At 60.6% G+C, this 138125-nt stretch overlaps 2 protein-coding genes across 18 annotated transcripts; one reads left to right on the plus strand and one right to left on the minus strand.

The window, feature by feature from the left end:
• Positions 1-7150: 7150 nt before the first annotated feature.
• On the minus strand, positions 7151-13209 carry LOC129524024 (uncharacterized). The gene is made up of 2 exons (XM_055348240.2): positions 12316-13209; positions 7151-11648 (listed from the first exon to the last, which is right to left on the minus strand). The coding sequence occupies exons 1-2, from the start codon at positions 13043-13045 to the stop codon at positions 11590-11592; spliced, it is 789 nt and encodes a 262-aa protein (XP_055204215.2). The 5' UTR covers positions 13046-13209; the 3' UTR covers positions 7151-11589.
• On the plus strand, positions 13133-108109 carry ADGRB1 (adhesion G protein-coupled receptor B1). 17 transcript variants are annotated; one of them, XM_055347928.2, is made up of 32 exons: positions 13133-13297; positions 27123-28125; positions 38892-39053; positions 40058-40168; positions 40587-40751; positions 40874-41037; positions 41845-42019; positions 42858-43022; positions 43228-43329; positions 44787-44893; positions 45050-45244; positions 47426-47494; positions 48105-48213; positions 51813-51956; positions 52487-52562; positions 52788-52890; positions 54224-54267; positions 74586-74727; positions 81649-81752; positions 83677-83779; positions 84819-84969; positions 85495-85564; positions 87096-87162; positions 89422-89507; positions 91426-91524; positions 96413-96584; positions 100100-100195; positions 102496-102550; positions 105063-105769; positions 106522-106557; positions 106693-106806; positions 107319-108109. In XM_055347928.2, exons 2-32 carry the CDS (start codon positions 27342-27344, stop codon positions 107517-107519), a joined length of 4878 nt encoding a protein of 1625 aa, XP_055203903.2. In that variant the 5' UTR covers positions 13133-13297; positions 27123-27341; the 3' UTR covers positions 107520-108109. The 17 variants fall into 17 exon arrangements, with proteins under 17 accessions (XP_055203903.2, XP_055203904.2, XP_055203902.2 ...); XM_055347929.2 differs by having other exon boundaries at positions 107322-108109; XM_055347927.2 differs by having other exon boundaries at positions 13134-13297; positions 105063-105754; positions 106693-106827.
• Positions 108110-138125: the final 30016 nt, after the last annotated feature.

A 138125-nucleotide genomic window follows, 5' to 3' on the forward strand; every position in this document is an offset into this window, starting at 1 on the left:
CCACTGATGTGTTTACTGTCACCATAGTCTTCGTCGTAGAGTTGGAGTCACGCGGCATGTAGCCTTTTCAGAGCGGCTTCTTTCCCTTAGTCATATGCATTGAAGATGCCTCCATGAGTTTTCATGGCTTGATAGCTCTTTTTTTTAGCAGTTAATATTCCCTTATGTGGATGTATCACAGTTCGCTCATCCACTCACCTATTGACAGGCGTGCTGATTGCTTCCAAGTTTAGGCAGCCATGAATAAGTCTGCCATGAACATCCACGTAGAGGGTTTCCTGTGGACCTTGCTTTTCAATTCATTTGGGTAAATTGCAAGGAGCATGATTGCCAGATTATAAGGTAAGAGTGTGTTTAGTTTTGTAAAAGACTGCCAAACTGTCTTCCCCAGTGGCTGGCTCAGTGTGCACTCCCACCAGCAACGAGCGACAGTTCCTGATGCTCCACATCCTCGCCGGCATTTGGTGCTGTTGGTGTTCCAGGTTTTGGCCATCTGAATAGGTGTGTCGTGGTATCTAATTGTGGCTTTAATTTGCATTTCCCTAATGACATATGCTATTGAATGTTTTTTCTTGCGCTTATGTGCTATCTTGTATCTTTGGTGAGGTGTCTGTTCAGATCTTCTGCCCGTTTTTAAATTGGGTTGTTTGTTTTCTTATTGTTTAGTTGTAAGGGTTCTTCGGATGTTTCCATCATGTCTTTTATTGGGTGTGTCTTTTGCAAATATTGTCTCCCAGCCTGTGGCTTCTCTCTTGATTCTCTCGACAGTGTCTTTTGCAGAGCAGTTTTTAATTTTAATAAAGTCAAGTTTTTACATGGCAGCTCTGGACTCCAAAAGTGAGTCCTCTAGCGACCAGGTGGGAGCTAAAGAACCTAGGCCAGGCAGCGTCACCTCCAGTCAGGCAGTCCCAAGACCACCCAGATTCACTGGAAGGAGAGGCAGATCCTGCCCCGGGTGGAGTAGTGTCAGCATCATGGGCGCTATCATTGCATTCATTTCTGAAAAGCCCAATCTGCCACATTTCCAGCTACCCAAACCCTGGACAACTCCTGCCCTTCTGACAAGCAACTTCTTGTCCCCTAGAGAAAAGGGTTTCAGGGTGCCCTGGTCTCCTGGCATGTGGATGGTCTTTGGGGGTTGCCTGCATGCCATTGCCCCCTGAACCTGGCTGACTCTTCCAGCAGAGACCCCCCCACCACCATCCAAGGGATGAACCACGATTGATCTGGGCCAGAGAAGCAACCCTGTTTCGTTTCCCGTGATTGGTCAGCTTGGAACATGTGATCCTTTTCTGACCAATGAGATGCAAGAGGGAGACTGGGTAGGGGGAGACCTGTTCCCTGCCTTGCTTTCCTAGAGCTGCTGTGGCTGAGTAGCAAGCTCATAAATTCATCCCCATTCCTCTGGCAGCACTGAGCCCAAGACCCAGGTGTCAGCAGAGTTGGCTCCTTCTGGAGGCTCTGGGGAAGGACGTGTTCCCTGTCTTCTCACTTCTGGAGGTTCTGGCAATCTTCTGTGATCTATGGCTTCAGATGCATCATTATAGCCTCTGCCTCCATCTCCACGTGGCCTCCCTGAGTGTCTGTCTCCACGTGGCCTCCCTGAGTTACCTGTCTCCGACTGTCTGTGTCTCCACGTGGCCTCCCTGAGTGTCTGTCTTTTCATGAGGACTCACTGAGCATCTGTCTCTCCACGTGGCCTCCCTGAGTGTCTATGTGTCCACGTGGCTTCCCTGAGTGTCTGTCTCTCCACGTGGCCCCCCGAGTTACCTGTCTCTGAGTGTCTGTCTCTCCACATGGCCTCCCTGAGTGTCTGTCTCCACGTGGCCTCCCTGAGCATCTGTCTCTCCATGTGGCTTCCCTGAGTGTCTGTCACTACGTGTGGCCTCCCTGAGGGTCTGGCTCTCTGTGTGGCCTCCCTAAGTGTCTGTCACTCCACGTGGCCCCCCGATTACATATCTCTCCATGTGGCCTCCCTGAGTGTCTGTCTCTCTCTGTGGCCTCCCTGAGTGTCTGTCACTCTGTGTGGCCTCCCTGAGTGTCTCTCCACGTGGCTTCCCTGAGTGTCTGTCACTCCACGTGGCCTCCCTGAGTTACCTGTCTCTGAGTGTCTGTGTCTCCACGAGGCCTCCCTGAGCATCTGTCTCTCTGCGTGGCCTCCCTGAGTATCTATGTCTCTATGTGGCTTCCCTGAGTGTCTGTCACTCTGTGTGGCCTCCCTGAGTGTCTCTCCATGTGGCCTCCCTGAGTGTCTGTCTCTCCACGTGGCCTCCCTGAGTGTCTATGTGTCCAAGTGGCTTCCCTGAGTGTCGGTCACTCCACGTGGCCTCCCTGAGTTACCTGTCTCTGAGTGTCTGTGTCTCCACGAGGCCTCCCTGAGCATCTGTCTCCGTGTGGCCTCCCTGAGCATCTGTCTCTCTGCGTGGCCTCCCTGAGTGTCTATGTCTCTATGTGGCTTCCCTGAGTGTCTGTCACTCTGTGTGGCCTCCCTGAGTGTCTCTCCACGTGGCCTACCTGAGTGTCTGTCTCTCCACGTGATGTTGTTTTTATAAAGACATCAGTTGGCTGGGAGCGGTGGCTCAGGCCTGTAATCTTGGACCTTTGGAAGGCTGAGGCAGGCAGATTGCTTGAGACCAGGAGTTTGAGACCAGCCTGGCCAACATAGCAAAACCCCCTCTACAAAAAATACAAAAAATCAGCCAGGCGTGGTGGCACATGCCTGTGATCCCAGCTGCTTGAGGGTCTGAGGCAGGAGAATGGCTTGAGCCCAAGAGGTCAAGGCTGCAGTGAGCCAAGATTGCGCCACTGTACTCCAGCCAGGGTACTAGAGTGAGACCCTGTCTCAAAAAAAAAAAAAAGATGGCCGCACTGCATTAGGGGCTTCCCCTACTCCAGCGTGACCCCATCTCAACTCTATTTCCAAATAGGGCCATGCTCTTAGGTACAGGGTTTGGGACTTCAACATATGCATCTCTGAGGGGCACAATTCACCCATAATCTCTCCTCTCGTGGGGTCCCCACACCTGCCCTTAGCTGGCCCAACGCTCGTCCCAGCCACCCCAAGAAGTGGGAGACATGCAAGCGGAAGTCTCTTCGCCTCCTTTCTTCCCTCTCTGTTCTAGAGGTGGCCATGGGAAGATCTTTCCCTCCTTTCTTCCCTCCCTCTTCTAGAGGTGGCTGTGGGAAGATCTTTGCCTCCTTTCTTCCCTCCCTGTTCTAGAGGTGGCCATGGGAAGATCTTTCCCTCCTTTCTTCCCTCCCTCTTCTAGAGGTGGCTGTGGGAAGATCTTTCCCTCCTTTCCTCCCTCCCTGTTCTAGAGGTGGCCACGGGAAGATCTTTCCCTCCTTTCTTCCCTCCCTCTTCTAGAGGTGGCCTTGGGAAGATGTGATGCCCGGAGCTTGGCAGCCATTTTGCCCCCACAGTGGCACCCACCTGAGGAAAGGGGGAGGACAGATGGGAGCCCCAGGGGCCCCATGATGTAGAGGAGCCGAGCTCCTCCTGAGACTGCCTCCCTCTGAGTTTCTTGGGAAGGGAAAAAAGCACCCCAGTCCTCTGAGCTGAAGCCTTTCCTCCCTGACCTTCTGAAGAGGGTGCAGGGATGCCCAGGGCTCACGGGGTCTTGGGGACTTGGGCTTATGTCTAGGATTCTCCACTTGTGGCTATGTACCTTCAGGGAGGTCACCTCACTGCCCAGAGCCTCAGCTTCCTCCATGATGGGGCCCTCGTCTCTACTTCCAGGCTTCCAGGGTTCTGCAAAGCACACGGCTTAGCTGCGGGTCTTACACCACAGGCGGCTCATCAGGCACTGCCTCCCCAGTGAACGTATGCATGAGGGCGGCGAGCCCCTCTGTGGCAGGTGGGGAGGCAGGGGTCAGGTGCGGGTGGGTGCAGAGCTCAAGATCTGGCTGCAGCACTTACAGCTGGGGAGGGCCAGCCTCGGCTCTCCTTTCTGTAAGAGGGACAGATGACAGCTCCGGTGTTGGTGCTGTCAACACAAACGGGGCACAAAGTGTCACCACTGTTGACACAGTGAGGGGACCCAGTGAGGACATGGGACCACCTCCACTGAGGCCCTGCTGGCTACAGCCCAGCAGGGTCGGGGACTGCCTTGGAGGCTCAGGGCGTTAGGGGAGGGGGTTTTGGTCATGTGACCCGGGCCCAGCCCCATCCTCCCCTGAGTCACTCTCAGGCTTCAGGGCTATGAGGACCCCCAGAATGTCACTCCATGCCCCCCCAGTGGGTCTGAGGCCTTCCTCTGAAATGCTCTGGCATGGGGTTGTGTGCCTCCTGCCCTCTGTCTACCCAGCTCCCAGGCTGGGCTGTGTCCTGGGGTACCCAGACCGGTCACCCCCCAGTGACCGCTGAAGCCCTGGTGGGGCTTGGATATCAAGGCCTGGGGTGTGGATACCCAAGAGGGGCCGAGGGCCTTCTTTGGATGCCCGGGGTCTCTGTGCTGAGCGTGGCACAGGATGTTTTGTGGGGGAGTGCACGCTGTTGAGTGGTGGGCCTGAGACAGCTCGGGTTGGAAGAGAACATAGCCTGCCCTGACTTGCTGTCCATACCACTTGGAGCCTGACATGCACTGAGTGTGAGCAGGTGAGAGTGCAGAGCTGGTGAGCCCCACCTCCAGCCCCCACTCCTGTTGGCGCCTCAATCTCTCTGATTGCATTGATTTTCACTGCAGTGTTTATTAAACGCTTAATCTCCCTCCACCGAGAGCTCCCAGAGCTGGCTTGGCATCCCCTATTCCTATGGCTCACTAAGCCCAGATGAGAGCCTGGAGGGGAAGCTGGGGCAGTGGCCTGCACAGGCCCTGAAGTCCACACAGCCTCTGCTTTGGAGCAAGGGCTGTGGGGATGGGGTGAAGGATTGGCTGGTGTGGGCAGGGTGCCAAGCCTAAAAGAGGGGTATGATAAATACTGGATGAATGGTGGCAGTTGATGCCCATCCTCAGGGTTTGACCAGCATATCCAGAGGCTCAGGGCCCAGTCTGTGATCAGGGATTGGGACCAGTACGTGCCCAGAGTCAGGGCTCAGTCAGTGATTAGGGATCAGGGCTCAGTCTGGGATCAGGGATCAGGGATCAGGACCAGTATGTGCCCAGAGTCAGGGCTCAGTCTGTGATCAGGGATCAGGACCAGTATGTGCCCAGACTCAGGGCTCAGTCGGTGATCAGGGATCAGGACCAGTATGGGCCCAGAGTCAGAGCTCAGTCAGTGATCAGGGATCAGGATCAATATGTGCCCAGGACCAGGGCTCAGATGGTGATGAGAGATCAGAGGTTTCTAGGAACAGGGTCAGGCCTCAGCCAGGATGTTGTGGGGACTGGAAACAGGCTCTGGAGTGTTTTGTGCTGTTCCTGGCCCAGGAGGTTACATTCCCCAGGCAACACTCCCCCTCTTCTTCCCTTTCTGCCCGGTCAATCTTGAAGACTCTCCTCCAAGAACAAGTCCACACCTCGGGCCCTGCTGTGGTCAGAGTGCAAATGTTGGTGTCAATCCTGGTCCCTGGTCATGCATGACCTTGAGCAAGACACATGACCCCTCTGAGCCACGGTTCTTCCATGGAATGGGACCATGCCTGGCCACTTCTGGTAATGGTCATGAGGACAGATGGAGACAGGGAGCAAAGTCAGTTTGGTCAGCACAGCTGCTGAGGAATCATCAGGAGAATGCACACCCAGGTTTACCATTTGCAGGGGTCTTGAAGACCCCAAGGGAACCCTGCCTCAGGAGCCCTGTAGGCCTAGCAGCTGCCCGGCTGGTGCCACCTCGCCTCTCCCTGACCTGCATCTCTGCACAGTCCCCACAAGGGTGTTAGGAAAACCCGCCAATCATGCCTGGTTCTCACAAGGAGAGCTGTGAAAATGAGTGGTTGAAAATAGCCCGAAAATACCCCCGGCCCTGCCTCCTCCTCCTCTCCCAGAGAGGGCAGGGCTGGCAGAGAAGGGCACCTGCGGAGTGGGCCAGGCCACTTGGGTTACATAAGCTCAGCCTTGGCCTTGGGAGAAGGCTGAGGGATCAGCGTCAGCGCCAGGGCCAGGAGGAACCTGGGCATCACCTTGCCCCACAGCCAAGGGTCCTTGCCCGGAGTGGGCCTGGGCCTCGCAGACTTTCCATGGGCAGAGAGGACAGGGCAAGGGAAGTCCCCAGCACGCTTGGCCTTGAGTGCCCCCACCATGTTCCTTCCCTCCCCAGCTGCCTGTGCCGGGTCCGGGCGCCCAAGACCAAGACCTGCCTGCCACATGGCCTTGGCCAGTGCCTGCACCTCTCTGCACCTTTCCCAGAGTGCACAGGGAAATGGCCCTGCCCAGCATCAGTGGGGCAGCCACCATCCCAGGCGGGGCTTGGCAGAGTACAAAGCAGGCCTGGACGCTGGCTCCCACTAAACCCAACCCACCCCCGCCTTACCTCTGCCCCGTCCCAGCCTGCAGGAACCCTCAAGAGGCAAGCCCTGCCCTGGCACCCATCCCCCGGGGCCCCCACAGGAAACACACACCCTGCGTGGGCTGCAGGGACCTCAGCCTTTCCAGGCCTGCATCTCCTGAGTGGCTTCCTTAATCTGTGAGAGGAGGCAGCTGTCCTGAGATTTGGGGCAACAATGTCCCATGAGTTCCCACCTCTTCTGAGTAAGGCCCTGGAGAAGACTTTTCCAAACGTGCCTGGGCTGAGGCTGGAGCAGGAAGGCCAAGGGCAGGCGTAGGGAGGAGTGCTGGGGTGAAGGCTGGAATGGGCTGGCGTCTGGTGGGGACGCTGGATCCCTGCCCTTCCAGGGGAGCAGAGACTGTGGCATCCCTCAGCCAGCTAGCACAGGCTTCCCTCGGGGGTGGCTTGTACCAGGTGGGCCCATAGGGCTGTAGGGGGGTTAGGATGAGGGGGTGCACAGTGGGTCCCTGGGAAATCGCAGTTCTGCAGCACTGGAGGCAGGTGGGGTGGGGAGCTCAAGGTGCGGAGCAGAACGGGGACCAGGTGCATGAGGTCAAGCCTCCACCTGTGCCTGGCATGCCTGCCAACCCAGAGGGAGGGAAGCAGGGCCGGGCTGAGTGAGTGCAGGCAGGAGAGCCAGAGCTGGGAGTGGGCCTGGGTGGCGAAGTGCACACGGAGGGCAGGCGGCCCCGGCTGCAGAGCAAGGACCACGGTCCAGACCAGGACAACAGATGCTCGTTTAATCATGAGACAGACTGCCTAGGTAGGTCCTGTTGCTGCCTCCTCTTTACAGGCAAAACAGAGAAGGTGCAGGCGGAGTGAGCCACTGGTCTGAAGTTCACAGCTGGAGCAGGGAGGGGCCAGCACCCAGCCATTCCTCCCAAGGTGCCCCCAGGGTCCCTGGTGTGGGGAGAGGTGCTGGGTGGCACGACCTGGAGCCACAGGAGGCGCACTTGCTGGAGTCCAGCCAGTGACGAGTGTCACACACCCCCTGCCTGGGAACCCCACCTTGGAGGAAGCCTCAGGACCTGGGTGGAGGCGGGCCCGGCGGGGATGACCACTCTCCAATACAGTAGCCACCAGCCACATGTAGCTATCTAACTGGAAATGGATTACAGTCAGTCAAATTAAAAATTCAGTTCCCCAGGCCACAAGCCACACTTCATGCCCTTGGTAGCCACTAAGGCCAGTGGTGGCCATGCTGGACGGCACAGACACAGAACGCTGCCACCATCACAGGCAGTTCCATGGACAGAGGCATCCAGAGATTGGCTCTGGACTCGGATGCCTGGGCCTAAGGGTTGGGCCTTCTCTGACCTTTGCTGGCCCCAGTCCAGGGGTGGGCTGTCCAGGACAGAGGCGAGGGGAGGCCAGGGAGGAAGAGAGGAGGGGGATGGGGGATGGGGGAAGGGAAAGGCAGCCTCCCTGGGTCCTCTCTGTCTTCCTGGAAACCTGGGTTGGTGGCAGCCAGGAGGCCACCTCCTCGCAACTCCTCCCCATGACTCAGGCCCTGAACTGGGATGGCTGGAGAGCAGAGCACGCCGGAGTCACCTCCATGGGTCCCCACGCTGCCTGGCCTGGGTGCAGGCTGAGAGCCACAGAGGGACTGCAGAATGTCACAGAATTGAAGCTGGCTGTGCATCTGCCTGGGAGCCAGGTTGTGCCTTGTCTCTGTCCCCCATCTTGGGATGCAGAGCCCTGGGTGGAGGGACTGGCTGCTTTCCTCCTCTGAATCCAGGCAGCAGATGGGGCCTCTGGGCAGAGGAACCAGGGAGGGTCCTGGCCATGTTTGCCTTTGCTGGCTGATGGGTGTGCTGAGACAGAGGACCTGCAATGTGCCTGGGACACAGGAAGGGGCCATGCCTGCCAACCAGAAGACCAGGGGAGGCTTCCTGGAAAAGGAGGCCGGGTGCACCACACTGTTAGAACCTTGTTAACAGGAGCCTCTGCCCTCACTATCACTTGCTCTCCGACAGTCTCTCTTCTTTTCCCATCCTTCCTCAACATCTGCACAGTTTGGGGCACCTTCAGGCTGAGCTGGGGGTGGGAGGGGGGCCAGGATGCACCAGGACAGGCTGGGCAAGGGCAAGGCCTCAGGGTCCTGTATGGCAGTAGGCAGGGGCTCCAAGGGTCCTGACTGGGAGGCTAGCCTAGACTTGCTGCATCCACAGTTATCTCCTCTGCATGTGAATCCACTAAGTCCTCGCCATTCTGGTCACCCCCACACAGAGGCCCTTCAGCCTCTGGCTGGCAAAGTCCATTGAGTACCTCGAGAGGACCAGGGGTCCCCTTCCTCCTGCGCCCCCATGCGACCTCAGCCCTAGGAAGCACTGGCTGATACAAAGTGCCCTCATTCTGCCCTGGGGGGCCCTGCAGACGGCTCTGGGGGACCACGAAACGGGAGTCACAGAGCTGGGTTGTAGACTGCCCTGGCTCCCCTGTGGCCTCAAACAAACACCCCCCTCCCTGAGGATGGGACAGTCCTATGTGAAAATGGCTGGAAATACAGGACTTTGAGGCACACTTCCTGCTGCCCCACTCTGAGGCCTCATACCCCCCTTTCTGTTTCCCACCAATCAGGGACGCCTTAGTCTACACTTAGCCTTGGGACCAAAGCTCTGGATGTGAAAAGCGGTCATGGGATCAGGGCTCAGTCTGTACCAGGATGGAAGCTCGTGTGTGGCCAGAGCTCAGTGTGTGACCAGGATCAGGGCTCAGCATGCAACCAAGCTCAGTGTACGACCAGGATCAGGGTTCAGCATGCGACCAAGCTCAGAGTACGACCAGGATCAGGGTTCAGCATGTCACCAAGCTCAGTGTGACCAGGATCAGGGCTCAGCATGTGACTAAGCTCAGTGTACGACCAGGATCAAGGTTCAGTGTGTGACCAAGCTCAATGTAGGACCAGGATCAGGGTTCAGCATGTCACCAAGCTCAGTGTGTGACCAGGATCAGGGCTCAGCATGTGACTAAGCTCAGTGTATGACCAGGATCAGGGCTCAGCATGTGACTAAGCTCAGTGTGTGACCAGGATCAGGGCTCAGCATGTGACTAAGCTCAGTGTGTGACCAGGATCAGGGCTCAGTATGTGACCGAGCTCAGTGTGTGACCAGGATCAGGGTTCAGCGTGTGACCAAGCTCAGTGTACGACCAGGATCAGGGTTCAGCGTGTGACCAAGCTCAGTGTGTGACCAGGATCAGGGCTCAGTATGTGACCGAGCTCAGTGTGTGACCAGGATCAGGGTTCAGCGTGTGACCGAGCTCAGTGTGTGACCAGGATCAGGGTTCAGCGTGTGACCGAGCTCAGTGTGTGACCAGGATCAGGGTTCAGCGTGTGACCAAGCTCAGTGTGTGACCAGGATCAGGGCTCAGTGTGTGACCAAGCTCAGTGGGTGACCGGGATCAGGGTTCAGCGTGTGACCAAGCTCAGTGGGTGACCGGGATCAGGGTTCAGCATGTGACCAAGGTCAGTGGGTGACCAGGATCAGGGTTCAGCGTGTGACCGAGCTCAGTGTACGACCAGGATCAGGGTTCAGCGTGTGACCAAGGTCAGTGGTCATTGATTCCAATGTTGGGGGCAGGGTCACAGCTGAGTGGCTGTGGCCAGGGATCATTTTGTGGCTATGGAGAACACTGAGAAGATGCCATGGGTTACAATCCCTCTGGGCTGCGCGAGGAGGTTCTAGGGCCCAGCGTCCAGCTGGGTGTGGTCCCCAGCAGGGACCGTCAATTCCAGCCTCCCAGTGCTGGGCCCACCCTGGGTTCTTCAGGCTGTGGACAGGACCCTGAAAGGAAGCCGATCTGGGTGTGAGACGTGCAGTGGCGGGCAGGGAAGGGGGTGAGCAGGTGAGGGGAAGGGAGTTCAGGGTGCACACTGAGGCAAGCCTCCTGAAAGCCAGTTGCCGGTTTAGGTTCTAGAATCCCGGAGTGTCTAGGCTGGAAGATACCTTCAAAGCCATTCAGACACACACGTGCCAACAGGGAGACGGGGCTGAGGTGGGGTGAGCGGGACTGCTTCAGGGCGCCCTGCTGGGAGCTGGTCTCGGTGGGCAGAACTCCTTACACCTGACCTTCTCCCTCCCTGGGGAGGGGCTGAGGGCTGGGCCGGGGGTGGGAGGTGGAACCCTCTGAGTCCTGGATCAGGAGCCGGGCTGAGAGGGCGATTTTCTAAAAGGGGCGAGTTGGGGAGGGAAGCAGAGAAGGCCCCGTGCTGGGAGAGGAAAGGCCCTGCAGAAAGCTGGGCCCAGACGGGAGACCGCCTCACCCTGGATGGCCGCATTGGAGAAGGCCCCAGCCCTGAGAACCTGGGGCTGGATTCCCCAGCGGAGGCACCGGGATCGCTGCCACCCTCTGGGCTCCAAGGAGGAAGGCTGAGTCCTGACTCAGAGCTGCTGGCCTCCTGGCCTGACATCAGCCGCCCCCTGGTGGCCATGACTGCTGGTGCAGTGAGGAGACGGCAGGGCATCGCCGCCAGGACTGGGAGGAGGGGGTGCCACTCGGCAGGGGATCCTCAGAGGCAGCCCGGGCACCCTGCCCTTTTGTCAACAATCCTGTCAAAGCCTTGGAGAAGAAGGCCTTTTCCCCAGGAGGAAGGAGGTGTGACACTGCCCGAGAGGTTGGACCGGGAAGCGGACTGCCCCTGCCCTTTCCTGGCTGCCCTGTGGCCTGTGTCTCTGGGCAACTTCTGGCCAGTCCCTGTGGACACCCCTAGGAGCCTTGGCCACAGATCAGCCTTGAGGAGGGGACTGATATGGACACAACAGAGTCCGGCGAGCTGTGCGCCATGCCCAGGGGCTCGGTGGGCTTGAGTTCCCTGGTCTCCTGGTGACCTGTGTTGTGACGGTGGTGACTGCCGTTGAGGGCCATGGGAGGACAGGGTGGGGTGGGTGCTGACATTCAGGTAGGGGTGGTGGCGGTCCTTGTGAATTTGTGTTGGTGGTGGCAATGGTGGTACCCAGTGGAGACTGGCTGATGGGCTGACAGAAGCAGCCAGGCCGACGGTGGGCCTGGGTAGCAGCAGCAGCGTGACCTGCTGAGAGATGCTTCAGTGTGCAGAGTGCTGGACATCCACACAGGGGGACTTGCGCTCAGAGTGGACCACACGTTGAGGGCTAGGAGAAAAGGGTTGAGGCAGAAGCATCTTGGTGGAGAAGGATCCCGCAGTCACTTCTCCAAGGTCCTTCCTTCTGGGAAGGCTCCCTCTGGGTACCTGTCCAGCGGTCCTGGAAGCAGAAGAGGGGCCGTGGATGATCCAAGGCAGCCGAAGGGGCCATCTCCATCAGCTGATGAAGAACGAAACCTGAATATGGGGCTGGGAGGTCCCCCATGTCACCAAGTCAAAGGAAGACGGATGGTGACAATGGGAGGAAGTGCCTGGGGACAGCCACCCAGGGTCAGTGGTGGGTTCGACCTCACCTTCAAATCCATCTCCTGGCTCTTTCCCCAGCCACTCCCCTCAACATCTCTCAGCACAGGGTCCATGAGGAAGAACTGGACAAGCCCCCCCCGTGAGCAGTTCAACTGGCCCTACCCAGTCCCCGCCCAGCCCCCACTCTCTGACCCTCTTGGATGGGGTCAGGAGTCTATGCCTCCACTCTCTCTCCTGCCCATCCCCCACTCAGCCCGCTGTCACCCCCATCCATGCCTGGTCCTTGCACCTGCACAGCCTTCAGCCAAGCAGACCTCCACTGGGTGCTGCCCATCCACTTACCCACCTATCCCGTCCATCCTCACCCGTCTCTTCCCTCAATCCATCCTCACCCATCTCCTCCCTCAATCCCCATCGTCCTCCCGCCAGCTCTCCAGTCATCCGTCCATCCATCCGTCCACCCCACTTCCATCTACACCCACCAACTCATCCATCCGTCCACCGTCCATCCACCCACGCACCTGCATTGCCTAGGCACAACCCCTCACTTCCTTCCCTCCATTCATCTGTGTGTCCGTCCTGCCGTCCACCATCCATCATCCAGCCAGCCAGTGGGGCCACTCCCCTGCTCCTGGAGAAGGCCGAGAGCAGGAACCCAACTCTTGGCTTCTCTGCTGAGCGGGGCAGGCACCGGGCTCTCCTAGGTGTGCGCGCGTGTGTGCATTTTATCCGCCCCCCCTTATCTCGCTCCCCTCCCCCCACGCCCCCGCCCCCCGCTAGCGCTCCCCCTCTAATGTGTGATCTGGAAGCTCTATAAAGCCTGATGTAATCCGTAATGCAGTCTCTGGCTCCCGATTCGGGATCCAGTTTCAGAGAGCGAGAGATTGGGGAGCGCCGGCAGCCGGGTGGGGGGAAGCAGCTCTCGCCTCTCTCCTCCTCCTTTTCCTCGTCCTCGGCCTCCTCCTCCTCCTCCCCGCGCCGCCCCGCCCCCGGCTCGGCTTGGCTCGCCCCCCCCCCCCCCCCGCCAGGAAGGGGAAAAAAGGCGAGAAGAGCCGGGCAGGCGAGAGGAGCGGAGCGGCGGCGGCGGCGGCCGGAGAGGGAGCGGCGGGCGCAGGCGGCGGCGGCGGGCGCGGCGTTGGCGGCGGCCCCGGCGGAGCGAGCGCGGAGCCGGCGAGCCGGGAGCACAGGCGGCCGCGCTGCGTCCTGGCCCGGCGCGGGCCCGCGCGCCAGCATCGTCCGCAGCGCGGGCATCCGGACCCTCCGGGCGCCCGGGGGGCTCCAGCAGGCGCGGGGGAACGGGAGGGGGCCTGCGTGCGCCGGCGGGTGCGCTCCAGGGGGCGTCCCGGCGAGGCCCAGAGCGGGCCGGGGGCGGCGGCGGCTGGAGGAGCCCCCCCCACCTCCGGTCGGGCGCCCGGCTCAGCCGCCGGCGACGCGAGGCGCTCGTGGGGATTTGCAACTCGCCGGATCGAGTCCTCGCCGGCGGGGCCGCTGCTGCTGGGGAAGGTAAGGAAGGCTCCGGCGGGGGCCTGGGGGCGCGGCGGGTGGGGGCGCAGCGAGGGTGGGAGGGGGTCGGGGGAGGGGCGGGCGCCCAGACTTCCTAACTTCGCCGTTTGGGGCTTCGCAGCTCCGAGGTTTTGCGCTCAGAGCTCAGGAGTTTGGACCCCCACCCCCTACCCCCTCAGCCCCCTGCCCTCTCCAGCGGTGGCGATGGAATGTGGCAGGTCCCCGCGAGCCCGCATTGGGCAGGCTGAGGAGGGGGCGACCCTGGACGCAGGAGAGGCTCCTCGGCGCCGCTCGCCTCCTCCCCATCCACACACCACAGCCTGGCACCCCTCCTCATCACATGCACAGGGCAGGCTGGGGAGGGCGTTCCCGCTGTACCCCCAGCACACACAGACGCTGGCGGGGGTCTAAGGGAGCCCCCCATGGCCCCCAACAGCCACACATAGACGCAGCAGGCTCCGGAGAGCCCCCGAGCGCGCCCCCTCCTGCTAATCACGTCCAGGGCCCCCTACAGACATTGTAAGGGCCCGAGACGTCCTCCCCCCACGCACAGAGCCCGGGGCAGGCAGGAGAAAACCCCAGACTCCTTCTCGAAGCCCTCGCCCGTAGAAGCCCTCGCCTGTAGACCTGGCATTGGCAGTGGAGACTCCCTGGAGGTACTCTCCCCCACTTCGGGCGGAGGGCTATTTTTGCGCCCCCCACCCCCACGCGAACGCCCTCGCTCTTCCCTCCTTGTCTACCTTTCCACTGGGTCGGACAGGCCGCGCGGATAAGCCGCTCTCAACTTTGGGCCGGCCCTGTGCCGTCTCCGCTCCAAGCGCCGAGCACTCCCGGGTCCGCGTCGCCGGTGAGCAGAGGCCGCCGGCCCTCCACCGTCGCCGCGCTAGCTAGGAGCCGCGCGGAGCTGCCTCGAGGAACGAGCACGGCCCCCGCCCCCTCCTGGGGAGGCTGGGGGCTCTGGACCCGGCCAGGAGCCCTCTCCCTAGGTCCCCGCGGCCCCCTGGGCGAGGTAGAGAGCTCCTCCGGCCTCGGGAGGGGGCGGCGGAGCTGAGAATCACCGCGAAGCGATGCGACCGGGAGGGCTTGACGGAGGCTGCGGCTCCGAGCCCGGGTCCCTCCTCCTGGCCGCGGCGGCTCCTGCTTGGCCACTCCCCGGCAGCCTGAAGAGAACGCCTAATCTGGCACCCCAGCCCCAGGCCGCTGGGCACCTTACCCCTTTCCACTTTTATTTTGGGCTTCTAAGTTTCTTGGAGCGCAGGCGCCCAGGCTGGGACCCGAAGAGCCCTAAGCCGGCCCTCTTTCAGCACCCGTCCCCGCCGCGACCTCCCCGTTCTTCCTCCGGGTCTGGGGCGCAGATTCCTGGGCTGCAACTCCGGAGTAGTTGAAAGGCAGGAAGGCGTGTGGGCGGGTAAGGGGCCTGCACTCCCGCCCCAGAGGAGCCGCTTGTCGTTTGTGTTGGGGAGGGAGCTGGGAGGTCTGCTCTCCCGCTCCACCCTGGGAACCCACGGAGACCCTCAGGGCTCTCCCCACAGACACAAACACACGCCCCCTCGGAGCGAGAGCCGCCGCGGGGGAACAGCAGAGGCCGCGCGGGCGGAGGCGGGGGAAAGGGGAGCTGGGTCCCTTTTCTATCTGGGAGGGAGGTGGTATACGGTGTGTGGGGTCCGGGGAGGCGACTGTCACGTCTCCTAGAACCCTCATGCCTTCCACTCGTCTGCGACCCCGGCTGCCGAGGAGGCAACGAGGGAGGTCGAGCCGCTCCCTCCCGTGGGCGGCAGCAAAACTCTGCGCCCGCACGCCGGGGTGCCGCGGAGTCCGGCTTTGAGTACCCAGCAAGGTCAAGCAGGCGAAGGAGGGGGCGGGGGTTCCTGGGCGCGCCCCCGTCCGTGCACAGTCGGGGCCTTGGAAGGGGGTGTGCGCAGCCCGCCGAGTCAGTCCCTCTCGCCTGCCGCCCGCGCCCGGTCCCCGGAGGCGGACGTTGCGCGCGTTCGGGGATCCCGGAGCGCCCGGCGCCCCACGCCCTCCCTTCGGCTCGCTAGCTGCTCCTTGGCGCTGCTTTCAGACTTGTTGCGCCTCGATCTGGGGGGCAGAAGGCTGGCCCGGGAGACCCGGCGGCTGAGGGCCGAGCCGCGAAGCCCAGGGATGCGCCAGAGAGGCGCGCGGCTCCGCGGGTGGGCGCTGCACTGGGGGCTCGAGCCTGGAGTTTGCCGCCTCCGATCCCAGGGAAGGGCGCTTGTTCCTGCCGGGGTCCCGCGCGGGGGCGGATAGAGGGCGATTCGTCGCCTCCGCCTCAGGCAGCACTCCTCCGGATCCCGGGCTAGGGAGGGGGCGCAGCCAAGTTGTGGAGCCCTCGGAGGCCCTTCCCTCTACCGCAGGCTCCGGCCCCTCTCGGACCTCGGTGGCCGCGTCCGTGAAATGCGGGCGCGGGCTCTGCTCTCGGATCCCTTCCAGCCCCCGACCCTCCGCACTTGTCCCGAGATCCAACGTGCCCGGTCCGCAGCGTGCTGGGTCTGCGGCGTCAGGGTGGCCCGGGTCCCGAGACCATCTGCGCTTGCGGACACAGCCGCGGGGCCTGGCATGAAGGGCCCCAGGGAGGGCCTAGCAAGCGCCCGGGGTCCGAGCAGCCTCCTGCGGCGTCCTCCGCCCCTGGTCGGCCCGACCCCGCCTCCGGGAGTGGGTCTTGGGGCGCGGAGCACGTCCTCCGGGGACGCCGCGGGGCTCCAGGCCCAGGCGGCCGGCGCGGGGCCGCAGTGGCGGAGGGCGGAGGGCCGGCGCGCTGCCGCTGACTGCCGGGAGAGGGCGCCCGCACCGCGCCCGCGCGGCCCTGCCCGCCCCTTCCGTCTCCTCCGCTCCTGGCCCGCGGCTCCGGCCCCATCTTGGGCAGCCCCGGCCGCCACCTCCCTCCCGCCCGCCCGCCCGCTCGCTTGCTCGCCGTCCGCTCCCGCCTCCGGGTCCCGTGACACGCCTGGCGTCTCGGCCAGAGCCCCCCTCGCCGGCCCGGCCCGGTCCCCGTGTGCGGTGCGCTGGCGTGAGCGCGCGTTTGCGTGCTTGTGTCCATGTGTGGCGCGCATGCACGTGCGTGCCCGTCCGGGAGGCTGGGGGCACGTGTGTGCAGGCATGCAGACTTGCACATGTGTGTGCGTGACGGGGGCGGGTCTCGCGCCGGTGTGGCCCCGGATGGCAGGATTTAGTCAAACCCCGTTTTACCGTCGGCTCTGGCTCTGGGCTGCCCCCGGGTCTGTTCTGTGTGCACGGGATGGACCCCTGGGAGGAAAACTCCAACACCCGACCCTCAGCAAAGACCCCGAACCAGGAGGGTATTGTTAACCCCTCCGGGCCCGAGAGCCCACGCCCTCCCTTTGTCCTCTGGAAGCCTCCGGCCTCCCTGGCTGCAGCTGCGCCATCGGCAGAGCTGTGACTTCTGGGTAAACACGCACAGGCCTGGGATCCCCCTGTAGACAGCCGGCGTGCACACAGAGGAAGTGGCACTCACTAGACGCGTGGGTGCCCATGTGAACACCCTCGAACTGGGAGCAGGGCAGGGGGCAGGGGGCAAGGGGGAGGGCGTGGTCCTGTGCAATCCCCCACCCCAAGCACTAAGGCTGCGGGAATATGCAGGAAAAAGCTCCTGACCAGCTCTGCCAAGGAGGCTCTGGGGAGTGCAAGAAGGCAACCTACAGGGGCCTAGAAGTGGGGCTCACCCAGGAGGTGCCCCACGGAAGGGCAGGTGGGTGGGTGATGAAGGGGTCAGAGGTCCGGGCAGAAGGAAGAGCCGGCAGTGCAAAGGCCCTGGGGCAGGGCATTGTGCGGGTGTGAGAAATAGACCAGAGCTGGAGAGGAAGGTGGGAGGCAGGACAGGGGCTGCAGAGGGGTCCGGGCCAGACCTGAGCCCTGAAGGTCTTGGCCCATGTGCTGGGAGCTGCTGTCAGGAGCCATAGGAGGGTCTCGAACAGGGTTGGTGGCTTGGCCTGATGGGGATGCCAAAGAGATGGGGCGCCCCGTGGGCCACAGGTCATAGGGCGCGTCAGGAGGCTGAGTGCACAGCCTGTTGAGTGCCACTGCCACACCCACAGCTGCACTGCACAAGACGCAGGCCACATTCATCACAGTGGGCGGGCGGCAGCCAGCCCCGACGCCACCCAAAACCAACACACACCCCGGTGTGAGGCGCAGGCAGACACCCAGAGCAGGCACGCATGTCCCCACAAAGGCAAGAAACACGGAACACCAGGGTGCCATGGCCCGAAAACCTGAGTCCCATTGTGGGCTCACGAGGACATGGGTCAGCACGAGCACACCGTGAGGTGCACACGGGTGCACACGGCACCCCCGCCCCGCGATGTGTGCCTGTCTACACACGCAGAGGGGAAGGAGCGGAGGTTCAGACCTACAGACCGCACGATCCAGAAGACACAGCCTGGATGTTCATGTCCAGGGATGGGGCAGGGAGGCCCCCGCAGGCAGAGACTGGCAGTGGGACCCAGGGGGTGCTGGCCCTGCGTTCTGCTCTGTGACCTTCATCAGGCCCCAGCGCCTCCTTTCCTCATCTGTGCTCCACTCCTCGGGGTTAAGGTGAGGATCCCCCTTCCCCCGCAAAGCACAGGCTACTGAGGAGGAGGCTCCGGACTTCTCCACTCCTGCCCCACCCTCCCTCTCTTCTTTTTTCATACTAACTCATTTCTGTTAATTGAGGAAGCAACAAAAAATAGGATCAGTACCAAAGGACTAGCCTCCTTCCTCCACAGAGCCCTGGTCCTCTTGCCTTCTGCTACCCCGTTACAGGCTCTTGTTCGGGGCTACCCTGCCTGGATGGACCGGTGGAGACCTCTGCCCCTCCTCCCTCCTTCCCTGCATGGGTTTCACAAACACAAACATGCACACACCCACCCCTTCTGTCCCCTGTCCTGCTCATCGCCAGCCGCAGCACCCTCATATTTGACACCAGCACCCTCACTGCCCCCCTACCATCTCACCCCACCCCATCACCCCCACCACCATTGCCCCCGAGGCTACCTCAGCCGCACCCTGCCGCCAGCACCACACTGCACCATCGTTCCTATCTGACCCCACCTCCATCCTCAACACCAAAGCCAACACACACCTTCCCCCCATCACTCCCACTCGTCTCAGCAGCACCTGGACACCCCTCATAGCCACCTCCCTCAGCATGATCGCTGTCACCTTGGCCCCCACCTGAGGCTCCTGTTCCCTTCACTGGCCCCCATGGCTGTCCTCCTGCTTGTGGCGTTCTGTTCTCTCGGGCATCCCTCTCTGGGGCTTGGTCAGGGGAAGGGCACGGCAGAAGTCCTCTGCAGCTTCGCTGTCAGGCCCCCAACCACTTGCCTTCCTGGGAGAGGAGCATGCGGCAGGCTGGTCCCCTGCAGCCCACCAGGCAACTGAGCTGTCCCGGCCCAGCGCAGCTGAGGTCAGGAGGATCCAGGGATTACTGGGAGCTCAGAGACTGGGGTGGACCTTGAGATGAGACAGAACCTGTGTCCTGGTGTCTGTCCCCCACTCCTCACTCAGCTGTGGGCCAGTTTTGGGGGTGCTGACTCTTGACTGAGACATGTGGTTGAGGGGTCTTTGAAGTAAGAAACACAGAGGAGCGGCCAGGAGGCTGAGAAGATGGCGCTGGCTGGGCACTGGCCTGGGTGCCAGGCGGGGAAGGAGGCTTGCAAAGCCCACACCCCACCCCCGACCACCACGAATCCCAGCCCATCCTCCCGGGCCCTGGGGGCACACGGTTGGTCTTTGGGCCAGCACCTCTCTGAGGCTAAGTTGGCATCTTTGTGACAGGAGGGTGGGTGGCCCTACCTGCCTGTCCTGGAGAGTGCCAGAGCGTCCAGGGTAGCGCCTGTGTAGTGCCAGGGAGGGTAGGGCTGTCCAGGCAAGTCTTGGTGAGGCCCCAGTTCCAGCTCGGGGGTAATGGCCACCCCAGAGGAACGCATTTCAATGGGATTTCAGAGCCCCGGGGAAAAAGGAATGGGATTCAGGGAGGAGGAGAAGGGCCCCTGCACTCTGCACCCCCTCCCTGTTCCCCAGCCCCAGAGAGCCTGTCCCTGTGCCCATTCCAGATCTCACGGGCAGCTCCTCCAGAAAGCCTTCCTCTCCACCACAGCGCACCCATATGCACACATAGACCCGCCTTGCCCCTCACACACCTGAAAGACGTGTGCAGACCCACATGCTGGCAAATCACTGTGTGTGCACACACTTGCTCACATACACCTGCACACATGCATGTGCACACAGCCCTTGAACAGTGTGCACACACACTTGTAACAACTCACAAAAGGAGCATGCACACACCCTGCACGTGCACACGCTTCCTCGCCCCCCGAAGCACACATGCCACATGTGCACACTCACGTGTGCAACTCAGCTGGAACACGCACATTCTGTTCCCCACTCGCTCACACACACACCACTCACACCTGCACAGCTTTCACTTGCACTCACCACACGCACACACGCACACATATGTGCAGCACACACAGCCACACATGCATCCTCTAGCCCCTCCTTGCACCGAGGCTGCTCACCTACTGGACACACCTACTCTCTCCCTCAGTCTCGCTCCTCCCAAATGCTGGGCCCTGGCTGCAGCTGTTCCTCCCCATTGCCACATAACCATAACACCGCGGCCTGCCCGCCGTGGTGGGGTGGAGGCCTGGGTTGGGGCCTGCTGCCAGGATACAGCCTCCTCTCAGGGGTCCTTGAGCCAGGAGACCAGCCACTTTGGAGTCCAGGCTGAGTGCAGCCTCCTCCTCAGGTCCCCATACTGTTGCTAGGGGCTCACCAGCCTGGTGGGCAGCCCCGCCTTCGAGGGCAACTTCTAGGCAAGGTAGCCCTCCTCACTCTGGCCTCGGACCGGCCCCGGGGTGCGCCTGGGACCTCAGTGCAGCAGGGCGGGGACAGAGGAGCTTCAGCACAGGGAGCATCTTTAGGGCCTGCAGGTGGCTTGGGGTGATGAGCCCTAGACTACGGGAAATGCAGTGAGGCCCGGAGCCTGAGGGCCGTTGGAAAGCTGGCCTCTGACGCTGGGCCAAGGTGGTCTGGGACAGTTGGGTAGGATGAGGGGTAACACAGCTCCTATCTTCCCCTGGAGTCACTAGGGGCTGGTCGGTCCCTCTGGGCCTGTATCCATGTCTGGGGAACTGCAGGCTGCAATCACCTTGCCTTCTGCAGGTGGGGGGTCAGATGAAGGTCTGTGTGCCAGGGCAGAGCATGGGGCCAGCCAGAGCGGAGCTTGGCACAGGACAGGGCCCCTTCTGCCTCGGCCCCACAGTGGTCTCTGTAAGAAGGGCCTTTCTCTCCCCGCCAGCAGCTCTGGCCAGATTCTTTGGGCACCCCTGTGCCCAGGCAGCTGGGTGGGGCTAGGCCTGGCAGGCTCTGTGAACATGGTGGGCTCCCACACCCTTGGGGGCGCACCCCCAGGGGGTCCGACCCTGCTGGCAGCCCTGCCCACCCTTAAGAGAGGCTTCCCTGGCCTGCCTCTGCTGCGGGTGGCACGTGACCTGGGCTCTCTACGGGCAGGCCTAGCTACCCTGCAGGTTGACCAGTGGGGGTGTGGTTGGCACAAGCTGGGGTAGGGCAGGTGGCATCTGGGGGTCACCCTGTTGGGGGGAGGCTATCTCAGCACCCCCTCCTCGACTTGGCTAGTCCCCACCTGTCTGGCCCACTTCTTATGGCTCTGAACCCCTGAGACACGCAAATAAGTTGTCCTGGGCCCATGTCAGGGGCCCTGCCAGGACCTCACAGGCGGGGGACGGTGCTGCCTCTGCTTCCGGTACCAGGCCGCTTGAATGGGGGCCGTGGGCACCCTGAGCGGGGAAGGCCAGCCGTCTGCCTCCCAGCCCCCTGGGCAGTCAGTGCCGAGGGCGCCCACCCCACCCCTCCCCCCGTGCAGCCTTTTCTCAGGACACACAGGCGGGCACTGTTCAGAGGGCCGGCAGGACAACAGAGTGCCTTTTGTGGCTGGTGTCTGGGGATGCCATTGGTGGCCTAGGGTGGGCGGGGAGGGGACGCAGGAGGCCTGAGCCCAGGGTCGGGTCTGTCCAGTGTGGACTGGACCCAGAGCGGGCATGGGGTGCCGAGCCGCATGGAGGAGCCCCAGTGCCCCTGAGAGAAGGGCCTTGGACAGCATCCACCGCCCCGGGTTGGATGGTGGGGAAACCGAGGTGCAGGGTGTGATTGGAACCCAGGCCTGGTGGCAGGGTGGGGTGCGTGTGTGCAGTCTGCACAGGTGCAGGATGGCGGCGGGAGGCGGGTGCGGTGCCTCTCATCTGAGGGTGTCTGTAATGGGGGTCCCTGCCTTGCCCACCTCATGCAGAAGCTGTGAGATTGAAGGAGGGGTTCGTGTATCATCTCAGGCCCGTTGCTGGCCTGCGGTCAGTGCGTAGTGAACGTTGGTGCCCTCTTCCCCACGCTGTGGCTCCCAACTCTGCTTCCCGGCCCAGCGTGGCTCGCTCCTGCTGCCTCACCTCTCTGGGTCCCCTGTCTGCCAGCCCAGGCCCTCACCCTGTCACCTCTGCCCAGAGACCAGTGGCACCCCCCGCCCTCCCTGAGGCCACCTCGCAGAAGCTGGCCAGCCTCCTCTGCAGCAGAAGGGATGGGGGCTAGACACCAGAAAGAACTTCCTGACAACAAGGGCAGTTTGACCCTGGAGAAGGTGATGAGAAAGTCAGGAACCTGTGAGGGCTTTGCTGGTAATTGGTCACTGTCCTTGGGAAGCTGAGGGGCAGTGGGTAACGGGAGCTGCTGTTATCCAGGCCAAGATATGGAAACCAATGACCAGAGAAGTGGCCTGTGGTTCGGGGACCAAGACAATCGCCCACTTCTCTGCAAGAGAGTTAGTGACAGTTTTGCCATTAAACTGTAACACTTAAAGACAGGAGTGGCCAGTGCCCATACTGGTCCCCCAGCAATGGGGGCAACCCATGAGCCTCTCCCACCCTGTCACCTGTGGCCTGGATGCCCGGAGTTTTCTGTCCTCATAGTGGAGGCCTGGCATGGGGTGGGCTCAGGGGTCAGCCCGGCCTCAACCTTCAGGGTCCCTGACTGCTGCATGGAACACGCCTTTGGAGGATGAGGCTGGAAAAGCCTGCTGGGGAAATCAAGGCACCTGACGGAGAAGCACGGAGCATGGATTTTGAGGGACCAGGGCCAGGTCCAACCCCCGGGGCCTCCAGGGGATCCTCCCAACCGAGGGGACCTGGGAGCTGATGTGGCCGAAGGGAGGAGGGTGAGCCAGCCCAGGGGAGCCGAGGCCAGAGGTACAGCTGTGCAGATACCACAGCAGCTGCCCCAGGGTGGAGCCATTGTTGGCTCAGGCCTGGACCCCTTTCTCCAAGGCCGTGACTGTGTGTGGTTCTGGCTAAACGCACCCTCTGGGGCACACCCTCCTCTCCCAGCCCCGACTCTGTCCCCGCTGCCCTCACATCCCAGCAATTACAGCACGAAGCCCAGGCTGTCCCACAGCCACGTGGCCTTGTACAAATGTGCCGCATGTGTGTGTTCATGCTCACATATGCACACTCACAGGCACACAGGAACACGTGCACACACATATGCACTTGGGCACACACGTGTGCACACATGCACTTGTGCACACATTGACACACATCTGCTTCTCCCCCTCCACATCTCAGCAGAGGCCACCAGCCCCTCCCCCATTTGCTCTCTGGAAGTCTCCTGTAACCCTGTCCGCATTGACCTTCCTCCTGGCCCAGACACTGCACAGGCCCACCCCTGCCCCCAGCAGGCAGAGGGACCCACTCATCCTCAGGGCCCCACTCAGGCGCTGACGCCTCCTGGATGCCACCCTGGGTGCCAGGAAGGATCAGGAGTCTCCCCTGCACACCCCACCCCATCTCAGCTAGAGTGTCGGCCAACACTGCAGCCGTGTGACCTGGGCTGCAGTGCCCAGCTCAGGCCTGGCATGGGGGGACAGGAGCCTGAGGAGATGGTCCCTGGTTGCCCCCGGCCTTGGCCAGCTCTCTGCCCGCCTGGGCCTGCCTTGGTGTGAGAAGGCTCCGGGGTGGCCCCGTTGGAGGGTGGCGGGCAGGTGGGGTGCAGGAGACCTCGACTGGCTCAGGGATGGGTGAGTCTGCCGGGGGCAGGGCAGGGGGTGAGTGTAGCAGGTGGGGAAGCCCGTGCCCACTGGCAGGCTCAGGGGCCATCAGCCAAGACAACAGCCTGGGCTCCTGCCCAGCATTGCCCAGTGGCCCAGCCAGAAAAGGCAGGTTTGGGCCAGTTCTGTGGGTCTCAAATTCATATCAGCTGGGCCGGCCTTCCGGCCAATATGGCCTCTCCCAAGGCCTGGGCGGGGAGCAGCTCAGTCAGAGATGTTCTAGGGGATGCTGGGGAGCTGGGAAGTAACCTGAGCCCTCTCTCCCCACACCCCCCTGACTTGCTGATGGCCCCTGTGGTCCCTCCTGTGGAACCCCAGGGCTTCAAGGTTTAAGAATCCCAGGGATGGGCACTTCTGGGCCATCTCCTGGCCCCAAGACAGTCTGCCGAGGCCCCAGGTCCCTGCCAGGGCACTGGGCAGTTGCGCTGCCTGGCCCTTAGCCCCTCCTCCCTCTCCAGGCCAGAAGTGGGCCGTGTGCACCTTCCATACCTGGCTGGTCCTGGGGCCTCCCCCTTCCACCTCCTGAGCACTCTCCTTCCCCATGGCCACTCCTGGCCCTCATGCCACTCCCTCGCCATCACCCCCAGGGTGACCCCAGCACTGCCAGGGTGACCCTTCTAAGGGGCAGTTCTGATAGGGGCACTGGCTGCTTCTGATCCCCTCTGCCACCTCTTGCCTACAGGGTGGGCCTCATACCCTAAGAGGGTTCAAGGCGTGGAGTGAGCTGGTGACAATGAGGGGCGACCGGTGATACCAGGGCCCTAGGGGATGCCAGGAGGCCTCCACTCAGCTCAGCTCTCAAGGGCCCGGGGACAGTGGCAGGGGTAGGCCCTCGTCCACCTGCTCTGGGGCCATGCTGGGCCGTGCTGTGCAGAGAGCATGGGCGGTGACCCGCAGGCCTGAGCTGCATTCCAGGCTCAGGTGCCCGGTACCAGCTGTGAGCCTCCACCAAGGCATGGCCCCTCTGTGGACCTCAGCATGCCCATCTGTCAAATGGATCTGTAACAGGGTGCCTCAGTGACAGAGTGCCTGGCACACATCCTATCTCCCTGTGAACCTGGGATGGACTCTTCCGTGTTTTCTCACCAAGCTGGAGCCTGTCCTGGGACACCCCTCCCAGGCCTGCACAGTCCACACGGCGTTGCGGACACCAGCTGCATCGTGGCCAGCCGGGCTTATGAGGCTGCGCTCCCCTTCCAGGCTGCCAGGCTGTACCAGTTTCCAGGTGGGATGACCGAGGCCCTAGACTCCGTGCCCAGCCGCAGGCCCACAGAGGCTGGTCCTTGTACACCCCGGCTCCTGTGCCTGCTGCTGGCACCGCAGGCCCCTAGAACCTGCCCCGCCCTGGGAAGGCTATGCGGTGGAGCTGCCAGGGCCTGGGATGAGGAGGGGAAAGGTGGGCCTTGGCATCTTGAGCTGTGCGGGTCCCTCTGGGGGGAAGGTGGTGCATCTGGGGGTGACACCAACTCGGGGTCAGGGCTAACAGGATTGCCTGGGGCCTCCTTGGCACTTGGAGGGGCATATGGGGCAGTGAGGCTGGCTGACCTGTGGAGGAGTCAAGGCCACGTGGGGTCAGCACCAGGTGGGACTGGCACTCTGCCAGGCTCTGCCGACACTCACCCAGGACTGGGCTCACCCCGGGACTGTAGCGCAAGGTGAGGCTGGGGAGGCCTTCTGGCTGTGGGACCTGCCCACAGCCGCTCCCTCTCCATGAGATGGTGAGGGGGCGCCCAGGACAGTCCGGCTTTTCCATGCCTTGTCCAAGCCCACCCAGCCAAGCGTGTCTGGGGGCAGGATTAGAGGAGGGCTTCCAGGAGGCAGGGGACATGGCAGCATCTTCCCAGGTCTGCCACGAAGGCGCCAGGAAGGGAAGATTGTTTTGTAGGTTTGTCCCTTTTTAAAAAAATTTTCTCTTGGGAGCCCGGAATGTTTGCCAGGAATGAGACCACAGAGGGCCAGGTTGGGCCATGTCTGTTCCCAGATCCAGAAGCCCCAGCCAGCTTCCTCCCCCTGCTGGGAGCACTTCCTGCACCCCCCTGGCTAAAATTCCCCCACCCAGCTCTTAACCTCTTGTTGAGAGCAGTGGGGTGCCCATCCCACTTTACAGATGGGGAAACCGAGGCTTTGTGGTGAGAGACGTGTGCGAGGCCACTGTGCAGTCAGGAGCACAGCCCGAGTCCAGCCTCCGGCCTCCTGGCTCCCATGGGCTCAGAGCCTCTGCTCAGGCTGAGGCCAGACCTCGAGGCTGCCTGGGCCCAGCTCCCTGCTCTGCCTACAAGGCTGTGCAGGAAGGACGCCAGGAGGGGACTGCACAGCAGTGACCGACCTTGTGTTGCCAGCCAGCTGGGCCCGGGCAGCAGGAAGCGGCAAGTCCCGTGGGCGGGCGACCAGCATTTGCGCGGTCAGCAGAGCGGAGGCATCCCCACCAGGAGGCCGGGTGGCCTGGGGGAGGGGGACTGGCTACAGCTCCCCTCCCTCCCACACTGGCTCAACTGCTGGGTGGGATGGATGGCCTGGCCAGAGGCCTTGGGGGTGGTGAGGAGACTGAGGTCTGTAGGCAGAAGGAACTTGCCAAGGTCCACAGCGAGGTGGATGCCCGCTGGGCTCAGGGCAGCCCCCGATCCAGGGCCTTCGCTGTACCTCTGCTCACCCGTGGCGCTGTGAGTGGGCAGTCACTCAACCTGGGCCCTCTCCTGGAGCTGGGAGGTGTCTCCTGGTGGCACAAATTTAGGGTCAGCCTGGGGCTCACGTATGGGTTCTCCGACCCACTCACTGTGACAGGGGTAAATTATGGATTCTCTCTGTGTCTCAGTTTTCCCATCATGAATGATAGGAAGTAATGCTAGCCTTGCAGAGGAAGGGCAGAGGTGAGGTGGCTCCTGGTGGCTCCGTCCCCCCTCCATCCCTCCCCAGGCCCTGTGCCTGTAGCTATAGGGCACGAGGGCACACGTGGGAGGGCCGAAAGAGAGCTTCCTGGCAGGAGCACCAGCTGGGCACAGGCCGCTGGAGGCTGCAGAGGGCAGTCTTGGGGGGGCACCAAATCTGAGCCCCCCTCACCACAAAGATCCAGTCATTGCTATTGAGGCTCTGCACCCCCTTCCTGCTCCCCAAGCCTTTAGAAAGGACTCGGGGGCCAGACGGGAGGCTGGGGAATGGCCCGAGTAAACTTTCTCCTGTGCTCCGGGCCCACTTCCCTTCCCACGGGGTTTGCAGAATCTTCCTGGGAAGGAGGAAGGTTAGAGAGGAGGGACCAAGGTCAGCAGGAAAGACAGAGCCTGAGAGAGCTACACCCTCCACTCATAGAGGGGCAGCCACGCAGAGCGTGGTGAGCAAGCGGGCAGGCAGGGAGGCCAGGGCCCCCGGGGGCCACGCCAGGCTGCGTGGGCAAAGGGGTACCACCAAAAGCCCCAGGTGGACTGCCAGCCCCTCCCTGCTCAGGCTTGGGTGGAGGCGGAGGTACTTTGTTCCCCAAGCTGGGCCGCTGCCCCTGCAGGTGGTCACGCTGGTGAGTGGCAGACAGACAGGTGGACGGAGCAGGTGCCTGGGAGGGTGCCAGGGCCTGTGTCTGCGGCCCAAAGTCCTCCTGCCCTCGTTGGTAGCAGGCTAAGCTGCCTCCTCTGAGAGAGCCCACCCCCATGCCCAGAGCCCACGTCTCCCCAGGTGCTCACTCTGACCCTCTGCTCTTTCTTTCAGCTGCTGCTGGTGGCCACAGGTTGGCACCAGGGCCCTGGACTTTAGAAGCCGTTGCTGCCCTCTCTGTCACCTGAAGCGGGGCCCTCTCCCATCCCACCCTTGCCCCGCCTCCCTGCCCCCACCGGGCCGGCCCTGCCCGCCGCCGGACCCTGGCATGTCAAGACCTGGTCCGCGCCTGCCTGCCCAGCCCGCGGAACCCCGGCGGCCCCGCGAGCTAGGATGAGGGGCCAGGCCGCCGCCCCGGGCCCCGTCTGGATCCTCGCCCCGCTGCTGCTGCTGCTGCTGCTGCTGGGACGCCGCGCGCGGGCGGCCGCCGGAGCAGACGCGGGGCCCGGGCCAGAGCCGTGCGCCACGCTGGTGCAGGGAAAGTTCTTCGGCTACTTCTCCGCGGCCGCCGTGTTCCCGGCCAACGCCTCGCGCTGCTCCTGGACGCTACGCAACCCGGACCCGCGGCGCTACACTCTGTACATGAAGGTGGCCAAGGCGCCCGTGCCCTGCAGCGGCCCCGGCCGCGTGCGCACCTACCAGTTCGACTCCTTCCTCGAGTCCACGCGCACCTACCTGGGCGTGGAGAGCTTCGACGAGGTGCTGCGGCTCTGCGACCCCTCCGCACCCCTGGCCTTCCTGCAGGCCAGCAAGCAGTTCCTGCAGATGCGGCGCCAGCAGCCGCCCCAGCACGTCGGACTCCGGCCCCGGGCCGGGCCGCCGGGCCCCACCGACGACTTCTCCGTGGAGTACCTGGTGGTGGGGAACCGCAACCCCAGCCGTGCCGCCTGCCAGATGCTGTGCCGCTGGCTGGACGCATGTCTGGCCGGTAGCCGCAGCTCGCACCCCTGCGGGATCATGCAGACCCCCTGCGCCTGCCTGGGCGGCGAGGCGGGCGGCCCTGCCGCGGGACCCCTGGCCCCCCGCGGGGATGTCTGCTTGAGAGATGCGGTGGCTGGTGGCCCTGAAAACTGCCTCACCAGCCTGACCCAGGACCGGGGCGGGCACGGCGCCACAGGTGAGTGACTGGCGGGGAAACCTTCGGATAGGGGAGGTGGGCAGATAGGGGGAGGTGGGCAGACAAGGGAGGCGGGCGGATGGGGGGAAGTGGGCGGACAGAGGAGGTGGGCGGGTAGGCGGAGGTGGGTGGGCAGGGGAGGTGGGCCAGGGTCTTCTTACGCAGTGCTGCCCTGCTAGGACCGCTGTCTGGGGAGTGTGTACCCTGGCACCCTCCCAGGCGCCTGCTCCATCCACCCGTGCACAGAGTAAGAGTGAAGGTCACTGCAGGTGTGCAGGGCCAGCCCGGGCACACGGCGGGTGCTGGTTGAGCATTGAAGGCCTAATTCCCTCCAGGATGGGAAAGGGTCATCCTCCTGGCTGGGAGAGGGCCCGCCCTTTCTCTCCGGCAGGACAACTTTAATGGGCCAGAGGCTGCAGCGGCCGGGGGCTGGGGACTGCAGGAGCCTCTGGGGCTGGATGATGGTCCTGGGGACTCGGGCTGCGTGAAAAGGTCGGCAGGTGGGCTCTGTGGAGACGTGGTCAGGAGATGAGGTTTCAGGTTGAGTATGCTCTCGGTGGATGAATCACATCTGCCACGCGCTCTAGGTGCTGGGGCCGCGGCTGCAGCAGTGAAAACCCTCCAGAGCCCTGCTCTCAGGCAGCTGCGTAAGGGAGATAGGAAGGCCCTAAGCACGAAGACACGAGCAGCCAGGCCTCGGGCAGTGATGAGAGCCTTGCACAAGAACCGGGCAGAGCTGGCCCCTCATGGCAGGGTTGCCATTGTACCTGGAGGTCAGGGAGGCTGCGAGGACGAGGGACCTTGTTCAAAGCTCTGTGAGAGGTGGGGGAACCTCATGCCAGGAAGAGAGAATGGCAAGTGGCGAGGCCTGGGTGGCTTTGTGCCCGGAGAGCACAGAGGGGCAGGGGCCAGTCCTGTGGGGCTGCCAGCATCTGGGACACTGGCTTTTCCTGCTCATGAGACAGGAGCGTGCAGAGGAGCGGCATCCTCGGGGTAGAGCCCTGTGGAGGCCCAGTGGGCCTCAGTGCAGGAGATGGGTCCCGTACACACCTAGGGCATGGAGACCCCTTGCTGACGGGTGATGTGCAAGAAAGAAAAGGAAGCCCAGGGTTTTGGTGTTAGCATCTGGGAAGATTGGGGGATTGGAGGGGTTTGAGTTTGCAATGCCAGGCAGGGGCTGACTGCGTACATCGGGTGTTTGGGGGTGAGGCTGGGCTGTGTACTCGAGGCTGGAGGGCCATCTTGGGGCAATGGGACCCTTAGGGGTACCCAGGGTCCTTGACTTCTCTGGGGCCAGTGAGGCCTATGGACTCCTCCTCAGAATTTTGTGTTTAAAGGCACAAAATAGGCTACGCAGGGCTACAAAGGAAGTCAGTTATGCTGGAGCATGGTTCTACCCACAACACGGGGCCATGGATCCCAGATAAGCCTCTGTGAGGCCGTGAGTGGGGCTAGAGAGGGGCCAGAGGAAGGAGGGACAGGCGTGAGGCTCGGCCCAGCCCTCCAGTGGCCCGAGGAGGAGGGAGGCAGCGCCCCTGGGCAGTGGGGGGCCAGGAAGCCAAGTGGTCATGCTGCGTCAGGACAGGTGGGCACGTCAGCTGCGTCAGGTGCCGCCAGCGGCTGGGTGGGAGGGGCTGAGGACCAAGCCCCCACCAGGCAGAGTGGAGGTCACTGTGGCCTTGGTGAGGGCAGCTTCTGTGGTGTGGCAGGGATGAGTGTCAGGGGGACTGGGGAGAGAACGAAGTAGAGTATGGAGGGCTCTTTCAGGGAGTAGAGATGGGGCGGTGGACGGTTTGGGAGGTGGGAGGCTGCAGGAGGACTGGGCCCAGCGGTCACAGGCACACCTGGCCGTGCATCTTGGTCTGCCACTCCTGGTCACTTCACCCCTCGGAGCCTTGGTTCCTTCCTTGGCAGAATACCAACTCCTTTGCAGAGTGTTTTCCTCCAATTGATGGGTCTCAGGGGCCCGGCCCAAGATTACACCCACTACCGAAGAGCTGGTCGTTAGCAGCATCAGGGGGCAGCAGCTCTGCCATTCCTAATAGTGCTCAGAACAGCGTGGAGCTTGTTGGAAAGAGCTGGCGGGACAGACGCATGTGACGCGTGGAGAGGCTGGGGCACTGTGTGACGTGGGTGTCGGAGGGAGCGCCGAGCTTCACTCCTCACTGGGCACCTACTGAGTGCAGGCACCCTATGGTATAAGGTGGTCGGGCCTCCCGTGGGAGATCCCACGTTATCTTGGGAACCCAAGGGCCTTAGCAGGGCTTTGGGCAGAAGAGCCAGATGGTTGGGCTGTGAGTGCAGAAGAGATGTCAGCCCTGAGGGGAAGCCTGGGACGGGCTGGCAGCCGGTGCCGGCATTCAGGAGGGGACTGCCACTGGCCTGGTCAGGACGCAGCAGCAGCAGTGGGAGGGAAGAGGAGGGCCTTGAGGTGCAGCTGATGATCGACTTACTGATGAAAGGATGTGGACATGGGCAGGGAACCCCTCCCAGGTGTCCCACCAGAAATGAGGATGTCAGCTGAGTTGAGGAAGTGGGGCTGGGGTTGCAGGGGAGAAGAAGATCTGGAGGTCAGAGTGGGACTTGAGTGTGAGCTGCCTGTGAGGCAGCCAGCTGGCAGTGTCATGTGAACAGGCAGCTCTGACACCTGGAGCACCAGGACAGGGCCAGGGTGGGGCAATGGATGCTTGAAAATAGCTTCTGAGCCACTTTTGCAGAGCCCCAGGGCCTGGGTTCAAATCCCAGCCTGACCCGGCTTGCCGTGTGTCCCTGGGCCAATTCCATCAGCTCTCTCATCCCCTCAGGCCCCTCATCTTTAAAACAGGAAGGGTAAAAATATCTTGTTTCCTAGATTGCCCTGATGAATGAGAACTGGGGTGAAGTGTTTCTAAGCAGAAGCGATGTTGACGATGAAATATCAATATCCTCGCATAGTCTTAGGCAGGGAGACTCTAGAGGGCTCAGGGAGCAGAGACAGACTGGAGGCAGGGATATTTGAGCAGCTTGAGGTGTGCACGGAGATTCTGAGAAAGAGAATGTTTGGAGGTGGTGCTCAGAAAGAGGTGGGAGGATGTGTGTTCACGCATGCATTCATACAAGTGTGTTGTGTGTGCATGTGTGTTCATGCATGTGCGTGTGCAAGTGTGGCATGTGCACATGTTTGCATGCATGGCATACGTGTGTGCATATGTGCTCATGCATATATGTGGTGTGTGTGCCCCCATGTAAGTGTGGGTGCGTGTGTGTGCGCGTGTGTGCAGTACGTTACGCATGTGCGTGTGTGTGCCACATGCATGCATAGTGTGAATGTATGTATCGAGGCTGGGCTCTGTGCAGCGATTTTGACAGAACACAGGTAAAGGCTGTGGGGCAGGGGCCGTTGGTCTTGTGGAAAGACGGCTAGAGGGCATATTGACTCGGCTGCTGGCAACATGAAGCAGGGAGCTTGTCATCTTGCGCAGGATGGGGTGGAATGTCGTCACCCAGGCCCAGAGACAGTTCGGACCCTAGTGCCCATGCTCTGTACCCAGAAGGCCCTGATGCTTCCAGGACCACAGGAGCAAAAGTGATCTCAGTAGTAATAGTCATTTATTGAGTGTTTACTTTGTGCCAGAGGCACCTGCATGGGCTCCTGTGGAGGCACGCTCTGCCTCAGGGCCTTCACACAGCTGTTCCCTCTGCCAGGAACAGTCTTCCCTAGAGACCCGCAGGGCTTCCGCCTTCCAGTCCTCACGCACATGTGACCTTTCATTGCAGGCTACCCTGACCGTCCTGTTGAAAATGGCAGCAGCTCTGGGCCCACTCTCTGACCCTTTATCCTGCCTCTGTCTCTGCACACGTGTCACCTCTCGACACACTGCATAATTTCCCTTATTTGTTGTGTCCACTTCTGATTGTCCAGGCCAGGATGTAAGCAGCACAAAGCAGGCATTGCCAGTTCCCTGACGTGCCCCCCAACGTGTAGAACAGTACCTGGGAGCAGCAGGTACTCAGTCAGTCCACGTTGGAGAAAAACAGGCACAGACATGTTAAGGCAGCAGCCAGGGCCACACAGCTTGTAAGTGGCAGGCTGATGGCAGAGCCCCTTGACGCTGCCATCGAGTGGTAACACTAGGGCGTCTGCAGTGAGCTCTGCTCAGAGCTGTGCGTGTGTGCATGTGTGTGTGCATGCGTGCATGTGTGTGAATGTGTGTGCACGTGTGCATGTGTGAATGTGTGTGCGTATCTGTGCATGTGAATGTGTGTGCACGGATGCATGTGCGTGAATGTGTGCACGTGTGTGTGTGCGAATGTGTGCATGTGCATGTGTGTGAATGAATGCACGTGCAGGTGAGTGAATGTGTGTGCACGTGTGCATGTGTGAATGTGTGTGCGTATCTGCATGTGAATGTGTGCACGCATGCATGTGTGTGAATGTGCACGTGTGCATGTGCGAATGTGTGTGTGCATGTGCATGTGTGTGAATGAATGTGTGCACGTGCAGGTGAGTGAATGTGTATGCGTGCGCGTGCATGTGTGAATGTAAATGTGTGCACATGCATGTGAATGTGGGAGTGTGTATGTGCACGTGCATGTGTGTGAATGTGGGAGTGTGTATGTGCACGTGCATGTGTGTGAATGTGAGTGTATTCACGTGCATGTGTGTGAATGTGAGTGTATGCACGTGCATGTGTGTGAATGTGTGTGTATGCACGTGCGTGTGTGAATGTGTGTATGCACGTGCATGTGTGTGAATGTGTGTATGCACGTGCATGTGTGTGAATGTGAGTGTGTGTGTGCACGTGCGTGTGTGTGAATGTGTGTATATGCACATGCGTGTGAATGCGAGTGCATGTGTGTGCACGTGCGTGTGTGAATGTGTATATGCACGTGCGTGTGAATGCGAGTGCATGTGTGTGCACGTGCATGTGTGTGAATGTGCGCGTGCCTGTGTGTGAATGTGAGTGCATGCACATGCATGTGTGTGAATGTGTGAGTGCGTGTGTGAATGTATGTGAGTGTGTATGTCTCTGTGTGTGCACGTGCGTGTGCGTGGGGGGGATGGGGTGGCATGAGGACCAGAGAGGCAGGTGACCATTCAGAAGACACACAGCTGAGCGGAGGCAGAGTTGACCCCAGATCCTGCCAGCTGAGACCTGTGCCCAGGGAGCGTTGTGCCCTTGCTGTGGGCCCCGGGGACACTGGGGCAGGCTTGTCCATCCGTCGATGTCCCTAGCAGGCAACACACAGCCAAGTGCAGGAGGAAGCAGGCAGCCCAGGCCAGCCCGTGGCCCATTTTCAGCCCTGCCCCCCGCACGGCCTGTCCAAGTGCCACATGGCCACGTCACGCGTCAGACTCTGCAAACACTCCTCAGGCCAAGCAACTGTTCCCCTCCACCTCGCGCTGCCCCACGCCCCACCGCCCCCCAGGCTGTCAGGCCCCTCTCCTGCCGGCTCTCTCTGGCCCTCATCACTTCCTCCCCACTGCCTCCCTTTGCATTTTTCCGCCTAGGGTGAGTGGGGCCGTTTCTCTCAAGGGTTGTTTTAAATATTCATGTTTTAATTAAAGAATTTTATTGCACGAGCGACATGGAAGATCATGAAAAAGCAGCGTCCTGGGGCCTGGGAGCAAGTGTGTGTGTCCTCGTGTGTGTGTGTGTGTGTGTGTCCCTATGTGTCCCCGTGTGGTGTGTGTGGAGCCATTTTTTGCACAAGGAGGGACAGGGGAGCCACTCCTTTTGCACAAGGGCCAATTTAGTGCATGTGTCCCTGCGTGTGTCCCTCTGTGGTTTGTGTCCCTGTGTGTGTGTGTCCCTCTGTGGTGTGTGTCCCTGTGTGTGTGTCCCTGCGTCCCTGTGTGTGGTCTGTGTGCCTGTGTGTCCTCGAGTGTATATCCCTGTGTGTCCCTGTGTGCGTCCTCTGTGTGCCCACAGGGAGTGGATATGGGAGGCTGGGCTGGAACTGGGTGTGGAGTGTGAACCCACACATTCCGTTGGGCTCCTGGATCCTGCAGGGGTGTGGGAGGCTTACTGCTGGCCGAGGGGCTGTGACCGGCCACGGAGATGGGGTGACCTCCCCCTCCCTGCCCTGCCTCCAGGGTGAGTCAGGCTCAGCCCAGGCCCACCTGCCCAGTGACCCCACACTCACTCTCGAGGCTGTTGGAGACACAGTCAGGCTCAGCCCCAACCCCAGGAGCCCCGGATGTCCTGGGAAGAGGCATCTGGAGGCCTGTCTGGGGTGTGCAGGGGCAGAGGGAGCAGCAAAGCCTGGGCTGGAATTTGGAGGGGAGTCAGGATTGGAGTGGAGTTTGGGACTCCAGGTAGTCTCATGGTGACAGGGAGCACCGAGGGGCTTGGGAAGGTGCCAGGGTCTCCACTGTCAGGGGTTTCTGGCTTGGACAGGGGAGCCACTCTTTTTGCACAAGGGCCAATTTAGAAAAATCTAGAAAACAAGAAGGCTTCAGTCCCCATCACAGACAACACCCATTTCAGATGGGGATGGCAGGATGGGGCCCCATGGGAATGATATGCTGGGCCCACCATGCCCTCAGCCCTTCACCTCCTCCGCTCAGAGCCAGAACGCACCCCACGCCCGCCTGGCTGCGAGAGAGGCTGAGAGTCAGGGCGCTGTGTTTTGGTTCCACTTCCCAGAAAGATGGGGAGAAAGGACGTGGAGCTGGCAGCAGACAACCGGGGTCGGGGCCCGGGCGGTGGGCAGAGACTTGTCCAAGGTCTCCGGGATGGGCCCTGGGCTTTCAGGCTTGTAAACAGGGCACCATTCTCAGGCCAAGGAGCACCTGCCTGATCAAGAAAAGGAAGCAACAAGACTCGGCCAGCTCAGGGAGCCTCAGTTTCCCTCCTGAGAGTTGGAGACGGGACAGTACCTGCTAGCAGGGCCTACGTGAGGCTTTAAGGAGATGGAGGCTTGACAGGTTTCGGGGAGCCCCGCTGCCCCACGAGGCTCCTCGCTCTTAGCTCACCTGGGAAGTGGCCTGCCGGATGGTGGGCTCGGCTTCTCAGCCCCATCCTGAGATCTGCTGGTGCCCGCCTCTGTGGAGGGAGGAAGGGGGACCAGCCACTTGGGCACCGCCAGTAGGAGCGGCTGGCAGCAGGTGGGCTAAGTCAGGCCACCGGGCGCCCCATCCACCCTCCGGGGCCCTCCCTTCCACGTCCGTGCAGGGGGCCCTGGTCTAGGTCTCAGAGGAGTCTGGGTGCCCCAGGACAGACCCTAACTTGGAGCCTGGGCTGGAGGTGGGGTCATCCCTCGGGCACGCTGTGGTTGCCTGGGACCTGGTGGCAGAGCAGGGTGGGAATGGCAGAACTGACCCTCCAGCCCCGGTGCTGCCCGACCTGCTGGACTCGGGAGACCTCTGCTGGCGACAGACAGAAGTGCACAGCTCTCCTCCAGAGAACAGCCCGGAAGCTAGGGAGGCCCAGCTGGAGGGAGGGACGCCCCCTGTGCTCCCCCGCACCCCCATCCCAGCCAACTCGGGGTGCGGGCTGTGGGGAGCTCACAGCCTCCAGTCTGGGGTGCCAGGGTGGGAAGGACACCAGGAGGCCTCTCACCAAGCACCCTCTCCCCTGGGTGGCCAGGCTGCCTGGGGCCGTTAATTGGCTCTATTCATCCCCTTAATGAGATGGAAATGAGGCTTCCAGACAGAGCCGGCATTGAGTGGGGGAAGAAAGGCGGTTTCTTTCCGGGCCTGGAGGGGCAGCCCACCCCCCAGCCTGCTTGCTGCTCCTCTGCTGCCCCTCACTGTCCACCCAGCTCAGACACACTGTGTCCACCCAGCGAAGGGTGGCTTGAACACCTCTGCACCCTGCACTGCGGACCCCAGGGGCTCCATCCTGGCATTGATGCATTCACCGGACAAACATTTACTGAGTGTCAGCTAAGTGAGGGGACACACATCAAAAACAAAACAAGAATAAAAATAGCAGCTACCATTTTCTCAGTGTTCATTAGTAGCAGGAGTGTGACCAAGATGGGGGATCAGTCTGTGGCTGGGATCAGGGCTCAGTATGTGACAGGATCAGGAATTCTGTGCCCAGGATCAGAGGTCAGTCTGTGATAAGGATCAAGGCTCAATATGTGACCAGGGTCAGGAATCAGTGTGTGACTAGAATCGAGACTCAGTATGCGTCCAGGGTCAGCTTGTGACCTGGATCAGGGCTCAGCACGGGTCCAAAGTCAGGGTTCAGTATGTGACCAGGGTCAGGCTTGGTTTGTGGGGGCAGGGTGATCCATCCTCTGGGCCAGTGTCCCGCCCCTCCGAAGCCTCTCCTGATGTGCCCCCGCCCTTTCTCCCCTACCACATCCTCACCACCTGGGTCACCAAGGTAACCAGCCCTGAAATGAGTGGGTGTTTTGGCAGCTGAGGCCTAACCTGGGTCTATCCTGAAAGGCTGCGCGCTGCAGCAGTTGCCATGGGAACCGAGTGGCATCCTCCTATGAGCCTGGCTTGGACACCCTCTCTCTCCCGCCCACTGCCAGTTTCCACGTCACTCAGGCTTCCGCATGGGGGCCGGGCTGGGACGGCGAGGGGGGTGCTGCAGGACGTGCCACCCTGACCCACTGTCAGGCCCGCCTCTCAGGACCCCGTCTGTGCCTTTGCCTCAGAATCGGGGTGGTGGGATGCCTTCAGCAGATGAGACCACTGAGGCCCGGAGCGCCTGGGCCCCAGACAGTCCTGGCAGGAGGCCTTAGTCTGGGGGATGGGGGCGTTTGGAATCTGACCACCAGTTCAAGTCCAGGTTCCTCTCCTTGTCCTGAGTTAGGGCATGTGACAGGGCAGCCACAAAGGGCCTGTCACCTGTTCCTGTGCTGTGGGCAGGTGCCACCCTGTCCCTCCCTTGTGCCCTGGAGGCTGTGCTGAGTCCCCCACCTCCCCTGGCATGGCATGGGCTAAGCATGCTATGGAGGAGGCAGCTCAACTGCTGTGCACCCTCAGCCAGGTGCTCTCCTCTCTGGGACCCGTGGGAGTATGGCTCTGTGAGTGAAGGAAGAGGTTCTGCAGCAGGTGTGGGGGCCTGGAAGACTCCTCCCACCCTATGGACCCCACCAGGGAGAATGAGGCCTCCCACAGCTGTGGTGGGTCAAGTCCCACTCCCGGGTCTCATCCCCATGCCCCTGGCACCCCCTGCTGGCCATTCCTGGCATAGGTGTGGGGAAGTGGGGCAGGGTGGGGGGCACTCTGGCTGGACACTGAGTTTGCTGAAAATCAAAGTGGGGCCCTAGGAGTCAACTCTGACCCAAGTGACAATGCCACACGCCGTCCTCTCCACATCCTTTTTTGCTGTTTGACTTCCCACTGGTCAGTCCTGGGAGGTCAGCCATTATCCTCATGTTGTAAATGATGGGAGTGAGGCCAGTGGGTGGTGGGGCCACTGGGGGAACGTGGCGGCTGGAGCTACCCTGGGGTCTCCTGCAGTCCACACTCCCACTGAGGGAGGCAGGGCCCCTTTCCTGAGGCTCCAAGAGGCCCTGGGGCCCTTCTGGTGGGTCGGGGTGGCCTGTGCTTGGCCTGATTGCTGCCCCCGGGGCCTCCCCTGCTGTACCTGGGATCGAGCTGCCGGATCCCCAGTGTTCCCCAGTGGAAGCGGCCCCAGCTCCATGGTGGGTCCCCTCGTGGTGGCCGCCAGCTGTCTCCTTGCCTCCGTGGCCAGGAGCAGGCACTTGGCAAGGGCTGCATGCCCTTTCCAAGTCGCCCGACCCTGCTGCACAGGGTGTACATGAGCCCAGAGTGCTGGGCAGGAGGCCTGAGCGGGAGGCCTGGATGCGGCAGCCCCTTTCCGGCCCCCTGGTGCCGCTGCCCCTCTCTGGCCCACAGATGGCAGTGGCCCTCTCCTGCTTTGTGCTCCTCCATGGCTACCCAGTGCTCCAGGACCATGGGCACTCCAAGCAGCCCAAAGTGTTTTTGGCAGCACGAGGACCCCCCGGGAGCGGAGACTCCTGGGGCGTGAGGTCTGGTTTGCTGGGGGAACACAGGTCCGTGAAGGCCGCGGGGACTGTCGGGGCAGGGATGTCGGGGCGGGGACTGTCGGGGCAGGACTGTCGGGGCAGACTCACTAGAGAAGCTGAACAGAGTGGCTGGGGTCAGGGCAGGGGCGTGGCGGGGAGGCGCCTGCAGGCATTTATCCCAGGCTCCCTCCTCGGGTGGCCAGCTGGCCAGGTCCAGGGCAGGCTCAGTCAGGCTGAGTCCTGGGTTCGAGGCCCTGGTTGGACACCAGGTGTGAGGCCTTGGTCACCACTGGTATCCCTGCGTGGGGTGAAGAAGCGGCTCCAGGTCACAGCTGGGGTGTGAAATGTGGAGCCCTGGTGATGAGGATGGTGACCCTCCGCTGAGCCCATGAGGAAACTGAGGCTCTGATGAGCAGGGCCTGGCCAGAAACTGGATGGAGCCTGGAGAGGGCTTCCAGGCGTGCCAGGAACGAGAGCCTTGCAGGCCAGGCCCCTCTACCCTCTGCTTACCATCAGGACGCTGTGCTGTGAGGCAGCCCTCTGGTGGGCGGAGGTCGTCATCCCTTCATCCTCCTGGCAGCAAACCTGCCCAGTGGCGGCTGGCACACGGGGACCCTTCAGGCTCAGACGTGACCTGAGCTCTCCAGAGGGGGCCCGGGAGCTGGGTAGACACCGGACCCCCAGGTCCTCCCAGGCCAGGCCTTCCCCGTCACTGCGGCCCCTCCCCACCCGGGCCGGCCTCGGCGGGCTTAGCACCCCCATGACTTACCCGTCCAGGCCACAAGCCCCTGCCCTGCCCTGATCCCCGCCCTCTGGTTTCCCCCCAGGCGGCTGGAAGCTGTGGTCCCTGTGGGGCGAATGCACGCGGGACTGCGGGGGAGGCCTCCAGACGCGGACGCGCACCTGCCTGCCCGCGCGGGGCGTGGAGGGCGGCGGCTGCGAGGGGGTGCTGGAGGAGGGTCGCCAGTGCAACCGCGAGGCCTGCGGCCGTGAGTGCGGGCGGGGCGGGGCGGAGCCGGAGCCCTGGAGAGGCGGGGCCTGTGAGGGAGGAGAGTGGGGTGGGGCCCTGGAGAGGAGGGGCCCGTGGGGGCGGGGCGGGGCCTCGAGCAGAAGGGGCTGGTGGGGGCAGGCAGGGGTAGGGCCCGGAGCAGAAGGGGCCGGTGGAGGGAGGGGCTTGGGGGCGGGACCAGGTAGGGGCGGGGCCTGGGCCTGGCAGACGCCGGGCGGGGCCTGCAGGAAGAGGGAATAGGGTGGGTCTGGGCTCTGAGAAGCAGGACCTAAACTCGGGGCTGGCCCGTGGGAGTGGGGGCTGGCCCGTGGGACTGGGGCCTAGCCGGGGGAGCACAGGTGAGGGCCCCGAAGAGGGTGGTGCTGGGGGCTGGGTGGGACTAGTTGGGGCTTTCTTCCGGTTTGTGGATTGGGGTTTTTGGAGGGTGTGCGGAAGGCTGGCTGTGGGACCTCTGGCCAAGCCAGCCCGCCTGCCCCAGCCGGACACTGCCTCCAGAATGTATTTCTGTAATAAGGCCGTCTAATGACCCCATGCATTTTTTAGCTGCTTCCGTGAAGTTAAATTGCGTTGTAATGAGACTGTCATTGTTTGGGCTGTTTTTTCCTTGGTGAACTTTCCTGGGGAGAAGAGCTCCTCTCAGGAGCCTGGGGAGGGCCCCGGGGCATTGGCTGGGCTGCGGAAGGGAGGCAGGGGGATGTTGCGGTGCCAGGCACGGGAGAGCAGCCGTCCTGCAGGTGAACGCTGGCCTGTGGGCGGTGGAGGCAGTGAGGGAGGTGGCGCGGGGTATGGGAGACAGGACCCACAGGAAGGGTCCCCTGGTGACCAGATGAGGGCTGGTGCCAGGCTGGGCACTCTGGTCCCTGGCTCCCAGCTGCCCAGTGGAGCCAGGTGGCCCAGTGCTGCCGAACTCAGAGCACTGTGGCCACAGAGAGAGAGGACGGGGGCAAAGCACCGCTCCTGTGCTGACCTGAGCCCGTCCTGCAGCCGCTGGGCGTACCAGCTCCCGGAGCCAGTCCCTGCGGTCCACAGATGCCCGGCGGCGCGAGGAGCTGGGGGACGAGCTGCAGCAGTTTGGGTTCCCAGCCCCCCAGACCGGTGAGCGGGCGGGAAGGGGGTGGGTGGGACTAGGGCTTTGGGAAAATACTGTAAGTTATCAATTGTAGCTGGTTATGGGTAGTAACTTGAATAACATGCCATAACTAGACTAAACCCTTAGGTGCAGGGCTCTTGTCTCCTGACTGCCTGGCATTAGGGGAACTGGTGTGAGGTGAAGAGACCTGTCCCTGGCCAGACCCCAGAGGCCCAGGGATGGCACAGGCCGGCCCTCAGGGCTCCCAGCCTTGTAGGGGAAATGGCCAGTTCTTGAGATCAGCTTGGTTCGAAGGCCCGGGGGCTCTGCCCCAGCCCCGCTGCCTGCTCCCCAGCAGGGCAACCCTCCTGCTGCGGGGTCTGGCCCCGGTCTGACTGCAGCCCCATGGGCGGCAGGCCTGTGACGCTGTAGTGGGGCCTGCAGGTGACCCAGCAGCCGAGGAGTGGTCCCCGTGGAGCGTGTGCTCCAGCACCTGCGGCGAGGGCTGGCAGACCCGCACGCGCTTCTGCGTGTCCTCCTCCTACAGCACGCAGTGCAGCGGACCCCTGCGCGAGCAGCGGCTGTGCAACAACTCTGCCGTGTGCCCAGGTGGGTGGGACCTTGGGCTGGGGCAGCAGATGGCCAGGGCAGCGGGGGGCCGGGGCAGCGGACGGCCAGGGCAGCGGGGGCAGTGGCCGCAGTGGGCAGCAGCACCTTCCGTCCCTCTGCAGTGCATGGTGCCTGGGATGAGTGGTCGCCCTGGAGCCTCTGCTCCAGCACCTGTGGCCGTGGCTTTCGGGATCGCACGCGCACCTGCAGGCCCCCCCAGTTTGGGGGCAACCCCTGTGAGGGCCCTGAGAAGCAAACCAAGTTCTGCAACATTGCCCTGTGCCCTGGTAGGTGAGAGGGAGGGCGTAGGGGCAGGGAGGAAGGGAAGAAAGGGGAGGTCACAGTGGGCCACTGGCCAGGCCCAGGAGCCCAGCTTTGCCCACTCCAGACCCACCTCAGGGTGCTCAGAGGTTGGAACCTCAGACTGGGTTTAGGAAGCAGACTGAGGTGTGACCTTGGGGCATTTCCCACCCATATCCCAGGCTGGGTGTGTGGTGGTGACCCCCAGGGTTTTCTCACCCATGTCCCAGGCTGGATGTTCACGCCATGTCCCAGGCTGGGTGTGGGGTGGTGGCCCTCAGAGTGTTCACACCCATGTCCCAGGCTGGGTGTGGGGTGGTGGCCCCCAGGGTGTTCACACCCATGTCACAGGCTGGGTGTGGGGTGGTGGCCCCTAGGGTGTTCACACCCATGTCCCAGGCTGGGTGTGGGGTGGTGGCCCCCAGGGTGTTCACACCCATGTCACAGGCTGGATGTGGGGTGGTGGCCCCTAGGGTTTACTCACCCATGTCCCAGCCTGGGTGTTCTCACCCATGTCACAGGCTGGGCGTGGGTGGTGTCCCCCAGGGTGTTCTCACCCATGTCACAGGCTGGATGTGGGGTGGTGGCCCCCAGGGTTTACTCACCCATGTCCCAGCCTGGGTGTTCTCACCCATGTCACAGGCTGGCCGTGGGTGGTGGCCCCCAGGGTGTTCTCACCTATGTCCCAGGCTGGGTGTGGGGCGGTAGCACCCAGGGTGCTCACACCCACATTCCAAGCCAGGCATTGGGGTGCCGGGTGTTCACGCCCACTTTGTGTCTCCTTCCTCCCCCGGGCCGGGCAGTGGATGGAAACTGGAATGAGTGGTCGAGCTGGAGCGCCTGCTCCGCCAGCTGCTCCCAGGGCCGACAGCAGCGCACGCGTGAATGCAACGGGCCTTCCTACGGGGGTGCCGAGTGCCAGGGCCACTGGGTGGAGACCCGAGACTGCTTCCTGCAGCAGTGCCCAGGTCAGGGGTGCGCCGGGCTGGGGTCGGGGGGCACCTAACAAGCAGGAGCCTCTAGGAAGGGGACAGGCCCCACAGCGGGTGGGGGTAACCATGGGCCCCGGCATGTGACTGATGAGGGAGTGGGGTGCACAGCGGGGTCTGGGGTGGCTGTGGGGGAAACGGGGCATGGGGTGGCTGCAGGGTGAGTGAGGTGCACTGTGGGGTGTGGGGTGGCCATGAGGAGAGTGGGGCATGGGGTGGCCATGGGGAGAGGAGTGGGGTGCACAGTGGGACTTGGGGTGTCCATGGGGAAGTGGAGTGTGGGGTGACTGTGGAGTAGTGGGGTGCACAGTGGGACTTGGGATATCCATGGGGAAGTGGAGTGTGGGGTGGCCATGGAATAGTGGGGTGCACAGTGGGACTTGGGGTATCCATGGGGAAGTGGAGTGTGGGGTGGCCATGGATTAGTGGGGTGCACAGTGGGACTTGGGGTGTCTGTGGAGAAGCGGAGTGTGGGGTGGCCATGCAGTAGCGGGGTGCACAGTGGGACTTGGAGTGTCTGTGGGGAAGTGGAGTGTGGGGTGGCCGTGGGGTAGTGGGGTACACAGTTAGGTGTGGAGGGTGGTGGGGTTGGCTGCATGTGGGGTGTTTGCTTTATTTTGTATCAGGCTGATGACTGCTTTCTCCTCTCCTGGTCTGAATTTCCCTTCTTTGACCTCCTGCCCCACATCCCTGGGTCCCTATGTTTCACTGCCGCATGGCTCTGTGTGGGTCCCTGTCTTTGTGTCCTCCTGTCACTGTGGCTCCTGGACCCTGCCCTCCTTGTCGCCTGTGCCCTGTGTCTGGCCGCGCCCCGCAGTGGATGGCAAGTGGCAGGCCTGGGCGTCATGGGGCAGTTGCAGTGTCACGTGTGGGGCTGGCAGCCAGCGACGGGAGCGTGTCTGCTCTGGGCCCTTCTTCGGGGGAGCAGCCTGCCAGGGCCCCCAGGATGAGTACCGGCAGTGCGGCACCCAGCGGTGTCCCGGTGAGGCCCCTCCCGCCTGGGCTGGGCTCTGGGGAGGGCTGATGGCGATCGGGCGGGCTCGGGCTCAGCTGTCACCCACGTGGTGTGTTGGGGGCTCCCGTCCTGTCCTCATAATGATGCCTGCTCCAGGCGCCTTGCACCTTCCAGAGCCAGCTGCTGGCTCTCAGTACCCCTTCCTGAACCCCTGTCCCGGGCCCCTTGGCAGAGCCCCATGAGATCTGTGATGAGGACAACTTTGGTGCTGTGATCTGGAAGGAGACCCCAGCGGGAGAGGTGGCTGCCGTCCGGTGTCCCCGCAATGCCACAGGTGAGGGCTGGAGAGCACATGGTGTATGGGGGCTCCTGTCCTGTCCTCACGGTGATGCCCATGCTGAGGTGCTGTCAGCACTGGGAGGCGGCCCAGACACGGAGCCCAGACAGCCTGCGTGTGCTGGCGCGGGGTGGTGGGGCCGCGAGCCCAGGGCACCGTGTGAGAACTCTGTGGCAGCTGCTGTTCTGAGCACTCGCTAGGGGCTGGCACCCATGCTCAGCCCTAACGCAAGATGTCCACGGAGTCTAAGCAACCCAACAAGCCGCCACCATTTACAGCTGGGAAACTGAGGCACAGGGAAGTGAATGCCCTTGCCCGGGGCTTGCGGGGACAGGAAGAGGAGGTCTCCGTTGAATGCCAGCCTCAAGGAGAAAGCAGGGCTCCACGGGGAAGGGCTCACTGCACTAGGGTCAGGCCTCCTTTGCTCCTCCTTTTTGAAGGAGTGCAGGTGCTTTATGTCCCTGACAGGCAGCAGGCAGAGAGGATGGGAGCCCGAGTTCAAACTCTGGTTCTGCCCTTGTTTGCTGTGTGACATTCAGAAACTGCCTTAACCTCCCTGAGCCTGTGTTCTCATCTGTAGGATGAGGGCAGTTGGGGTTCCTCTGCTCAGAGCTGCTGTGGGGAGGTGTGGGGGACGGCGGCAGGGGCCCTGTGTTGCCAGCTGCGGCTGCTGCTCCTCCCTCGCTCTTCTGATTACAGAACAGGGCATGTTCTTGGTAGCAGATTGCAAATGCTGAGAAGCAAAAAGAAGCACGTGAATGCCGCACGGTGGCGTGCCTCCCCTGGCCTTTGGTCCGCATGCATGGCAGGGTCTCCCAGTGCCGCTCATTTTTGGCCCCATCTAAACCAGCTTCTGCATCCAGTCCTGCGGCTCTTGTCAGGTGTCAGGGCTGCAACAGTTCTTTGTGGCTGCCGCCACCCTGTAAACACTCAGCTGTCCCTGTTTCTCTGATGATGTCCTGGGAGTGAGCTCTGTATCACAGGGTGTGCCGTGTTTAAGGCTGTTGTCCCCTTAATGCCCAGCGGCACCCCAAGGCTGCCCCCCTGTCTCCGGGCCAGGCTGAGGCCCCTGTAGCCCTGTGGATGCAGCCAGGCAGGGGCCCAGGGTGCTGGCTTCCTCCAGGGCTCTGGGTTGGTTAGAAGGGGCTCCGAAGGAGGTCATGGCCGAACTCTGAAGGCCCTGCTTGGCCGAGATCTCCACCTCCATGCAGTGGGGTTCCTGAAGGCTTAGTTCCTGCCAGGTCCTGAGTCCTTGGGGCAGGTAGCAGCTGGAAATGTGTTGATGAAGGGAACGAGGTCCCTGCGTGGACTCTGCTCTCGGTGTGAGGCCATGGGCGAGTCCCTGTTTCTGGAGGCCACAGGGTCCCATCCAGAAGGTCTGCTGCCAGGGGCCAAGGGTGGGATTCCTGGGCCAGGCAGCGGGCGTCCACCTGAGAAGGGGATGGTCTCCCCAGGACTCATCCTGCGACGGTGTGAGCTGGACGAGGAAGGCATCGCCTACTGGGAGCCCCCCACCTACATCCGCTGTGTTTCCATTGACTACAGAAACATCCAGATGATGGTGAGGGCCAGTTCCCGGGGGTCTCCAACCCCTCCCCAATCACCCTGGCCACACAGGTTGGGACCCTGCAGAGGGTCGTAGGCATGGGAGGTCCTGGGTGGCTGCCTGGACATGTACCACAGAGGTGAAGGCACCCGCCCTCTCTGTCTTCCGCAGACCCGGGAGCACCTGGCCAAGGCTCAGCGAGGGCTGCCCGGGGAGGGGGTCTCGGAGGTCATCCAGACACTGGTGGAGATCTCTCAGGACGGGACCAGCTACAGTGGGGACCTGCTGTCCACCATCGATGTCCTGAGGAACATGACAGAGATTTTCCGGAGAGCGTACTACAGCCCCACCCCTGGGGACGTACAGGTGGGCTCCCCGAGGGGGATTTTGGAACAGGGTGTCGGGAAGGTGTCTGGGGAGCCCTCCTCGACCTTAGAGATGGATCCCCAACCCTGGCCACAGCCCAGGCCCTAACCCATGTCATAGATTGAACTCTGACCTTTGTCACACATTTAATCATGGTCACACATTGAGCCCTGACCATAGGCTGAGCCCTGACCCTGATCACACGCTGAGCTCTGGTCATAAGCTGAGCCCTGATCCTGGTCACACGCTGAGCCCTGGTCACATGCTGAGCCCTGACCCTGGTCACACACTGAGCCCTGATCATAGGCTGAGCCCTGACCCTGGTCACATGCTGAGCTCTGGTCATAAGCTGAGCCCTGATCCTGGTCACACGCTGAGCTCTGGTCACATGCTGAGCCCTGAACCTGGTCACACACTGAGCCCTGACCCTGGTCACATGCTGAGCCCTAATCCTGGTCACGCACTGAGCCCCAACCCTGGTCACACACCATGTCCTGATCCTGGTCACACTCTGAGTCCTGACCCTTGTCACAAACTGAGCCCTGATCCTGATCATACATTGAGCCCTGACCCTGGTCACACTGAGCCCTGATCCTGGTCACACACTGAGCCCTGATCCTGGTCACACACTGAGCCCTGACCCTGGTCACACTGAGCCCTGATCCTGGTTACACTCAGAACCCTGACACTGGTCACCCACTGAACCCTGACCTTGGTCACCTGCTGAACCCTGACCTTGGTCACATGCTGAACCCTGATCCTGGTCACACGCTGAGCCCTGACCCTGGTCACACACTGAGCCCTGATCCTGGTCACACTGAGCCCTGATCCTGGTCACACACTGAGCCCTGACACTGGTCACATGCTGAACCCTGACTCTCGTCACGTGCTGAGTCCTGAACCTGGTCACACGCTGAGCCTTGATCCTGGTCACACAGTGAACCCTGGCCCTGGTCACATACTGAGCCCTGATCCTGGTCACACACTGAGCCCTGATCCTGGTCACACTGAGCCCTGATCCTGGTTACACTCAGAACCCTGACACTGGTCACCCACTGAACCCTGACCTTGGTCACCTGCTGAACCCTGACCTTGGTCACATGCTGAACCCTGATCCTGGTCACATGCTGAGCCCTGACCCTGGTCACACGCTGAGCCCTGACCCTGGTCACACGCTGAGCCCTGACCCTGCTCACACTGAGTCCTGACCCTGGTCACACCCTGAGCCCTGACACTGGTCACATGCTGAGTCCTGACCCTGGTCACATGCTGAACCCTGGCCCTGGTCACACACTGAGCCCTGGCCCTGGTCACATGCTGAGCCTCAATCCTAGTCACACACTGAGCCCTGGCCCTGGTCACACTGAGCCCTGATCCTGGTCACACACTGAGCCCTGATCCTGGTCACACTGAGCCCTGATCCTGGTTACACTCAGAACCCTGACACTGGTCACCCACTGAACCCTGACCTTGGTCACCTGCTGAACCCTGACCTTGGTCACATGCTGAACCCTGATCCTGGTCACACGCTGAGCACTGACCCTGGTCACACGCTGAGCCCTGACCCTGGTCACACGCTGAGCCCTGACCCTGGTCACACTGAGCCCTGACCCTGGTCACACCCTGAGCCCTGACACTGGTCACACCCTGAGCCCTGACACTGGTCACATGCTGAGTCCTGACCCTGGTCACACGCTGAACCCTGGCCCTGGTCACACACTGAGCCCTGGCCCTGGTCACATGCTGAGCCTCAATCCTAGTCACACACTGAGCCCTGGCCCTGGTCACACTGAGCCCTGACCCTGGTCACACACTGAGCCCTGACCCTGGTCACACTGAGCCCTGATCCTGGTCACACACTGAGCCCTGACCCTGGTCACACTGAGCCCTGATCCTGGTCACACACTGAGCCCTGACACTGCACTGGTCACATGCTGAACCCTGACCCTGGTCACATGCTGAACCCTGACCCTGGTCACACACTGAGCCTCGATCCTGGTTACACACTGAACCCTGGCCCTGGTCACAGTGAGCTCTGACCCTGGTCACACTCTGAGCCCTGATCCTGGTCACATATTGAGCCCTGACCCTGGTCACACACTGAATCCTGACCCTGGTCACAGTGAAGCGGTGATTTTGTGCCCTGTTCTCGTCACTGGCCCTTCTTCCTCTTCTTTCCAGAACTTTGTCCAGATCCTTAGCAACCTGCTGGCAGAGGAGAATCGGGACAAGTGGGAGGAGGCCCAGCTGGTAGGGCCTGGGGCCCCTACGGTCAGCAGCCTCAGGAGGGGTGCAGGCACAGCTGGTGCCTCCCTGGTCTCCAGTCGGCCTGGGGTGGGGTCCCGCCGGGTGCTCTGGGTTTGGATCTCAGGATGGCCTCTTGCTGGTGTTGGCGGCACTGAGGAAGCTCAGCATTCGTAGCCTGTTTCCTCATTTGTCTAAGGACAGTCGTTTATTTCCTGGGGCTCGGTGAGGAGGTTCCAGAAAATACTGAGCACATGGGGATGCCAAGGCAGCTGGGACATAGAGCCCTCCTCATGTTGGGGCAGTGGGCAGTGCTCACTCCCCCGGGCTGACCTCCAGCCAGCCGCCACTCCTAGCCCGGGCAGCAGCCGGCATGGGGGCTGTGGGTATCCAGAGACTCTCCCCCATCCTGGGCTTCCCATGGGTGGGGCACAGCAGCCCCTCTGGGCATCTGCTTTCTCATCCCCAAAGTGGGGTACTCAGAGGTCACCAGCCCCACTTCCTCGAAATGTTAGGAAATGGCCAATAAGAAAAGGAGGGACAGGGAAGGGAAGGAGGCAAGGGCTAAGGGACAGCCGGGCCTCCTCCCTGGGCTGCTCACCCCCCTGCCCCCCAGGCGGGCCCCAACGCCAAGGAGCTGTTCCGGCTGGTGGAGGACTTTGTGGACGTCATCGGCTTCCGCATGAAGGACCTGAGGGATGCATACCAGGTGACAGACAACCTGGGTAAGCCTGCCCGCCTGCTGCCACCCCCCACGCCTTGCTTTGCAGCCCTGGGCCAGGCCCTTCTGCCTCAGCGTCCTCATCTGTATAAAGGGGCAGTGACCAGACAGCCTCTGTGGGCCCTCCCAGCCAATTTCTCAGATGGGTCCTGTTTTCAGTCTCCTGAGGGTTGATGATGTGGCCTAGGAGGGGATGAGACACAGCCCAGGGGGTGTGGACCTGGGAGCTCCGTCCCCAGCCAGCGCTTCGCATGTACCCACCTGGGGCCAGAGCTTATTCTCCCTGTCACCCCCAGTGCCCTCCCTGTGGAGCTTTAGAGGCAGGGGCTGTGCAAGCCACACCTTCCCTGCTTGTCAGTCCCCGTAGTGCCTTGCCAGAGGGGCCTGGACTCCACCCAGCTCCGTGGTGTCAGCCCAGGCTTAGTTTCCTCATTTCTAAAATGAGATGATAACGGTGCCCATCTCATGGGGAGGTAGAGACTGATGAGGCGAGTGAGTGGCTGAATCCCGGGGTAAAAGGTGGCTGTCATTACAAACACAGCAATTCTGTTTAATGACTGTTACTACAGTGCCCTCAAACACCTCTCAAAAGCCACGTTTCTCAAACTTTCCCTGCCTTGATCAGAGAGTCTCTCAAAGCAGAGGACCCAGGAGTGGGTGCTGGCCCCAGCTGTGATCCCTGCTACTAGGGAGGCTGAGGTGGGAGGATTGCTTGAGCCCGGGAGTTTGAGACCAGCCTGGGCAGCACAGTGAGACCCTGTCTCTACAAATGTTTTTTAAAAAATTAGCACCAAGGAGGGAGAGTGTCACCTCCCCTGTGGGGATGCTTCACCTTTAGTGATATGACCAGGATCAGCTGAGCTTTGTCAGCACACACACCCTGGGGTCTTGCCCAGTGCCTATACTGGTGCCCAGGACATAACTGATAGCCAGCTCCCAGAGTGCTCGGTACAGCCCACAGCCCCTGGAATGGCCCACACACGCTTCAAACCCTGAGCACCGTGGTTACCCCACATGCTTCATAACCCTGTCTCAGTCCATTTCCTGTTGCTGTCACTGAAGGGGTAATCTATAAAGATGAGAGGTTCTGGAGGCCGGAAAGTCCAAGATCACAGCTCCAGCTCTGAGTGAGCACCCTCCTGCTGCAGCACAGCATGGCAGAGGCAGCCCATGAGAGACAGAGCAAGTATGCCCGCTGAGGTCTCCCTTCCCATAATACCACTAAAGCCATCATGGGGGCCACCCTCGACCTCCCAAAGGCCCCACCCCCAAGTACCATTAGCAGATGAAATTGGGGATTCAATTTCCAACACATGAACGTTTACAGGACACATTCAAGCTATGGTACACCACAGACACCCTGTGCATCCCATATGCTCCACTCAGCTGTGCTCAGCCTCACTCACTCCCAGGACCCTGCTTCTCTGCCCAGGCCCCCACCCCTACATCCCTCCCTCACTCAGCTGCCAAGAACTGGACGCCAGCGAGAGCGGCTTCCCATCACATCTCTTTATGCAAACCAGATGAAAGGAATAATCCCTCCCGACTGTCAGAGCTGTAGGCCAAAGTGACACAGAAGCTGCCTGTAGACAGACTACGAAGGCTCGAACTCTGATCCCTGCAGCCAACCTTAAACCCAGAGACCTGCCATGACCGGGTTGATGACCCAGTGTTTTCACCAGTAGAAATGTCCATTTCAATATTCATCTCGTCAGAAGGTGCTTGGCACTCCCGAGGTGTCCCATCCCCAGGCCTAAAACAGACACAGTCCGAGGACATTTAAGTTAAGCAACGGTAACTTCCATGTGACCAGACCTGTACTGCAGGCAGCACTCAGACGTGTCTGGTGGAAACCATAGCTTCGTGCCTATTGTACTTGAACAAGTCCCACTAAAACATGTCCAAGACGGATCGACATTCTTATTATAATGTCTTTGGGAGGCTAACTAGCATTAACCGTTTAAATTAAAGACTGAGGTTAGGCGCAGCGGCTCATGCCTGTAATCCCAGCAATTTAGGAGGCCAAGGCAGGAGGATCGCTTGAGCCCAGGAGTTTGAGACCAGCCTGGGCAGCACAGTGAGACCCTGTCTCTACAAATGTTTTTTAAAAAATTAGCCAGGCATGACGGTGTGCCTTTAGTCCCTGCTGCGAGGGAGGCTGAGGTGGGAGGATCGCTTGAGCCCAGGAGGTCGAGGCTGCAGTGAGTTGTGATCACACCACTGCACTTCAGCCTGAGCAATAGGCTGTCTCTTTAAGGAACAAAAAAAGACAAAGTTCTGATTTTTCCATAGTGAAATGCCTCAGCTAGAAACATCAACATGACTGATTGCTACTACTTCAATAATTCTGCCACTTTTCATCTTGTTCCAATGAAATATTTCAAAGTTTGCCCATTACCTGGGCACACCTGCCACAGCCCACCCTGGTGCCCATGCCAGCCCTCCACCGCCCCTCGATGACCCTGTGTCCAGTCTCCCACCCCTTCGCCTGCTCCAGGGCACTACTCCAGCGTCCGTCTGTCCCCATTCCCCACTGCAGCTTCCCAGCAGACTCTTGCCCCTGCAGGCCACCTGTCCTTTGACATTTCCTCTTGTCCTCACCCCCGGTTCTCTGCTGGTCCCTCCTGCCCCTCCACTCACTGGGTGCCCACCCAGTCCGAATTCCCTCTGCCCTCCATTGGGGCTGCCAGTGACATCCATGGTGCAAAACCCTATTCTCGGGCGTCCGTGCCGCCCACTGCATTTGGCACTACTGATGCGCATGCCCTCTCCTCCTCTCCCTGCCGCATCTTGGGCTGCATTCTTGAGGCTCCATTGGGGCCTGTGAGGGCTGAGGCCACGGCCCCAGGGCCAGGTTCCCCCAGAACGGTGGGTCCCTGTCAGCACCTGCTTCCACCCCAGCGGCACTTCCCCAAACTCTCTTCCCGTCCAGTTGCCCCAAACCTGCTGCCTCGTCCCCACGTCCATTTGCCCCTAAACCTGCTGCGTCATCCCCATGCCCATCCACCCTGAGCTCAGGGCCCTTCCGCACCCCCAATGCCTTCCTTCCCAGAATGGGAGGGAACACTGGATCCCCTCTTTCACTGCGTCCCATGCTGCCCTTTGATGCCTGAGCCCTGAGGCAGGGCAGCCCCCATCCCCCTTCTACAGAGGGAGGGGAGGCGGGATCAGCTCACAGAGCTGGAGGGCAGCTGGGCTCCCCTGTCCCAGGAGGCAGTGGGGGGCGCTGAGGAGGTGCCTGGTCCCTGCGGATCCCTCCATGGCCACAGGACAGACCCCAGAATCTGCCTTTGACCACCTTCTGGGCCATGGAGGGTGGGAGGGGCAGGCTCCCTGCCCCTCACCGAGGCTCCAATTCAGCAGGACCAGGCCCGGCCCAGCCTCTGCCTGGTGCTCCTTGCTGTCTCTGCTCCTGGACCTCACCGAGGTTCTGGGGGCTGGGGCTGGGGCAGATGGCCCCCACACTCCTGCCTCTGAGCCATGGGCACCCTGCGGCATCACCCTGCACTGCCAGGCCTGCACCTCAACTCCCGCAGCTGAGGCCCCGCCACATCTGTGACTTTCCCTCCTCTCTGTCTCTCCCGCCTTTGACCCTGCTCCCAGTCCTCAGCATCCATAAGCTCCCAGCCAGCGGAGCCACTGACATCAGCTTCCCCATGAAGGGCTGGCGGGCCACGGGTGACTGGGCCAAGGTGCCGGAGGACAGGGTCACTGTGTCCAAGAGTGTCTTCTCCACGGGGCTGGCAGGTGAGGGGCCCAGGGAGTGGGGGGGACCTTCATGGGGGACGTGGGCCCCGGAGTCGGATGGTCACCACCCCTCTGGAGTCTAGCTGCTGCCTCAGAGTTGGGCGGTTCTCAAGGGGGTCCCCTTTTCCAGGAAGCCCTCCTTGCCCTCCCTGGGGCCAGGGCCTGCGGATCAACCCTGAGGCCCAGGCAGAGGGGTCAAGATGAACCACCTTGCTTCAGGGAGGGACAGGGAGTCACGTGTCAAGGACCCTGTTACCTGGAAGAGAGCCATGTCCTGCCTGCCCATAGCTCTCAGGATGCCCCAGGGAATGGCCCGGTCTCCCTCTTCCCACGTGCCTGTTGCCCCAGCTCCCTGGCTGCAGCACTGTTTTTTCCGTGGGTGGGTGGGCCTCACCATCCGCCTGGGCCCTGGACATGACCTTGAAGATGGGCGGCAGATGCCAGTGACAGCGGGGTCCAAGGCCAGGCTGCCAAGTCCCACCCTGGCTGTGGGGATGGCGGGCCGGGGTTGACAGTGCACTTTCTTCCAGAGGCCGATGAAGCATCCGTGTTTGTGGTGGGCACCGTGCTCTACAGGAACCTGGGCAGCTTCCTGGCCCTGCAGAGGTGGGGAGCGCCGGGCAGGTGGGGTGGGCAGTGCAGGGCAGGTGGGGTGGGTAGGACCCCAGCCACAGGATGTGAACGGGGAGGCCAGGGGGCCTGGAGGAGTGTGGATGATGGGCTGTGGAGGGTGGCGGCGGGTACAGGGGCCCTCGGGGGCACCTGGGGAAGGGCCAGGAGGAGCCTGGGCTGGGAGGGCTCCCCCGACACCTGTGCCTCTGGCTCTTGCAGGAACACGACCGTCCTGAATTCCAAGGTGATCTCCGTGACTGTGAAACCCCCGCCTCGCTCCCTGCGCACACCCTTGGAGATCGAGTTTGCCCACATGTATAATGTGAGTGCCGTCCACATGCACACTCTGATGCCAGCAGAAACGCATGTGCGCGAATTCTGTCCCACTCCTCAGCCACTAAGCCTTTGGGGCCTCCTCACAACAGCTTTAACCTTCGAGAGCTGCTTTTATCCCTGGATTACAGGTGGGGAAACAGGCTCAGAGAGGTGCGGTGACTTGCCTGGAGTCACACAGCAAGTGAGGTGCCGAAACCCCATCTGTGCCTGACTCCCCACCTGGGCTCCAACCACTCTGCCCTCCAGCCCCCATTGGCCTGGTTGTTCCCCTTCTGAGAAGTGGAGCCCGTCCCATGAGCTCTGGCCCCCTAACGCCTGGCCACCGAGAAGCTGGGGGTGTAAGTACACCCTCTGCCGGCACCGCCAGGGCTGATGCCAGGCCTCGCCTGCAGGGGCCCTGGGATTTCAGCACGGGAGCGTCCTCCCAGAACTCCCTGGCCGGAAGCCCCAGCCTCCAGGCCACGGCTGCTATGTGAGCCCTGCAAGGTCCCAACCCTGCTCCTTGGAGCTCTCCAGAGCCCTTCCTTGGGCCTCAGAGGAGTAGGGACCGAGATGCCCTTCTGATGGGCCGAGAACCAGGGCCCCCAGGGAACACGTTGCCTGGGTTACCGCACCAGGACTGGGCAGTGCCAGGCCTCCAGCCCAGGCCAGGGCTGTAGGAAGCCACGGGAGAACCCAGCCCTGTCCTTTCTAGCTGTGTGACCTTGGGAGAGTTGTTCAACCTCTCTGTGCCATGGTTCCCTCCCTTATCAAGTGGGAACAATAGGGCTGGGTGAGGACTGAGTCTCACAGCTGCTCAGAGCAGGCCGCACCTGAGAGCCACCCTCAGGAGCTGTGGCCATCTCTGCTGTCACTGCCCCATCTTGGCAGTGCTAGTGTGTGGCAGGCCTGGCAAGGCTGTGTCCCAGGAATGCTAGCAGGACGTCAGAGCAGTGCAGGGTGCTTACAGAGGCCACTGTGTGCCCAGTGACCCCTGCTCACTAGGCCCCGGGGGAAGGGTCTTCCCATCACCCTACTTCATATGAGAGACGGACTTTAGCCATTGCTGCCCAGCCTGGCCACTGGACCTGGGCTCTGGGAGGGGCCAGGAGCTGCCCGAGGCCACGTGGGTGGTGGGGGCTCGTGCCAAGCCCAGGTGACCTTGGGCCACTGCTGTCTCCACCCTGGACTCAGTTTCCTCCTCGCAAAACGCAGTCTGTTAAGGGACCCGCACGGGTAGCACGCCTGGCAGCACATCTTTAGGTGGGTCCCATGGTGACCTGAGGGTGGGGGCTGGTCCTGGCTGCCAGGGGCCCTGACTCCTCTCCCCTCTCTCCCAGGGCACCACCAACCAGACCTGTATCCTGTGGGATGAGACGGATGTGTAAGTTCACTTGGATTTCATGGCCTTGGGGGTCTGGGGTGGGGTTCGTGGGAGGCTGGCCCAGTAGGGGAGGGGTGCAGGTTTCAGGTCTTGTCCACTTGCCCCCCAGCTGTCTGTGTACCCGCATAGGCCTCCGTGTCACCACCTGTCACTCACCGTCTGGCTCTGGAGCCCACCAGGCTGCCTCCCACCCCCTCCCAGGGATGTCAACAGTTCAGGGAGGAGTGGACATGGAGGTCCAACCCCAGGCCAGGTGATGGGCAGGCGTCCTGGCCTGCCACCTGCCCCCAGCCCCATGCCCAGAGCAGGTGGAATCCTGGCATTCAGGTCTGCAGGTGGGTGCCAGGCGCTGAGGGGCTGTGAAAGCTTCCATGACAGACCAGGGCAGCATGGGGTGGAACTGGAACTTCAGTCTCATCAGATGGGGGCGTGGGCCCCTGGGGTCTTCAGTGGCCATATGTCCTGTGCCAGTTGCAGGCCAAGCACTTGTTGGGTGCCGGCTGGCCCAGGCGCTGTGGCACAGCTGGAGCAAGTTCCACGCCCCATGTGGGGTTCCGCAAGGAGCAGTCAGGCTGTGGGGTGCCATCTCGGGGTCCTGGTGGGTGTGACAGAGTGGGGCCATCCTCCCAGACAGCAAGGTGCGGGCAGCGAAGAGAAGCTCGCCCAGTCACAGGAAGAGTCTGTGTAAAGGCCCAAAGTGCCAGCGCCCAGGGCTGAGCGAGGCCAGGACAGGGGGAGATGGATAGAGCGATGGTGGCCGGGTCCCAACATGCAGCTCCGGCCTGAGGGGTCCTCAGTGTGTGGTCAGGGACCTGGGTGTGTGCACCCTGCCACGCGCCTCCTCCGAGCGTGTTCCTCCAGCTCCCTCAGCCCCAGTCCCTCCTGGCTGCTCTGACATCACCAGCCTCAGGCCTCCCTGCACCCCTTTCCCGGGCTGAGTGTGTGTGGTCAGCGTGTCCACCTGGGTGCCAGTGGCACATGTGATGGTCCCTTGCGTGGTGGGTAGTTCAGTGACAAGGGAAGGCTCCGTGAGTGGCAGGCGTTGGAGGACAAGGCTGCCTGACAGGGAGAGGGAGGCAGGTGGCTCAGGAGGAGACAGCTGGAGCAAGGGCAGGGAGGCTGAGGGCATGAGGAGCAGGGAGCCGGCCAGGAGGAGCAGGCAGAGGCAGGCAGGGGCTCAGGGGAGGCTGCGGCAGGGTGAGGACAGTTAGTGGGGGCTGGGTGTCATGACTCTCCACCTACCCACCACCCATCCACCCTCTCCTCTGTCCGCCTGTTCTTTATACCCACTGCCACCACCCTCCACCCACCAACCATCAACCCTCTCCTCTGTCCGCCTGTTCTTTAATCTATATCCACTGCCACCACCCTCTACCCACCACCCATCCACCGCTCCTCTGTCCGCCTGTTCTTTAATCCATCCGCCCATCGCCCACTGCTCACCACCCTTCCTCCGGCGGCCACTACCCTCTGATGGGCACTATTCTGGCAGGTCCCAGCCTTTAGCCTCCTCTCCCCAGTGAGGAGGGATGGGGAACAGGGACAGACGGAGCAGTGTGGTGATGCCCAGCCGTGCATGGGCCGGGAAGGGAAGCTAGCAGGGTCTGGATGCGGGTGGGGAGGGGCCTTTGCAAGCAGGGTCATGCACGCCTCCGAGGGAAGGGGAGGTTTTGGCAGAGGCCTGGCAAGCACAGCTCTGCGCGTGAGTGTCTGGGGATGAGCGTCGCAGGGGAAGGAGCAGCCAGGGCAAAGGCCTCAAGGTGGGAATGGCAGGTCACGCCAGGCTCCTGCCTTCTCTGCACCCCACACGGTGGACTCTGCTATGTTTCCTGCCCTGGGTCTGGGGTTGGCAGCTGGGCTGGGGAAAGCTGGGTGCCCTGCCGCCCTGAGGAGCCAGCTCTCTAGCTCTCGTAAGGGTGGAGAAAGAAAATGCAAGAAAAAAGCCCCCCTGCTTGCATGACCCAGGCCCACCCCTGGGCTTTGCATTTTCAGGGGGTGGCAGTGCGGGGGCTGCAGGTGGGTCTCTCACCCCCACAGCCCCAGCACTTCCACCAGCACAGGCCCCTCCCCACAGTGCAGAAACCCTCCATCCGGGCTGTTCGCCGGCTGCGGCAGCTCTCGGGGGGCTGCGCCCTGGTTCACTCAACCAGCCCCTGCTGGTGGCCTTCAGGAGCCTTCCCTCTCTACCAGCATAAATGCCAGCGTGACCAGCGACCTTGCGAGGACAGCTTCACCCGTACTTCTGATTGCTCCCTGGGGATCAGTCCCCAGGCGGTCTTATCAGGTGGAGGGTGCGGGCCCCTGGGGGGCCTGCAGAGTAAATTGCTTTTTAGAAAGGAAAGCGTCCCCTTTGTCCTCCAGGGCAGCAGGCTGTGAGGGGCCTGTCCAGTGAGCCGGGACAAGGACACTGCCCCAGGGACCCAACTGTGGCCGAAGAGGACATGCTGCGTGGCCTTGGGCAGAGCCTGTGCCCTGGGAGCCTTGGCTTCCTGACCCTATGGCCAGGGTCTGCCTGCTTTTAGGCAGGGGCGGGGGCAGCAGGACTGCGGTCAAGTCCTCCGGGTGTTTGGCGTCCGCGTGGCCTCTGTCGACCCTAAAAGTCACAGGTGTGGGGAAGGCCCAGGACCCGCCAGTCACACCAGGTGTTCCACCCACCCCGTCACCAGCTGGGTGCACTGAGTGCTAAGGTCTTGGTGCCTGGGTCCAGGACTTCAGGACAGGAGGACAGGAGGCAGGTGCCGGTGTGGCCCATGCAGTGCCTGGCAGCACTGTGCCCAAGTTGCCTCTTGGGTCCTTGACCCTGCCCGGGAGCCAGGCCACGCTGCACACCCGCTGCCTGTGAGGAGCTGAGGCCCTGAGACTCCTACAGTCCCGCTGAAAGCACAGCACAGTGACTGAGGCCGTCTGCTCTGGAACTGGGCAGCCTGGAGCCCTAGAGGGTGGGCCACGGCTGGCAGGGAGGGACTGGGGCTGACCTCGGTCCCCTTCCTTCTGCCCCTCACCTCCCCTCCGCTCTGAGTTGGATGGCACCTCCCTTGACTGCTGCAGGGGCCACTCCTCACCCTGTGAACTGTCTCCGGGGAGCTGAGTTTCCCAGTTGACCTGAAGTGGAGACCAGGGGCAGGGGCCCAGGTCTTTTTCCACCAGGGCACCAAGGGACCGGGTCCAAGCTGGTGTGGGCCTGTGTCAGTGTGCACTTGGATGGGAAAGAGTCTCATGCGTCTGGGGAGGGGTTCTGTGTGTGAGGAGTGCAGTGGTTTGTAGCGGGAGGGGAGTGAGAGCCATCAGTCACCATCAGCTGAGAGGTAGTGAACTCTTAGAGCCGTAATTGTTATTCATAACTGAACTGGTCACAGATAGAGCCCAGATCCCAAACTCAGACTGAGTTTTTACCCTGTTCACACACTGAGTTCTGATCCTACTCACTCACTGAGCCCTGATCCTGGTCACAGGCTGAGCCCTGATCCTAGTCACATACTAAGCCCTGATCCTGGTCACAGGCTGAGCCCTGATCCTAGTCACATACTAAGCCCTGATCCTGGTCACAGGCTGAGCCCTGGCCCAGTTCATACATTGAGCCCAGATCTTAGCCACACATAGTCCTGACCTTGGTCATACACTGGGCCCTGATCCTGGTCACAGGCTGAGTCCTGCTCTGGTGTCTTAGCTGGAATGACTTGTGTGTGTCACATGCTTGTAGGGCCACCTCCTCTTCCAGCCACATACAGCAATTGACCATGTGATCCACTCAGCCTAGAAAGACTTACAGGCTTCCACTGCAATGCAAGTCACCTGCCTGTCTCACCCCGGTTGTGCAGACACACTTGCACCCATGGGCTCAACACTCAAGCCCATGATGTCTGCTCATGCTCTGTAAACCCTGAGCCCTAAGAGCACCTGCTGTCCCTGCACCCCAGCAACCAGATCCGTAACCAAACCCCAATCTCCCAGGCCCAAACACCCTGGGTCATCCAGTCCTGAACGCTGGCCTGGCAGCATGGCTCAGGTGCTCCTGCTCCCCCACACCCCTGCACCAGCCTGGCTTGTAGTGCTGAGGGCCTGGGGACTGGGGATGCTAGGGAGGAAAATGGGGAGCAAAGCAGGGGGTGGGGGTTGCAGAGTTCTCATATGTTCCAAGCCATAGACACTGCCCCTACCGTAGCCCATCCCTGTATAGTTCCTTGACCACAGGTGTCTCTACTGGAGTGGATGGGGGGGGGACAGTGGCAGTTATGTCAAAGTCATGTCTGTATCCCTAGAATTGAGCCCTGACCCAGTGAGAATCAACAGTGGTTTATGAGCAAGACAGTGATTACGTGGCTGAATGCAGAAATGGATGTGCGAAGGGGTTCTTGGTAGGCAGTGTGGACAAGCGGGGGTGTGGATAATCTGTGGGAGCTGGCTGTTTGCCAGAGGGATGCACCCAGGGTGCAGCTGTGGGTTGCTGGGGGATGGGGAGGCAGCGGAAGAACAGTCTCATGGCTGGGTGAGTGACCAGTGATGGCTGGCATGGGAAAGGGTGGGTGGGCGGACTGTGGATGACAGCATGCATGGAAGGCTAGAGACAGGGGTGGATGGATGGGTGACTGAGAGAAGGAAAGAAGATGGAAGGTGTCTGGAGGGATAGAGAATCAGTTTCCCAGGGCTGCCCTAACAAACTGCCAACATTACCATAAACCAGGTGGTTTAAAACAACAGATATCTATTATGTCCCAGTTCTGGAGGCCAGAATCTTGAAATCAAAGTGTTAGTAGGGCCATGCTCCTTCCAAAGGCTCTAGGAAAGATTCCTTCCTTGCCTCTTCCAGCTTCTGGTGGCTCTAGGAAATCCTTGGTTGTGGCGGCGTCACTCTGGTCTCTGCTGCTATCTTTTCCTGGCCTTCTGCCTTGTGTATCTCTGTACATTCCTCTTCTTGTAAGGACCGCAATCATGGATCTATGCCCCCCCCCAAACCCAGTGTGGTATCAGTCAAGATCAATAACTCAATTACATCTACAAAAACCATGTTTCCAAATAAAATCATATTCGTAGGTTCTGGGGGTTAGGACTTGGACATATATTGGGGAGAAATGGATGATGGATGGATGGATGAGTAGATGGGTGGGTGGATGAGTGCATGAGTGGGTGGGTGGGTGGGTGGATGGATACGTGGGTGGCTGGATGGATGTGTAAATGGTAGATAGATGCATGAGTGAATAGGTGAATGGGTGGATGGATAGGTGGGTGTGTGAATGACTGGATGTGTGGATAGAGGTATGGATGGATGGGTAGGTGGCTGGCTGGATGTATAGATGGTAGATGGGTGGACGGGTGAATAGGTGTGTGGATGGGTGGGTGGATGGGTGCATGAATGACTGAATGTGTGGATGGAGGTATGGATGGATGGATAGATGGGTGGCTGGCTGGATGTAGAGATGGTAGATGGGTGGATGGGTGAATAGATGGGTGGGTAGATGGGTGTGTGGGTGGCTGGATGTGCAGATGGAGGTATGGATGGGTGGGTGCCTAGCTAGATGTGTAGATCAATAGATGGGTGAATAGGTGGGTGGATAGGTGTGTGGGTGACTGGATGTGTGAATGGAGGTATGGACGGCTGGGTGGGTGGCTGGATACATGAGTGGATGAGTGAATGATGGGTGGAGAAAAGGATGGGCTGGTGGGTGACAGGAAGTTGATGGAGGCCAGTAGCACACATTGGGAGTTAGGTTCTGTGGTCCTGAAAGGACAGCTCCCTGGGTGTTTTACACGTAAGAGTTGCAAATATCTTTCAGTCTTTTAAAACTGCTCTAAAAAATGTAAATAACCCAGAGTTTACCGAGTATAAAAGTCAGAGCTAGCAAGATCCTGAAAGATCATGCACTCCGTCTTTACTCGAAACATGGTTCAGTGGAGTCCCAGAGCGGGGACGTTAGTACAAGCCGGGCTACAGACCTGAAGCCCTTACCGTGCTACCCTAGCGTTTACGGGGTGTTCTGCCAGAAGCCAGCCCATCCTCATGGCTTTAGGAAGGGCAGCGTTCCGTGTGCTCCCAAGTCCGTATTGACCATAATGACCTGAGAAGTCCTGCAGGAGACTCCTGTCCAACTGGGTTGGGAGTTTCCCAATTTTGCTGGCTCTCAGAACCCTTATTCTGCCGGACATGGTCCCCTCCCGGTAGGCGTGTGTGGAAGGAGGACGTGTGAGAGGGACATTTGCTGGACTCCTTTCCTGAAGCTCAGCCTCAGGCCAGGCACCATGAGAGCTGCCTCACTCAGTGCACACAGGTTGTCTCAGCTCACACGTCTTTACTAACCGATTTTACAGCTGAGGAGACTGAGGCCCAGAGTGCTCACTGGCAGGTCCAGGGCCACCTCCTGGTTGTTCCCATCTGGCCTGTGCGGGCCTCCAGCCCTGCCTCCTGTGGGGCCCCTGTCAGGTTCAGCTGTCCTGGCTGGGGACCCAGACCCTGGTCCCTCCCTGGGACCCCTGCCCAAGTGAGCATCCTGGTCCCTTTAAGAGCCTCTCCCTCACCCACCCCTTTCCTGGTTTCCTTGGAGAGGGCAGTGAGGGGGCAGGCCAAGGGGGGGGAAGCGGAAGGAAGACTTGGCAGGGCCCCCGGGTCGCTGTCAGCAGCCGGTTCCCAGCTCAGTCTCTCCCACGCCGGCCGGTTCCTGATGGGGGCAGAGGAGGCTGGGGGAGGGGTGCAGGGGGAGGGGACGCACCCAACACAGAGGCCTCTTTGGTGGCCTGGGAAGAGCCTCAGTATCTGCACCATGATCGAGGAGGGAGGAGGAGGATGAGCCTCTCCCAGCTTGGGTGGGGCCTCGGGGACAGGGGAGAGGTGGAGTGCTGCTCTCAAAGATGAGCCCACCCTAGCCTAGCTTCTGCCCCTGCAGCCGCTTGGGCATGGCACCAGCCCCTTCCCGGGTACCCCTTTCTCTGAATGTCCTCTTGGTTGGTCCTTGGGTAGGGGCAGCAGGGGCTGGCAGAGGCCTGTGTGGGCCTGTTCTTTCTGGGCGCAGGGTCCTCGCCCATGCAGGGGCTCGTGGCAGCTTTCAGAGCTGGAGGGAACGGACCAGGTCGTAAGGTCACGGCTGCGAGCAAGCCCCCATGGCCTGAACTTGGAGTGGGCTAGCCTCCTCCCAGTCCAGGACAGACCCTCGGGCCTGCCCAAGGTCTCTGCATCTGGGAATGGACCCAGCTCTTCTGCCTGGCCCAGGGGCCTCTCAGCTGCCCTTACCCAGGCCCTCTTACTCCCCCACAGGGCCTGCTCGGGAACTCTGGGACCCCAGCTGTCCCTGCCCAGTGCCCTCTTCTCCACGTGCTCCAGGCTGTCTCTGCCCACTGCCCTGCCCCCCAACCCCTGTCTCTTTCTTCCTGGCAGCGGCTCTGATCTGCAGTGAATCCTTGGATCCGTGTGTGTGTTCTATCCGCCCTACCCCAGCAGAGCAGGAGTCCCCGAGGGCAGGGCCTGGGTCTCTGCCATGGCTCCAGGCACACAGCACCCCTCAGAAGGAGTTTGTTCAGGGAGTCTGAGTGTGCCCCATGTTAACAGGGTCACTCCCTCTCTGGAGCTGGGGGCTTCCACATTCATTGGCTCACACACTCAGGCTGCCCGGGACGCAGCTCTGAGTTGCCCCGGGTGCCTGCTTGGGCCCCTGTGTCTTGAGGGCTGGGGGCGTGCAAGTCTTATAGTTGGGGTTGGCAGCCAGGGCAGCCCCTCCCTCAAGCACAGAATTCGTAGATCTGGCCGCACTGGCTGTGCACACCCAGGCCTCAGTTTCCTTAACTGTGCAATGGGACAGGAGATGAGGGACCACTATATTGAGAGTCTGTGCCCTCCTCCCAGTCCAGGGAGCTTCCTGGGCAACTGGAGACCACCAGCCACCAGCAAGGGCCCAGGGCCGCTGCACCTCCCCTGCCTACCACTCCCCGCACACCTCCCGCCTGCCCACCCCTCCCCTGCCCACACTACCCCTCCTGCCTCCATTCTTTTTCTTCTATAGAAAGTCTGCCAGATGCATGGCCTGTGACAGCCCCCATGTGGCATAGCTGGGAGGGACTTCGGCAGTGGAGGAGGGGACAGGTGGGCATAACAGACCCGCTAGTCTGCCTGCAAGACCTCTGTGCCACTGCCTCCCCGGGGCCCCAGCCTCTCTCTCCCTCTCTTGGGATCTTGGCTGTGGCTCCCAGGCCTGCCCCAGCCACAGGCTGCTAGGCCTTTGCTCACCCCGTTCCTGGTGGGCAGTGCTATCCATCCCCCACCCACCCCAGCTGTGCCAAGTGGGGGAGCCCGTGGGCTGCGAATGCCCACTCCAGGCAGGCCCCTCACTGGCACACACACACAGGGTAGCTTGGCAGTTGGGAGGGGCAGAGCTCCAGCCCTGTTCCTTACTGGCGGGGAGGCCATGGGTGACTTTCTCCAGCCCCGGCCCTGTTCCTCACTGGCAGGGTGGTTATGGGTGACTTCCCCCTCCTCTAGTCTTGGCTTCCGTGTCTGTAAAGCCAGGCTGCTGTGAGTATTACGGAACGAGAGTTGGGCTGCTCAGCAGGTGGGCACCGTCCTACCCTCCAAGTCCAGGACGGCTTCTGAGAGGATGGCAGGCAGCTGCTCAAAAGAGCGCCACCCTTGGGGGCCGGAGACTTGGGGTACGGCCACCCGCGTGCTGGGATTCGGGGCCAGTTCTGGGAGTGGGCTTCCTAGAGGAAGGGAGGGAGCATGCACCGGCTGTGAAGAGGGAGCTGGAGTCCGCGCCAGGCCCCAGGCGCCTCAAAGGCCCAGAGGCGGAGTGCCGCGGTGGGAGCGCTGTCTGCAAGGTGTCTGTGAGAGGTGGGGTTGGGAGCGGCTGGGGTGGGTGGGGCTGCTCAGGCCCTGGGCCTCCGGGGGCCCCTTGCCTGCGTCCCCATGCTGCCTTTTAGAAGCAGAGAGGGTGAGCTCTCTGGCCCTGAAGGTGAGCAGAGATGGAATAGCTGGGGGTAGCGGGGGCGTGCAAGGAGAGGGCCGCCACTTCCTGGGTGCCTGCTCGGTGCCGGGCCTTCTGCCAGGAGCTTGGAAGAGCCAGACAGGCCCAGACCTGTACCAGAAGCTGGCACTCAGAATGGGGTCACAGCAGGCTTATGGGTTTGGGCCCAAGTGGAGCGACCCCTCAATGCCCACCCGGCTCCTTTGCACCCAGATGGCCCCTGGCAGCCATCTCAGCTGGCCCTAGGCCTGGAGCCCTGCCTGTAGGGCTGGCTCCTGGGCCATGTCTGAGCCTCCCTCAGCACGGACAGGTCTGCGACTGGGGCCCGCAGGGCTTCTCATGTTCCTCACAATGCAAGACGCCAGTCCCATGGCTGCCGTCTGGCGCTGCCTGGGATCGGGGCAGGCAGGCTGGACATTTGTGTTTCGCCCCCGCCCCGCACCGCTCCTCCACCACCCCCCGCGCCGCTCCTCCCCCGCCCCCCGTGCCGCTCCTCCACCGACCCCCGCGCCGCTCCTCCACCGCCCCCAGAGCCCCTCCTCCCCCGCCCCCCCGCGCCGCTCCTCCCCCGCCCCCCACACCGCTCCTCCCCCGCCCCCCACACCGCTCCTCCACCGCCCCCCCATGCCCTCCTCCACCTTGGGAGCTCCTCTCAGTCATGCCTCGTGGGGGCGAGGGCAGGTGGAGGGGTGGCTGCAGGGGTCCGGGCCACGGGGATGGGCCTGGAAGGCCGTGAGCCTCTTCCGCTCAGTACCCGTGTCCCTGTCTGCAGGAGCACAATGGCTCATTTAAGGCAGCAGAAAAGGCTTCATCAAAGCCCCACCTTCCCAGGCCCCTCAGTGTTACCCTGAGGTCAGAGAGGGAGGGTGGTGACTGACTGTTCTGAAGGATGTGGGAAGGCAGGATATAAGGTAGACAAAGGGAAGGACTTCCACGTGAGCAAGGAGGGCAGAGTGGCCCTGAGTGTCCATTCTCTGACCTTGCCCTTGGTGCACAGGTGCCTGGAAGCAGGGGGATGGTGGAACAATCTGGAGGTCACCAGAGATGACTGCAGGGAGTGGGGTCAGCCTGGAGATCCCTGGAGGGCAGGGGTGTCAGGTGTGACAGGCAGTGGTGATGGCGTGGATGCCCTGTTGCTGGTGATGGTGGTGGCCATCCCTCCTGCCAGCCTGGTTCTGCTTGCACTGCGCCTTGGACATGGTGAGCACGGGATAAACGCTTGTTGTCGAATGCTGCTGACTGTTACCAGGCTAGTGTCAGTTCCAGGGACAGTGACGGAGCTGGTTCTGATGAGGCGATGGCAGTGTTGGAGACGAGAATGATGATGTGCTTATAGTGGAGGTGACGCTGGTGACCATGGGTGATCGGTGGTCATTGTGATGACTGTGAAGGGACAGTAAAGGTGATGGTTGTGGTGACAGTGGTGGTAATGACTGTGCTATTAATGGCAGTGGTGGTGGTGGTAGTGATGATGGAGGTGATGGTAGTGATGCAATCATCACTGTGGTTTTGATGATGACGGCGGTGGTGGTGGTCGTGGTCATAGTGATGGTGGTGGTAGTGATGGTGGTGGTGATGGTGGGGTGGTGGTGGTGATGATGGGGTGGTGGTAGTGATGGCTGTGTGGTTTTGATGATGGAGGTAGGGTGGTGGTGGTGATGATGGGATGGTGGTAGTGATGGTTGTGTGGTTTTGATGACAGTGGTGGTGGTGATGGTGGTCGGGGTAGGGGTGATGATGGGGTTGTGGTAGTAATGGTTGCGTGATTTTGATGACGGAGGTGGGGTGGTGGGGGTGATTATGGAGTGGTGGTGGTGATGATGGGGTGGTGGTAGTAATGGTTGTGTGGTTTTGATGATGACAGTGGTGGTGATGGTGATAGTGGGGTAGTGATGGTGATGGTCGTGGTGATGGGGAGGTGGTAGTAATGGTTGCAGGGTTTTGATGATGACAGTGGTGGTGATGGTGGTGGTGGTGGTGATAGTGGTGGTGCTGGTGGTGATGATGGGGTGGTGGTAATGATTGTGTGGTTTTGATGATGACAGTGGTGGTGGTGATGATGGGGTGGTGGTATTGATGGCTGTGTGGTTTTGATGATGTAGGTGGGGTAGAGGTTGTGATGATGGGGTGGTGGTAGTGATGATGGGGTGGTGGTAGTAATGGCTGTGTGGTTTTGAGGATGGAGGTAGGGTGGTGGGGTGATTATGGGGTGGTGATGGTGATGATGGGGTGGTGGTAGTAATGATTGTGTGGTTTTGATGATGACGGTGGTGGTGATGGTGATGGTGGTGATGGTGGTGGTGATGGTGGTGGGGGTGGGGGTGGTGATGGTGGTGGTGGTGGTGGTGGTGGTGGTGGGGGTGGGGGTGGTGATGGTGGTGATGGTGGTGGTGGTGGTGGTGGTGATGATGGGGTTGTGGTAGTGATGGTTGTGTGGTTTTGATGGTGGCAGTGGTGGTGGTGGTGGTGGTGATGATGGGATGGTGGTAGTAATGGTGTGTGGTTTTGATGATGAAGGTGGGGTGGTGGGGGTGATGATGGGGTGGTGGTGGAGATGATGGGGTGGTAATAGTGATTATGGGGTGGTGGTGGTGATGATGGGATGGTGGTAGTAATGGTGTGTGGTTTTGATGATGAAGGTGAGGTGGTGGTGATGGTGGTGATGGTGGTGGTGGTAGTGGTGGTGATGATAGGGTTGTGGTAGTGATGGTTGTGTGGTTTTGATGGTGGCAGTGGTGGTGGTGGTGATGGTGATGATGGGATGGTGGTAGTAATGGTGTGTGGTTTTGATGATGAAGGTGAGGTGGTGATGGTGGTGGTGGTGGTGGTGGTAGTGGTGGTGATGATGGGGTGGTGGTAATGATTGTGTGGTTTTGATGATGACAGTGGTGATGATAGGGTGGCATTAGTGATGGTTGTGTGGTTTTGAGGATGGAGGCAGAGGTGGTGGTGGTGGTGGTGATAGGGTGGTGGTACTGATGGTTGTGTGGTTTTAATGATGGGGTGGTGGCTGTAGTGAAGATGGGGATGGTGACGGTGGTGATGGTGGTGATGGTGATGCTGGGGCTGGTGGTAGTGAGGGTCGCATTGTTGGTAGCGTATGGTTTTGTTGCTGATGATGGGGTTGGTAGTGGTGGTGGTTGTGATATAGTGGCAGAAAGAGTGGTGTTTATGATGTTGATGGTGTCATGGATGGTGGTGAAGGTGTGGTAGCAATGGTTGTGTTGTTGTTGATGATAGAGTAGGTGTTGCTGCTGGTGGTGGTAGTGACAGTACTGTTGATGGCGTGATGCTGATGGTCGTGTCTTGAGGTGATGATTGTGGTGTGATGAAGGCTGATGGTATTGTTGGTAGTGGTGGTGAGACCTGGTGGTAATGATGGTGTTGATAACACATGGAGGGGGTGGTGGCGATGGTGACAGTGGTGGTCCTGGTTGTATTGTGGATGGTGTTGATAGTGATTGGCCTCAGTGGTAGCTATGAGGGTGGAGGCTGTGGTGACAAGTGGTGGTGGTGGTAGGCCAGCTCTTAGGTGAATTTGCAGCCCAAGCCCCCTGAGGGAAGCGAGACCCCCCCATGACACAGTTAAGGAACCAGAGCCCAGCAGCCATTCAGATGGCAGGCCAGGTGGGTGAGGAAATGGTGGGAGAGCCAAGGGAGCGCTTCCGAGGTCATGGCGGGCTGGGAGGAGATGAGGCTGGGCTGGCTGTAATGGGGGGAAGGTTTGGGATCTGCTAGAGCCAGGGCAGAGCTCGTGGGAGTGCCCAGGGCCCAGTACAGGGCCTGGCACAGGCCAGACCAGGGAGGCACCTGCTGAGTGAGTGAGAGACTGTGCTGGCCCTTTGACCTTGCCACTGGGTACCAATGGCTGGAGCGTAAAAGGGTGTGAGGTCTGGGCAGTGGCCCCCCGCCAGCAGGGGTAGGTGACAGGCCAGGCAGAGCAGGGCTGCAGGTGCAGCAGGTGCGGGTCTGCATGAGGGGAGACAGCTCGGGGCAGGCTTCTGAGTGCCAGCCTCCTGCTGGGGAGGGGCAGCAGGCTGAGCAGCCCTGCAGGACCCAGCCCTCCTGCTCCAGGTCACTTCTCTGCCAGGCTGGGCAGCCAGCACCCTGCCCTCTTCAGGAGCTCCATTCTGCCTGGCAGACAGCCTGGGGCCTCTGTGCCTCTGCCCAGGTGGATAAGTAGGTCAGGAGAAGAGCTGCTGGACCCTGGGGAGGGCTGGGTTTCCAGCCCAGGGGTAGCCCGTGGCCAGGAGCCCTGACTCAGTGTGGCGGCGCCAGGTGGGAGCCAGAAGATTGGCATCTTGCGTCGTGAGGAACATGAGAAGCCCTGGAGGCCCTGGATGTGGACCTGTCGGTGCTGAGGGAGGCTCAGACATGGGCAGCTCTGGGAGAAGCCCAGGAGCCAGCCTCATAGACAGGGCACCAGGCCTGAGCAGGCTCCAGCATCATCTGGCAAGCTGGGTTCAGTAAGACCCAGGTCAGGCAGGTGTTCAAATGCCAAGGTCGATGGGTCACAGCGACCAGGATCCCCTCAGGACCCCAGGTAATTGCCCCCAGGCCCTGAGCTTGGAGGGGCTAGAGCTGACCCAGGCCTGCCCTGGAGAGCCTCACAGACTGGCAGCCAGACAGGGGCTGGGCATGGAGTGGGAGTCAAGGAGGCTTCTTAGGGGAGGCAGTGGCTCCAGGAGCCCTGGAGGGAGAGGCTAATCACACAGGATGCAGGGCCTGTGGCCAGGGGACCAGCCAGGACCAGGGCCTGGAGGCGGCAGAGGGTGTGTGTTTGCTGGGTTACCTGCTGGGCTGGCCTGCGCAGGCAGGGCCACCAGAGGCAGGCCCACCAGAGGCAGGGCCACCAGGGCCAAGGGAGGCCCCTCTGGGATGGTCGCGGGGGGCTCTGGCTGTTGGGTGAGGTTGAACACAGGGAGCGGAGCCCAGCACAGCGGTGGGGAAGGGTCTGGCTGAGGGTCAGGAGCAATGCCCAGGAGCTCATGGAAAGGCAGGGGGGAAGTCTGGTTATCCAGGTAGACTTCCTGGAGGAGGACACAGTGCCAGTCTTGATCTATGGCCAAGAAGTCAATGGGCAGAGGTGGGAGGCAGGCACTCCTGATGGATGAAGCATGACTAAGGGGCTCGTACCTAGGTGTGATCGAGCCGCGTGTTGGTTTAAGGGGCACTGGGGAGGCCAGCCCATTAAGGCTCCTGAGGCCAGGCCTAGAAGCTGAAGCCTCTGCCTGCAGAGACACCATTTCCACTCCCTGCCTAGCGCCTGAACTCCCCCACTGCGGTGTGCTGTGCCCACTCCTGGCTTCTTTCTGTTATGTGGGAGGACACCCTGTGAGTCATTCACACTAGAGTGTGAATTAGCCCATCAAATCCAAGGGGACCCCAACAGCGCACAGTCCCATAATAGCACCTGCTTCGTGGGCCGGCAGGAGGCATCGTGAATGCAGTGAAGGCTCTGGCTTGGTGGGTGGGTGGGTGGGTGGGCTCTTAGTGCGCCCTCCACATCACTGTCCCCTTGTGTCCCATGAATGAGTAGGCCCTGTGCGGGCACTGTGCCTCTGCCATCCCATGGACAGGTGCGGGGTGAGGATCTGGGCACATTTCACAGGAGGAAGCTGAGCTCCGAGGGTGAGAATAGAGCTGGCTGCTGGACCCCCTGCCGGGCTGGACAAGCATCGTCTAGGCGCTTGCCGGGGGTGCAGGGCAGGGGCCCCAAGAGCACAGGAGCCACGGTGGGCTCTCCCAAGGCCTCCTACCTGCCCCGGGCTCAGTGGAGGTGCCTGTGGGGGCTGCCCGAGCAGGGCTGGGCCCAGGTCCTTCCCCACTAGCCAGCTGGGGAGGGAGGCCTTCTCTGAGCTGCCCTCCCCTGGGAGATGGGGACAAGGCTGTGGCCCTGCACTGGGGCTGAGGGCGACGTGAGGTGGGGATCCACACTGGGTTGGGAGCTGCGGCCATTACTGGGTTTGGAGGGGTCTGCTGGGAGCCGTGGTTACTGACGGGACTGTGGCAGAGGGGAGAGTTGGGAGGTTGGGTGAGGGAGGTTGGGGCCAGTCCCTGCGGGCCCTGGGAGCACTGCGGCCTTTGCTCTGAGTGAAGAGGGAACCGCTGGAGGGCTCTAAGCTGAGGGCCATGCGGCCTGACATATTTCAAACGACTGGCGCCCTGGGAGGCCAGGCGAAGGAGGGCAAGGGGCGGCGGCCACAGTAGCCAGGGGCACGGGTGGTGGCTGTGGAGGGTGGGCACTGTGGGGCTCTCCATGCATTTTCAGATAAAGGCTGGTGGGATTAGCTGGTGGGCAGCTGCAGGGAGGTGGGGGAGGTGAAGGGGGGACCCAAGGCTCCGGGTGAGCGATGGCGGGCTGGCCGTGCCCTCCCCATTCATTCACACGCAGGCGTCCTGGCTGTGCGCCCTACCTTAGTGTGTGGCTGTGGGCGCCTGTGGGACGGTCATGCACCAGAATGTGTCCCTGGGGCCACATGTGTGAGCAGCGTGCTGACTGAGCACCTGGGCGACCCCGAGGTGGAGTAAACAGAACCAGAACTTGTCCCTTGGGTTTCTTGGCATGGAGGTCCTTGGCGACCTTGGCAGGAGCCGAGTGGGAGGAGTCCCAATGGTGGCGGTCACTGGTAGTCTGCAGAGGGGTGGACAGTGGCTGGACCTGTCATGGGGCCTATCTAAGGGGAAAGGCACAGCCCTGCCCTGGGATTCCCGTCTGAGGGTCCCAGGTCGCTCTAGGTCCCCACTCCTCTTGGGCAGGAAGGGGACCTGCTGTAGCGAGGCCCCTGCTCAGCTGGTCCTGGGTGGTGTCACTGCCCCAGCTCCTGCTCTCACCCTGGACCCATGGGGGTGGGGAGCAGGTGTAACTGACCCAGATTCCTCAGGCCTGGGCTCAGGAGGGGACCTCGCTCTATGACCCAGATATTCCAAGTTTCTGTAGCTGACGAGAGGTGGCAAATGGTCTCCCACGTGCGGGAGCAGTCGCTGTGTGCGAGGAGGGAATGACCTGCCTGTTTGCAGAGATGGGAACAGGTGCCCCCTACAACAGGAAGGATTTCAGTCAGACTTTCGGGGGAACTTCCAGACGTTGTAAGTCAGGATCTGGTACAAGAGGATGCGTCCCAGAGATTTTGTTGAAAGAGGGAGGTCTGAGGCTTTGCCACCTTGCCTAAGTCGACATGCATCCAAGATGCACACAAGGGCCTCAGTTCAGGGCCCAGCCCTCCATCTGTCCTGCTAAAGGCCAGTCCTTGACTGAGGTCTAGTGCAGCAAGGGAGGCTCGGGTAACTCCCAGGAAACCTGCATCGGCTGAGTTTATTTCCTGGCTTGGGATGGGTCTCAGGTTGCCCCTGACGGTCCCTTGCAGACCTGCATTTCAGTCAAGGTTCAGATGTTGTAGGCCCTGGGTGGGAGGGGGCAGGCAGCCAGACACATAAAAACTGGATTCCAGGCCCACTGCTGTCTTGCTGTGTGAACTTGGACAATCGCTGCTTCCCTGAGCCTTGGTTTCTTTATTTACAAAGCTGACCTAAGGGTTCCTGCAGAAATCAAATGATAAACTGCCAGAAAGCCCTTAGCACAGAGTAGAAGCCATTATCGTGGAGGTGCAGGGAAGGGTGAGGAGAAGGGTCCCTGTCCCTGGGCTGCGTGTTGGGAGGCTGTTCCCCTGACACATGCTGCCAAGGCCTGTGGAGCCAGGAGGACGGAGGAGGTAGAGAGGCTGAGGGGGGCACCTGCACTGCAGGCCTGCAGGGTCCCAGTGAACCCCACCACAGGATCCAGGCCCTTACAGAATGGCCGGGAGCTGCCTGCTTCCAGAGCTGCCAGCCTGACCAGCTAGCTCTCTGGACCAGGGGCAGGGGCCTCCTTGGGCCTTCCATGGCCTGACCCTCAGCAGAGTAGGCAGCAGCCCGTCTCTCTCCCTGCTCCCAGAGGCTGATAAACGACTCAGCACCCACAGCAGGAGCCCTGGGGGCCGGGTGCTGGCTCCCAGGCTGGCCTTCTCCCAGGCAGTGGTGGACAGCTGTCGGCCTGGCGCCCTGCAGACTGGCCAGCGCGGCTGGGAACCAGCCAGGCTGCTGGCCCCAGCCAGCCCGGCTCCCTGCACCCTCGAAGTGCTCCCAGCAACCCTCAGGCAGTTGAGCAGAGGGCTGAGGTTGTGCTGTGCCTGGCCTGGGTTGTGCTGTGCCTGGCCTGGGTTGTGCTGTGCCTGGCCCGTGAGAAGCAGGGCTGTGACTGGAACCCAGTATCAGCTGCACAGAGAAAAGCGGTCTGCAGGACTCTTCCTGGGGTGCCCTCTGGCCTGTACTGTGCTGGCCATCTTGGTGTCTGGTCAAAGGCTGGCAGGCATAGACCACAACCGCACACCCATCCCCAGGCACGGGGATGGGCCCTCTCGGTGGGAGATGGAGGCTCAGGGAGGCAGCGATTATCCAGTGTCACACAGCAAGACAGCAGTGGGCCTGGATTCCAGTTTTTATGTGTCTGGCTGCATGCCCCCTCCCACCCAGGGCCTACAGCTGAACCTTGACTTGAACTGCAGGTCTGCAAGGGACCGTCAGAGACAACCTGAGACCCATCCCAAGCCAGGAAATAAACTCAGCCGATGCAGGTTTCCTGGGAGTTACCTGAGCCTCACTTGCTGCTCAGCCACCAGCCAGGGCTTAGTGGCTCTGTGCCCGGGGTGGGTCTCAGGTCCCTGCTCCACCTGTTCCTCTCCAGCATGGGGACAGTGGCTTCTGCCCTGGAGGGTGTGGGGGATGGACGCAGGTGGTGAGTGGGATGTTCCTTGTGCACCTGAATGAGACCTTGGAAACCCTCTGGCCAGGATGTAGAATCTGGGGTGTCATTTGGAGCACCAGGACTTTCCAGGGACCCCACGCTCCCTTTCCTGTTCTGTCCATAGCCCCAAAGCCTGCCTGGGTCCAGGATTCTATTCTGTGGTTATCAGGATCTGCACTCTGCTCAGGGAGAGGGTGGAAGGGTCTCTCTGCCCCAGGTCCATGACTTTTCGGCCATCCTGTGTTGGGGACGCAGAACAGCCTGGGTCCCTGGCCGCCATCGCAGTGGCTGGGTAAGTGTGGAGGATGGCTGCCCTTTGGAGCCTGTGAAGGTCACATGGGCTGAGGCCCCTGGCACAGACAGAGGCATCCTCCGAGCCTGACGGTGCTGCAGGGCCCTTCCAGGCTCCCACGTGCCTCTGTGGCTTCCTTTTACGGAGGGTGCTGGAGATGGGTGAGCCTCATGCTTCTAAACCCTGGCCCGTGAAGCAGGAACCTGGCCTCACACTGCACTTGAGAGGGGAGGGGGCTTCCCAGGGTCACACAGCCCAGAGCCAGCCCTGCAGAGCCTGAGGCCGGCTCCCGGGCCTCCTCTCAACTCTGCCTTGTCTGTGATCTCCACCACAGTTTTCCTTCTCTGTAAAACAGGAGCAGGTCCTTCCCCTAGGAGGCGGAGAAGATGCAAGAGATAAAAGCAGATGCTAAGGGCATTCTCAGGGGTCTCCCCAGCCAGTGGCTCACAGCATGTCCCTTCTCCCCTGGGCCCGAATCTCAGGAAGTGGTGCTGCTGAGGGAGATTGAGCAACATCCCCAGTTCAATAGAGACTGCTCTGGGCTATCAGACATGGGCACTGGTGACCCATGCTTGCTCTGAGCCCGGCCCTGTGCCACTCGGCGTTGTCCAGAGTGGACTGGGTGCTTCCCTCTGGACACCCCCACCCCCATTTTAAAGATGAGGAGACTGAAGCAAGAGGTGGTATAGGTAACTTCCCAAGGTCACATAGCTAGGATAGGACACAGCCGAGGCACAAAGTCAGGTGTCTGATCAGAGGCGGCTCGCCCAGGCTTTTCGTGTGGGGTCAGGGCTGCGTGTGTGGGCGGCTCTCCAGGCTCCTCTGGGGATAGCAGGTTGGAGAGAGCGCCAGCCACAGGGCACCGGGGCAGGTCCCTTCTGACTCCTAGCCTCAGCCCCCGTTGGTACAGTGGGGACGGGATGGAAGAGGTGAGCTGAAGACTCTGCAAGGCACCTTGCCGCACTCGTTCCTGGGTGGGGAATGGGGTAAAACTGCAGCATGGAGGCTCTAGGGCAGACCATAGGAAGACCCTCGACTTGGGCTTTTCTCCTGAAGTCCGGGGGCAGGGGCTGGGTCCCAGCTACTTAGGGAGGAATGAGGCCTTTTCAGCCGTGGGTTCGGAAGGAGACCAGCAGCTGGGGCTCCTGCAGCTGCAGAGCTGCACCCACAAGCTCTTGGGGCTCATCTTTTCAGGAGGCCTGGAGTCCCTCCTCCACCAGGCAGGCCCAGGACCCTGGGTGGGGCTGGGGACTCAGCCTCAGAGAGGGCCTCCTGGGCAGTTTCTGCAAGCCAAGCCCCAGCAGGCAGGAAGGCAGGCCCGGCTCCAGGGCCAGGTCTGTGAAGGAGGGACACGGTGGCTTCCGGGCAGGAGGGCTGCCTTGAAGGGTGGGGGAATTCGGCTCCAAAGCAGGAGGAGGAGGAAGAGGAGGAGGAAGAGGAGGCGGAGGAGGAAGAGGAGGAGGTGGAGGAGGAAGAACAGGAGGAGGAGGTTGGGGGTGGAGAGGAGGAGGAGGGGTTTGCAGAGCAGGTCAGTCCCTGGTGCACCAAGTAACAAGTCCTGTGCTTAAATGCGTGCTCAGATGAAAAGCGGGGCAGTCGCGGCCCGTAGACAGCGGGCGGCTGGGTCAGACCGCAGAGGGAAGTTTCCAGCGGCAAGCCTCCCCGCGGGGAAGGCTGTGTCTGTCCCAGGAGATGAGCCGCAGGCACCAGGGGTGATGAGGCCCGGGGGAGGTGGATGTGGGGGATGGAGCGGTCCCAAGGTCGTCAGCTCCAGCCGGCGCCCTGGGCCGCGGGGCCGGAGAGCTCCGGAGCGGACCCTCGCCGCGCTCCGAACCCGCCCCGCGCCCCCAGGCCACACCCGGCTCGCACCCTCCCCGCTCCACGTGCGCCCACGCGCCCCTCCGGGCCTCCCCCTCCTTCCCGCGCGGGCCGGGGGCGCGGGCCCCGGAGGAGCTGGGGGCGGCGGGGGCGCGGGGCGGGCGACTGCCGGGCCCCGGGCCAGCTCTCGCCCCCCGCCCCGCCCCCGCTCGCTCGGCTCCCCCGCCCGGCGCTCCCTCGGGCTGCGCTCCGCGGCTCTCGGCGGCGGCGGCGGCGGGCGCAGAGCGCGGCATGGGCGCCCGGGCCGCGGGGCCTGGCGGCGGCGGGCGGACGGGCGCGCGGCTGCGGGCGCAGGTGCGGGGCGGCGGGCCGGGGCCGGGGCCGGGGCCGGGGCGCGGAGCCGCCGCTCGGGGGCCGGGGCGCCCGCGTCCCCGCCGCCGCTGACGCTCCGCCTGTCTCCCTCCCGTGTCCCGCCCGCCCCCAGACCCTCCTCCTCCGCCCCCCCGCAGCTCGGGCCCTGGTCGTGGCGCGGCTGCCGCACGGTGCCCCTCGACGCCCTCCGGACGCGCTGCCTCTGTGACCGGCTCTCCACCTTCGCCATCTTAGCCCAGCTCAGCGCCGACGCGGTGAGACCCCGGCCGGGCCGGCGGGAGGGGCGCCGGGCAGGGGCGCGGGCGGGGGCTGCCGGCGGGCCTGCGGGTGGGGGGGGGCCCGCACCCGTCCTGTCCCAGAGAGGTCGCTGTGCCCCGCAGCCGCCGTGGCCTGGCCCGGCCGGCGGGGTCCATGCGCCTCTGGAGAGGGTGGGTGGGCGCCGAGCGGGTGGCAGTGTGGAGTTGGAGACCGGCCTGGGAGGAGTCGGGACCCCCGGAAAGTGGCTGATGGGTGGGTCCCATCTCCCCCGGCCTTGGAGGCCCGGGATCTCCGAGGGAGCCTGGGCCTGGGGAGAGGCTGGGTCCTGAGCCGGGGGCTGGGAGGCGTCGCCTGTGGAGGGGCTACCCTTTCCCTTGGTCCTCTCCGCCTGCCAGGGAGAGGGAGGAGGAGGAGCTGCCGCCTTGGCAGAGCCCTTCGACCCACCCCAAGTAGAGCCTGGTCCGTGGAGGTGGTGGTGGCCCCAGGCAGGGGCCCTGGCCCAGATCCACCGCCCCTCAGGCTTCAGCACCTCCGGGCTTCCTTTTTGTTCCTGTGATTCCTGTGGGGGCTGCCGGTTTCTATGGAGACGGCATCTGGGGCCAGCCGCTGGCAGGGGCCCTGGGTGCTGGGCGCAGCTCCCTGGGGCGGGTGGGCTCTCTTGCTTTGGGCCGGCCAAGCTGCACCCCCTGGCCTGAGGTGGGCCACAGCCCTCTACTGGGGCCCAGGCCGAGGCCCAGGACAGCCCACAGAGCAGGAAAGGGCCTTGGGCGTGTGCTCACCAAGTAACCTCTGCCCAGACCTCGTGTGGAAGCCTGGGAGGCAGCAGGGGTGGAGGATGCACTTGGAGGGGACCTGTCCTTCCTGGGTGTTGGAGGTGGCATTGCCGGCCCTTGGGGAACCCCGGGTTAGATGTAGAAGGTAGCGCCCAGCCTCTCGGACACTCCAGCCTCCTGGCTGTGTTCTCTGGAAAAGTGGGGGCCAGGTGATGTTGGCAGCTGGGGTCTCCCACAGTGCCAGAGCCGGATGGGACCCTCCAGGCCATTGCCAGTAAAATCCTCTGTTGACAGGCAGGGAGACTGAGGCCCAGAGAGAGGGCCTTGCTCAAGGTCTTGGGTGAGTCTGGGCTGGACAGGGGTCTGTGTCCCTGACCGTAGTGCACCCCTGCTTGGGCTGTCCCCTCAGGTGAGACTGTTGATGCTTCTGGTTCTGCAGACAGAGCCTGGCAGGCAGCAGTCTGAAGGGCCATCTCGGAGGCTCCCTGGAAGAGGTGGCCTTCTGTGTAGGAGGCCATAGACATTATGGCTTTCACTGGGCAGCCTTTCTGGGCCCCTTCGAAGCTGGACCAGGCAAGGCAGGGCCCAGCCTCCAGTCTCTGGGTGCTGCTCTTCCTGTGGGTGTTCGAGGAGGACCTGGGCAGGAGAGAACCTGCTATGGTGTGTGCCCCATCTGCCCCTTCTCCCAGCCCGGTGTCAGGCCTGCAGCAGGTCAGTGTTGGAGTCTGGAAACACAGGCTTGTCTCTGACAAACTGTGACCCTGGACTGGCTCTGCCTTAAGTCCCTCTGAGCCTCAGTTTCCTCACCTGTAAAAGGGAGGGGACCTGGGCTACCCAGGACTGGCTGTGAGGAGGGAAACAGATGACTCGGAGAGAGTCCCAGGACCGGGGCAGTCCCCAGGCAGTGGCATACCAGCCGGTCACCAGGCTGATCTCCAGAGTGGGCCTGGCTTAGGGAACTTGTTCGGAGAGGGGCAGGTACATGGGCCAAAGGGGGTGCCCCTGAAATTCCAGCAGCAGGGGCCTTGATGCCGAGGGGCCTTTCCAGGAGGAGGCCCACTATGTGCCCCAGTGCACGAGCGGGAGGAAGCGGCTGCTCTGTGGGACAGCAGCGGGGAGCGGGGGTGGAGGCAGCCAGATACACCGTCCTGGGCCTTCTTTGGCAGGGGGTTCGCGGCTGCTGTCGGGGGGCGCTTCTAGTGTTAGCCCAGCCCACCCACGCTGGTGTTCACAGGGCAGGATGCCAGCAGGCATGTTGGGTGCCCTGTCCCCCATCCCAGACAGGACATTTGAGGCCGGGGCACAGGGGCTGGCAGTGTCCGCAGAGCCACGGGACTGAGGGCAGGCTGCCTGGACCCTGGGAGCCTCAGTGTCCTCATCTGTGAGATGGGAGGGTGGTTGGCTCTGCCACAAGGGCAGACCATGTGTGGCTCAGTTTGGGGTCTGGGCACCAGCAGGGGTGTGAGCTGACTGTCAGAGTGCCAGGAAGAAGCCAGGGTGGTTACAGCCTCTAGCAGGTGCTCCCTGGCACCAGAGCCCCTTGGGGCCTTCCTGTCCTTTCCACACCACCTCTCCCTCCTCAGCAAGGGCTGGCCCCCTTGATGCTGGGCAGGGAGAGGCCAAGAGTGAAAGGGAGACTGCTCTCTGGGTGCAGCCTGCCCCTGGCAGGTTCCTTTGTCCACTGTGCCAATCCCTCTGAGGGCTGTGGGCTGGGGTGCCAGGGCTGATGCGGGAGGCAGATAGATGTGTGCACACAGAGGTCTGCAGCCGCCCAGGTGGAAAGGAGGAAGGCTGCGGGTGGGCTCTGGGTGCATGGCCACAGCCTTCTCCCCTCCTGAGTGTGGTGTGGGGAGAAGTGCACGGGGCTGAGGCTTGAAGTGGGGTCCTGAGGGGTGTGCAGGAGTTTACCAGCCGAGCATTGTGGGGTGAGTAGCAGCCATTGCAGGGTGAGGAAGACATGAAGCTGCGGGGAAGTGGGCACAGGCGTGGGCTCAGCAGGCAGGAGAGGCAGAGAGACTGGTGGCCCGCAAGGCCTGGGGGGCTGGGGGGAGCCTGAGCTTACTCCAGGGGCGTGAGGAGCCGGCTACGGAATGGACTGGTGGGAGGCTGGGAGGTAAGAGGAGAACAGTCAGGCCTGGGTACCCAGGGGTCCCAGCAGGAGTGAGGAGCGTGAGCCCAGCTGGCAGTTGGGGAGACGGCCAGAAGTGAGCCTGGCTGGGCAGAAAGAGAGAGGGGTGCTGCCCAGCTTAGCCTGGCTGGGGTTGGATGGACACGTTGGGTGTGGGGACTCTGGTCTGAGTGGGCAGAGGCTGTGGCTTCGGGGGTTCAGAGTGGCCTACAGGGGCTGCTGACCAGGACAGGGGCCTGAGATGGTGGTAGAGGCGGGTACGTGGGCACCCCGGGAGCCAGGGTGGGATGAGATCCGGGCAGGGTGGTAGAGCGAGGGGAGGTGGGACCCACGAGTCCTCCTCTAGAGCTGGCCTGGAGCCAGGGTGTCGGTGCAGATGCGGGCTGCGCAGATGCCGGCTCTGCGGCTGCAGCAGGCCTACGACGGCCGGAAGGTTGAGTAACCGCTCTGAGTCACACCTGTGAGGCGGATGATGCCCCCTGTCTCAGAGCGGTGGGGACTGAACTAGGTGATATATTTATGGCACTTGACATAGTCTGGCATGTAGTAAACAGTCTGAAAAGGACAGTTGTTGTTGGCATGACTTCTGTGATGTGCCTCAGACTGTATTGGAAGGTTGTGACCAGGGTCACAGTTCATTTGCAACCAGGTTCGGGGCTCAGTGTATGACCAGGGTCAGGTTCAGGGTGTGATCATGGTCAGGGTTCAGCACGTGACCAGAATCAGGGCCCAGTGTGTGCCCAAGATCAAGACTCACAGCCTGACTGGGATCAAGGCTCAGAATATACTTGGGTCAGGGTTTAGTGTGTGGCTGGATTCAGGGGACAGGGTGTGATGGGAATTGGGGCTCGGGGTATAATCTGGGTCAGGGGTCAGAGTATGATGGGGTTCAGGGCTCAGTCTATGACTAGAGACAGAAATTAGTCTTGTGGGCATTTGGGAGCCATAGACGGTGTTGGGGCAGTGGCAGGACGAAGGTGGCACTGTAGGTAGAAATGAGTCCTTAGGGGGCAAAGGGCGGATATAGGGTTCAGGAGAAGATTGGGAGTGGGAGTTCATGTGGTGGAAACTGGCAGAGACTCGGTCACCAGCCAGGAGAAGCCATTGGTGGGAGGGGGCCGGCTGGTTCAGACCTAGTATTCGGGGAGGGCCTCTGAGAAGTGGTGACTTCCGTGCTGGGAGGAGAGCCCGGCGCCTGAAGGTCAGGGAAGGCGTGCAGGGCCGGGGGCCTGGCATGTGCAAGGGCCTGGGCCGCGCTGTGCCTGGCTTGGGCCAGTCTCCGGCAGGGGCCCAGCCTGGCTCTGCCTCCCCTCTGTGTGAGTTGAGGCCGGTCTTGGTCTACCCCTCCTAGTGAGGCCTGCCCAGGCCACCGCCCATCCCTTCTTCATCGCCTGGAACCTGCTGAGCAACGGCCGTCGGGAGTGACTGATGAGCCAGGCGGGGAGGAGAGGGATCAGGTGGACCAGTGGGAGAGCTGGCGGGCTTGCGGCTGCCAGGCCTAACGAGGGCAGGCGGAAGCAGATGGCCACAGAGGCCTGGGCCTGAGCCAGCCTCAGAGCAGGCGCGAGACACTTACTCGGCCGCCTGTGACCTTTGTGGCCGGCCGGCCTCAGGCCAGCCCAGTGTCTTGGAAACATTTACTGGGGTCACCCTGTCTCCCACCTGTCCCTGTCCAGCTGGTTTCCTAGCCCTGGACCTCAGCTCTGCGCTGGTAAAGTTACCGGTGACTGATGAGCCAGGCTGGGAGGGATCGGGGGGCCGGTGGGAGAGCTGGCAGGTGAGTTTTGATGGGAGAAGTACCGGGTGATGGGACTTCAATTCCAGAGGACCACCGGTTTGAGGCCTAAGCTCCAGGCTGTGGCATGCAGGAGTGGTGCTGAGCAGGGTTTCCTGCCGGGCACGGCATCACTGTTCCCATCTTGCCCTCCCAGAGCGCAGTTTGGACAACCGAGGTGAGCAACGCTACCTGGGGTAGTTCGAGGGGCCCGTGTGGAGGCAGTGGCTTTTGAAAGCCTAGTGGGTTGGTAGTGCTTCTGCACACGAAGAGAAGGCGACTCTTGTTCCGGGGAGGCACAGCTGGAGCCGTGGCACCTGGTACACTTGGGCAGCACAGCTTGGCCCTGGAGGCGAGTGCCAGGTGTGGGGGGTGTCAGTCGTGTGTGCAGGCCCCAGGAGTGTGCATGTGCAGGCCCCAGGTGTGCGTGTGTGTGGGCCCCAGGTGCATGTGTCTGTGCGGGCCCCAGATGTGTGTGTGTGTGTGTGTGCGCGTGTGTGCGGGCCCCAGGTGCATGCGTGTGCGGGTCCCAGGTGCGTGCATCTGTGTGGGCCCCAGGTGCATGTGTGTGTGTGTGCGGGCCCCAGGTGCGTGCGTGTGCGGGTCCCAGGTGCGTACATCTGTGTGAGCCCCAGGTGCATGTGTGTGTGTGCGGGCCCCAGGTGCATGCGTGTGTGTGCAGGTCCCAGGTGCATGCGTCTGTGCAGGCCCCAGGTGTGTGTGTTTGTGTGTGCATGTGTGCGGGTCCCAGATGTGTGCGTGTGTGTGGGTCACAGGTGTGTGCGTGTGTGCGGGCCCCAGGTGCGTGCGTGTGTGCGGGCCCCAGGTGTGTGTCTGTGTGTGGGTCCCAGGTGCATGTGTCTGTGCATGTCAGGCGTGTGGCCTGCACCACCCCGAGGACAAGTCAGGCACGGCGGTTCAGCCTGGCTTATGACTCAGGTGATGGGTTGGGAAGTTGCTCGGGGTGAACTCATCCATGTAGAAGCGATGTCAGCCTGAGTCCCCTCCCCAGCTGTGCACGCCCTTCAACCACCTGACTTCCCTGTCTGTCTTCAGGCCTGGCATGCTGGGGCTGTGCAGGGCCATGGGGTCGGGAATGGCAGGGTCTGTGGCCGGCCCAGGCCCTTTTGAGGAGGGGATGAGCTGAGTGCAGTGGCCAGAGGCACAGTCATGTGAAGAGGGGAAGGGTCTTCTGGGGGCACCGCTGGGGAAGAGCCCTGAGGGGAACCAGGGGGCCTGGGGGGCTCGGGGCATTCTTGTCAGGAAAGGGAGGCTGGCCAGGGGCAGGGCCAGGGCCAGCCCAGTGGACTTTGCAGAGCCGGAGGGGGCATTTGGACAACGCCCAGGGCAGGAGAGTCAGGGAGGAGTGGGGGCCCTCCCTAGGAAGGGGCAGTCACCTAAACTAAGTACCCCGCAGGTGGTGAGGAGGAAGGACCCACTTTATTCGGGTCACCCCGGCACCCGGATGACACCCCAGCTCCCACACTCTCCTGCCTCTGAGCAGGGTAGAGGTGCCCTCCAGTGCGCTGATAACCTCCCCCGTGCCGCTGTGGTGGGAGAGGAGCTCACAGGGGGCAGGGCTAGAGGTGGGGATGCCTGGGGCCAGGGCTCGCAGCTAGGCCTAGAAGCTGCAGAGGACTGAGGGGCTGTGGAGGTGACACAGAGTCACCTGCCGAACAGAGAGTGAGGGGTGGGAGGGGGAGGGCTTTGGTGCAAGGAAGCTGGTCGGGATGTGTCCGGGCTGTGGAGGGACAGGTGGGTGTGGGGTGTCAGGGCCTGGCTGGATGGCATCTCGGATGGGGGTGGGCCGGAGTCAAAGCGGCTGCTCCCCCCGGATTTCTCGAAGCCTGGGCCCGAGAGGACTGTGCGTGTGGGTGGGCCTGGACCTGGCACCTCCCTGGCCCCGTCTGCAGTGCGGGGCTGGCGCCTGCCTGGAATTGACGGGGTTCCGAGACATGATGGCGGCAAAGACTTATCTGGCATCGGGCTTGGCATATGACTGTGGGGCACGGGCAAAGGGCCCATCCTCACAGAGCACAGCCCCAAAAGGGAGTTCTGGAGGGCCTGGGCTGGTAGAGGAAACCCCTCGTCTGCAGGGGGCGGGCGGGGAGGTGGAGGAGGGGCTGGGCCGAACGCTGGGGGTGTGACCCGGGGCTGCGGGCTCTCGGGTCTCAGTCTTCGTGTCTGCCGAGTGGGCGTGTGGGGTGCCTCACTCCCTGCGGTTTCTTCCCGGTCCCCACAGAACATGGAGAAGGCGACTCTGCCATCGGTGACGCTCATCGTGGGCTGTGGCGTGTCCTCTCTCACCCTGCTCATGCTGGTCATCATCTACGTGTCCGTGTGGAGGTGGGTGCCGCCCAGGTGCTGGGCATGGGAGGCTGTGGCTCCTGCATCCCACGCCTCTTCCCCTCAAGGTCACGGGCGGGGTCGTGGGTGCCCCTCCCTCCCTTTGTCCTCACCTTCCCAGTCACCTCCGCCTTTGCCACGGACCCAGCCCTGCTGTGGCCCCTCGGAGGCCTCCACAGGTTCCTGAGGCCGCCCCACACACTCACACTGTGTCCATGCCGCACAGACACGGGGTGGGGCCTGGTTCCTCCCCTGAACGTGTTCCCTGGCAGTGCCAGCCTGAGTTCCCTCCCCAGCTGTGCGTGCCCCCTCTGCCTGCACTTCCTGACTTCCCTGTCTACCCTCAGGCCTGCAGGCCAGGCCACAGCCTTCCCCCGACCCCAGTCAGGCCTTAGGGCCCAAAGCCCCTGCTCACTCTCCACCCTAAACCCCCTTTCCCCAAGGCCACAGGGCTCTCAGCCTGCTGTCCATTCTGATTGTGGCCAGTGGGTTTTTGGGGCCACCCGGGCAGGTGTGGAGAGATGTGGAGGAGAGCTCGTGTTTGAGCAGTAACATGCCTGTTGAGTGTGTGGACGCGCCTCCAGGCACTCCCCGCTATCTGCTCCCGTCCCATTGAGTAGAAGTGTGGAGCAGGGAGCAAGGGTTCAAGGTCACTCACTGCCCATGGGGCCGAGTGGGGACTCCCAGCGTGTCCAGAGGACACGTGGCTCCGGCTCTGCAGGCAGCGCGATGTCAGCCGATAATCGGAACTGACTGCCTGGCTGCTGCCCAAGATCGGGCATCGGGAGGTCAATGTGGCTGGTGGGGGAGGGTGGCCGAGCTTTCCCGGAGACAGTGACTGGGTTGTGGGTAGTGGCAGGGGCTCTCCACTGTCCTGCCTGAGGGGACAGCATCCACTGGGCTCTAGGGGGACCATGGTGTTTCCTCTTCCCGGGACCTGCCTTCCCCTAGGGCCTGGATTCCACAAAACATCTGGGGAATGGGGTTCAGGGGCTCTGAACTCAGCTCTGATGTCCTGAGTTCTGAGGAAGTTTTCTGCCGACAGTTTTCAAAGCATCTCCCTTGGTGAGCTCTCCTGGCCATCCCTGTGCCCTATGAGCTGCCGGCAGGGACTGTTCTGTGGTCCCCGTGAGGAAGTGGGGACCCAGAGAGAGAACGTGACCTGCCCAAGGTCATGCAGCACATCAGGGTCATGTCAGAGCCCCTGAGGCTCAGCCCTGTGCCCTCTGCTCTCCAGCTGGGTGGACCTCAGTCCTCAAGGGCTGCTGGTGATGGTGGTGATGGTGGTCCTGGTGGTGGTGTTTGTGGTGATGATGGTGGTAATGGTGATGGTGGGGGTGGTGCTGCTGCTGGCGATTGTGGTGATAGTGATGGTGGTGGTGGTGGTGATTGTGGTGGTGGTGATGGTAGTGATGGTGGTGGTGATGGTGGTGGTGCTGGTGCTGGTGATTATGGTGATGGTGATGATGGTAGTGATGGTGATGGTGCTGGTGCTGGTGATTGTGGTGATGGTGGTAGTGATGATGGCAATGGTCGTGGTGATGGTGGTGGTGGTTGTGTTGGTGTTGGTGGTGCTGGTGATTGTGGTGGTGGTGGTGATGGTGGTGGTGGTGATGGTGGTGGTGGTGATGGTGGTGGTGGTGATGGTAGTGATTGTGATGGTGGTGATGGTGGTGATGGTTGTGTTGGTAATGGTGATGGTGATGATGGTGATGTAGTGGTGGTGATGGTGGTAGTGATTGTGTGATGATGGTGATGGTGTAATGGTGGTGATGGCGGTGATGATGGTGATGGTGGTGGTGCTGTTGGTGACAATGCCTGCAGGAAGTGGGGTGGGGCTCTGGTCTTGGTGCCACAGGACCACAGCCCCTGTGCAGATGGGGTTCTGTTGGGTGCTGACCTTGGGCCCCTGCACTGTCCACAGGTACATTCGCTCAGAGCGTTCTGTCATCCTCATCAACTTCTGCCTGTCCATCATCTCCTCCAATGCCCTCATTCTCATCGGGCAGACCCAGACCCGCAACAAGGTAGGCAGCCTTGCGTCCTGCCATGCACCTCCCAACATCCTCGGGTGGTGAGGATGGACCCCAGGAGGGGCCTGGACCGTGGGATCCCTGAGAAACTCAGGCAGGCGGGTGTGGGGGCAGGAGGAGGCTGCCCCAGCTACAGGGAGTTCCCCGCCCTCTGCTGTGGCTGCAGGAGCCTGTCAGGGGCTGGTCAGCTGGCCAAGAAGGGCAGCTTGTGTTCCAGTGTCTCTGCTGGACTTGCCCTTCAGGATGAGCCTGCTGCAGCCCTGCCCATCCCGCTGTGGGCAGTGGACTCGGCCTCACCTCAAGCTGCCTCAGGGCTGGGGAGTGGCACTCAAGACGAGTGGCACTGTGGTGACAGAGGCTCCCACGGTCCACCCTCTCACCCCCACCCTCGCCAGCCTTGAAGCTGGCAGCTCATGGAGGGCCCCTGCCTGCCCTCCCCAGACCCCCTATCCCTGGTTCCTACCCTGTGGTCTCCAGCCCCATCCCACTAAATGTGGCAGGCGCAGCCTTTGGCTGGGGGCCTCTGCTTTCTCAAGGGGCCACGCTGACAATATAGGAGAGAAAATAAAGCAAGAGGGCCCGCAGTGAGACAGAGAAGGCCTGGCCGCAGGGCCTGCCGTGTGCTGTGGCGGAAGCTCAGGGCCGCTGTGTGGGTGAGGTTGCCTGCGACTTGCTGTGTATCCTTGGGGTGTGACGTGCCCTCCCTGGGCCTTGGGCTTACTACCTCCTGAACGCATGGGCGGGTACCTGGACTTTTGAGAAGGCCCCTGGCTTAGCATTTGGTGTGGCTATGGATGGTGCTGAGAAAGATAGGGAGGGAGGATCTGTTTGTCCCAAGGGGGCTTAGACGGTCAACAACTCATCTCAGGGCAAGGACCAGGTGATCTCTGGATTGCCTTCTGCCTGGGGACCTGGTCGGGTCCCAGTGAGGGTGCTGGGTGCTGGGCTGCCAGCTGCAGACAGGCACTCAGTGGGGGCAGGTGTGGGGCCGGGGAGCACCTGCCCAGCCTGCCCTGCCCTCGGCCCCACACAGGTGGTGTGCACGCTGGTGGCCGCCTTCCTGCACTTCTTCTTCCTGTCCTCCTTCTGCTGGGTGCTCACCGAGGCCTGGCAGTCCTACATGGCCGTGACGGGCCACCTCCGGAACCGCCTCATCCGCAAGCGCTTCCTCTGCCTGGGCTGGGGTGAGCCGCGGCCTTCCCGACCCTCCTGGACAGATATCCTTCCTCCCCCACTGCTTGTTCTGCCCTGGCAGCCCCTCCTCTCCCCATCCCCTGTGGACCCCTGGGGCCTCAGTTGCTGCTTGGGTGGGCTTCCCCCTCTGGGCCCTCGTTCTTCCATGGAGTCACCAGATAAAGCACAGGACACCCAGTTCCCTTTCATGTCTAGATAACGAAAAGGTTTCTAGCACAAGTATGTCCGGTGCACTATTTGGGACGTACATTTACAAAAAGATGATTCCTGATTTCTCTGCGAGTCAGATGTGCCGGGCACCCTATGTGTTCTCTGCTCATTGGACCACCCTGCGCCCAGCTCCGCAGGCCCTTGCCTTGTTCACCTCCTGCCCCATCTCTTGCTCAGCCCCATCCTCTGTTGGGGGCTTCAGAAGCGCCTGCCTGGCCCCCGCCCTTCAAGGCAGGGCTACGAGGAGGTGGAGGCTGGCTGGGGACTTGGGTGGGGCCAACATCCTCTCTCTGCTCCTTCTCCAGGGCTCCCTGCACTGGTTGTGGCCATTTCCGTGGGATTCACCAAGGCCAAAGGGTACAGCACCATGAACTAGTGAGTCGGGGCATTGGGGGTGTGGTGGATGGCCACATGGCCCCCCAGAGACTTCCGCCGCCCTGGAGGGTGAGGGCTGGCCATGCCCTCCCCCCGTGTGACCCTGACCATCTCACAGAGGCTCAGGGAGGGTGGGGCCCCAGGGGCTGGAGGCTGAGCCCCTTGGGCATCCCCTCCCTGTTGGCCAGCCAGCTTCTCCCTGGCAGCGAGCAGTGGGCAGCAGTATTGAAAGAAACCGGGCCATCAGGGCCTCCCCCTCTGTCAGTTGGTCCATTAGTCACTTTGAGCCTCAGTTTCCCCATCTGTTCGGTGGGGAGCCCCCCTCTGTACGGTGCTGGTGAGAGGGAGGGCTGTTTGAGACACGAGCTCTGGGCACAGTGGGCACACCTCCCACAGCAGGCCTGTGGCAGGCAGGGCAGGGGTCGGAGGCTTATTTCACAGATGACGTCGCTGAGACCCTGAAGGGTCAGCTGGACCAGGTCCTTGGGGCCTTAAAAAAATGGCAAGCCAGGAAGCTTGGGGTCATCCTAGAGGCAGTGTGGTTCCCCAGATAGGGAGAGAGGGTCTGGGGCTCAGGATGGGCAGAAGAACTGGGGTGGGGAAGGGGAACCGAGGCTTGGAGGGAGGTCCTGGCTGCAGGGAGGGGAGCAGTGGGGAGCGCGAGGCAGGAGGAAGTGACTGATGCTGGCTGAGTGGGGGGGCGGAGCAGGCCTGGCTCACTGTGGAGCCCCTGGGGACAGGATGTGGCACCCCCTTGGAGCACTGCCCTGTCTAGGTGGCAGTAGGGAGTAGACATAGCTGAGGGCCCAGGTGGTGAGTGCTGAGAGGGAAATCCAAACGCTGTCCCCAGAGATGAGAGAAGCAAATACCTGGCCTGCCGAAGTCAGGGGTGGATCAGGAGGGGATGGGGACATTGAAGTGGGGTTCTGAAGGATGAAAAGGAGTTTGTTTGACAGATGACATGAGGTAGGCTGCTCAGGGTAGAGGGAACGGTCCTTATTGGGTTTCAGGTTTCCATGTGCACCACAGGTGGTGTCCAGAGATCTGGAGAATGTGGGGCTGCTTACTGGGGGGGTGGTGGGGAGGGGGCAGGACAGATGTGTGAGCATAGGACCAGGTGCTGAGGCCACGGGGCCTGAGCCCCAGCATTCAAGCATCGCGTCAGGAAGGAGGGTCGGCCAGAGACCCCGAGAGGAGCCAGGAAGGGCCCAGGCCTGGGGAAGGAGGGACAGTCAGGTGGCCTTGGCCCTGCCAGCCTGGTGCCCCTGCAGTGTGGCTCTAAGCAGGTGGGTCCCCCCCCCTCTGGTACTGTCCCCATCTGTAAAATGGGGGTGACAGTGGCTGCCTGGGGTCTCCTGAGGATTCTAAGGCTAAAGAGTGGGTGTGACCTGCCCTGCACGCCGAAGGCGCTTAATAAGTGCCAGTTTTCTTCTGCCACTTCCCAGCTCACCCCTACTCCTGAGAGGCCGGCAGCACCTCTCTGCACGCCCCTCTGCACACGGGGGGTGCTGATGGCCTGTCTCCTCCCCAGCTGCTGGCTCTCCCTGGAGGGGGGACTGTTGTATGCCTTCGTGGGACCTGCCGCTGCCGTTGTGCTGGTACTGATCCGCCTGGGCCCCACTCCCCACGACCCCGCCTGGGCCCCACTCCGCACGACCCCACCTGGGCCCCCCACCTGCCTCCTGGGCCTCGGTGCTGTCTCCTGCCCCAGGCTGTGCACCTGCTGTCCCTTCAGGATGGCCCTCATGGCCCTCATCACCAGGGGGTGGGTGTGCCCACAGCCCCACTCTGACCTGCCCTTGGCATGCAGTGCAGGGGCTGGGCCAGGGTAGTGACCCTTTACACCTGTGAGTCTCGGCTTGCCTGATTATTGGGTGCCAGCTGTGTACCTGCCAGGAGATCCCTGCGGGTGTGGTGAGTGAGTGGCATGGGAGGAAGCTGGGGACGGACGGATGATGCGAGCAGCGGGGAGTTGCAGGCTGGACCTGGGTTGTGGGTGTCTGGCCCCAGAGCGCCAGATGTGAGGCTGGTGACCGGGGCTGCTTGCCCCTTCGGGGGCCCCAGTGAGGACCTTCCCTGTGTGGGTCCTTGGGCTTTCCTTCCTGCTCTCCTCCCACCTTAGTGTGGAGGAAGGCAAGACTGTGGCAGGTGGCACGCAGGGTCACCGTCCTGGGGTCACAGATGAGCTGTGGCAGCCTGGGGGACCTGCCTGGGGTCACTGGCCTCTACTGGGTCCAGCTCTGAGCCCACTCAGCCAGCCCCCACCTCTCTACTCTGGCAGAGCACCAGGGTTCACACCCACCCTCACATCCCCTCCCCTCTCGCCCCAGGAGAGGCCATCCACGTCCGGTAATTCCTGCTGCCACGAGCGGTGTCTCTGCAGGGCCACACCCCATCCTAGTGGGGACTCAGGCACAGGCTGGGCCTAGCAGAGAAACGTGCATGAGGGGTGATGGGGAGCTAGCCCTGTAGGGGCAGTTGGGGAGCCTACTGGGGGTTGGAGGGGCAGTGGGGCGCCCTCCTTGGGCAGCCCCAGACCCCTCCCCACAGCCCTGGCTGTGGAATCCTACCTTCTTTATTCCTTCCTCCAGGCGGGAGGCGGGAGAGGTGTGGGGTACCTGGCGGTGCCCCAGGCACCTGGGGATGGAGGTTGTGGGAAAGGGGACAGAGACAGGAGTCCCACCCTGTACACCCCTCCCCAGGATGTGTCAGGAAGGCAGGCTGACCCTGGCGGCTGTGGGACCCGAGCCCCAGCAGCCCCTCCTGTCCTTGGGGCCACGTGGCACAGGCTGGGCAGAGCCTGCTGCAGGCAGTGGCCTGTCACTGGTGCCCATCCTCTCTTCTCTGCTCCGGCCACATCAGAAAACTAGGCTGCCCAGGAAAGAGGCCACCACCCATCAGGCTGGCCAAGGCTGTGATGTGGGTGTCTGGGAACTCTGCATCCATTGTGGAAAGCAGGCCGGCTGTGTGGTCATGAGCCCTGAGCTGGAGGGCTGCACGGTCTACCACCCTGGTCTTCTGGACGTGAAATGCCTGGTCAGGGGTCCATGGAGTCCTGGGGTCTCCCAGCCTCCAGCGTCTGGAACCTGGGCCTGAGGAAGTCAGGCCTTGCCCCTCAGGGTCCTAGCAGCATCTTTCTGCAGAGTGGGGATGCAGGAGGAGGGCCTCAGGGAGCCTCTGGCAGTTGGGGAGCAGAGAGTATGGCCTGAGACTCCTCCTTCCCCCCAGCAGAGGAGGCCAGGAGACAGGGGGAGACCCCAGGATGCTCAGGGCCAGTGGCTTCCGGGGGGTGCTCCGGGAACAGCTCTTGTCTTGACTGGTAGCCTGGACAGTGGCAGGCATGGGAGACTTACGTTAGAGCCCAAGAAGAGCCTCCCAGGGTGCAGGCGCCCAGCCAGGGCCCTTACAGGTGGGCAGTTAATCTGATGGGAATAGGAGAGGGAGATCAGGAAGGAAGTCTAGAGAGGAGGTGGCCTGCCCAGAGCAGAGAGCCAGGAGGAGTATGACCCCAGGGAGAGCCAGGATTGGTGTCCCTTAGACAGGTTTCAGCTGCAGGCTGGCAAGGGCCTCCGGGCCCTGTGGGTGGGGAGCTCCCTGGTGGAAGGGATGCAAGGAGTGCAGCAGAGGTGCCGACGGTGCGGGTGACACACAGAGAGGGCCCTGCACGGTTGGCAGCTGGGCTGGAGGTCACCTGACGTCCCATCAGGCACTGGGGTTCCTGTGATGGAGGCACGGGAGGTGACCCTGGGTGGGGTAGGGGGTCGTGGTTGGCGTAGCCAGCGTCGGTCCAGCCAGTGTCAGCCCCTGAGCCTACGGCGGCCCCCACCCCCACACCCCCACCACTCTCTGCCCGGCAGGTGAACATGGTCATTGGGATCCTGGTGTTCAACAAGCTCGTGTCCAAAGACGGCATCACGGACAAGAAGCTGAAGGAGCGGGCAGGGTAGGACCAGGGCTACGCGGCTCCTTGCCCGCCCAGAGTGCAAGACCCAGAGCCCACCCAGCCCCGGGGGATGGAGAACGCTCCATGCCCAATCTGAGACTGCAGGTCCAGGGACCCCCGGAGTGGGTGGGAAACGGAGGCACTGAGTACAGAGGCCCCTTAGGCTCAGCCAGCCCCTGCTTCTCACCGTGCCTCAGTTTCTCCATCTGACCTGGACAGGGTGGGCCCCATAAAGTCCTCAGAAGCTGTGAGACTGATTGTGCAGGGACACCCCGCCTCTGCCCGGCTTGCAGGGTGGCAGCAGGGCGCCCCCAAGGCTGGGTGCTGGGGGTCCCTGGCCCCCCACTCCCCTACCACAAGGCTTGCTCCATGGCCAGGGGGAGGATGTCGCCTGTCCATGCAGGGACTCCCTGTCTTTGTGGGACCTTCATCATGGGGAGGATGGTGCAGAGGACAGGTGGAGCTGATGTTCCTCCCTCCGGGGAACCCAAGCCCGGGGAGTGCTCTCAGCACAGCAGCTGGACAGGGCGCGGGAGCAAGACAGAGGCGCTTGGGATGTGTGGCTGCACCCACCTTTGAGGGACAGGGCCCTGGGCACAGAGGGGAAGCTGCGGGGCGTGGGGAGCTGACTAGGGCGGACGAGCCCCTCTTTGTCCTCCCGCCCCTCACCTCTGCCTGCTGCTCTGTGTCATCCAGCCCTGGCTGGTGTCTGCGTGGGCCCCTCCCCTCCGTGCCAGTCTTGCTTGGATGCTTGGTGTCTCTCTGTCTCTCTCTCTGTTCCTGTCTCTCTCTTCCTGGCTCCTCCTGCTGTCCCCAGTGAACAGACGCTTTCAGGAAGCCTTCCGCTTGGGTGCCTGTGGGTTCTGGTCCTGGTTAGGAACCAGCCGAGCTGGCGTCTGATGCTGAGTGCGTGCCGTGGCCCTGGGGTCTGTCACTCTGGGTGGGAGTCGCAGTGCTTTGTCTCCTGGCCTGGGAAATGGAGGCTGGAACAGGCTTCTCTAAGGCCTTGCCCTACCTGTCCCCGGAACACCCTGTCCCACACTGCTCCCAAGACAGTGGTCACACTCAGAAGAGGTCCCCAGGGCTACACATCCGGGGTCTGAGCATGGCAGACTGCCTACCTGGTCGTAAAAGCAGCAGTGATCTTGGGGGCTCACCCAGGGTGGATGTTTTGTTTGCTTCTTAGAATAACCATTGTGGCAGATTCTATGGTTATAGTCCCATCTTACAGCTGAGAAATGGAGGTTTAGGGAGGTTGAGTGGCTGGTGGAGCTGAGCTTCCAGGCCAGGTGGGTACACACTAGAACCAAGCCCAGGCGGCCTGCACTCTGCCCACCTCGCCCTGTGTGTGCCACGGGGGCCAGCTACGTTAGGTGCACACAGCCCAGGAGCGCACCCAGACTCGCCTGTGTGGCCGTGTAGGTCTCGCTGCCCATGTAGACGGGATGGAGGTTGGGGTGGAGGGGCACCCACTACACCGGTCTATGTGTGCACGCACAGCCACACGCATGGGCACACACACGTGGGCATACACATGCCACGAGGACCTGCATGAGGTCCCTGCCCAGGTCAGCTCCCTCGCAGACACACGGAAAGGGGACTGGAAGGCGAAGTGGCCTCCCTCTGGGAATTTTGCCGCTTTGCGCAGACGGAGGCGGGGTCCACCCTCAGCTGAGCACAGGGACCCCTCGCTACCTTCCCCCCATGCCTGCCACGTGCAACCCTCAGCCCTGCCCACCACAGCGCCCACGCCCCAGGCCTGAGTTCGTGAGGTGGCTGAGAGCCCCCAGGACCGTCCCTGTTGTGGCCCAGGCTGGACTCCTGAGTGGCTGGTTTTGTACTTTGGCCCCGCCCCTCCTGCCTGGTTTCCGAGAGCAGAGCGCTTGCTTTCGTTTCAGCCTTTTAATTTCACTTGCAGTCAGCCGCCCCCGCACCCCCTCGGGCGCGCCCTCAAGTGTGCCGAGTGTGGAGTCTTCCCTGCTGCCGATGCCACCTCCGACGCCACCAGTAACGCCATGTTAGTGCCTCCGCTGCCACCTCCTTCCTAGGCCCACCCTTGGGACTCTGCGCTCTGAGTCACCTTCTGTTTGTTTTATGTTAATCTTTCCTTTCTTCCTTTTCTGCCGTCCACTCTGGGTTTCTAGGCCAGTCCTGTCCCCCCGATCCACTGCCCTCAGCTCCTCCTCCCATCCTCCCCACAGGCCTGCTCTAGGCCTGGCAGCACAAGGCACCGTGGGTGCAGGGCGTGGGGCCGGGCCTGGGCACAGGTGGAGTGCAGCTGTGGGCTGCGCTGCGGTAGGGAAGGAGCGGTGGTCAGTCCTGTCCCTCTGGGGCCCGAGTGTGTGCCAGGCTGCAAGCTGTGGTTTCTTGCTTCTGGAGTTGAACCTCCACCCCCACCCCTGGTGCTGCTGGCATGGAGCCCAGGATGGCTGATGCCTGGGCAGGGGTCTGCACCCATGACACCCCCGCAGCTCTGTGGTGGGGCGAGGAGACTGGCCCTGGCCTGCCTGATGGGAAGCCTCCCTCCCTGTGAGTGCATGTGAGCACACATGTGAGAGCATGGCTAGGTGTGTGCATGTGTGTGAGTGTGCATGCATGCCACTGGGGATGTGCGGTTATGCATGTCACCAGGTGTGTGTGTGAGTGTGCATATGTGAGTGTACATGAGTGTGCATTCTTGTGAGAGCATGACCAGGTGTGTGCAAACGTGTTTGTGTGTGTGTGTGCCCATGTGAGAGTACTAGCTTTTGTTTCAGGCTTTTGATTTCGCTTGTAGCCAACCGCCCCAGTACCCCCTTGGATGTGCTCTCAAGTGTACTGAGTGTGGAGTTCTCTGCCGCCAGTGCCACCTCTGATGCCACAAGTGTGCAAGTGTGTGTGTACATGTGTAAGAATGTGCCTTGATGTGTGCAAGCATGCATGTATGTGTGTGAGTGCAACCCAGTGTGCATACGTGTGAGCGTGCATCTGTGTGCATACGTGTGAGTGTGCATCTGTGTGTGAGTGCAACCCAGTGTGCATACGTGTGAGCATGCATCTGTATATGCATGTGTGAGTGTGCATCTGTGTACCTGAGTGTGCATCTGTGTGTACCTGAGCGTGCATCTGTGTGTGAGTGCAACGTGTGTGAGCATGCATCTGTATATGCATGTGTGAGTGTGCATCTGTGTACCTGAGTGTGCATCTGTGTGTACCTGAGCGTGCATCTGTGTGTGAGTGCAACGTGTGTGAGCATGCATCTGTATATGCATGTGTGAGTGTGCATTTGTGTTCCTGTGAATGTGCATCTATGTGTGTGAGTGCAACATGGTGTGTGTATGTGTGAGCATCTGTGTGTGAGTGCAACCCAGTGTGCATGTGTGTGAGTGTGTGTCTGTGTGCGGACGTGTGAGGATGCATGTGTACTTGTGAGCGTGCATCTGTGTGAGTGCAACCCGGTGTGTGTGAGTGTGCATCCATGTGGGTGCAACCTGGTGTGTATACATGTGAGCGTGCATCTGTGTGCAGATGTGTGAGCATGCATCTGTGTGTACCTGCGAGTGTGCATCTGTGTGAGTGCAACCCAGTGTGCATACGTGCAAGCATGCATCTGTGTGTGTGAGCACAACCTGCTGTGTGTATGTGTGAGCGTGCATCTCTGTGTGTGAGTGCAACCTGGTGTATATACATGTGAGTGTGCATCTGTGTGTGAGTGCAACTTGATATTTTGTGTTAGTGTGTATAAGTGTGAGTGTGTATATAATTGGGCATGTGCGTGTGTGTGCGTGTGTGTATGAGCATGTGAGCATTGTGTATGTGGGAGTGTGTTTATAGGTGAGTGTGTGAATGCATGTGTGTGTGTGTGTGTGTGTGTGTGTACGCATGTGTGCCTGAGAGCAGGAGGCAGCCAGGGCCAAGGGAACAGGGAAGGAAGGGTTCAGGGTCAGGGGCTGCTCTGCTGACCTTGGGCAGCCTTAGCAGCTGTGCATAGGGCTGGGCGGTATGGGCTCAGGTGGGTGGGGCCAGTTGGGCTTTCCAGCCTGAGGGGTCATTTTGTCCGTGCCCTGTCTCCCTGAACCCAAGGTGAGGGCGGTACCCCCAGGTGCATAGCCCTGTACCCTCCTGCTTTGCTCCCTGAGCCAGGCACTGGGGGTCCAGGGTTTTAGGAGCCGTGGGAGAAGAGCTCTGGGCCCTGGCACCGTGCAGATGCGAGTCGGGGCGGGGCTAGCCTGGGTGGGAGGAGCAAGCCCGGAGCTGGGGCAGCGTCCACACTGGCCTGCCAGGCCCCGGGAAGTTCCGGTTCTTTGGGGCTAGTGTTGTCCTTTCTTTGTCTCAACACCAGGGATGTGGCGGGGGCTGTGGGATCCACCCCATCTCATTCCATCAGAGAGAAGTGGGGGCCAGAAGGATGTTCCCTTTGAAGTCACTCAGAGCCTCTCCCCGCACCCCGGGCACCTGCCTCTCCAGACAGGAGCAGGCGCGGTGCAGCTGGGCACTCCTGGCCTCCCCTTCAGCAGCTCCCGGGCCTTTCTGCTTCCTTCCCACCGCTCTCTGCAGAAATGTTTCCCAGCCGCAGAGGCTGAGCTGCCGTGTGGGAGTAATTTACAGGTCCCCACGCCCCAGGCCACCTGCCAGCCGCAGCAGATCGGGCTGTAAATGTCAGGCCTGGAGACCCAGCTGCACCACTGTATCCCCTGACGGGCAGCAGCAGGGGTGACTGACAGCAGGCAAAGAAGTCTCCATGGGGAGGGAAGCCCTGCACCTCCTCCTTTAGGACTTGGGTGAGGAGAGGAGTCCAGGGTCCCGGCTCAAAGAATACCAGCTTTGGAAGGGAGAAGAGAGATTCTCCAGCTTATCACCATGGGAAAACCGAGGCCCCAGCCAACGGGTCCTGCTCTGTGTCAGTGAGTGTTTCCTTGGCTCTGCGAATATAGATGGAGGGCCTCCTCGTCACAGGCTCTGTGCCAAGTGCAGGGACACAGCAGTGAGTGACAGCCAGGGCCCTGTCCGCTGCTGCAGCCTGGAGGGAGCAGCACGGTCATGGGCAAGGGAGGCCTCTCCGGATGCCTGAGTTCCCAGGCGTGGGGTGCACAGGGAGCAGGGGCAGGCTCTCCAGGGCCAGGGGAAGGGCCAAGGAGGTTGGTGGCCTCTAGCACACTCCAAAGTTGTACAGGGAAGAAGGAGTCCCATGAGGCTGTTAGAGCCCATCCTATGTCCAAGAGCAGGAGGGGCAGGTGCGTGGCCAGGGCCACCGTACCCTGAGACCCGGAGGCACTGGCCATGCAGGACCAGGCCCTCTGTCCTGGTGCTGCTCCGGGCTCTGGGCCTGCACGTGTCCTAGCCATGGGTATGTGGTCGTGCCTGAGGCTGGGGCCAGACAGATCACCGCCTGACAGCATCACTGAAGAAAAGCAGACCAAGGCCTGGGGTAGAGGGCCGGGTGGAGGAGAGGAGGAAGAGAGTCCAGGAGGCAGGCATGGCTGGCTGTGCCTGCTGAGAGGTCCTGAGAGATGACGACACAGATATCCCTTGGGGGCTGGGCCCTGCACAGGTGTCCTGCACTAGGGGTGGGAGCAGCATTGGTGGCCAAGCCACACTAGAGAGGGCTGAGGAGCAGAGCGTGTGGTTTTGGAGGCCCTTGTCCTGGCAGACTCCAGGTCATTCCAGCGTCTCTCCTGCCAGCCCTGGTGTGCCAGCTCCTGCCTGGCATTCCGACCGCACACCTGGGCCCCCTACTCCCTATTCAGTCCTCCTGCCCTAGCTCCCCCTGTGTAGGAGGAGGGGAGGAGGGAAGCTGGCGCCAGCACCCATTCCGGGTGGTGATGACAGTCCTGCAGGCTGTGGGGCCCCCTGCGGGCAGGCACAGGGCCACCTCCCGAGCACTCACTACAGCCGGGGTCCTGCTGGCCTCTGTCTGTGTTCCACAGCCCCGGGAAGCAGGTTGGTGTCCCCACTGTGAGGAGGAGAGCACAGGCTCAGAGGCCACGGGCGGAACCCAGTGGGTGGATGTGGAGAGGGGCCCAGGCCTTCACTGCTCCCAGCGAGGCTGGGCTGCAAGGGCGAGGGCTGCTGTGAGGCTCCTGGAGGACCTCCTGGGAGGGGGTGGCACTGAGCGGCAGAGGCAGCAGGAAGGGTCTACAGGCAGGTGGCCGCTGGGGCTCAGGAGGCATGGGCGGAGCTGGCCCACGAAGAGGAGGAGGCGCCTGTCAGTCTGTCTGTTGCCGTCTGTCTCTGTCTCTCCTCTGCTCCTCCCCTGCTGGCCTTGGCCGTCTGTCTGTCCTCATCTCATTCCCTCTAAGCTTCTCTCTCTCCAGGTCTCTGAGTTCTGGGCTCCACCCTCCCCTCCCCACCATGGCCATCTTGCTCTGCCCTTCAGGGCCTGGACCCCTCGCCTGGGGCCTGTGGGCTGTCTGAGGGTCCTGGACCAGGGGATCCTCCTTGGCCCACCCCACACCAGATAGCCCATCCCTCTCCAGCCTGTCTCCCTTCCCCTGTCACCTCCTAGACTGTCAGGAGCCTGGATCTTCCCAAAGAGCCCTTCCCCCTTGCCCAGCTTCCCAGGACCTCCCTCCTGAGTCTTTGGGCCCACTCAGAGACCTTGGGCTTGGGGAGGGGGTGCTGGGACCTCAGTGTTGATGGTGGGCTCCTCCCCAGCCTGGGGGAAGGGCTTGAGAGGGGAGGGGCAGAGTGTGGGACAGGATTGGGGGAGTCTTGGGGAGGAGAGAGGGTGCAGACGCAGCCTGGGCAGTGGTGGACCCCTAGGGAGACTCACCCCAGAGAGGAAGGGCTGCTTGGCCCAGGCCCCCAGAGACAGAGACGGGGACTTAGGGCTGGGTCCCCACCAAGGCCTGGAGATGCAGGGTTCAGGGCAGGGTGTCCCCGGGGGCAGGGGCGGGGGCGGCAGCGCTGACGCCCTCCATCCCCAGGGCCTCCCTGTGGAGCTCCTGCGTGGTGCTGCCGCTGCTGGCGCTGACCTGGATGTCGGCTGTGCTCGCCGTCACCGACCGCCGCTCCGCCCTCTTCCAGATCCTCTTCGCTGTCTTCGACTCGCTGGAGGGCTTCGTCATCGTCATGGTGCACTGTATCCTCCGTAGAGAGGTGGGTGAGGCAGCCTCTGTTGGGCCGGGCTCCTGTGGGGTCCTGGGGCTGCCGAGTGGCCTCCTCCTTCCCTGAGGACCTCGGCAGGGAGATTGTGGGTAGGCGCAGCATCCATGACCCTGACACATCTGCAGGCCTCGGTGGTCCACAGAGCGGGGCCTGCAGGTGAGCGTGTCCACCCCACTCTCCCTGGGAGTGGCCCAGGCAGTGCAGCACCTTCCCAAGGATGCCCTGCGCCCACACTGGCTTGGGGGCGTGGGGGACGAAGGCACATGGGGCCCCCATCCTCAAGGGGCCTACAGGAGTGAGGAAGCTGGCAGCAGAAGTAGACAGCTTCCAGGGCAATAGAGACTCCTGCTTCCGGCGTTTTCTGGATCTTTCCAGAAGGTGTCACTAGAAGGTTTTCACCAAACTACATCCCAACTACCGCCTGGCTGGTGGCCACGATTGGGATGCTCTTGCGGAGGCTGGAATGTGGGAAAGCATGCATGTCGACCTGGGTGGCGTAGGACACCTGCTTCCAGATCAGCGCCAGGAGGGCGGAAGGCCCAGGAGTGGGGCGGCCACCTCCCTCTTCCTGGGTCCCCCTGGAGAGACGGCAGAGGGGCTGTTGAAAAGCACACAGGTTCCCGAGGATGAAGAATACAGGAGAAGCCGACAGCAGGGGAGCCGGTAGGCGGGGAAGCAGGATGAGAGGTGCGGTCCCAGCTAACTGGAGACAGCCCAGGCTTCTGCCAGCTGCGGGGAGCCAGACGGTGTCAGGAGTGGGGCCCGCCCCCTCCCCAGGATCTCTGGCTGCCACAGGAAGGTCAGGCGTGGGAGGCCTGGTTTTCCGGCCTTAGGTGGCGATTTCCATCCCAGCCTGGAAGGGCAGGGCTGCCCTCTTGGCCTCCGCGGCCTGGGCCTCACTCTCTGGGCAGAGTGAACAGAGGGGCTCTGGCCTGGGGCAGCCGGCACAGCTGAAGATGGGGATGCCGCCTGGAAACAAGTCGGGGAAGTGGATGTGCTGAGCCTGGGTCACGTGTCAGCGCAGGCCTCCCAGACCCAGACCTCTGCGGGGAGGTGTGAACGCCCCTCTCAAGGCAATCTGACTTCGAGGAAAGACAGGAGGAGGAAGAGCCGGAGTTCTGATGTCCAGCAGTGAAACGGCTCCTGTACCAGTCGGGCAGTGCTCCACACTTACATCCCAGCAGCTCCTGATGAGGACAGCAGAGCTCCTGTTGGAGTTGCAACCCAACCAGACAAGCAGGAAAATAGCGTGGGGACAGAGGCAGCCCAGGAAGGAGAAACCTCAGTGGCCCCTTCTTATCCTCACCTCGGAGAAGCCGCTCACCCTGGTGCACGCCACATGGGCCAGGCCCTGGTCCCAGCAATGAACTCGTGTTAGTGAATCTCATGACAGCTTCTAAAGCAGGTGCCACCTGCTCCATTCCACAGACAGGACAGCTCCAGGGAGCTCGTCACAGGAGCTCATCACCATGGCTGGGATTTGAGGCCAGGCGGTTCTTGTCTGAGGCCACACTCCTGGCCCCCAGCGCCTGGCTTCTGTGAAACAAGAACAGTAGCCTATGAAAAAGGAACAAAAAGAGCCTTGTGGAAATTAAAAACAGAGAGCAGCTCAAAGCTCAGTAGAAGGAAAATGGAGGCAAAATATCTCACAAAATAGAAAAGACGGAAATTGGAGATATTTCTCAAACAATTAGGCAAATCCCCAAGGACCAACTGACCGGTGACGGGAGCTACAAAGGAGACAGCGGAGAGGAGGGGCTCCAGGGAGGCAGAGCCCAGGGCCAGCTGGAGCAGAGGGCTGGCACTGGGGGTCTCAGATGTGCAAGAAGCCTCATGGTTGGCAAATGGGGTCAGGGAAGGAGGGGACCCAGCATGCTCCTATGGTGGGCGGGGACAGAGGACACCAGGGCCAGACTTCCCCGAAGCCCCCAGTGAGCTCCCAGCCCCTGCGTGTGGGCGCCGTGCTGCGGGGCCTTCAAGGTCCTGCCCAGAGATGGCTTCCGCCTGGGCCTGGTAGCAAGGGGCCTTGCCTACCCAGGTCCTCAGCCTCGGGGGTGGTGGCCAGGGCTGCAGAGCATGCTGAGGAGGCTGGGCCAGGTGGAGGCCGTGCCGGGCAGCCCAGCCAGCCCTGTGGCCTGGGACACTCCTGCAGGTGGGCAAGTCAGTCCCTCGTCTGCCCATGAAGCCGGGGCCTCCTGGGCTGAGGCTGGCTCGGGTGTTCCTGGAAAGGGTACCAGAGGGACTTGGGGAGCCCCAGCCCCTCTGCTTGCCCACAGAGAGCACTTCCCTACCTGCCTGTGGGACCGGGCACACAGTAGGTGCCCAGTAGGCATTTGCGGGGCAGATCCATGAGGGAGAGGATGGCAGGAAGGCACACCTGCTGTGGCAGCCTGGAGTCCTTAGCTGGTGTCCGGGGGTCAGAGGCCACTGAGACCCTGGCTTCCAGGCCTGGCCCTGCCTCTGACCAGCTGTGTGGCCACGGACAATTCTCTCGCCCGCTTTGGGCCTCGGTCCCCATCTGCCTGATGAGAGGGGTGGGCTGGGTGTGCTCAGCCCCCCAGCAGCATGAAGCAGAGCACTAGGTGAGGGAACGGGGCCACAGGTCCGTGGTTGAGTGGGTGGGTAGGTAGGAGGGTGCCTGGAAGCCAGGAGCCTCAGCTTGCCCTCTTTCTGCCTCTGCCAACTTCTGTTTGGATGCCTCCTCCAGGAAGCCCTCTGTGCTTTCATGCCCCCCACCACCCCCAAGGATTCCCTTTATACACTGTTACCACCGGAGTGTCAGTGTGCTGCCCAGAGCAGCCCGCAGGAGGTGGCTGCCGGCCCCACGGGAGGGACAGTTGGCATTCCTAGATGATGTCTCCTGGATATCCAGTCTTTACCTCCTTGGGAGTTCCCTGTCCATAAGCTCTGCTGGCCGCTGGTCTTACCCTGTAGCCCCTCCTACAGAGTCTGCTGCCATCCTCACCACTGTCCCCCCTGAAGAGTGGGTGGCCGTGAAGGGTGAAATCCCCCTTGACAGAGTGCTGTTCCCAGTGGGGTGGCTCTGGGGAGGGGCCGGGCTCAGGGACCCTGGCATAGCACCCCACACTCCCAGGGCAGTGAGGGCCAGGCTTTCCACTGGCTCAGAGGAGGCAACAACGTTGAGGCTGCTGGAGATGCAGGCCAGGTCCAGGGACATCTTCGGCCCGCTGCAGGTCAGGTCAGGTTATCGCAGGCAGACTCTGGCCCAAGGGCCTGCAGCAGCTCTCGGTGGCTGGGAGCTTGGTAGAGAGAATCTCAGACAGGAGAGGGGTAGGCTGTTCCCCTCCTGGGGTCTCTTTTCCCCTTCTCCACCCAGTGGGTCATGACTCAGCAGACCAGAGGTGGCCCTGTGAGGAGGCCTCCTGCTGACCGGCCCTGCCCTTCCCCGAGACGCCTGCCCCCCTACAAGTGCTGCTCATCTGATCTGGCGCTGGCGCAGGGTGGGGGCGTGGCTGCCACTGAGGTGCTCGGCTCTCCCTCCCCAGGTCCAGGATGCTGTGAAATGCCGTGTGGTTGACCGGCAGGAGGAGGGCAACGGGGACTCAGGGGGCTCCTTCCAGAACGGCCACGCCCAGCTCATGGTAGGACTTAGGGCCCGGGGACTCAGGCTGCCCCACCTGCCTCGTACCCCCGCCGAGTGCCTCCAGGCCCTCACCGTGCCCCAAGCTCCCCTAGGCCCCAGCAACCCTGCTGAGAGGAGCTCTGAACCCAGTGTGCAGTTGGGGAAACTGAGGCTCGCCAAGTGGAACCCCCTGGTCTGGGGTTTCCAGCTGGGAAGGCCTGAGCTGATGAGTTTGGAGGTCTCAGCGGAGGCTGGCATCCACCCCACACTCACCCCCACTGGCAGCAGTGCCCGTCTGGCTGGACACCACCCTCTGAGCATCCCAGCCCTCAACTCAAGGTCCCCATCCTTACACCTCCCAGGCCCACCCTCAGTGCCCTCCATCCCCACCCAGGAATGTCCTGCTCAGCTGGCACCTAGGGGTCCAGCCTAGCCTGCCCATCCCCTGCCCCTACCCCGCATATTCCCACCTGCTGCCTCCCTGGTGCTCCCTGGGTGCTGCCCAGTCCTCAGCCCCTGCAGGGTGACCCTTCCTTGTGGCCCCTGGCCATCCTGCCTTCACCTTCTCTGGGCTCTCTGCCCTCCCCCTGCCCATCCTGGTGTCCTCAGCCGTGTGTTCTGCACCCCCCGCCCCTGCCTGTGCCTGCATCTGTGCCTGCGCCTGTCCTCTTTACAGCACAGCGTTCCCACGACACGCACAGGCCCTGGGAGGGCGGCCCGAGTGGTGGTTCCTATGTAAGGGCCCCCAGCAGCCCCCTGTGGAGCCTCAACTCTTCACACCTCGACCTCAGCATCTTCCTCCTGCAGCCCTGTGCCCCTGGGGCTCAGCCAGGACCGTGGTGGGCTCCTCGTCACCAAGTCTGCTCCCACCCACACCCGTCACTAGACCTCCTGCTTCTGCACCCAGGGGCTGGCACACAGGGTGGAGCCAGGCCCCCTTCTCCACCCTCCAGGCCTCAGGACAACATCCACGCCCTGGCCTGGTCCTGTGCAGAACCCTCAGCTGTGCTGGTCTTGCTCCTGCCCCTGTGTCCTTCACACAAGCTTCCACCCCAGGTGTTGCCCACCCTGTGCACTCCCGTGGGTCCCCTCCTCCAGGGAGCCCTCCTTGACTCTTGCCTCATCATGCCACCTTTCTGGGCTCAGGCCACGCCCCTGGTGAACTCTGCACGGCTGGTACGCGGGAGGTGCTCGCTGGGTCCTGGGGTGCCCAGCCACCTCACGGTGGTTGTGAAGCTCACAGGCAGGGCCTCAGCAGATGGCATGTCCAGCCCCGGGTGAGGGTGAGGTCCTTCAGTGAGAGACAGCCACTTCGGCTCTTGGGTGACGTCCAGGCAGGCCCCTCACGTCTCTGTGCCTCAGTGTCTCCATCAACCAGGGAGCAGGTGTCCTCCAGTGGCTAGCTTGTCACTTTGGGACACAGCTTCCCCCTCCCCCAGCGTTTCTCCTGGCCTGACCTCTGATCCCAGGGGGAAGATTTTGTTGTCTCCAGCCAAACCAACCCCTGAATTTGCAGGGAAGAAACCTCCAGGTTTTCAGTGAAGGGTGGGCCTGTCCCCTGGAGCCCCAGGGCCCCTGGAGAAGGACAGTCCCAGGCGTGGGCAGGTCCTGAGCTCCCTGAGGGCGGGTCTGGGCCGCCCACTCCTGCCTCCCCAGCTGACTGTCAGCTTGGTGTGGCTGCCTGAGGGTGGTGGGTGCCGGCCTTGGCCCTGAATTGCATGTTCAACATCGCCCCCCCACCACCTCTCCCTCCCCAGACCCTGGATGGGGCCCCCTTGGTGGGATGTGGGGGACCAAGGGGGAGAGTTCTGGTGCCGCAGGCCCAGAGCCATTCCTGAGGCCTGCGGGGAGAGATGAGACCAGAGGAAGCAGGAGGTCATCAGCTCCCAGATGCCTTGGAGAGAGCACACATGTGTGCCTCACAAACAGTCTCACACACACCTCAGAAACACACAGCCACATACAGAAATACGCATGTACGTGTACAAAACACTCAGATGCATTCTCTCACGTTTACAAACACCTGAATCCACACGCAAACACAGGGACACAAATTCACCCACTTATACACAGACATATCCACAAACACGCACGCATACTCACACTCACACACGCATCCACCCAGAGACACAAACGCCCACCACACAGGCAGGTGCATGGGGAGGCATGGTCGCGCACGTGGGGCACTGGGCTGTGGACATGGACAGGGGTTCCTCAGGGCAGCAGGAGCACCATGGCCCTCCCGAGCAGTCTGTGCACGCGTGCACACACCCCCGCTCCCAGAGGCGCTCACCCTGCCTTGTTGTCTCTGTCCTACAGACCGACTTCGAGAAGGACGTGGATCTGGCCTGTAGATCAGGTGAGCGCCCGACAGGTGAGAGGACAGTGGCAGCCCGGCCCCCTGCACGGCTCCACTCCACGCCTCCGCCTGTGCATCCCTCACATCACCCATCCCTGTCCACTCCTGCTGCCCCCACCCACACCCAGCCACACCGTCAGGCCCACCCGGACCCAGGGGACCTGCCCTGGGGGCCCAGCCTTCCACCCCTGCCCACTTCCTGAGGCCGAAGGAGGGTCCATGGGGCATGATCAGAAGCTTCCAGAACACTGCCCTGGCACTCCTGCTGAGCAGGTGCCTGTGGAGCCCCTGGCTGCGTCCGCTGCCCACCTGACATCTCTTCCTCTGTCGTGGCCCCAGCGAGGAGCACAGCCCCACCCTAGTGCCACTCCCCCCACCTGCCTCCTGCCCACCCCCCTCTAGCACCTGTGTTCTGTGCCACCTTCATTTCCTCATTGCCAGTCCCAGCAGGGGCAGAAGTGAGTGGGGCTTTCAGGCTAGGGGGACAACGGGGAGCAAGAGGAAGGCGGGGAGAAGGACCCACCATGGAGCCGCCGGCTGGTGCTGAGCTTCCTGGAACCAAGTGCAAAAAAGGAACGACTGCCCAATAAAGGAAGCTCCGCCCCCCATCCCCAAGCATCAGACAGCGAGGGTCTGTTTCTGTCCCCACCACTGTTCTGTGAACCAGGTCCTGAGGCAGTGACAGGCAGTGGCTTTCTGAGCTGTGGAGAGGCCAATGGACCATGCTCCCTCTGGTCATTTAGATATTTGAAGAGCGCCTTCTCTAGAGACAGCCCTGGCAGAGGAGCTGGGACAGCCCCAGGTGGGGAGTGTGTGCTGGTGCCAGTTGGGCCCCAGAAGGGCTTTCTGGAGGAAGTGACTTCGGGGCTGGGCTGAATGGGAGCTGGACAAAAAGCACCTTCTGCCCCCTTGGGGTCTCCTGTGAACCAGTCCCACAGCCTCTCAGAGGGGTGACCCTAGGACTTGGGGCCTCAGGTGGCTTGGGTGTATGTGGGCCTCTCTGAGCCCCGATTCCCTCTCATTCATGCGCTGGCTACAGCGCCTTCTGGATCACATGCAGCTGGTGGATGCGCCATGCCATGAGCAGCTGGTGCTGAGCGCCTGGGAGCTTCCTCAGAGCGGGAGGGGGGGGGGGTGCCAGCGAGGGTCCTGGGCCTGGGGGGAGCTTGGCTTTTATTGTGCCCCAAGGTGGGTACATGCGAGGGAGGCACATAGACCCCTCACGTGCCAGGCACTCGTTCTGCCTTGTGGGGAGCAAAGTGTGAGGTGTGTGGGAGGTCGGGAGCCCCAGGGTCTGTGTGGGGTGGGGGGGCCTTGGGGATGTGCGTCCCGAGAGTGCTGTGGCTGTCTGGGTGGGGCATGTGGGTCTGACGGGGAGGATGACGGGTCACTCTTGGGTAGGGACGAGGGGAGGGGCGGGGCTGAAGATGGGCACAGGGTGTTACTGTCCAGAGGGTGGAGGAGAGGACCAGGCCGGGAGCATGGCCTGCTGAGCTCTGAGGGGGACGGGGAAGCCTGTGTTCGGGAGAGAGAGTGACCCCTGGCTAGGCAGCTCAGGGGGCATTGGTGACCCTGGGGCCTGTGTGCCTGGCAAGGTGGCTGAAGGGAGCAGCTGGTGAACACAGGCACCCAGGGCTGGCTTGGCATGGTGGGTAACCATCTGCCAGCCTGCACGGGGCAGGACACGGGGCAGGCCGGGCTTCCCAGTAAGGGCCCTGGGGTCTGGATCTTTGGAGACTGGGGCTTGGAGAAAGGAGGGGTGTGGAGGGTGGGCACCCCTCTGTCAGGGGCAGGTGGCTGGGTCAGAGTCAGCTTGGGGCTCTCCGCCAGCCAGTAGGGGCTAGATTCATTGACAGGAAGTCGGGGGCAAACTGGAGCCCCACTCAGAGGTCAAGGCGGCTGGGCCCCTTGCAACTGACCAGAGACAGAATCAGAGGTGTCTGGGTATGGGGACCTCTCTCCAGGGACCAGGCGGCCCTCAGGGCAGAGCGGGGAGGCTTGCAGGCCCCAGGGGCAGCGATGCAGGAAGGGCCGTGACAGAGGGCCAGGGCCTCGTGGCTGCACTCAGTACCACTGGGCTCCCGCACACTGCCCCCCACCCACACAAGGCCCAGGGCCATGGGCGTCGGGAGCATTGGAGGGCCGGCTGGGCTCTGCCACCAGAACAGACCGTTCTGCCTGCGTCCCTGTGCTTCCGGGAGTCAAGGCCGCCCTCGCCTGCTCTTCTCAGCGCTGGGGACGGCAGTGTGTGGGTGACAGCCATTTGTCTTCTTGGGGCCAGTGGAGAGGGCCACCCTGTGTGGCAGCCTTATCTGAGGACACAGGAACCCTAGGGGCCGTAGCGCCAGGCTTGGGTAGGGTGGTACCTGCAGTCGGCCCTCCGATCGGTACCGAACAGGACCTGGCCGGGGTCTCCCAGGAGGTGACGGCCTCGCAGGGCAGACTGGGCCCCTCTCCTGCTGGGGACCGTCCTACGCCATCCTCACCCCCACACCTGTCCCCGCTGTCTCCCCCGCGGCCCCTGCAGTGCTGAACAAGGACATCGCGGCCTGCCGCACTGCCACCATCACGGGCACACTGAAGCGGCCGTCTCTGCCCGAGGAGGAGAAGCTGAAGCTGGCCCATGCCAAGGGGCCGCCCACCAATTTCAACAGCCTGCCGGCCAACGTGTCCAAGCTGCACCTGCACGGCTCACCCCGCTACCCCGGCGGGCCCCTGCCCGATTTCCCCAACCACTCACTGACCCTCAAGAGGGACAAGGCGCCCAAGTCCTCCTTCGTCGGTGACGGGGACATCTTCAAGAAGCTGGACTCAGAGCTGAGCCGGGCCCAGGAGAAGGCTCTGGACACGAGCTACGTGATCCTGCCCACGGCCACGGCCACACTGCGGCCCAAGCCCAAGGAGGAGCCCAAGTACAGCATCCACATTGACCAGATGCCGCAGACCCGCCTCATCCACCTCAGCACGGCCCCCGAGGCCAGCCTCCCCGCCCGCAGCCCGCCCTCCCGCCAGCCCCCCAGCGGCGGGCCCCCCGAGGCACCCCCTGCCCAGCCCCCACCGCCTCCGCCCCCACCGCCACCACCTCCCCAGCAGCCCCTGCCCCCACCGCCCAATCTGGAGCCAGCACCCCCCAGCCTGGGGGATCCCGGGGAGCCTGCCGCCCATCCGGGACCCAGCACGGGGCCCAGCACCAAGAATGAGAATGTCGCCACCTTGTCTGTGAGCTCCCTGGAGGTGAGGGGGGCAGGGGTGGGCCGCACCCCAGCCAGCGAGGGCAGGGCTGCAGCAGCTGGGTCACCCCTGCTGGGTGGGACCCCCACGCAGTCAGCGGGGCGGGCTGGCTCTGCCTCCTAGCTACACCCCCGACCCCTGGCCCTGCTGGGTGTGCTGAGTATGTCTGCCGTGTGGTCCCCACCCTAGGCTTGGCAGGGTGGTCTCACCCCGTTTCAAAGGGGCTCAGGGACCCACAGTCTGGACCCACGGAGCAGGACCTGCACCTCGCACAGTCGCTAGTCCAGCCCTTGGGGCAGCCTGGCAGCACGTACCTGCCTAGGTCAGCCTGGAGCCTGCAGCTGACCCGGCCTCAGTCAGCCTGTAGGATGTGGTTTTTGGGGGAGCCCGTCCCCACAGGATATGCTCTCACCACCTGGCTCCTGGCCTCTGGTGATGCTGCCCTGTGTCCCTGAGTTATCTGTCAGGGGACCCAGCCATGTGGCCCCAAGTTCAGGTCTCCTTGATCCTGGGGAGTGTGTCCCGGGCAGGCGAGCCGGACACCCCAGCTCAGCCTTGGTGCTGCTCGCTGGCACCCAGCGCATAGCTGGAGGAGCTGCCTCAGTGCGCCCCCAGGCACGTCCCCTGGGTCTGGCCTGGTCCCTGAAGGCAGGCATGGGGCGAGTGAGTCCCTGATGCCCTCAGTCTGAGGCAGGGAGAGGCGTGGACTTGTCAGGGACCCTTGGCGAATGTTCGCAAACCCCTTCTCCCTGCAGCGGCGGAAGTCACGGTATGCAGAACTGGACTTTGAGGTGAGTTCTGGTGTCCCCCCCCACCAGACACTTAGGGCCAGATGTGCTCTGGGCTCCCACACGGCCAGGCAGCTCCCCGGCAGCCAGGGGACGGGCGGGGCAGGCAGGATGGGCCATGCCCTCCTCCTGGCCCAGGACTCACTGCCCAGACCCCGCCTGCAGAAGATCATGCACACCCGGAAGCGGCACCAAGACATGTTCCAGGACCTGAACCGGAAGCTGCAGCACGCAGCGGAGAAGGACAAGGAGGTGCTGGGGCCGGACAGCAAGGTCTGGAGGGCAGGGAGGGGCGGGGTGGGGAGAGCCCTTAGGTCAGGCCGCCATCTCCCTTCTTCCCTGGATTTGTGCACTTCATTCATTCATTCATTCACTCATTCATTCATTCGCCCATCCCTGAGGGCTGACCTGACCCTGCCATGCCAGACTCTGGAGGCCATGGCCATACTGGGAGCTGAGCGGTCACGAGCCTGCTCCTGGGGCCAGGGGTCTGGATTGGGGTGGAGCCAATCCAGGGCAGGGTCCCCACAGCCTGACCCGACTGAGGGGTTCGCAACCTCTGCCAAGGCTGGGGAGAGGATCTGTGCCTGCCGCTGCCCAGCTCTGTTCTGGGCTCTTGTCCTGAAAGCCTCATCCTGTCCCCTGTCCCCTGTCCCCCACCTCCCATCCCTTCCTCACTGATTCGTGTCTGCCTCCTCCCCCCTACTCCTCGGGCTCATGGCTCTCCCTCCGGGCCCCACCCCTCCTGCACCACGGGCACCCAGCAGCCGGAAAAGCAGCAGACGCCCAACAAGAGGCCCTGGGAGAGCCTCCGGAAAGCCCACGGGACGCCCACGTGGGTGAAGAAGGAGCTGGAGCCGCTGCAGCCGTCGCCGCTGGAGCTTCGCAGCGTGGAGTGGGAGAGGTCGGGCGCCACGATCCCGCTGGTGGGCCAGGACATCATCGACCTCCAGACCGAGGTCTGAGCGGGTGGGCGGCGGCCACGCACTGGGCCATGGAGGAGGGATGCTGCTCCGCCCGCTCCTGCCGCAGACGGGCACAGACACGCTCGCGGGCGGCGGGCCAGGCCCGCACCCCGGCCTCAGGGCGCTCAGACGGCGGCCAGGCACAGGGCCCGCAGTGCTGGGACCAGAGCCAGATGCAGGACAGGAGGCGGCCCGGCCAGCGGGCACAGGGCACCAGAGGCCGAAGGTGCCTCAGACTCTGCCCTCCTCGGGCCGAGGCCCAGCGGGCAGATGGGCGGACGGCTGTGGACCGTGGACAGGCCCAGTGCGGCCAGCGTCCCAGGGTACCCACCTGAGCTCCTGCTGCGGAGGAGCAGCCTGCTTGGCCCGGCCGGCCTGGCACCGTTTTTTAAACACCCCCATCCCTCGGGAAGCAGCCAGCTCCCCACACCTTCCAGGGCCCTAGGCCCCTCCTAGACCCAGGTGGAGAGCACAGCCCTCCGACCCTCATGGCCCCCAGGGGCAGGACTGAGTCCCCTCCAGGAAGAAGCAGGGGGGAATCTATTTTTTCTCTCCTTTTCTTTTCTTCAATAAAAAGAATTAAAAACCCATCTCCTCTCTGTGTGGCCTCCCTCTGTGCGGCTTGGGGCCCTGACCCAGCCCTGGCTGCTGGGGTGAAGTCCTCTGCCTGGCCTTGGTGTCCCCGCATCCCTGGGCCAGGAGGACTGTGGAGGCCAGGTGGGCCCTGCAGCTCCTGCTTTGCCCTGGGCCTGGACGTCTGGGCCTTGGACTCCCAGGCCAGCGGTCACGTGGCTCCCAAGGCGTCCCCTCTCCCTGGGACTCTGGGAACATTCAGGAAACCCCAAGTGCTGGTGCCCTTGGCTCCCCCCGACCCTTCTCAGTACATGAGCATCACACAGCTCTTAGGCCCCATGGTGGGGACACATTTCACTCCCCTTGTTCCTTGAGTCATTTTCAGGAGGGACAGCATGAGCACACCAATTCTTTAAAACAGTCTGACACAGTGGAAATGCATGTGGGGGCAGGGACTCCAAGGGAGGGAGGAAGCCTCCCTCTCAGTGCTCCCACCTCCTTCCCGCCCACCTGGGGCTCTGCCCTCTGCTCCTGCTTCTGCCCTGGGGCAGGCACAGTTCTGGGTCCCCTCTTCATTGCTGGGGCACTTCTTGTCTCCAGGCCTCGGCCCCGTCTGTCCAGGGAGGCATGGGGAGCATATGTGAACACCCCTAGGCCGTCCCCCACCGGTCCAGAAGGAGGACCCTCCTTCCCCACACCCTCCTCCCACCCCAGGAGCTTTGAGATGCACGTCCTGCCTCCCTCTGTGTCTCCAGCAGGGGGCAGCCTGAGCCCCCGAAGGGAGCCTAGTTGGGGGAAGCCACAAGGCTGGCAGGGACAATAGCGGGGAAGGAGGGGCCCCCCTCCGACTGTTCGCTGCACCCTGCAGGGCCCCAGGACCGGGAGAAAATGCTGCACAGAGCCTGGGCCTGGAGAGCAATGCGCGCCAAGCCGCAGAGGCGGCTACAGCCTAGCACCCCCTCGCCCCTACAGCCTCAACTGTGCCCTGTCACTCCTGACCCCAGAGTCCTCACCAGCAGACAGGGCGGGACGGGGAAGGTGCTTGGAGGGTGCAGTGACCACAGTGACCATGGGTGATCACAGATGGTCACGTGTGGCCATGACTGACTGCATTGAGTGGGTGGACGTTGAGCAGATGACCGGGAACGGGGTGGTGTGTCTGCAGTAGCCCAGAGGAGATGGTGCAAAGTCACCGGGTTCCAGCAGTTGAGAAGCGCAGTCCCTGAGCTGTGGATCTGAGCACCCCAGAAAACCAGAATGTTTTGACGAGATTGGACAACAAAACCTGATGGAAACCGAGTCACACTACATATCTAAAGCTCCTTTGAACTGCTGCACGCACACACGCATACGTTCTGCAGCAGGGATGCTGATGCACTTTATTATGCCCCTCCCAGGACACTAAGTGAAATATCACACACATCACACCTTCTTTCTTAACCCGGACAGATCCCACTTGGCACCAGGGTTTCAGATGAGAGGCTGTGGACTGTAGTCCCTTCCTCATCCTAAGTTACGGAAAGAAGCTGGGAGGCCCCTGGGAGCAGGTGGAGAAAGCGCTGAGCACCCAGCTCCTCCCCTGCAGAAGGCAGCACAGAGCCTGGGGCAGGTTCTGGAGGTGGGGCTTCCACTCAGGTCACCCCGTCCTTGTGGAGTGGCCAGAACAAGTTCTTGGCCAGCTCCCTGACCTCCTGGCCCCATGTTCACACCCAGTAACAGGAGAAGCTGCAACAAAACAAAACAACAAATAACAAGAAAGGACCCAAGCCACACAACCCTGCATGCGAAGGAAGCAACTCAGGTCAGCGTGAGCCACTGGGGTCAGACACACAGAGTGACCAGGGGCAGGGCTCAGTGTGTGGCCAGGGTCATGGCTCACAGTGTGACCAGGTCAGGGATTAGCCTGTGACCAGAATAAAGGTTCAGCCTGTGGCCGGAATCAGGGCTCAGAGTGGCCAAGGTCAGGGCTCAACGTGTGATCAGGGGCAGGGCTCAGTGTCCCCATGGTGAAGACTAAGTCTCAGCCAGAGTCCCGTTTCTCCTTCACTGTGGTCCGCCCCTCCCAGAAGGCCATGTCTGTGCCAGGAGAGGCTATATCCCATGTCCTGCCCGACCCCAGTGTTCACAGCTGTTCAATACTCTGTGACCTCTCACAATGACGCATCACAGAAATTGCTCTCTTCCCCCTGTCTCTCAGAGCAGGAAGCTGGCCAGGGATCATCCCAGGAGATTCATCAACCCTTGAGCCCTGCTTGTGTCTGCCCCAGGCACCTTCTTGTCGTGAGCCCTGTGCTGGGCAGTGCTTTGGGCCAGAGGCCACGGAGATGCTCCAAGCTGGAACAGGCGCCTCTTCCCAAACTTCTGCTGCTTTCCCTCTGCTTCATCCAGCTGCTCGCAGTGATGGGCTCTTGACACTGAGCAAGGCAGGGACCATGATTCTGTCTGTAGGTGAGGACACGCAGACTCTGGGTGGCTGGTGTCCCACAGGCATCGAGAGCGAGGCTGTACCTGCAACCCAGCTCCCCCACCTTGAATTCCCTGACCCTCCCCACAATGGGTTGCTTTCCTGTGGACACCAGTGTCATGTCCATCTGCCAATGCCTCCACCCGAAGCTACTTCTTTCCTGTGGAGTCCAGGGCTGAACAGTTTGCCAGAAAGATCTTCAGGGGCCTTGTGTCTACTCTATTGTCTTGGCTTCCTTGTATAAGTGCCACTCTCCTCAGCAACTTGTCACTGGTGAAGCTGAGACCACCTCCTCTGACACCCTCCATCTGTCACCATCAGCGGCACCTGCCCTAGGGAGAAATGCAGGGCTGAGAATGGTGGAGGCACTGTGATTGGCAGGAGCACTGTGGGGGCCAAAGGTGGTGGTGACAGTTTTGTGGACAGATCTGGGGCTGCAGATACTGGTGGTTGTGATGATGATGATGATAATGATGGTGACAGTAGTGCTGATGGTGATAATGGTGGTGATGGTTGCGACGGTGATAGTGGTAATGATGGTGATGATGGTGATGGTGATGATGGTGATAGTGGTAATGATGGTAATGATGGTGATGATGGTGATGATAATGATGATGATGGTGGTGAAGGTGATGGTGCTGGAGAGTGATTTTGGGTGCTGGTGATGCCCAAGACAGCAGCCACCACAATATCTGTTGTAATGATGGTGCTTATAGGCTTGGAAATTATTATCTTTCCAGCTTACTCTGTTCCTCACTCATAAACTGGGAGCGTCTGGAGGATGGATGGGTGGATAGATGGAAGGATGGATGGGTGGAAGGGTGGATGGGTGGATAGATGGATAGATGGATGGATGAATGGATGGATGAATGGGGGATGGATGGCTAGTGATGAATGGATGGATAGATGGACATGTGGATGGATGAATGAGTAGATGAATGGATGGGTGGATGAGTGGGTGGATGGTTGGGGGATGGATGGATGGTAGACGGATGGATGGTGGATGGATGGGGGATGGATGGATGGTGGATGGATGGGGGATGGATGGATGGTGGATGGATGGATGGTGGATGGATGGGGGATGGATGGGTAGATGGAAGAAAGGATACATAAGGACAATGACTAGAGTCTCTGAGTCACCTGGAGGTGGAGCAGACAGGAGTGGCAGCCACCCAGGCGCTGTGCGTCTCGTCAGCACCCACACTCCTGAGATGTGGAGGAAGCTCCTTCGCACCTAACTCCTATCTGCTCATTCCCCTTCCTGTCGCCGACACAAACAATGCCAGAAGGGGAAGGAAGCCTAAGAAGGTTTCCCCACCCCCTGCACCAAGTGGCTTTGTCTCTAGGCAGGCCAGAGGCTCTTTCTGGCAAGGCCCTTCACAACCACCTCTCTCAGCCCACTTCCCTGGCCCCAATCCAGCAGTAATAGAGCTTGCTGTCAGGAAGTCCTTCCGGGAGTCGAACCTGCATGCCTTAGGCTGCAACGTGAGGGCCCCTGTTCCCCTCAGCAGACTCTGCTCTTCGGTTGTCCCTCTTCCCCTTCTCCATCCTGACTGACCACCCCCCCCCCACCGACCACCACCACTATCTGGGCTGCATCATGACCATTTAGTGGGGCCATCCCCTAACCTCTCTTGGTCTCATTCAGCATGAAGGCCTGACCCTCCCGCTGGGCCCACCCACCTCCCCAGGCCCTGCTTCCCAGAGGGCTGAACTCCAGAGGAGCAATTGCATAGTGTGCGTCCTACTCCAGAATTTGTTCCAAAACCTTCCATTAGCCAGGAGTTCCCTTTTCAGCCCTGCTGCCCTGACCCCCAGCTCCCTATGATCTGTCCTGAGACTGGAAGCAGGGGAGGCATCTGCGTGGGGGTGCAGGGCCTGGAGAGGCCTCGGCCTGGAAGGGGAGTGCAGAGCCTGGAGAGGCCTGGGCCTGTGTCTGGAGTGCAGGGCCTGGAGAGGCCTGGGCCTGTGTCTGGAGTGCAGGGCCTGGAGGGCCCCTGGCAGGGGGTTCTGAAGTGCCCTGAGGTGACAGAGCAGCTGGTGTCTCACCCAGGCACTGCCCGCACCCCTCCAGCTGCTCACCGCCCTGGGAGATGAGCAGGATCAGGAGGGACCAGGCAGCCTCTTCTGACCGGCGCCGTCTCCCCAGCCCTGCTAGAGCCGCACAAGCTTCTTGGCTCTGAGGCATTGTCCTGGGAAGGGCCGAGCACCTCCCTGGAGGCCCAGACCTGGGAGTGCATAAGTGGGAGGGGCCAGTGGGCTTCCACCACAGCCCTGCTCTGCAGCCTGCTCCCTGTGGCCCCGGGGGGCTCTCAGACCCCTGCAGTGATGGTGCAGTCCCCTCTGAAGACCCCGAGCAGCACACCTCTGCCCGCCCGGTATCCTGTGTCTCTTGCCGGCTCAGCTCAGAGCAGCCCCTGAAGGGACCGGCAGACAGGTGAGACTCCTCCCAGGGTGCCCAGCCACCCAGGCCCGCTCCTCGCCCTGCCTCAGACCCTCCCCGTCTGGGCCTCAGTTTCCCCACAGGTGCCAGCTGAGAGCCCTTCCAGGGCCAGCAGTCTGTGACTTGGCGCTTCTCAAGGTGTCGGAAGCAGCGGGCTCTGGAGTATCTTGTCAGGTCCTAAAAATAATCGGGAGGGAGGAACATCTCCGAATAGCTGGTGAACGTGCGAGCCGCCCACCCCACGCACAGCGGAAACTCCTCCAAATAAGGCCTTGGCAGAACCGGAAGCCTGAACCATCACCACGCACGTCAGCTGTGTTCCAGAACCTTCCCTCCCAGTGCCACAGGGTCTCCCCCAGAGGGCCAGCAGCCGGATCAGAGGCCTGGGCAGCCTGGCTCATTCTAGACACCCGGAGCCCACTGAGAGATGGCAGCCCTTCCCATTAGAGTCCTGAAATTCATAATTACGGAATCAAAGCATTTCCTAGCCTAGAAACTTGTATTTAAACGTACGGAATCTTAGAATAATCAAATTCAGACCCTTCCCCCAAGTCGCAGAGGACATTGGCTCCAAAGGGCAGTGCCCCTGCCCGGCTGCTGGGAGAAGCAGGACCCCACCTGGGGCTGGGGGACAGCGTGGTAGCCTCCAGGCCAGCCTCTGGGGAAATGGGGGATGGCTCCCAGCAGTCCTAGGAAGGCAGAGGAGGTGTCGCTGGGCTCAGTATGGCTCTCTGGGAACACCATATGGACCCTGCCCAGGAAGGGGAGGCGGGGGGAGGAAGGAGGCAACACCCCCATCAGCATCCTCCTCGGCCCCTCCCAGGAGTTCCGGGTTGGGGTGGCCCCTCCTGCCTTGCAGTGTGCACAGGGGTGGGGTGCTCCTTCTCTGCCCACCCCCCACCTCTCCTCCGTGTCCTTCCTGATCTTTCCCTGCCCCTGCTGAGCTGAGGGGCCCCCCACCCCTAGAGGGGAAGCTTCTCATGGACTCTGCCCAGTTCCTCCACCGGGCCACGCTTAACCTCCCAGAAGGACAAGGGTGTGCCTTGGGCACCAGGGCAGGGAAGAGGAGGGAGGGGACAGGTCTGGAGGGGCTGCTTTGTTGGAGGAGAGGGATGGGCACAGTCTGGTGACAGGACCTTGAGGGTAGGCAGGGAGGGTGCAGGGCAAGGACTGGACCTCCCACTCTTGATGGCTTCACGGAAGAGGGGACCTGGCTGAGCCCGGAGGTGGTGGAGGCGGGTGGTAGTCAGCACCCATGTAGGGCCAGCCTTGAAGGATGCTGATGTCACCAGTGGCCGCTGAGCCAAGGCTGGTGGCGTGGGTGGCATGGGCCAGGGCTTGTACCCCTTGGAGGTTTAGGAAGTTCAGGCTCTCAGCCAGAGCCCGCCCCCTGCTGGCTTGGAGAGAAGGGCTCAGCGCTCATGCCCCACCCCGGGGCTGCTGTGGGGGATTTCTTTCTGGGCCAACCCCAGGTCACTAACAGGTCACTAAGATGTGGTGTGGCCAGGGTCACACAGCTGGGGCCTGGACCACTGCTTGGCCAACCCTAGAAGAGTCCCAGTCCGCGCCCCCACCCAACTGTTGCCATCCTCCAGGCAGTCTGTGCCTGTAGCTGCCAGAAGCACTCCTGGCCCCAAACCTCAGTGATGCCTCCCTCTTCACTGTCCTGGGCTCGCCTCACCCCTGCCTCTGAGTCTCTCCAAAGCCACGTGCCTTATAGCAGGCTTTGGCGGGGGGCAGGCAGTTTCCTGCAGTACAGGGATTCCCCCGAACCTGGCATGCACACCAAGTGTGCTCAGAGGAGGCTCTTGTCAGCATCTGACAGCTGAGAAGTCTGAGAGGGGCCCTGGGGAAAGAGGCCACAGAGTGTTCTGGGAAGGGGCCACCTGCCCCTGCCTCCAGGTGCGTACCTGCAATGCACCAGGAACAGGCAGCCATTGGAGGAGAGGTGGGCAGATTAAGCCGAGCAGGCCTGGCAAGGAGAGGTGAGGTGGAGGCCAGGCCATGGGTCCAGGCTGAGGAACAGCAGCCATGTGCAGAGGGCAGTGGCTGTTCACATCTCATGGGTCCTGCTGGTCTCCGTGGCCCACAGGTCTCGATGCAACACCTCCCAGCTATGTGCCAGGCTTGCAGAGATGATGCTGGTGGCTCAAGGACTCCTAGCAGAAGCTCCCAGAGAAGGGACCTCAGTGTAGACCTCAGTGCAGACCAGAGAAAGCACAGAATGACGTGTGCCCTTACCCATGGCACTGATGACGGGGATGAGGGACAGTGATGCAGGCCTTTGTAACAACCACCCAGCACAGAAGAGGAAACTGAGGCACAGAGACAGTAGGTGACTTGCCCAGTCACAGAGCTAAACCAGTGGTGGGATTCGAACCCAGGCATCCAGGCTGTCGTGGTGGTGTACTTAGGCGTCATCATCATTCGAGGTTTACTTCACCAGGTTTAAGGATTATGACCCATGACACAGCCTCAGGAGGGCCTGAGGACCTGTGCCCAAAGTCGTTGGGGTACAGCTTGATTTTATACATTTTAGGGAGACTTAAGACAGCAATCAATACACATGACGTATATATTTGTTCTAGAAAGGTGGGACATCCTGAAACAGAAGCTTCCAGGTCATAGGTGGATTTAAAGATTTTCTGATTCACAATTGGTTGGAAGAGTTATTATCTAAAGACCTGGAATCAATAGAAAGGGTGTTTAAGTTAAGATAAGAGTTTGTGGAGACCAAAGTTAGCATGTAGTTGAAGTCTCATAGGTGACCACCCTTAGAGGCAGTAGATGGCAAATGTTTCCTATCCAACCTTTAAAAGATGTTAGGCTAGACTCTCAGCTAATCTCTTCAAGGTCAGAAAAAGACCTGGAAAGGGAAGAGGATTCTCTACAGAATGTAAATTTCTGCCACAAGAGACAGCCTTGCAGGGCCATTTCAAAATATGTCAAAGAAATATACTTTGGGGTAAAATCCTTTGATTTCTTTCAGAGCCTACTGTTATGCTATGCTATGCTGGAGTCAGGTTCGAATTTGCTGTTATTTCTACAAAGAGTCTGTTCGGTCTGTCTTAAGATTTCTGTTTAATGTCAATGCTGATCAGTTTTGTGCCTGAATTCCCAAGAGAGGAGAGTGTAATGAGGCATGTCTGATCCCTCCTTCTCATCACAACCTGAACTTGTTATTTTTAGGTTTCTTTGGAATCCCCTTGGCCAAGAAGGGGGTCCATTTGGTCGGTTGGAGGACTTAGAATTTTATTTTTGGTCTACACTGGGCACCTGTGCATGATGTATTTGTAATGATGGAGTATTATCAGGGAAAAAATAGAGCAATTTCCATTTCCAAAAACAAAACAAGAAGTAAGACCCCATGTTGGTGTATTAATTATCTGGGCCTGTACTATTCTAAGTGCTGGTCAAATAAATTTTAAGGGTAGGCCAGGCCCTGACACAGATCTCAGGTGGGAGGCACCTACAGCATCTTCAAAGCTGCACTGGCTCTATATGCCCCACCTCTCTCATTCTCCCAGAGCTCACAGTGGAGAAGTTGTGCTCTCTGCTTCTGCTGGGTCCGGCACCTCCAGCCCCAGCCTGCCTCCCTCCCAATCAGCTCCTCATAAGGTCTTTTACATCAGGCCTTTCCCTCTCTCCACACTCTCCAGCCTTTCTCCTTAAGAGTCCTTCTTGTCAGCAACTAACTATGGAGCTATTCAGGCTTTTTATTTCTTCTTGACTCACTTCTAGTGCATTGTGCTTTTCTGAAATCCAACTATTTCAACTAAGTTTTCAAATGTATTGGAATCACATTCCTCCTAACATTCTTTTATTTCTGATGTGTCTGCAGTCAGGTCCCCTTTGTCACCCCTAACACTGAATTGTGCCTTCTCTCTTTATGTTATTCAACTTGCTTATTTAATCATTCACTTCAAAGAACAAACTTTTGCCTTTGTGGTTCCCCTGTGTTATGCCCCCCACTTCACTCATTCCTGCTCCTATCTTTATAACCTCCTTCCTTCTTCTTTGTGTTTATGAGGAATGAGAACACTTTTTATGCTGAAAGCTGAACACATTCATTTTTAGCCTTTGTTGTTGTCTAATATAAGCATTTTAGGCTACAAATTTCCCTCAAAGTGTTACTTTAGCTCCACCCTGAAAGTTTCTGTATGTATTATTTTCATTACCATTCAGTTGTATTGGTTTTTAAATTTCCATTATGATTGCTTTATGGATATATGTTGTTTTATATGTGTTTTTAAAGTTCCAAACCATGAGATTTAAGAAATCTTTTTGTGATTTCTAATTATGTTGTCATAAAATGTAATCTATATGCGAATTGCTTTGTTGCATAGTATGTGACTAATTTTTATAAATATTTCACACCTCTTTTACAATTGCTGAGTGCGTAGTTATTTATATGTTAGTTAAACCAAGCTGGTCAATTCTATTGCTCAAATCCTCTGTACCCTTGCTGATGCAGGGCAGGTGAGCCCCTAAAAGTGGGGCTTAGCCTGGGAGGGTTCTTGGCTTTGTTCAACAAAAAATTTGAAGGCGAGCCATTGGTGTTCAAAGCACCTTTGATTGAAGTGGTGTGGGCAGCCGCAGCAGAGGGACTGCTCCTTGCAGAGCAGGGCTACCCCATAGGCAGTGAGCCCAGGGAAGCAGCTCAGAGGCACTTCCGCAGTCATAGTTATACCCACTTTTAATCGTATGCAAATTAAGGCGCAGATTATGCAGCAATTTCAAGAAAAAGAGTGGTAAATTCCAGGTCGGTGGGTCACTGCCATGGAAAGGGGTACTGACTTCTGGTGTTGCCATGGCAATGGTAAACCAACAGGCACACTGGTGGGCATGTATTCTGGAAAGGTCTTTCTACCCTGCCCCTATTTTAGCTAGTCCTCAATTCAGTCCTGTGTCTGAGCCCCACCTCCAGAGTTGAGTCCTGCTTCCTACCTCATTGTGATATTGTGAAATATATATTTAATCTTCACCCCCATTTCCTGACATACAGCTCCTGAAACTCTTGGAACCTTCAGAGTGACAAGTGCTTCTTTTGTATGTTGATGAGATGACTGGTGTCCCTGAAACAGCTTCAAGATGGGGCTGGTCACTGGAAAGACCAAGGCAGCATCAGAGGGTTGGGACTTTCAGCCCCACCCCCCACCTCTGGGCAGGGGAGAGAGGCTGAAGGTTGATCACCAATGGCTAATGATGTAATCAATCATGCATTCCTAATAAAGCTTCCACAAAACCCCAAAAGGACACGGTTCAGGGAGCCCCCAGATAGCTGAACACACGCAGGTGCGTGGAGGTGGTGCTGGGAGGGCCTGGGAGCTCCGCGCCCCTCCCCGTGCCTGCCCACACGTCTCCCCCACCTGCTGTGCGTCCGCACCTTCATCACAGCCTGTGTCATAAATGGGTAGACGCAGCTCAGTGTGTCCCTGAGTTCTGGGAGCCACTCCAGCAAGTCATCAAACCGGAGGAGGGGGTCGTGGGAACCCTGATTCCCACGGTGCTAGTCAGAAGCACTAGCATTGGAAGTGGGGTCGTTGTGTGGGACTGAGCCCTTGACTTGCGGGATCTGACGCAACCTCCAGATGGATGGCGTCGGGATTGAATTGAGGACACCCAGCAAGTGTCCACTGCAGTCGCTCAGTGTGTGGGGAAGCGACCCCGTGGCTGGTCACACAAGTATCTTGTGCTGTATTTGAGTATGTGAGAGGGAGGAAGAGAAGCACTTCGGTTTGGATTTCTTGTCTCCTTTAACTTTCAATTATTTTGAATCTGCTGGACCTGTCAAGAATTGGAAAGAAGTATTGAAATTTCCCACTATGATAGTAGATTGTTTCTTTTTTCTTTGTAATTCTACCAAATTTTGCTTTGTATGTTTTGAGGAATATGAGTTTAGAATTATTATATGTTCCTGCAGATTTGAATTTTTGTCATTTTGAAGTAACCATCTCTCTATATAATAATGTTTTTTTCTTTTGGCTTAAAGTCTATCTCATTTGATATTAATATAAATACCCTCATCGTCCTTTGTTAAATAACATTTTTGTGGGTTTATTCTCAAATTTTAGGTTTGTCTCATGTAAGGGCATAGAACTGGACTTTTAAAATCCAGTCAGAGAATCTGGCTTTTAATTTTTTATTCCTATTTTTGGGTGATGGCTGCTGTATTTGGATCTGGTACTCTGTCTTAGTGCCGCATTAATGTCTTGTTTTTACTCTACTTAAAAAAAAAAATCTCATTTCTCAGCTGGGCATGGTGGCTCAGACCTGTAATCTCAGCACTTTGGGAGCCTGAGGTGGGAGGGTTGCTTGAGGCCGGGAGTGTGAGACCAGATGGGGCAACATAGTGAGACCCTGTCTCTCAAAAAACAAAACAAAACAAAACAAAAGAACCACAAAACTCCTTTTCTGATTTTTCGAAGGGACTGCATTTTTAAAGTATTTCTTTCTTTATTTTACAGGCAGGATGTCACTCTGTCACCCAGGCTGAGCGCAGTGGCACAATCATAACTCACTGCAGCCTCAAACTCCTGGGCTCAAGTGATCCTCCTGCCCCTGCCTCCTGAGTAGCTGGGACTACAGGCGGGCACCACCACACCTGGATAATTTATTTGTTTGTTTATTTGTTAGCAGAGATGGGGTCTCACTATGTTGCCCAGGCTGGTCTTGAGCTCCTGGGTTCAAGTGATCCTCCTGCCTTGGCCTCCCAATGTGCTGGGATTACAGGCGTGAGCCACCATGCCTGACCTAAAGTATTTATTTTTAATGCAGTTTTACCTCTTATTCATATGGAAATCTTACAGGTTCTTTCTATTCCTTTTCAGCTTACCTTTGAAATTATAGCCATTATTTAACTGGTTCTGAAATGCATCAATCTATGAACTCTCTTTCAAACGGTACAAGGACCTCAGAAGACTTTACTCATTCTCTTTGGGCTTCCATGGTAGCTTTGTCTATCATTTGAGCTCTGTATGTACAACCCTATGAATGAGACAGGATTATCCTCATCAGTAGACAGCCCTGGTTATATGGACTTATATGTTTAGCCATTCCTTTGTCACCATTCCTTCTAAGATGTCATGCTCTCCTTCTTCCCGGAGCACAGGCTTTCCAAGTCCTGCTGGCAAACACCTGTTGACTGTAACTCTGTTGTCCGTGTGGAGAAGGCCAAATTAATCCCACTCATTGCCTGGCATCATGCTGGCCCATGGGAAGCCCCGTTCTTGCTTATTTATTCTCTTGAATCTCCATAATCCACCCCCTAGCCGATAAGCAGCTACTCTAATTTAGTTAATGTGTCTTTTATTTTTCAAGTGTTCTTTTTATTTGATAATAATTTTAGGCAACAGAAAGTTGCAAAGATTGTATAGAAAGCATTGCTCTACCCCCTACAAGTTTCCCCCGTCATTAACATGTTATATAACCATGGCATAATTATCAAAGTGTCTATTTATTTAAACTATATTGTTATAGATCTCAATCTGTTTTTAACTTTTTTCCATAAGCACTTTTTTAAAAAGATCCATCTGGGTTGCTATGTGTGCATCTTGTCTGTTCTTTTTCATTTTTTTCTTGACGTGGTTTATTTTAATATAAAATACAGCCAAACATATACCACAGATGAGACGGAGCCATATGTAATGACATTCTCTGTGCATGGCTAGTAATATCGGTGTGCGCACTTGAATTTTGCATTTTTGGTTTAACTTGGAGGTACAACTTAAATATACTAAGATTCGTCCATTTTAAGTGTCAGATGGGTTAGGCTGCATGTATACACTCAGCCACTGCCACGATCAGACGGTGCACAACTCTGTCAGACCCATGCAACTGTCACCGTGAGTGGGACAGTGCCACCAGCCCCCAACATCCCCTCAGGAGGTCCCTTTCTAGTAAAATCCTTTCCCCATCCTCCCCCCGGGGCAGCCACTGCTCTATGCTTCGTCCCTGTACAATCGTTATGTCGCTTCACGACGAGGATGCATTCTGAGAAATGTGTCCTTACTTGATGTCCTCCTCGCGTGAACATCACAGAGTCTGCTCACACAGGTCTAGAAGGCAGAGCCGATGCGCCGAGCCTGTATGGTACAGCCTGTTGCCCCTGGACTACAAACCTGGTCAGCCTGTGACTGTACTGAATACTGTGGGCAACTGTAACACAATGGCAGGAAACTGTGTGTCCAAACGGGGTGCAGTGGTTGCACCTATAGTCTCAGCTACTTGGGAGGATCACTGGAGCTTAGGAGTTCAAGACCAGCTTGGGCAACAAGTGAGACCCAATCTCAAAAAAAAAAAAAAAACCCACAGAATTTGTGTAGCTAAACATAGAAAAGGTACAGTAAAAATACAGTATAAAAGATTAGAAATGGCCCATCTGTATAGGGCACTTAGCGTGCATGGAGCTGGCAGGACGGGCAGTTACTCTGGGTGAGCCAGTGCCTGAGTGGCGAGTGAATGGGATGCCCTCGGATGTCCCCGTGCACTACTGGAGACTTTATAAACACTGTACGTGTAGGCTTCACCAAATCTGTTTAAAAATATTTTCGCTCTTTGATATCTTACTGTAATGTTTTTACTTTATAAACTTTTTAATTTTCATAACTTTTTGACTCTCTTGTAATAACATTTACCTTAAAACACAAACAAGTACAGCTGTACAAAAATATTTTCCTTTATTATATCCCTATCCTATAAGCTTTATTCTATTTTAAAATTTATTTTTATATTTTTTCTTTTTAAACTTTTTTCTTAAAAGCTAACATATACACACACACACACACACAGAGTAGCCTAGGCCTGCACAGGGTCACAATCACCCACCTCACTGTCTTCCGCCCACCTCACTGTCCCATTAGAAGGTCCTCAGGGGCGGTGGCATGTATGGAGCTGTCCCTTCCTAGGGCAGCAATACCTTCTTCTGGACCCCTCCTGAAAGCCCTGCCTGGGGCTGTTTTGCAGTTCACCTTTTTCTATATAAGTAGAAGGGGTATACTCTAAAATAACAAAAGTATTGTACAGTAAACACATAAGCCAGTAACAGAGTCATTTATTATTAAGTATTATGTAATGTGCATAACTATATGAGCTTGATTTTATAGACTGGCAGCGCAGTAGGGTTGCTTACGCCAGTGTCACCACACATGGGAGAAATGGCCGCTAGGATGTCACTAGGTGACGGACACTTTCATCTCCATTGCAATCTTACAAGGCCACCATTGTACATGGGGTCCATCACCGGCTAACAGGTGAGGATACAGCACATGGCCATCACCAGCTAACAGGAGGGGACGCAGCACATGGTCCATCACTAACAGGAGGGGACGCAGCACATGGTCCATCACTAACAGGAGGGGACGCAGCACATGGTCCATCACCAGCTAACAGGAGGGGATGCAGCACATGGTCCATCACCAGCTAACAGGAGGGGATGCAGCACATGGTCCATCACTGGCTAATAGGTGGGGATGCAGCAAACGACTGCACCGCACTTTTCCTGTTTCCAGAGTGCCATGTCCATGGAATCACGCAGGGTGCAGCCCCTTGGGATGGCCCCCGCCCCTCAGCATTCGCGCTGCTCAGATCCATCCCGGTGCTGTGCACCCATCCTTCCTTTTTCTGAGCGGGGGTCTCACTCTGTTGCCCAGGCTGGAGTGCAGTGGCGCAACCACAGACCACTGCAGCCTCACTCTCCCAGGCTCAAGTGATCCTCCCACTGCAGCCTCCCTAGTATCTGGGACTATAGACACACACCAACCTGCCCAACTAATTTTTTAAGGTTTTTGTAGAGACAAGGTCTCATTATATTGCCCAAGCTCATCTCAAACTCCTGGGCCCAAGCAATCCTCCCACCTCAGCCTCCTAAAGTGTGGGATCATAGGGATGAGCCACTGTGCCTGGCCTGTTTTGTTTTGTTTTGAGATGGGGTCTTGCTATGTTGCCTAGGCTGGTCTCAAATCCCTGGGCTCAAGCGGTCCTCCTGCCTTGGCCTCCCAAAGTGCTGGGATTCCAGGCATGAGCCACCATGGCCAGCCCATCTCTTTCCAATTCTTGAGTAGAATTCCATTGTATGGGTGTACTATAGTTTATCTATTCACTCACAGAAGGACATTTGAGTTATATCCAGTTTTTGACAACTATGAAAAAAGCTGATATAAACATTCATGCTTCAGTTTGTGTAGACACATCTTCATGTCTCTAGGGCAAATGCCTAAGAGTGGAACTGCTAGGGCATAAGGTGAGTGTATCTTTAACTTTGTAAGAAAATGACAAACAATTTTCCAGAGCAGCTGCTCTGTTTTGCATTCTCACCAACAATGGTTCGAGAATTCCTTGCTGGCTATTGTCATGGCTGTTCTTCTAATTCTTTCAAGGATATCTTTTGCAGAACAACGTTGTCTTCCCATTGATTGAGCTTTTGGTGTCATATGTAAGACCTCTTGCCAGGTCACAGGGATTTTTCTCTGATATTAAAAGTGTGATAGGTTTGCATTTTATGTTCAGATGCAGTCTGAGCTAGCTTTTATATAAGGTGTAAGAATTACATCCAAGTCCTCCTTCATCTGAGGATGCCTTTATTCCAGCTAAATTCCCAAAGAATGTTTTCACTAGATATAGAATTCATATTGACCATACCTTTTTCTTCAGCATTTAAAAAATTTTGCTCCATTGCTCCCTGACTTCCATGGTTTCTGGTGAGAAATCCATTGTCTTTCAAATCCTTGCTCTTCCGTATGTCTACAGCATTTTTGTTCTGGCTGGCCTCAGATGTTTTTGTCTTTCAGCAGCTTGATTAGGATGTTTCTTAATCAACATGGATTTCTCTTTGTTTATCCTGTTTTGTGTTCATATCTGAATCTGTAAGTTTCTGTCTTTGCCAAGATTCAAGCAATTTGAGCTGTTATTTATTGAATCTTCCTATACCATCCACTGTCTCCTCTTCTTCCGGAAGTCTGATAATCTGACCGTTGGTGTCACGGGCCCTAAGGTTCCCTTCATCTTTGGTCCATCACTTTTCTCTCTGTTGTTCAGATTGGATAATTTCTATTGATCTTCAAGGTCACTCTTCTCCTCTTATCTCCATTGTACGCTATTGAGACGATCCAGGGAATTTTTCTTATTTCAGTTATTGTACTTTTCAGTTCTAAAATTTCCATGTGGTCCTTCTTACATTTTTACTTTTCATTTTTTAAATTTTATTTTTATCATGTTTCATACACACACCTTCACCCTGCCCCCAGAGTCTCCTCTATTGTTAACATCCTGCATTAGTCCCCAGTGTCACCCAAGGACCCCTGCACTAGGACCTGGGCTACTGCCCCCAAGTTCTTCAATGAAGAGGCAGACACTGACTACCCCAAGGGAATTTGTGTGTGGCAGGGGTAGGGGCAGCATGAACAGAACTTAGGAAGCTGGCCTCAAGCTGCCTTCTCATTGCCATCTCTAGCAGTCTGCCCACCTCCCAGGCTTTTGGCCCAGGAGACAGGATCAGCCACAGTTGTGAAACCTCGTTCCACCCTCTTCTGGCTTCCATGGTTGTTATTCTTGATGTCTGCTGCTGGTTTGTTATTGCTAGGGGGTTTGTGTCTGTCTCAGCCTGCAGAAAAAGATGTGTTCTTCGGGGGTGATAACCATGGTCAAGCCCCACAGGAGGGTTTAGGGTTTCAGTTTCCACTGCCAGCATTCAGTGGGGACCCCAGAGCTGGGGAGTTAATGCAGAAACTCATTCCGTATCAGTGGCAAACACAAAGACCCTGGCACACATAGCCTTGAGCCCAATGCCAGGGCTTCACAAAGAAGCCCACGATATACAAGAGAAGCCCATGATATGGAGGAGAAGCCCACGACACGCAGGAGAAGCCGATGACACACAGGAGAAGCCCACGATATGCAGGAGAAGCCCACGACAAGCAGAAGCCCACCACACACAGGAGAAGCCCACGACATGCAGGAGAAGCCGACGACATGCAGGAGAAGCCCACCATACGCAGGAGAAGCCACGACACGCAGGAGAGGCCCACGACACGCAGGAGAAGCCCACGACACGCAGGAGAAGCCCATGATATGTAGGAGAAGCCCATGACATGCAGGAGAAGCCCACGATATCTAGGAGAAGCCCATGACATGCAGGAGAAGCCCACGACATGCAGGAGAAGCCCACGACATGCAGGAGAAGCCCACGATATCTAGGAGAAGCCCATGACATGCAGGAGAAGCCCACGATACACAGGAGAAGCCCACGATACACAGGAGAAGCCGACGACACGCAGGAGAAGCCGACGACACACAGGAGAAGCCCACGATATGCAGGAGAGGCCCACAACATGCAGGAGAAGCCCACGATACACAGAAGCCGACGACATGCAGGAGAGGCCCACGACACACAGAAGAAGCCAACGACACGCAGGAGAAGCCCACAACACGCAGGAGAAGCTCACAACACCCAGGAGAAGCCCACAACATGCAGGAGAAGCCCATGACATGCAGGAGAAGCCCACGATATGCAGGAGAAGCCCACGATACGCAGGAGAAGCCCATGATACACAGGAGAAGCCCACGATACGCAGGAGAAGCCCATGATACATAGGAGAAGCCCACGATACGCAGCAGCAACGTGAGCAGGTGAGAAGCCACCATGAGCAAGAGACAGAAAGCACAGCCAACGGCAAGGCCAGACCCTGAGAATGTCCCAGAGGTGAGCCATGCAGAGGAGATGACAAGGTGTTTTTTAAATGATTACATTTGTGGGAAACAGGAACTCCTAAGAAGAAGGCAAGACACTGCAGAGAAGGAACAGGCGCACCTGGAACAGAGTGCAGGAGACGAAGCGAAGACCATCGCTGTTGTGACAAAGTTGGCGGATGTTTTAACAGCCAATGAGGGATAGAGAAAGAATGAACTGGGAGATAAATCAATGCACCATCGAGACATAAAAGAGACGGAAAATGTGAAACCGGGTTAAGACACATGGACTGGAATAGGGTGAGAAGGTCACTCACAGCAAACGTGTGAGATCTTTGTGCCCGTCACGTGCTTTTTGTTTTTTGGCTTTTTTTTTACCTCTCCAAGTTCAGCTGTTTTTCCTGGTGTGTGAAAATGGATGTGAGCCCCCGAATTCCTTCCTCTGCTGGTGGGTCCTGGGGTGTGGTCAGAAGACAGCAGTGAGACACACCGAAGGAGGGAGCCCCTCTGATCCATGGGCTGTAGGATCTCCAGGGCCAGGCTCCTGCAGGGAGGCCACTGCCCCAGCGCTCAGCTCCTGTGGAGCATGGGGCCAGCCATGGGAAGGGGCAGCTGTGCCCAAACCCCCTGGGGCGGTTTGGTAAGGGAATATCACCCGTGTGACACCTCCCTGTGAGCAACTTCTCCTGCATCTCAGAGGGCTCATGTCCAGCAGTCTCTGCACCCACTGGCTTCTCTGCTGCAGGAGCGAGCTGCGCAGGAGAGGAGGTCTGCTGTGGGCACTTGCCTCAGCCCAGGGAGGGGCTCTTCCACCTTACATGACAGGACACCCACTAGTGTTCTATAGACGTGTCATTCCTGCCGCTGCTGCATTCTTCAGAGCTCTCTGTACTTCTTACTAGCCAGCCCCTTCTAACTCCCATTCCCCGTGGCACTGAATCATTCTTCATATTACACTTCCCTGCTCAAACTGCTGTGTGGTGCCCATCTCAGGAACAGGCTCCGAGGGATACAGAATTCTCAAGTCCTGATTGTGCTCTAGTGGTTAAGTGCAGCAGCCCTTGGGCTCCCAAGGTCAGTGTTTCCGCTGTCACTGTCACCAGCCAGGGGTGACAGCCTGAGGACAGACGGCACCACGGCATGCAGTGGGCGACCAGCATCCCATGCCCATGTCAGGGAGCTCGGCACCACACTCACATCCTAAGGCACAGCCCCTCCCAGCCCCGAGCCTGTCACTGCTGATCTATCTCCTGGACCCCTCCCAGTACCAATACAATTCCACAGAGCAAGGAGGAAGTTCTCAACAAGATCCCAGCTGGGTGCAGTGGCTCACGCTTCTAATCCCAGCACTTTGGGAGGCGTAGGCAGGAGGGTCACCTGAGCTCAGGAGTTCGAGACCAGCCTGGCCAACATCGCAAAACTCTGTCTCCACAAAAAGTACAAAAATTATCTGGGTGTGGTGGCAGGCCCCTGGGGTCCCAGCTACTCGGGAGGCTGAGGCGAGAGGATTGCTTGAGCCCAGGAGTTCGAGGGTGCAGTGAGCTAGGATAGTGCCTGTGGATGGCCACTGCACTCCAGCCTGGGCAGAGAGAGAGAGACCCTGTCTCAAAAAGAAAAGAAGGCCCCGAAGCACGAAGCAGAGAAAAGGAATACATTTGGCTCCACTAAACCAAAAACTTCCGTCCAACCAGAAACACCATAAACAAGGTCAAAGGACAGGTCACTGTGCAAAAATATTTGCAATGCCAATAGTTGGCTAAGGATGCAGGCACGGCGTAGAAAGAATTCTCACACTTTTCCAAGTGAAACATAGACAACCTCATATAGGACGCGGGAGGATCTGCGCAGGTGGCTTGCAGCTGAGGGGCCCTGCCCGGCCAGCTCTGGCTCTCTGGCTTTCAGGGTTCCCTGTAGAAGCCAAATGTATCTCTTCCTGGGAATCTTTGCTCCATCAGATTCCCGCCCTCCCCTACCTTTGAGAATTACATCCCCACCCTCTCAGGAAATGTTCGTTCCTTTCCCCACATCCAGCCCCAGCCTCTGCTTCTTCCAGGAAGTTCTCCCTGATTGCTCCTGTCCAGAGAAACATGGCCTTCTTTGACCTCTAACTGCTCACCTCTGCCACTGCGGCTGGGGGGCAGCCTCAGGAGCTTCCCCCTGGGATTTCCCTCTCCCTCTGCATTCAAGCTGGTAGTGGCTCTTCCCTTCATCCTCTGGCAGGAAAGAGGCGGCAGGGTCAAGGATGCAGACAACAGGAAACCTTTCAGCTTTCGGGCTCCTCCCCAGCCCTTTGGGAGCCTGGTGGGGTTTTCAGGCAGAGGAATTCTGCCAGCAGCTGGAGTGAGGCAGGGCCCGCAGCCAGCGCTGGGTACCCAGTGCCCAAATGCAGGGACCCCGTGTGGGCTGAGATCAGTACGGGTGGAGATCAGGCCTGCTGGGCCCACTGGCGACCTTGACCCTGCTGAAGAGCCTGGCGCTGCTGCCCTGGCAGCCTGGCCAAGGCCGGGGGTCTGTTTTCCCCACTTGTAGGACAGAATGAGAGATGCAGTCAGAGATGAAATTGGCAGCTGGAAAACAGGGGAGTGGTGTTTCTCGCTCGCCCCTGCCCCCTTCACCTGCCTCTTGCAGGGGTGTGCTCCTGGCCAGAGAGCTGGGCCAGCAGGACCTGTGGGGTGGGCTTCCAGGAGCTGAGGGCCCTCCTCAGGTCGGCCGTGGGACTTGAGGCCCGCAAGGCTCCCCTCACCGTGTCCACTGCCGCCCGGACCCTCCAGCAGCTGCTCCATCCTCACATGGACACCCCTCAGGGTGCTGGGCAACCGCACACAGCCCTCCCCTCCTGCCTGGCCCCGCTTGTCCTCCTCCGAGAGGGCGCCCACGTCTTACCATGAAGATAAAAATGTGGTTCTCGGCGCCCAGCCTGTGGCCCCACGCCAACTTGCTAAACAGCTCCTTCCGGAACTTCCGCTTCAGCAAGATGGCTCAGCGTAGGAAGGTGAGCGTGGTCTTCTGTGGGTGCACAGCAGAAAGATAGGTCACCCCAGGGGGTCCGGGCTCCCCTCCCCATCACCATGCCCCTCCCTCGAAGAGCCCAGGGGCCTCCGCAGCCCTGCTGTCCCTGGCCGCACAGTCTGCTGGTGCCCCGGAGGGGCTGGCCTGCCCAAGGAAGGGGAGGTCTCACAGCACTGTGTCCACCTCAGTCCCCATGGGTGTCCTGCGGTAACTCACACCAAGCTCCCAGGGAGGCCAGTGGTCACCCTGGCTGCCCAGGCCTCCTTCTTGACCCGAGGGCCTCTCTCGAGGACCAGAGGGATGAGGGACAGGGGTGCAAGGGAGGGCCAGATGCCACCAGCACCCACAGCCACCAGCCCAGGCTCAGGCCTCCCTTAGAAAAACCCCTGCTGTGGGCTGAACTGTGGCCACCAGATTCACATGCTGAAGCTCTGAACCCTGGACCTGAGCTATCAGGGGCCACTGTGATTGGAGACAGGGTCTTTAAAGAGGTGATTAAGGGCCAGATGCAGTGACTCTTGCCTGTAATCCCAGCACTTTGGGAGGCTGAGGTGGGCGGATCACTCAAGGTCAGGAGTTCGACACCAGCCTGGCCAACACGGCGAAACACTAAAAACACAAAAAAATTAGCTGGGCTTGGTGTGCAAGTAGTCCCAGCTACTCGGGAGGCTGCGGCAGGAGAATCACTTGAACCTAGGAGGCGGAGGTTGCAGTGAGCTGAGATTGCGCCACTGCACTCCACCCTGGGCAACAGAGGGACATCCTGTCTCAAAAACAAAAACAAACAAACAAACAAAACAAAAAGAAGTGACTAAGGTAAAATGAGATCATCAAGGTGGGCCGCAGTCCAGGATTCCTGGTGTCCTTGTAAGAGGAAGAGAGTAGGGTACAGGCACACAGAGGGACGGCCTTGTGAGGGCTCGGGGAGAGGGCACCCGTCCGCAAGCCAAGGAGAGAGGCCCCAGGAGGAGCTAGCCCTGTTGACGCCTCATCTCGAACTCATGAGCTTCCGAACTCAGAGACAATGCATTTCTGCTGTTTTGCCACCCAGCCCACAGGTGGCCCTGGCGATCCACGCAGTCCCCATCCCAGGCCTGGCTTCCCTGCCCCTTGCTGAGCTGGGAGGACTTGGTCCACCTGGTTTTCATTCTCCAAAGCCCTTAGCCTCCTCCTGAGTCCACTCTGCCAGGGCCCCTGCCTGGTACTCTGGGGCTCACACATCTGTCCCCATAGCACTGCGCTCCTCATGGGGAGGGGCCGCCTCCTTTCCACACCCACAATGAGGGCCCCACTCACAGCAGGTGCTTGACAAATCCATGGATATCAACAGAACAAGGGGGACTTTCTGCTCCCCCACTAGGCCTCAGCCTCACCTTCCTGCCCTTGCCCATCTGCTCAGAGAATGCAGTGGACCTCTGCCTCCAGGTAACTTTTTAACTGCAGCTTCTGAGGTCTGGATAGGGGTCAGCCTCCCCCAACAGGTATCCTGGTGACCTCAGCCTTCTCTTCCTTCTGAACATATGGCTGCATCCCTCACTTTCCCATTTGGTTACATCCTCCTCAGTCTGTATCCGACAGCCCCCAGACATCTCTGCGAAAGGCAGCAGCTCCCTGCCCCACATGGGATCCAGCTCCAGAAGGCAGCAACTATCTCCCACCTGGGACCCTACCTGGGGCCACTCCCGGCTCTCAGACCCCACCTGGGGCCACTCCCGGCTCTTCACCTCCCCAGGATCCAGTCAATCCCTGGCGGCTGTGGGCTCACGACACCCTCATGCGGCTGCCCTGCCCTGGGTCAGCCCTCCACCCTGCACTCCTCACCTCCCCTAAGTGATTCAAAGTCCCCATCCATTATCACCTGGTTGACCCAAGGGTCTTTCTAAACCCCAGCCCACTCGCCCTCCCAGCTGGAGGACCCATCCCTTGGCCCCCAGCATTCCTCTACAGTGGGAGTGCATGAACCCCGCGGGCAGAAACCCCCTTCCCTCCCATGGTCCTTGCCCGGCAGCTCCACCAGCCCGTGGGCAGCTCTGGCTTCTTCCAGGGGTGGGCTTGGGTGAGGCCATTTAAGCACCCTGCTGGCAGGGGTCCCCCTCAGCCGGGACAGCCAGGGGTCAGAGGGCCTGAGGTCCCCTGGGTCCCACCCACCACCCCTGCCCATGGCAGGCCTGCTCACGTCCTCGACCAAGGGCAGCAGGTGCTGGGCCATCATGACGCTGGTGGCACCGAGTCCCTGGGTGCCCAGGCGGTGCAGAATGTCACCCAGGATCTCCATCAGGCCCGTGAGGTCCTCGGGCTCAGTCTTCAGGAAGCTGTCCAGCAGCCCCATCAGCTGGACCTGGAGCAAGACCACCTGCGGGGAGACCTGGCCCTACACGTGGGACCCCTGCCCAGCTGCTCCGTGCAGGAAACTTCCCCAAGCTTCCCCTAGTGGGGCGGCTCCCTGGCTGCCGGCCACAGGGCTCTTCTGATTCCCAGGGGGCTGTGAGCTTCCTGAGTGGGGAATGTATCTGCTCTGCCCCAAGCTCAGCCCATAGCGACTGCCTCTGAAGTGGCTGAGCGGGCAGAGGGCGGACGACTGAGCCCCTGGCAGAGGTTGGTTGCAGGCCACTCCCTGCCTCCTTTCACACCACTTAACAGAGGGAAGAAAAGCCTGGGGACCTCAGCCCCAGCTGAACCACAGCCCCAGTGGGAGGCTGCTGATGTGGGGTTCCTTCCCACCCGCAAAGGAGGCCGGAGGCACTGACCTCAGCTCAGAGATTCTGGGCTCCCCAGCCCTGTGCAGTGCCACAGGGGCTCCCAAACACTGCTGCCCTCCCCACCCATTCCTTCCAATGCGATGCCTGCAGCAGAGACTTCCTGGCACCAGCTCCTCCCCGTTTCCTAGGATAGAAGTGGGTGCCCTCCTGGAGCACTCCCGTCTCCTCTCACCTTCTTGGGGTGCATTAAGGCACTGCTGAGGCCCCTCAGGCTCCTGACCCTCACCAGCTGGCTGGGATGATTCAGGCCCATGCTCAGGAAGTTGTTCACGGTTTTCCGAGACGCCCACTGGGAGACCTCCGGGCTGTTGAGAAACTGAGATCAGCACAGTTAGCCCACCAGTCAATGACAGCAGCCAGGGAGAGTCAGCCTGTACACCACAGGAGACAGAGGGCGAGACACAGGAGGCCCTCGAGACAGCCATCAAGTGTTGCATGTGGAAGGCAGGAGTTAGTGTGCCTTTATAAAAAAATGTGTTTTGAGACAGGGTCTTACTCTCCCCAGGCTGGAGTGCAGCGGCGCAATCACAGCTCACTGCAGCCTCGACCTCCTGGGCTCAAGACATCCTTCTACCTCAGCCTCCCAAATACCTGGGACTATAGGCGTGCCCCACCACGCCCAGTTATGCATGCATGTATGTATGCTTGCATGCATGTACCTATGTGTATGTATATGCATGTGTGCATGCATGTACTATGTATGTATGCGTGTGTGCATGTATGTACACATGCATGTGTGTGTGTATGTACGTAGAGAAGAGGTCTCCCTTTGTTGCCCAGGCTGGTCTCGCACTCCTGAGCTCAAGCAATCCTCCTGCCTCGGCCTCCCAAGGTGCTAGGATGCCAGGAATGAGCCACCGCACCCGGTGGGTGCCTTTATGTTGGAGGACGGGAATGGATGGCTGGTTCTCTGACATGCTTCTGAAGGGGCAGAGGGCAGTGAGAAGCAGAGGTGAACCGGGCTGGGGAGGTGGACCTCTGTGATGATGAGGATGGCCACGACGCTGTCCCGCTCCTCGGCGCTCTGAAGAGCAATGGCTGCCTGCCCCAAGACCGCCTTGACCTCACAGTCGTAGCGGGCCATGGCCCTGTCAGATGGAAGGGCAGGTGCAGGGCTCCTGCGGGCCCCATTCTCGGGCCATGCCTGGGGCAGAGGGATGGACTCCTGACACCCCACACTCCTGGCTGACTTCGGTACTTAGGGAGCGGGCCCAGGAGACTGAGTCTGGGTGCAGGGTCCCAGTGTGAGGTGGGGTGCAGGCAGGAGCCCATCAGGGTGCTGTCTGGGCCCCAGGCATGGGGCTAACCTGGCCAAGAGGGCCACCCACCCTGCATAGGTTTCCAGCACTCGAAGAGCTCCCAGCCCTTCCGCAGCTTGAGGTAGGCGAACACCTCCCAGCAGCCCTTGGTCCAGAAGACGCCCTTCAGGGCTTCCAGGCACGTCCTGGGGGACGAGGTCAGGGAGGGGGTCACTCTCCACCTGGGGCCAGGGGTGCTGTCAACCCTGGGCTCCCCTCGCTTGGGGTCCTCTCCTGGCCAAGATTGAGACTCAGTCCCCTGCTCCCCCACAGGCCCACAGGTGGGACCGGAGTGCATTCTTTCCTGGGTTCCCAGCCCTTATCCCAGGGTCTCCGCAATGTGTGGGAGGAGCCAGGAGCAGGGGCAAGGTCTGGGGCTGGGCGCAGGTCCCACCTGCAGGGTGTCCAGGGCTCCATGTCCAGGATGTCTTCCTGGTAGTCCTCCATGCCCTCCAACATGCCCAGCTCAAACAGGTAATGCAGCTGCGTCAGCAGCCCCAGCAGGACCCCTGCAAATGCCCAGTGGACTGTGGGCTTGTCCTCCTGGGTGTAGAGCAGCTCATAAATGGTGCCCAGGGCCTACAGCGGGCGACAGAGCAAAGCCTAGATGAGGCCCCGCGAGAGTAAGAGCTGGGAGCAGAGCCGCACGGCCTCTCTGCCCCTGGCCCCTGCAGCCCACGGTTGGCCCCATCCTGGGGTCAGCATAAAGAGCCCTTGGTGATTTCTGGCTGGACCTGGGCTGGCTCCTGCAGTAGCCCTGTGGCAGGGCCAGGAGAGGCAGGCACGGCGAGAGGCAGGACCAGGAGTGCCCGTGCAGGGCCCTCATCTCATGGCTTTGCCTCAAGCTCCAAGCTCCTCCTGGCCCCACACACCACCTTCCTCCCTCTCCCTGGCTCGGCTCCACCAGCTGGTGACCTTTGGCCTGGCCCTCACCCCAGCTCTCCAGGTGTCCTTCCCAGCGGCTGGGGGTTTCTGCCCAGACCACCTGCTCTTGCTGGAGACCACCCCAGGCTTGCTGGCCTGTCCTGGACCCTGGTTTCTGGTGTCCACCACCAGCTCACAAGGCTGACCCCCAACACCCTTTCTGCAGGGTTGGGCTGAGAACAGCTGCTGAGCCCTGCCCCTGGCACTTCCTCTGAATGATTCTCTCATCAGTTCTGTGGCCAATGAGCCCCCTGCCTGCTGTGTCCCTGGATGCAGTGCAGCCTCCTCTGGCCCCTCCCCTCGCCCCAGAGTCCTCTATATTTTTCTTTATTTTGAGACATAGTCTCGCTCTGTCACCCAGGCTGGAGTACAGTGGTGTGACCTCAGCTCACTGCAACCTCTACCTCCCTGGTTCAAGCAACTCTCCTGCCTCAGCCTCCCGAGTAGCTGGGATTACAGGCGTGTACCACCACGCTCTACTGATTTTTGTATTTTTAGTAGAGACGGGGTTTCACTATGTTGGCCAGGCTGGTCTCAAAACCCTGACCTCAAGTGATCCGCCTGTCTTGGCCTCCCAAAGTGATGGGATTACAGGCGTGAGCCACTGCGCCTGGCCAGAGTCCTCTTTTTAAAGAGCAGTGCTAAGGGAGTCCCTCTTAAGTGGAGCCTTCTGTGGCCTCTTGCATGGGGCTCAGGTGCTGGCCATGGCCCGGGCTGTGTGCAGTCAGGCCCAGCTTGCCCCTTGTGCCAGCCTGGCCACGGATGCCCTTGCCCTGTGTCCACCCTCACTGCCGCTCCCCAGGCCTCCCTTTGGCCTCCCACCAAGCCCAGCCCTGGGGCCTCGTTGTTCTGATGACCACAGGGCCACACAGTGCGTGATTGCCAGTGACTGAGTCCCTGAGGGCAGCCTGGGCCGCTGCTGTCCCCAGTGTGCTCTGGAGGCTGCTTGTTATGACAGTGGGGACTTGACCTTCCCTCTGGCGGGATGCAGAGAGACAGCTGCTGACGGTGGCCAAGGCTGACCCCTCAGTGAACACACCAGGCACCTGGCACATCCCTGGTGTGTGCAGGGGCAGGAGTCATGGTGAGCAGTGACATGGTGCCCACCTCCACAAGTGACAACAGCCCCCCACAGGTGACAACAGGCCCCTGCAGGTGCAGCCCCAGGCCATGAGGAGGGCCCAGGGCTATGGGCACCTGGTGGCACTGGTGAGGGTCACCCTGGCATCTCGTAGGCCCCTGAATGACAATGCCATTGCAGAGTGGGACTGGGGTAGGGACGCAGGGTGAGTGTGTCTCGGGGACACGGGTGCCACTCACCAGCAGGGAGATGAGCTGGGCCTGGGGGTTGGGGCTGATGAGCTCCTGTGGGGGCCGCAGTTTCAGCTTCGTGTAGAGCAGGGTGATCACCTTGCGGGCCAGCTGGAGGTTGGCAGCCAGGGCCTTCCACAGGGGAAGGGTCCATCTGGGGAGACAGGGGTGGGTGGCCCCAATGCCTCACGGGTCATGAGAGGGACCTGCGGGGGCAAGGCCTTCAGTGCACTCTGAGTGGTGGCTCCCAAACAGGCCTCGGGGTGGCCATGTGTGAGAGCAGAGATGGCTGGGTCTCTGCACGCAACATAGGACACACATGCACAACACACATCCCCCTCCTACACAGGAGCCTTACCACCCACGCCTCACGCTGTGCACCCCGCACCCCTCCCCAGGCGCCCAGGCAGCTGCAGCGGCCGTGCTCTTGGTGTTTCCCATGCAGCGTTTGGATGTGGGAGCACTTGACTTGTTGCCTTTTAAAGCAAAGGGCACGCCCACCTCCCTAGGCCCAGGGCTGTGCGAAGAGGGGGCCCCACCACCCTCTGCCTTCTGCCCTGGCCTTGTTAGGCCGCACCCCGGCCCCTACAGCCAAGGCGGCCGGACCCAGAGCGGCAGGTGATGCTGGGGTGACCTGGGGCTCGGGGAGCAGCACCTGGGGTGGGCTCCGCCTGGTCTCATCCCCCACCTGAGCCCTGCATCCCCTTGTAAGCGCTGCCTCGGGAGTCAGTGCTGGATTGGGTGAGGTGACGGCAAGGGGCCTTTCTCCTAAGCTGCTCCCTGAGTGTGCGGCCCCCGGCCTCCGTTGCCTTTCTCTGCCTTTCGGTCCCTGCTGTGCGGGGGACTCACGTGGGGGCTGGATGAGAAGTAGTACACCATCCTGGAGGCAACGTTGTCCGCCCAGGGCAGGATCTTCTCCTTGGCATGCAGGGCCATCTGTCCATAGCACAGCAGGGTGGTGCTGCTGACCCATCTCCTGTGCAGGTCGAGGCCTGGCTGTTGGGGGACGGGCAGTGGGAGCTGGGCCTTCAGGGGACTCTCTGCTCTTGGCTCGCCCCTGACACCAACACAGCTCCCACCCCTCCCACGGTGGAGAAAGCTTCAAGCCCTGTGCACAGGGTCAGGACAAATGCCAGCCGTGTCCACACCCTGTGTGGGACCATGTTCCCGGGACTGGTGCCAGTCCCCTCCTCCAGGAAGCCCCTCTATTTGTGGGCCCTCGGGGAACCCCGTGCATGCCTGGGCAGCACCTCCTCCTTCCAGTGTCTCTTGTTCTCTCCCAGCGAGGCCCCAGGGTAGGGACGGCCAGGACAATGAAGTTGCTCCACATGTCCTCCCAGCTCAGGTGCACAGGTGAGGACACTGAGGCCCAGCCACACACAACACCTGGGGTCAGGGCAGGCCCCATGGCCCTGGTCCTCAGCCCAAGTGCAGCTCCAGACCAAACTTTGGGGTCCCAAGACTCACCTCTGTGGCCAAGGCAAGTACAGAGATGCTTTCGCCATGATCCAGCCTGGGTCCCCCACGCCAGCCACTCAGGGAGGACAGCAGGGCCAGAAACCCCTTGTGTCATCAATGAGCAGACCAAGGCTCAGAGACACAGGTGACGTTCCCCAGGCCCAGGGGCCAAGGCCTGGGCCCTCCCTGCCACGTCGCCCTGTTTGGCATCAGCCCCATGCTCAGGGCCTCTCTACCTGGCTGTCTGAGGACATGAGGGCCAACCTCCAGCAGGGCCCACACCTCCTCCAGATGCGAGGCGGACGTCCATCCCACAGCAATAGCAATGCCCTGCGGACTGGGGACCCGGGGATGCTTTGGGCCGGTCCTCAAGAGACAGTGAAGACACTCCCAGCCCTCCCTGGGGGCCACAGCTGGCACTGGGCAGGGGGTCCCATTCCCCCCAGTAGGGACCCCTCTGCCAAGGTGGGCCCAGGACACACGCAGCCTGGCAGGTCTCAGTGGTTCCTGCCAAGCAGCGCCTGACAAGACACTCCAGTGCCTCGAGGATCACACAGGATCGTGAAGTGAGGGACAGGGGCCTGGGATCAGCAGGGGCCTGGGATCAGCAGGGGCCCATCTGAGGCAGGGCCAGAGCTGTGCTGACCAGAGGGTCCCCAGGGTGCTAACCCACCTCCCTTTGGTTGGAGGACTGGTGGGGCATCTCCAGGAGGCAGCCCACGTGCTTCCGCACCAGCTCCACGCCAGCGCAGTCTCGAAGGACCAGCCCGTACAAGTGGAAGAGGAAGGTCTGGGCGGGACGCCAAGGGAAAGGGGATGCTGCTGCCGGGTCCAGCCTGCCTCTCTGAGCGGCACTCACAGGTCCGTCTGCAGAGCCACCCAGGCTGGAGGGAAGCAGGTGCTGGGCCCCTACCCCCGCCCCATGGCTGCCTGCTGCTCCGTGGAGGCTGCTCCAGGACTTCAAGCCTGGTGACTCCTGCAGGAGGTGTCTACACTGGTGCCTGAGTCTGGGGCCGGGGGAGCTGCCTTAGAACACAGAGCCCAGGACTGGGTAGGCCTTGCTCCTTGTGGGTCCCAAGCACATACCCCAGCCCGCTGAGTGCTGCCGTACACCCTGCCTGCCACGTGGGCCGTGCTGTGCACCGGGCCCTGGCCATGCTGGACTCCCAGCCTGGGGACCTCAGACGCCCTGGGCAGAACTCTCACTGCAGGGACACTGCCTGCTCCCCTCCCCTCTGCAACCCCAGAGCCCGCCCGTGGGTGCAGGAGCCCCACAGTGGCAGGTCTCGTGTCCATCCACCACCTTCCAGATACAGAGGGCTTGGAGTCCCTGCAGTCACTTTGGGAGGGGAGGGGACTGACAGCCCCTCCACTCCTGGGCACCAACCTTCTCTGAAGCCTGCTGGGCGTCTAGGCTCAAGAGCTGCAGAAGCTCCTGGATGCCACTGTCCTCGGTGTCTGATGCCTGCTCCTTCCCGGCCAGCTATGGCAGAATAAGGTGCCCAGGGCATGGACTCCCTGCCCCCAGCCCTCCTGCCAGGGATAGGAGGACAGGGCCCAGAGTGGACAGAACAGAGATTGTCCCACCAGGACCCATGGGCAGGTGGAGAACACAGTCTACTCTCAAAGGGTGGAAGGAAAGTGTCAGGTTGAGGCCCCACCCACAGCTGGGGTCTCAGGCTC

The sequence above is a fragment of the Gorilla gorilla genome, chromosome 7 (assembly GCF_029281585.2).
Source record: "Gorilla gorilla gorilla isolate KB3781 chromosome 7, NHGRI_mGorGor1-v2.1_pri, whole genome shotgun sequence".
In the NCBI taxonomy this organism is placed as follows: domain Eukaryota; kingdom Metazoa; phylum Chordata; class Mammalia; order Primates; family Hominidae; genus Gorilla; species Gorilla gorilla.

What these genes read in the sequence shown, in the direction of transcription:
- LOC129524024 (XM_055348240.2), bottom strand. Translation starts at nt 13,045, where the DNA reads ATGCCCGCGCTGCGGACGATGCTGGCGCGCGGGCCCGCGCCGGGCCAG. An exon ending in GTTGTGCCTAGGCAATGCAG is followed by an intron (nt 11,649 to 12,315) that starts GTGCGTGGGTGG and finishes TTCTGCTTCCAG; the next exon opens with GACCGCTGGACAGGTACCCA.
- ADGRB1 (XM_055347923.2), top strand. Translation starts at nt 27,342, where the DNA reads ATGAGGGGCCAGGCCGCCGCCCCGGGCCCCGTCTGGATCCTCGCCCCG. An exon ending in CTTCCTGCAGCAGTGCCCAG is followed by an intron (nt 42,020 to 42,857) that starts GTCAGGGGTGCG and finishes CGCGCCCCGCAG; the next exon opens with TGGATGGCAAGTGGCAGGCC. An exon ending in GACGCCACCAGTAACGCCAT is followed by an intron (nt 91,525 to 96,412) that starts GTTAGTGCCTCC and finishes CTCCATCCCCAG; the next exon opens with GGCCTCCCTGTGGAGCTCCT.